This window comes from Podarcis vaucheri (assembly GCF_965113315.1).
Source record: "Podarcis vaucheri genome assembly, chromosome: 13".
NCBI lineage: Eukaryota > Metazoa > Chordata > Lepidosauria > Squamata > Lacertidae > Podarcis > Podarcis vaucheri.
This window is the reverse complement of record NC_138751.1, coordinates 29,688,762-29,807,627: the sequence shown is the minus strand read 5'-3', so window position 1 is coordinate 29,807,627 and position 118,866 is coordinate 29,688,762. Positions and strand designations below refer to the sequence as shown.

The 118,866-nt window shown below is 45.6% G+C and overlaps 4 protein-coding genes and 4 long non-coding RNA genes across 17 annotated transcripts in view; 5 read left to right on the top strand and 3 right to left on the bottom strand.

Annotated features, from left to right (window-relative positions):
- Positions 1-9,590: 9,590 nt before the first annotated feature.
- PSMD3 (proteasome 26S subunit, non-ATPase 3) lies at positions 9,591-20,501 on the bottom strand. Its single transcript, XM_082197299.1, has 12 exons — positions 20,237-20,501; positions 17,506-17,696; positions 16,969-17,106; positions 16,371-16,507; positions 16,073-16,263; positions 14,454-14,557; positions 14,185-14,299; positions 13,300-13,419; positions 12,698-12,801; positions 11,391-11,546; positions 11,074-11,124; positions 9,591-10,106 (listed from the first exon to the last, which is right to left on the bottom strand). The coding sequence occupies exons 1-12, from the start codon at positions 20,415-20,417 to the stop codon at positions 10,029-10,031; spliced, it is 1,566 nt and encodes a 521-aa protein (XP_082053425.1). The 5' UTR covers positions 20,418-20,501; the 3' UTR covers positions 9,591-10,028.
- LOC309517860 lies at positions 20,448-84,976 on the top strand. Of its 3 annotated transcripts, XR_014213290.1 has the most exons (4): positions 20,448-20,588; positions 25,913-26,056; positions 78,987-79,090; positions 84,216-84,976. It is a non-coding gene; the product is annotated as an uncharacterized lncRNA (long non-coding RNA). The 3 variants fall into 3 exon arrangements; XR_014213291.1 differs by lacking the exons at positions 78,987-79,090; positions 84,216-84,976 and adding an exon at positions 33,802-33,906; XR_014213292.1 differs by lacking the exons at positions 78,987-79,090; positions 84,216-84,976 and adding an exon at positions 26,704-26,835.
- GSDMA (gasdermin A) lies at positions 23,721-40,998 on the bottom strand. 4 transcript variants are annotated; one of them, XM_082197324.1, is made up of 12 exons: positions 40,532-40,998; positions 38,701-38,856; positions 35,497-35,745; positions 33,786-33,975; positions 32,784-32,949; positions 32,576-32,669; positions 31,489-31,527; positions 29,966-30,019; positions 28,179-28,345; positions 26,778-26,928; positions 25,875-25,948; positions 23,721-24,531 (listed from the first exon to the last, which is right to left on the bottom strand). In XM_082197324.1, the coding sequence occupies exons 3-12, from the start codon at positions 35,711-35,713 to the stop codon at positions 24,304-24,306; spliced, it is 1,380 nt and encodes a 459-aa protein (XP_082053450.1). In that variant the 5' UTR covers positions 35,714-35,745; positions 38,701-38,856; positions 40,532-40,998; the 3' UTR covers positions 23,721-24,303. The 4 variants fall into 4 exon arrangements, with proteins under 4 accessions (XP_082053450.1, XP_082053448.1, XP_082053449.1 ...); XM_082197322.1 differs by having other exon boundaries at positions 38,751-38,856; positions 40,532-40,997; XM_082197323.1 differs by lacking the exon at positions 38,701-38,856.
- On the top strand, positions 43,604-45,208 carry LOC309517879. Its single transcript, XR_014213321.1, has 2 exons — positions 43,604-43,948; positions 44,840-45,208. It is a non-coding gene; the product is annotated as an uncharacterized lncRNA (long non-coding RNA).
- On the top strand, positions 46,075-48,415 carry LOC309517886. Its single transcript, XR_014213328.1, has 2 exons — positions 46,075-46,504; positions 46,572-48,415. It is a non-coding gene; the product is annotated as an uncharacterized lncRNA (long non-coding RNA).
- ORMDL3 (ORMDL sphingolipid biosynthesis regulator 3) lies at positions 48,251-78,614 on the bottom strand. Of its 5 annotated transcripts, none has more exons than XM_082197426.1 (5): positions 78,440-78,614; positions 67,078-67,135; positions 62,844-63,035; positions 57,602-57,753; positions 48,251-55,667 (listed from the first exon to the last, which is right to left on the bottom strand). In XM_082197426.1, exons 3-5 carry the CDS (start codon positions 63,015-63,017, stop codon positions 55,532-55,534), a joined length of 462 nt encoding a protein of 153 aa, XP_082053552.1. In that variant the 5' UTR covers positions 63,018-63,035; positions 67,078-67,135; positions 78,440-78,614; the 3' UTR covers positions 48,251-55,531. The 5 variants fall into 5 exon arrangements, with proteins under 5 accessions (XP_082053552.1, XP_082053551.1, XP_082053553.1 ...); XM_082197425.1 differs by having other exon boundaries at positions 67,078-67,132; XM_082197427.1 differs by lacking the exon at positions 78,440-78,614 and adding an exon at positions 74,320-74,528 and having other exon boundaries at positions 67,078-67,132.
- Positions 84,977-102,513: 17,537 nt separating the features above from the next.
- LOC309517880 lies at positions 102,514-106,434 on the top strand. Its single transcript, XR_014213322.1, has 3 exons — positions 102,514-102,557; positions 103,281-103,367; positions 106,354-106,434. It is a non-coding gene; the product is annotated as an uncharacterized lncRNA (long non-coding RNA).
- Positions 106,435-116,537: 10,103 nt separating this feature from the next.
- LRRC3C (leucine rich repeat containing 3C) overlaps positions 116,538-118,866 on the top strand; it is a 21,028-nt gene continuing 18,699 nt past the window's right edge. The window contains exon 1 of the mRNA XM_082194631.1: positions 116,538-117,855. The gene's annotated coding sequence lies outside the window, so the exon portion shown is untranslated. The remainder of the gene's footprint in view (positions 117,856-118,866) is intronic.

Below are 118,866 nucleotides of genomic sequence, written 5' to 3'. Positions count from 1 at the left end.
AGGGGGTGCAAATCCACGAGTTAGGGGGCGCAAATCCACGGGTAAGGGGGCGCAAATTACTTGCCTTGCTCCGGGTGCTGACAACCCACGCTACGCCACTGCTATCCACTACACCACACTGGTTTTGTATCGGGACTTTTGAGCCACCATGAGTTTCCTGCAAATATTTGGTTTTAAAATAAAATAAAATAAAAACACAGATACATAAGCACCTGAGAGAGAGAGCTCTGTTGGGATATACAGTGGTACCTCGAGTTAAGAACTTAATTCGTTCTGGAGGTCCGTTCTTAACCTGAAGCACCACTTTAGATAATGGAGTCGCTGCTTCGCACAATTTCTGTTCTCATCCTGAAGCAAAGTTCTTAACCCGAGGTACTATTGCTGGGTTAGTGGAGTGTGTAACCTGAAGTGTCTGTAACCTGAGGTACCACTGTAATAAGAATAAACACCTTAAAGTCGCTCTCAGACATGTTCCAGAGCTAGCTGAACCTACTCTGAAGGCAAACACTTCTCCTGGGTGCTGAGTTATCAGCTGGATGGCTACCAGGGCATCTTGCTCCTTGAGGTGATGGGACTGGTGTGGAATGCGTCCAGACTTAAGCCTGAATTTGTCACACACCTGAAATAGATTTCCAGCACCACATTTAGCACCATATGTAGCGTATGTAACCTGAAGTGTATGTAACCTGAGGTACCACTATATATATATGTGTGTGTGTGTGTGTGTGTGTGTGTGTGTGTGTGTGTGTATGGGGGACCTGTTTCCTGTCCACATGGAAATGCCCAAGAGGGCATCTCAGAATACCTTCCTTGATGACGCTACTTTGTCTCCTTTCAGTTGCTTCCACTTGCCGTTCTGTTGTTCCTGGAATGTGTCTGCTGCTTTCTCCCCCTTTCAAATCATTCTGTCATTTCTTGTTACAACCTGTTCATTTTTAACAGGATATAGCTGCAAGAGGATATGACTGAAGCAGACTTAAAAAAACCACATGTGCACACTGAAAACAGCCCCTGCGCCAGTGAGTAAGAGCAAATAAGGAACTGGTGTAATACCAAAGCAGAAAGGACTTGTGACTGCATGGGATTTAACTGTGTGCTGGGTTTTGGGGGTGCTCGTACCCCAATGCAGTGAATTGTGGAAGGAGCCAGAGGCTGCAACAATCATGTTCCTCTGTGATCATGAAGTGCACAGATTTATTCACTTCCACAAGTTTCAGGCTAGGACAGGCTGGAGAAGAGTCTACAGCAAGGCCCACAAACTGGCCAGGGACTTGGGTGCATAACTAGCAGGTCAAAGGCAAGATTGAGAGGCAGTTCCACAGTCTGGTCACATGGAGGATGCAGTTCTGGCAAGATAGAGGGCTGGTAGCAAGACAGTTAGTTGTCTCCAACGTAGTGCTAAGATCAACTTTCCATTTGCACAATAATTCCCCCCTGTGTGTTCTTCTACGTATGTGTACAGCCCCTTCACACTGATGCTGAATGTGAGGTCAGGGGTTGGCGGGTGCAATCCCATTGCCATTCTCAGGTATCAAGTTCTCCTAGATATTAGAGGGGGAGGAGAGAGAGAGAGAAAACGTTTTTCAGCAGCAGCGGTGCTTTTCGTGTGAATTCTAGTTTGACCCTGAGTACGGATGCGGGAGAAAACTTATGCATAGACTGCACAAATTTCTTTGCTTCCAAGGAAGGGAGGGTTGTAGTAGTAAGCACAACTACCACTGTAGTAAGCACAGTACACTGTCATAGTAGTCGCCTAGTAAAAAAAAAAAAAAAGTGTTACCATCATTCTCAACGTTTCCCACACTCTGAATGGAGCTGAAACAGGGAAAGACGAAGTACAGTGACATCACATCAGGCACCTGTATTGCTAGGTACTACTAATTAGACAGGGAACGGAGAAGCAGGTTGGTGGCACCCATGTGCTCCTGCCATGTCTAGTTAGGTGCAGTCAGGCTGATAGTGATCACAACAGGGATACTCTTTTGCTTTGATTTAAGCGTGTGCAGTGATACAAGGGAACCTTTTTAAACAAAAAATATTATCTATACTTTTCCTATCTATCTATATCTATCATCTATCTATCATCTATCTATCTATCTATCTATCTATCTATCTATCTATCTAGCAATCATCTATCTGTCTGTCTATCTATCTATCATCTATCTATCTATCTATCTATCTATCTATCTATCTATCTATCATCTATCTATCTATCTTTTTTTTAATGAATATTTATTAGCATTTTCATAAAGAACAAAACATATAACAACAAATTATCTATCTATCTATCATCTATCTATCATCTATCTATCATCTATCTATCTATCTATCTATCTATCATCTATCTCACTGATTTTGCAGTCATTTTGACATTTAAAAACTTGACTTCCTTCCCCCTCTTTCTGCGGTTCCTTAAGTTTATTTTTAATGTCTTCTGCATATCCAAATTAACTTAACTTACTCATTTATTCATCTTCTTTAAATATATACTCTTATGTAGTTGCAGGTCATTACAGTAATCCACCCAGTGTTTTTATCTGTTTACAATTTATCTGTAAATATTCAATAGACTATTTCCATTCTTTTATAAAAATGTTTGTTATCTTGATTTCTTATTCTTCCGGTAAGTTTCGCCATTTCTGCATATTCCATAAGTTTTTGTATCCATTCTTCCTTTGCTGGTATTTCTGCTTCTTTCCGTTTTGGGGCAAGTAACATTCTCCCCGCTGTAGTCGCATACATGAATAAATTTCTATACAATTTAGGTTGTTCTATCCCTGTAATTCCCAAGAGAAAGGCTTCTGAATACAAGGGAACCTTTCACCCCTTTGGCACACCTTCACCTTTCTAGTAGGTGTCCTCTTATCCCTGCCTCCAGGGATATTGCTAAGTACTTACAGGATGTGGGCTGCAGGCCTATGGCACAGATACACATAAACATTGCATATGTCAAGGAATGTGCATGGATGCCTTTGGGCAGGAGTAGCCAGCAGGGTGGTGTGGGGGCTATGTTGCTCTCTAGCCTCCTGAACGCCGCACCTCGCTTCTGGCAACTGAGGGCGAGAGCAAGGCAGTGGGCAGTTGGGCTGGCATGGTGCAAGTGCATTGTTGGGAGTGTTGTATTGGCGCTACACTGAGCACCCTTACTCCCCACTCTGGATCCCCACCCTTGGGTGAAAGACACGGGTTGGGAAATCCTGAAGGCTTTATGAAAGAAATCAGCACACCGCCTGAGCATCAGGATACATGACTCAAAAGGTACATAGGCAGAATATAGGAGACACGGATGGGCATAAGAGCAAGACCTGGTGCCAACACCTGGCATGCTGTCTCCTCACTCTTTTAAGGCATGAGCCGTTCGCGTGATTCTCACCCCAAGCAAGAAAACTATACTTGCAAGTGAGTTCTTCTGTTGGGGTGGGGTGTTGCATCTGTTGGTGACGGGCCTCAAATCCAACCCTCTTAACTCTCTCTGTCTCTGATCTGGCTGGCTCCACCAGTTGGCCAGCCCGCCAGCTCCTCAGCACTTGACTGTTTTGGACTGCTCCCCCTCTACTTTTGGGACACCCAGCCACCCCAGGGCAGGACATTTATCCAAGTCACTGCTTGAACTGCCTCCACCCCCACCCCTTGGGATCTGCATCAGATCCTCCTCTGACGGATCCTGCCATTCCCCCACCCACCCCCATCCTGCTTGGAGGCATAGAGCCCATGATACCTGCTGCCTTGCCCCTATTCCTCTCGGTACCCAACGGTGATGTGTGGCGTAGCCCCTCCTGTGGATTGCAATGGCAGGTACCTGGAATCTCCCCAGCACTGAACTTCACATTGCACCCAGCTGCACTGTATGCAAAGGTTTTGTATTTTTTAAGTTAGAGAAAAGGGAAGAGAGGGGCAGGAGATCTGGGCTGAGTGCAAAAGGATTCAGAGTTTGCTGTTGTTGTTTAAAAAACCTATCTTCTAATTTAATGCTGTGAGACATTTTCAGATATATATATACCAGCCTGAAGATGACGAGTGAGACCTCGTCGAAACGTCGCACAGACACCCCGACTCTTACACGGGAAGACACCCGAAGACACCAAAACCTGCATTCCTGTACCCGTGAAAATCTACGAAAGCAAATATATATATATATATATATATATATATATATATATATGGAAGACATATTAAAACATTAATGCAATGATACTGAAATTGGGGAAAAAATGTTACATCACTAAATTGAACAAGGATTTGTGATCATTTCTGCAAGGCCCTCCCATGTGTAGATTTGTCCTAAAAACGTATGAATATATGAGGTATGAATATATTTTTATTGATGACAACATCCTCAGCTTCCCCCCTCTCTTATTTAGCAAACTAGACAAATATATAGGTGAACCATCTTAAATCAAAGCTTCTATGGAACAAGGATTTACTCCCATAGCTTTTGCCTTTGACACCATTTAAGCAATGTGCTTATTTCCAGTGGTATCCCTCCCACCCCAATCTGCAGTTTGTGCTAAATCATTTGAACTTTTTTAATGTTAAAAATAAGCATACATATATCTATATAAATAAATGGATAGTTTTAATTCTATCAATGTTTAATTGTACTTTAATGTTTGATTTTTCTATGGTTAAAGCGGTTTTTGTTTTTATCTGTAAGCTGCCTTCAACCCCATCAGTGAAAAAAGTGGGGAATGAATGAATGAGCGAGTGAGAGGCTGTGCTTTTAGTGTGTAGCTGTGCTTTGACCCTGAGTGAGATGTGGGATAAATGGTATGGACGTCACAGACACAAATCTATCTGCTTCCAAGGAAAGGAGAGGTGTTTGGCTAAGTCTGCTCATCAGCAGATTATCTTGTCTAAGTAGTTATCTGGTAAACAAAACATGAATAATTCTTAACGTTTCTCACCCTCTCAAAAGATGCAGCAATACTTAAACAGGGAAATGCTATATTTGCCCCCTATTGCCTTTCCATTTGCCAACATTCAGGCAATGTGATCATTTCTGCAAGCCCCCCTCCCCAATGTGTAGATTTGTCCAAAAAACGTACGAATATATTTTTAAGAAAAGTGAGGCCGAAGGAAGTGCTGTGATTGTGAAACTTGCAGAAACAAAGCAATTGATGACAACATCCTCAGCTCCCCCCCCCCCTTATTTAGCAAAATAGACAAATATATAGGTGAATCATCTTAAATCAAAGCTTCTACGGAAGTGGTGGATGGGCAGCTGCAAACGATGAATCAGAATACAGATGAAAGGGGAATACTGGTGAGTGAAAATCGAAGCTTTCCTGAGAATGAACTTGCAAATATTATGTGGTTCAAGGCAAAAGCGCTACTTCCATGTCGTGGCTGCAGATAGGAAGCTGGAGTCCATCTGACGTGGAACGCTAAACCATTGAGCATCAAAATCTAAAGCTGAGCCAGATCCTCTCACCATCTTCGTCTTACATGTCAACTTTCCCGCCGCAGCTGGCTGCCAGAGTCTGCAATACTAGTTCTCAGTAATTAACCGATGGGAACAATTGAAATCCGTTTCACACCAGCAGCACTACGGCTTCATAACCAGTTGAGATGTCTAATCAGCATCTCGGTTAAAAGTGGCCTGAATTAAGTGGTCTTCAATGATGCTTTAAAAGCCTGTACAGAGGGGTCTTTTCCCATATCTGTTGGGAAGCAGTTCGACAAATGTAAGCAATAGTTCAGCGTAGGGAAGTAATTAGCTTCTAACGGTGCAATCCTATGCTTGCCCATTCAGAAGCAAGTTCTATTGCGTTCTATGAGACTTACTCCCAGGTAAGTATGTGCAGGATTGCAGCCTGAAAGGGCCTCTCCAGATTGGTGTGTTATTGAGGGCGTATCCTGTAACAGTGTTCCAATAGCGGGTCCGATGGTCAAGAAAGTAGTTTCTGCACATGCTGCAGAGGGAGGTGAGGAGCAAATGGGACTTGTCAACCTGGGAACGTAGTTTATCTAGGAGAAGGGAACTCTCATCCTAAACCTCTGCTGCCTTGCAGAATATCTTTGGAAGGAGTAAACTGAGAACCAGTGTGGTGTAGTGGTTAAGAGCGGTAGACTCATAATCTGGTGAACCGGGTTCGCTTCCCTGCTCCTCCACATGCAGCTGCTGGGTGACCTTGGGCTAGTCACACTTCTCTGAAGTCTCTCAGCCTCACTCACCTCACAGTGTTTGTTGTGAGGGAGGAAGGGAAAGGAGAATGAGACTCCTTCGGGTAGAGATAAAGTGGGATATCAAATCCAAATTCTTCTTCTTCTTCTAAACCCTACACAAATCTGGAGTGGAGTCCCTAAGATGGTTGGATGGTGCCTTGTATGCCTCCTTCTGGCAACTCCTGCAGCCAAGCTGGCGCCAAACGTATTGCTGTGCTTTCCTTAGGGCCACATCAGTGAGGCGAAAAGGGGGTTGTGTCGACTGGGCAGCCCAGGATCTCCATGTCACTTCGGTGCTGCTAACACAGCGGTTTGATATCAGCCCCAGAGGCGCACTCCATTGTCTCTCGAAACAGATGGGTAGCCAGCAACAACAACAATTCTGCAACATGCTCTAGACACAGTAATAGTGACTTTATTGTGCTTTAGTCTGTCCTGTGATGGGAGTACCTCTTGGCAATTATTGGTTTGCCATATTCAGTTTACATTTTCAAGCGTACACTTACTATTGCCTTAGGTGTGCCTGTAATATAACGTGTGAACCATCCCTGCAGTCAGCAGAGTTTGTGCAATATCTGGAAGCGGCACCTTGAGGAAAATTCCAAGAACCCTGTGCTTTTATTACTCTACAAACTGATCATCAGGGAAAGCTTTTCGCATGACAGAGCCTGGAGACATATCCTTTCTATATCCTGTGATCAATCCATCTTGGGAAATCCAGGACTGTCTAAAATTTCCCCCTAGGATGCCCAGGGGAGGGGAGCAACGAAATTTGCAACATCAGGCTTCACTCAGCAAAGCTGACATCATGAAATCAGTGATGTTGATGGAAAAACGTGTGATGTTGCTAGAAGCAACATATGCCTTAAATTTGATAGCACTCTAGTGGCTGTTCCCAAATGGGCTCACCAACTCTTACATCTCACACCATGTTCTGGTCACCTCTCGGGATTGAGTCCAGGGTCATTTCCTTTGGGTGACCAACCCCACTGTCACATTTAGGGCATCTATTCTAAATATGTTGTGCCTTTATCATGACCCAAACATGCATTTACTTAGCTTATGTAAGGGTAATGGTGTCACCCATTATTGCACTTTCTCCTTTGACTGCCCAATTACTTTTCTCACTCTGAAGTTGACCCGCAGTTTTTTGGTCCAGGATAAGAATTGATAGGATCTCATCTGTTCAGAATTATGTTTAGTCTGGTATTACCACCCAGTCTGCTAAAATGTTCTCGTTTATGCACTCTTTGACACAAAGAACCGTATCACCCTTGACACACCCTTCCATGAACGTTCTATAGAATCTGTATTGTATCCCACTTCTTCTCTGGAGCCCATCACGCTTCCATTATTCCTATTACCAGTGTTCCTGTTTAGCGTACCACAACTTCCCCATATTGGTTTCACAGGCTTGGGAAACCTACAGCTCTCCAGCTATGGTTAAGACTCCAACTCCATGCTGGCTGCAGCTGGTCAGAGTTGGAAGTCAGACATCATCATCATCATCAGTGATTGTTCTCCATCACTGCTATAAACTTATACCATGGTTTTTGAAGCCACAGGCTAGTAGAGTTCCTCCTATGGCACAATTATGGATTGCATCTAGCTTAACAAAGGTCTGATCCTGGCTCATTGTCCTGGATTTTGTTAACCAACGTGAAGACAGAACCCACCCCATTGAGATACAAAGCGCAGCTATGGCTTAACACAGATCTGAATCTCAGAGCTGAATTCTGAGGGAGGAAGCAGGCAGCCATGACACTTGGAACAGGTAGCATCTGAAAGGTCTTGGATTTCAACATCCTACCTAGAAACCTAAAGATTGCGTCTAGGATCACATGGCATATCCCAGTGTCATAGGTGCCTACAATATAAATCCTTGCTGCAGATTCCTCCCACTTGTTATCAGCCAGTCTATCTAGACCACAACCATCACACCCAGCAGGGAACCGTGAGGCTGGTACACTTGTCCACAAACACTGGTGCCATTTTTTTTTAAAAAAGTCCTTTTGTGGATGGCAGGTCTTAAAAGAAAGAAAACTTAAAGAAGAGGGAGATTATAGCTAGTTGCTTTTTTCCCTATAGAATATCAATTCATGGTGGAAAGAATGCAAATACCAGTGCTACACGGTAGAATATAACACTTTGCCTGTGGACGGTCCTTGTTCAATGATGTCAAAGGCAGCAAGGCTGAGAAAGATGCTTCCCTGCCTGCCTGAGATGTCGCTAAACTGCTGCCAGTTGCAGAAGTGAAGGCCTAAATAGATGGACCAGAGACCCGATTCTGATTAAAGCAGCTTCTTAAATCCAAAGAGGATATTGCCAAATTTTAAAAGGGAAGTTTCCCCCCTTGGTGTTCATTATTCAGTGAATATTCTGGGATTATCAATAAAAGTGCATTCCGTACACGTAATAAATGAAAAGTAAAATGTGTTGGGAGTAATAACACAATAAATTTGGACAAGTTGGGAAAATTATTTTTTTATGTGTTACATTTTTAGATAGCCCTGAGAGCTTGTGGCCAAAGTCACAACAAAGCTAGAGATAATTTAAGAGTACCCTTCATTGCTGGTACTTAGCAGCATGTAGGTGTGAGGTTTCAACACTGGAAATAGGTTTCTGGCTCAAATTAAGGATTAATTAGTAAGCCTGTGTGCAGGGTTAGGCAAGGGGAGCATGCCTTGCTTTTGTGCCTTTTAATAAATGAATCAATATTAGCAGTTGCAGCTGTCACAAATGAGCATCATCAGTAAACAAATGCTGCTTTATTCAGAGAGCAGGTTGGTTGAAAATAATAGATTTGGCCTCTGCAGACATGTGTGGTCAGTGCTAGTACAATTTAGGGACATCTTCAACAGGCATAATCCAAGGCCTCCAAACATATCAAGGGGTTGATGATATTCTTGGAACTTTCACCAAAGGCTCCCAAGGATACTTAGCAGTCATGGGATAAAAGGGCAGTTCGTCTTATGGGTTAGTAACTGGTTAAAGAACAGGAAACGGAAGGTACTAGTAAATGGACAGTTCTCACAAGGAGGAAGTTACAGATCCTTGGGAAAACCTATTTGTATCAGGGCCAGTTTATAATTGGTATTAGGACAAATGTTCACAACTTATCTGAAAGAAAAGGTGAGCAATCAGGCGGCCAAATTTGCAGATACCATATTATTCCAGATGGTGAAAGTGGGCTGTGTGGTCCCATTTGTTTCAAATTTTAACTTTTCATGTATTTCATTTTTTCCGTTGTTGCTTGTCCCCCCCCCCCCGGTCTTTCACCGATTTCTAATGACGCCAGTATTCTGCTGCTGGTAACTTCAGAGTTCTCAAATTTCCAGGCCATCATCTACTAAGCAGAGAAAGCTCCCACCTTTCTAAAGACCCTGAGACTGCTGTACTGAACATCAACCTGGACAAAAGGCACATTCCATTTCCCCCAAACTTTTATTTAAAAGCCCTAAACAAAGTTTGACAAAAATCTCCAACTGCAGTTGCTCTGCCCAGCTAGAGCTGAAGAGGTGATTCACAGTGCCACCAGATTCGTCTCCCCCACCCCCATTCGTCCACCTAAAAACCGGTAAGGACAACTGTGAATTCATTTAGGCCCTTGCAGGTACATCCATGACTGAAAACCACAAAGTGGCCTTTAATTTAGAGGGAGGCCCACCCCTTTAATCTGGGGTGCTGCTTCCTCCACCACAAGCAGCAAGAGGGTTTTGGTTTCCCCCCCTCTGCACCACCCCCAAACATGCAGAATATAGAAAGAAAGGCAAGTTCTGGGTTTCAGCCAGTAGACAATGGTTTGTATTGGGCAAGAAACAAAAAAACAAAAAAAAATATATATGCAGCCATCCCCCAGAGCATCAAGGAAAACCATCATCGTCGTCCTCTGCCATTTCCTTGGCGAATTCTAGATCCTGCTGCTCCCGCTCCCGGCGCTCCTGCAAAGCAAAAGGGAACCGTGTGAATGGGAGCTCTGCAGGTTGAGATGAAAAGGCACTTCCCTAAAAGGAGAGCTGAAGGATGGCATCTCATACAACCCCACGAACAAGAGCACAGATTATTTCCTAGAGAACATGTCACATTTCTCTTCTTTAAAGTTCCTATGGGTAAATATGTATTATAGGGGAACTATATCTTTAAACTGAATAAGAACTATGCTTCTGGGTCTATTTACTCTGAACGAACGAGGTTGTAAAAGATGCACACTTTTATGTTGCTGGCTACTATTTTGGCCACACTGAAACAACAAGCAGCACTCTTCCTGTGGCTTGCCCGACACTTTAGTTACTTAGAGCATCAAAATGTTGAAAACCCACCCACAATGGAGCAAGGGAGGCTGTGGGGTCACAGAGGCTAGTCTGCCTCACCCCACCCTCCACAGACATGCCTCTCTGCGCATTTGGTGTGTGTTAAAAGGGATCCTAAACAAGTACAACAGCATAGAAAACTAACGTGTCTCTTTCAGATTTTGTACAAGCAAAGACAAACCTGAAGTATTTACAGAAAAACAAGGAAATGTAAACCCAAGAAAACAAGGAGGCAGGTGTGCCTGAATCTGATGCAAGAAAAACTTCAAATAGCTGTAAGATGTGTTAACTCCTACCGATAACAACTTTCATTTTTTAAGAATCTAGCCTTTGATTATGAAAATACGTTTGAAAGCAAGCGGGCGGTATCTGTGGCAATCACAGAAAGCTGCTGAAGTATTTTAGCAGGGCTTCAGTGTCCTTGCCCCTTCTCTGTCTAGTGAAACTATAATAAATTGCACAGAAGAGCAAACACGATGGATTAAATGGTGCAAATATGCTTGATTTACATAGTTTATATAGGTCACAGAATCCAGCTTTCTTGGCACAGAGTTTTAATCCCTTTAGTGCAATGTATACATGGCTTGGGAATCCTCACCTCTGCAGACTCCAGGTCCTTGTTATAAGACTTCGGTGGGAACCTCATAGCCTAGAAACAGTGGCAGGGAATAAGAAATGGAAGGCAATTATGAATTGGAAGGCAGGCCTCACGGCAAGAAACTTCACCATAGGGACTTTCAATGGCAGAAGTACAAACAATGCAAACAACGGGCTTATTTCTGAGTAAACATGCCTAGGACCACGCTGCAAGAGTTCCAACAGCAGGACTGAAGTCCCACTTTTTAATCCAGTGCAAATGCAGGCAGGCCCAGGAATGCTCGCTGTAAGGTAACTGCTGCACACTTGCTCCATTACCTTGACAGACATATTGTGAATGTCGAGGCAGAAGGAGATACGCTGGTGGAAGGCCAGCTGGGGCTCCCGTGTGGAGTAGATGTCAGTCATCTCCTTGGACTGGACGTAGCCCTTCTCATGGTTGATGCTGGCTTCAATCACGCCATCCCGAATGGCCTGGGAAAAAGGCAGCACATCATCAGTTGCCTTCCAGTGACTACATCCACAAGAGCCAAGACAACTCTTCCGTTCTATGATTCTGTTTTCTCCAGCTCCAGAGGCTACAACCCGAACCAATGGATTCAAGTTACAAGAAAGTACCGTATTTTTCGCTCTATAACACACACCCAACCATAACACGCACGTAGTTTTTAGAGGAGGAAAATCCGTAGGCATGCCACCCGTAGGCATTTCCTCCATAACACGCACAGACATTTCCCCTTACTTTCTAGGAGGAAAAAAGTGAGTGTTATGGTGCAAAAAATACGGTAGATTCAGGCTAAAGAACTTTCTGGTGGTAAGAAGCTGTTTGACAGTGGAAAGGGGTGGACGCTCCTTCCTTGGAGGCCTTTAAGCAGAGGATGGATGGCCATCTGTCATGGATGATTTAGCTGAGATTCTTGCATTGCAGGGGGTTGGACTAGATGGCCCTCAGGGTCCCTTCCAACTCTACAATTCTGATTCTAGGCTAAGATTTTAATCCAGCATTGAGAGACAGGCAAGTCTTCCAAAAGGCCATACCCTCACATTCCAGCTGGGTTATGGTGGGTCTTTCTGGGGAAAAGCATTCACCACCACACACTCACAACTGCTTCCTATTTTATTAGTTTACATGAACAGGGCTGACTAAGAAACAAAACACACAGCAATAACCTCTGAATCCTTTGGAACTTTGAGGGAATTAATAGTCTGCTACTGAGGCTGGTATCGAACTACCTCACCCAGTTGCTCATTGTGTAGACTGTGGGCAGAGACATAAGAGGGCTAATGGTAAACAGGACAGAATGAGGAGGAGAAACAGGCGTGAGCCTTTACCTGACACAGTCTGTATTGCCAAAAGGTCCCTCACATATTTCCTGCGCACACATTTAGAGCTCGTATATTCTATGCCGGGAAATCAGAGCTTAGAGTTATCTGGATTATGGTGGCCCAACCCCTGGTATTTTTCAGTATCTTGTGAGATACTGAAGGATGAACCCCTAATTCTTGGCAGATACATCATGGCATTTGTTTTAGGACCCAGAGGTGGTCAGAGCTTTAACCAAGTGAGAGGGTAAGTAGGGATTCCTATTCAACTCAGTAACCAAGGCAACGCTGCAGGCACTCACCTTGGCAACAATGAATTCAGCATCCTCTGGGCTGTCCAGCTGCAACTTCTGGGCGATGTCAGCCAAGGAGATGCGCGAGTACGAAAGGCTGATCATGCGGACACCTACACAAGAGACAGAAAGGCAACCTTTAAAAAGTGCAAATGGGGTGAACACACTTAAGGGGCGTCCACCAGGTATCTGCCATCTTTTCCCTCTGGCTCAAGGGGCAACTTCTGCAGGAGCAGGGACCTGCCTGCCACCCGCATACCCCAAAGGAAGGTGATACATTCAGTAGCAACCCAGAAGTTTATAGTGAAGACAGATCAAGCTCAGTGACAGAGCACCTGCTTTTGCAGGAATAAGGTCCCAGGTTCAAAGCTCAAGAGTCTTCAGGTACGACAGGGAGAGAACGCTGCCCGAAATCCTGTAGAGCTACTGCCAGTTAAGTGTAGACAATACAGAGCTAGCTGGACCAGTGGTCAGACTCAGAAGAAGGCAGCTTCCCATGTTTGTGGATGTGCGGCCGAGTTGGGATTTCAAACACTGTTCCAAACCCAATCCCCCATGTTGTCCTGAGATGTGATATCATATCATGACTCGAGGATTTGGTGGTCGCTCACCTGTCTTAATCACATTGTGTCTCAGCCGGATGATGAGGGTGTATGTCCCATCGGCCTGGAACTTATCACTAAACTGATCAAGGACTTGGTTGAACTTGGCCAGGTTCCCAGTCCGAACAGCTGAAAGGAAAGAAGAGAGATTCAAGAGATGACAAAGGCGAAACATGGTGTACAGATGTATGGTCTGCATGCACACACATACATACATGTGGTGTGTGCATGTATGTGTGTAAGTAACTGCAGCCTAGGAATTCTAACTCCCTCTCCTGCACACCAGTAAATTTATCCCCTTGCTGAGGCCTTGGATTAGTGTCCAGTGTGTCTAAGGGCTTCACCACAAAACTGAGTACAAAGTACAAGGGCTATGTGTTGCAAACTCAAACAAACCATCGCCCTGACTTTTTAAGTGCTTGTGGGTGGGCAATGCCGTGCGCACACTGTCCCCACCAGTTTTGCATGGCTGGTGGTGCTTGAAGGATGGGAAGTGGGCCACTGCTCTGTGCCCACAAGGGCCGCCCTCTGCTAAAAAAATGCACTGTATTATGCACACCTTGTGTGCAAAAGAAAACAAGAACATTTAGTGCAACACCTTTCAAATCAAAGAGGTTACTGATTGTAAGAGTATGACACGGTTGATGCAGGAATTAAATGAGGAGGGGGAGAACCATGTACACCCCCTTGGATAAAAGGTGGAATATAAATGCAAGAAATAAATATTCAAATGGACTGTCTAGTAAGAGAGATGCTGAAATCACTTAAAATGGAGGGGGGGGAGAATTGCATTGTTACTAAAGAGTGTTTATTCCACATTCTAGGGTTTTTTGTTGGGATTCCAGTGCTGCAGTACCGTTGGGCTGCTGCGTCTTCACCAGCTGCGCCACTTACCCTGCGTCAAGAGAAAGTACGGCATGAGAGATCTCTTCAGAGACGGCTGCCGAAACTGCAGTCTATCTGGGATCTCGCCTAATAGCAGCTCCACCACTATCAGCAGCTTATGGACCTAGGGCACAGATGCAAGAGACACAGTTTTGTCCTGCTGTCTCAACCACAAAGCAAGACTCAGGACTGCGGAGAGCTCTGTGTACAAGTAGCAGACGCACTCCCTTTTCATCGCTACTCCACAGCGCCACCTGGAGGTGCTAGTCCCCACTCACCGTCTGTTTGAAGCCAACAGCTGTGTGTTGTGGCGCTTTCCGCAGGGCGTTTGTCATGGTTCTCCGAGCTTCAGAATATTCCAATTGGATGGCCTTGATGCGTCCTGGAAAAGGATAGAAGATCAGCACTAGAACGACTTGCCAGAGATATAACAAGATATATATTCTCTGCCTCCAGAGAACACCTCCCCCCAGGGTTGATTTTGCACTGCACAGGAATCTGTGGAGTGGGGAACGGGATAGGAGGTTCCTTAAGAAAGGCTTATTTGCTACAGTCACTCTTGGGCACTGTGCCACCTATGCCGATCCTGCCCATCTTAATTTCCATGTGGTTTGTGGCTAGCAGGGAACTTTCGCTTTGCAAAAACGGCACTCGGTTCATATACTGGCAAATCTGGGCTACCCTAGCCAAGTCTGGCCGAAAGTTCTTTGTTGTCCTGGGTGAATCAAAGTTTTGTTACCCTCTCCACCTTGTGTCTCACTGAATACTGAGCAGCGTAACAATAGCAGATGAAAATAGTGACCTGTTTTCTCATTTACATTTTTAATGTCCATCACTTTGTTACTTCCTCACTTTTGCAAGTATACTATACCTCACACAGCCGATGGAGAGTTGAAGGTTCTCAGCTGCATTCCCTGGAGTGCAGCAAATATAAAACCCTGCTAATGAGGGACTAAGCTGCTTCTACGCACCTCCTGCAGAAGTGCAGGTAACAGCTTCCTGTCTCTGGGCAATGCATGTACCAGGAGCCCCTGCACATGTTTTTAGGGCTGAATTTTCGGTATTTGTTTCATCACATTATGGTTTTAAAATTGTAATTTGCCTCGAGTTCCCCATTTGGAAGAAAAGCAGTATGTGTGAAAATAATAGCTTTTGTAGAAAAACACTGTAACACAAAGTACAGCGGGCAGGGAGAAATTGCTCTGCCCTAAAGCCCTTAAGCAGCTGGTAAAATGAACATGTTAAAGTTTTTTCTCTGTTGTCAGAATCTTAATCCAACCAACCTTAGCATCACAGATTTGTAGAGTTGGAAGGGACCACGAGGGTCATCCAGTACAACCCCTGGGATGAAGGAATTGTTTGTCCAATGTGGGGCTCGAACCCACAACCCTGAGATTAAAAGACTTAAAACTACAGGTTTCTTGATGGGTTCGCATATGAACCTGGATGTCAGTACCAACAACAGACAAGTGTCAAATGTGTTATCTGGTTTTGAAATTGGCATCATCATAACTTGTGTAACTGTTGAAGAATCTCAGAAATCAGAGGGACAATGGGGATTTCATGTTCTGCACAGGAAACCTCTTGGGAAAGTAAGGGATCCCTCTTGTTGTTCTGGCTTCTGAGATTCAGAATATTTTTTTTCTTGTTTTCCTCCTCCAAAAACTAGGTGAGTCTTATGGTCTGGTGCGTCTTATAGAGCGAAAAATACGGTAAACTATGGGAGAGGCTAGCATGCCTAAGCTTTTCAAGGGATCGGCTATTTCACTTTTTGTGTTTGGGGGGCTGGGGAGAGATATGATGACATAATACCAGTTACACAGGTGCCTATTTTGAGCTCCATGTTTGACCCCAGGCCACCCAGGATCTCAAAAAGTGGTGAAGTGCCGACTCTCACCTGTGTAGTAGAGGTACCTGGCCCACTCATTGTTGTTTGCCTGCTCAGGGAACACCGATTTGGAGACCAGCTTTTCTGCCTGGTCATAGAGGTCGTAGTGAAGGTAGTTCCTCAGCAGCAGATTCAGGAGGGTAGCCTGGCCATCTGCATCATGGCGAAGTGTCGCTGTCCTTAAGCGGGCATGAAGGAAGCTTTGAAAGAAGGAATGGAGAGAGGCTGTGTCAGGAGAATGCTTGGGGTAAGAATATTGTGGAGGAGGAAAGAAGGAGGCCATAAAATTGCAACATCAAAAGCTTACCTCCTCACCACATCCAGCTTGTTCAAGAACTCATAGATGCGAGCGTGGTAGTAGTAACACTTGGCCACCACCAAATCAAGGGCTCGGCGGTTCTGAGGACTTATTTTTTGCATCAGATCGTCTGAAACTTTCTGGGCCTGGATGGAGAGAGAATTCATGTGGTGGGCTTGCAAGGCTGCAAAGATGAGTTCCTCACAGTGACACTTAGGGCTCCAGGGCAACATGTGCTTGTTTAAAAATGTAAGTTTTGAAACAAGATCTGCAAGAAGCACCCCTTATGCCCCTCATGGAAATTCTTGGTGGAAGCAAAGCAGGCTGCCATAAATTACTGGGTCAGAATTGGCCTAGCAGAGCCCTTGCTCATCTCCAAACAGAGTTCACCGAAGTCTATACCTTGGTGTTCTAAGTTAAGATTTTGTGTTTGAACCTACAGCTTTTAAGTTTCTAGCTAGGTTTGGGTTGAGAGGAAAGTGATGAAGGATAGTGTCTAATTTTGCTCGCTTATTTCTCTGCCCTCCCTCTAGATCTGTATCCAAACACTGGCAGTTCTTTGCTTTCCACTGGGGAATGAGGCACACAAGAGCAGGTGGTGCATTACCTCTTGGTAGCGCTTGCTATTCATCAGATAGATGACCAGGAGTAGCTGGAGATATGCTTCTACCTCTGGCAGAAGAGGAGTAGAGGCTGCCTTTCCTGTGCGGGGCCGGAACTGTAGATCAGCTTCCGTGTCCATAAGCTATAAAGTGTGACATAGAGACAAAGAGAGAGGTGATCAGAGCAATGAGAAGGTGCCATCCCACTCCACCTTCTGATTCTCACAGAATGCTACATATTAATGCCTAAGGAGACCAGATGTTGCCCACTTATTGCAACTGAATAGCTAGTAAATCTTGAAATTAGTCACAGGCAACACTGAGCAGCAAACCAAAATGGTGCTAGCGCTCCACAGAGCAATGTTGAATTGGGCCCCAAAGAATCATTTGAAGGATGCCAAAGTGGGAGTTCTCCAAAACATGCACCAGGCCCCAGTAAAAAAGGTAAAGGTCCAGTCGTGGACGACTCTGGGGTTGCAGCGCTCATCTCGCTTTATTGGTAAGAGTACCCAAACCACCTGTGAGCCTGCTTTGTGACTTGCCTCCTCCAGGAAGCCAATGAGGAAGTCCCGCACAGCACTGTTAGATGTGAAAAAGCCATTGATAGCTTTCTGGAGCACATTGGGGTTGAGGCGTCGGGAAGTGGAGGGCAATGCTCTCAGGGCACGCAGGACGTAGCGTGGCTCCTTCCCAGATACGGCTTTCTCCAGCTGCTTCACATGTTCCTTAATGTCTGCAATGGTCAACAAACAGCACCGTTAGATGAATAGGCTAAGCTATATGGTGTGGTGGTCAATTCCTCCCAACGGTTAGAGCAACTGAACATTTGACCAAAAACCTCAAAACAAAACAGAGCTGAAACAACAAAACCCAAGAACACACCTAGCATTATATCAGGCAACCTACAGACTGTAAAACAAGAGTTTCAGCGCCTCTAAACAGCAAGTTAACTCAGATTCCCAATCAATGATGAAAGGAAGCTATTTGCTAGGAAGGGTAGTTTAGGGGGATGAGTCTACATGAGCAATGTATGTGCTTGATTACTAGGGTTACGTGGTGCTACGGTGGCAATTTAACATCCTATCTCTGTTGATACAGCACTGTCTGTACTGGTGTAGCACTGGGTCAGGTGAAAAAACAATGTTCAGTAGGCATCAGTGACGGGACGCTAGAAGCTGCCAAAATGCGCCAGGTACCGATGTTGAAAATGCTCCAGACAGATTCAGTAGAATCAAGGCGAGATTCAGGGATGCTACCCAAGTAGTTATGGCCAGTTTGGGAGTTACAGAGAAGTAAACATGTCATTTGGTAGAAGTAGTATGTCAGTGAAAAACAGTGCTTTAGAGACCCACTGGATTACCATGGTAAAACCATTATTAAGGCTTTATTATTAAGAGCACTTCTTGAAGTCAAATGAGTAATATCCCTCATTTGGGATAACTTTAGCCAATCCCTGTTGTACTCACAAGGCAGATAAACAGTGTATCACTTTCCTACCATTTATGTGTAAACTGGATTCCAATCCACACTGGCTCTCATGCATGGCGCTGCAAGCAATTTTGTGCCCACTTCGTACATCCAATGAAGACTTGCCACAATAACCCAGAGCTCCTGTGGCAAGGAGTGGGCTGGTGGAAGATGCGACTGTACTTTTGATCTTAAAGCAGAGGCTCCTCTGCAGTGAACTGCTCTGGATGCCCAGGATGCACCCCTGTGGTCATCTGATGGTCCCGCTTTCTCAGTTCTGACCCACTTCTGCCTCTCTTCCTCTGCAAAACCACTCTCCTCCATCTTTTAAAATTGTAGGTAGCTATAGTATCCATTTGAGTGTATGTAGTGTTGGAGTGTTCCCAAGTATGAAAGCTTGCTTTAAAAACCTAACACATTTTGGACGGCCGCAACAATATAGAAACCAGCCCATCTTTGTGCTACAGAGGTCAGAGTGCAATCCTATACATGTCTGTTCAGAAGAAAGCTCCACTGAGTTCAATGAGTTACTATGTACAGGACTGCAGCCTTAGTCAATATGTCACTGGCATGAAATCAATATCTAGATTACAAAAGCGCTGCTGAGTGGTTCAGTCATGCTCACTTTCTTCCAGCAGGCAGGTCCACTCACCAGCCTACTCTCTCCACACTTTGCTGTAACCTAAATAATTTTTATTGCACATTTATTAAAGAAAAGAAAAAACAAAAAAGGGAAAAAGCAAAGCAAACAGAAAATTATCAGCTCACATTCACAGTGCAACAAGCAATACAACCATCTTAATATACACATACAGATCATAATATGCCACCCAAATAGGTATCCAAATGAAGCTGTTTATGGAAAATGAATTCAAATGTTAAACAATGGCTTTTTTATTTTCAATGTGTTGTCAGGGAGATTCATAACAACCAAACAACAGAAGATCTAAAACAGAGAAAGCCCAGTCATACACATACAATGACAGAAAATTAGCAGCAGCAAACAAAGCCACTCTGCAATGAACTTTCAATAAACATATGTAAATTAGTATGCAAGGATGAGCACAGGCAAGTCTTTTTAGAGGAGGAATTCCAGTGTTACAGTGTTATATTACAGGGTCCATTCCTGCTAACCCAACACAACCGGAAGATGGAAATTGGAGCAGCGCATCACCTGTTGTTGATCACAATGAACTTTGTGTGTGTTCGATCTCTTCCTCCAAGAGGCACACAAGTGGTGACTGTACATGTTTACTTGGATGCAAATTGCAGAGCAGGAAGCAGAGGGGTGAAAGCTTCTGAAGTAAACATGATGTAGAACTTGGCTATAAAAACCATTACCTTGCCCCAAATCCCGGTGTGGTGATATTAGGATTGCAGGATCTTCTGTGCATTTACGCACATTTTTAAACACCTGCTGACACGCTGCCCTCCCTAAGCTACACAGGTGGCCAAGGTGTTTGTACACGGGAATGCTGCGCGTTATTTCTGTCTAAAAAACCCCACGCCCCCCCTTGCACCGCGCTGTAAACTCAAAGTCTCCCCTCCCACGGGACACCCGGCTATTTTAGGTGGGCGTTGCTGCAGCTTAGTCCCGCCCCTCCAGCCCGGTGGTGGATGGACACCTCTCCACCTATCTCCAGGTACACAACGCGGCCGGCCAATAGCCGCTCGGCACTCCGCTGGCCACGCCCTCATCGAACCCACAAGGTGGGGGTTGCTGCCGCCGCCGCCGCGAGGCGTTCTAGCCACGCCCATCCCCGCGCGCCCCGTCTCCTGCCTCCCCCTTCCCCCCCACCACCTCACCTTCGAGCGTGACGGCGTCGAGCTCGCGCTGCGACTTCTCCCCCGAGGCGGGCTCGGCCGGGGCCGCCTCCTCGTGCATCTCAACGTCGGCGAGCGGCGGGGGAGGCTGAGGGGGCTCCGCGGGCGGCGGCTTGGCCTTCTCCGTTCCGGCGCGGCGCCGAGAGCCGCCTTCCTGCTTCATGGCTTCACCTTCCACACACACACACCGGCTACGGCCGTGACTGAGCAACTATCGCGGAGGACGACGGGAAAAGCCGAGCAGGCTCGACGAGCCGATTGCCGAACCGACGGACGCGGACGAATGGATTGATTCCTGGCTCCCTGTCCCCACCCCTCACCCCGCGTCTCCATGGTAGGGAACCATAGAGAGAGAACGGCGGGCTGCGACACCGCACCTCGGCTTCCGGGTTGCGCCTCTTCCTTTTTTTCTTTTTCCTTTCCCCTGCCGAGAGGGAAGTGCCTGAAAGCGGGTGGAGGGCAGGAGGGGGCAGGCCGGCAGCCAGGCAGGCAAGCAAGCAAGCGGGAGGAGCGGTGGGAAGGGCCTTCCAACTGAAACTAATACATTTTTAAATTACTGATTTAATTTATATACCGCCCTTTATCAAAAGATTCCAGGGCGGTTTACAATATTCCTAACGGGTGTGTGGAAATAAGAACCAGAAGAATCTTTATTTGCATCAGCCACTAGCCATGGCAATAAAAAATAAATAAAATGTACTGAAGATAGATGTAAAAACTTAACTATAGAAAATACGTTTTGGGGGTTTACATCAATAATCAAATAATAGATCTTTTTCTAATTGCCTCCGCTAAAAACCCTGCAGTATGTGAGACAGAAAGAATGTGGAAACCCGCCGCCCTTTGTGGGGCAAATAATAACAAGCCCCAAAACAATGGATTCATTAACGTCGAAATCCTATGCATACTTACTCTCTTGTAAGTAACAGGACTGCAGCCTCACATTGCATCTTTTTAAATCTTTTTTTTTAAATCATTTACATCTTTTTAAAAAAATTATCGTTTTACAAAAGGGTGCTGAGTGTCGTGCTGCATAAGTAATCGTGCATGGTTGTTTTTTAAAATAAAAAAAGAACCGTTTATTCCGGGAGGAGTTGAGGATCCTCCCTGCATCAGAAAGCAGAGAGAGCAAAAGTGGCCGCATTAAACTCGGGAATCTGCCAGCAAACTTCACTGCCTTGCATTTGCAGCTGGGCCAGTCAGTGACCTTCTCTTCTTTTCCTTTCCCTGGTCTTTGGGCTGGGGACTACATTTCTCCCTCAGCAGGCTAAGATCAGTGCTGAAGCAGGGCCAAGTATTGTATCCAACTCGGGAGAAGGATGCTTTTGTAATACAGTGGTACCTCGGGTTACATACGCTTCAGGTTACGGACTCCGCTAACCCAGAAATATTACCTCGGGTTAAGAACTTTGCTTCAGGATGAGAACAGAAATCGTGTGACGGCGGCAACGGGAGGCCCCATTAGCTAAAGTGGTGCTTCAGGTTAAGAACAGTTTCAGGTTAAGAACGGACCTCCAGAACAAATTAAGTTCTTAACCCGAGGTACCACTGTACTGTGCGAATTCTTACAGCTAACCAGATGTAATAGCTCGTCTCTTAAACTAATAGGAAACCAATGAAGTAAGTAGGTATATGCACAAAATTCATTTAAAACAGAGCCAGTCTATTTTATTGTAAATACACAATTGCTCCCTTTCTCCTGCCGTCATGTGCTTTCTTCTTGATGAACCAAACGTACTCATCTGTCTCCCATCTTTTCTGTAACCTCCACCTGTCAACTTTGTTCTACACCCCTCTACAGCTTGTAAAATTATTGTAATGCTATCCTTTGTAGTCTGCTATTAGTATTTATTAAAGTTGCATAAGAACATCAATAACCCACCCCTGCATTATACAAAAACCCTTCCTATCTAAAATAACCACCCCAATAAACAACATTAAAAACTATCAGCAGCAGGAATATGTTATTTGTATGGAAGGACACATAGAGGAGCAGGAAATCATTAAGCCACCCAGGTCCCAAGCTGTTCGAGGATTTAAAGGTAAAGACCAGCATCTTGATTTGAGCCACAGACATGAACCAATGCTGATCAAATAGGACCAGTCACATGATCTGCCTGGTCCATCATAGAAGATTTGACATGCAGTGATGGGTGAATACATTTCCATTGTACCAACACTAGAGGGTGCTCAAGGAAATTATTAATACAGTACAACAAAAATAAATTATTTTATCAACTCTTAAGAGTTTTCCCTGCTACAAATTTAAGATTCTGATTTTTAACTTAAATGTCAGGATCCTTTCACTAATGTAATTCTCATGCCAGATTTTCAACATTTTCAGGTTCCTTAACTTCCATTTCCAGTTATTAATTTGAAAATTATTAGAAGAACCCATCTAAACCTCTTCCACCCATTCCTATTTTTTGAGTTTTAGATTGTAATTTCTCCTAAGCATATTCTTTTAGTCTTTAAAGGGCATTCTCACCACCTTGACATGTTATTTATTCCTTTACCCTTCTGTATTTGCTGCTACACTTCTCACATAAACCCAAAAGAAAGGACCTATGTTCACTAGAGCTGTACCACAAACAGCCACCAGATGGATGACACCTTTTAAGTACCACTCTTCAGATGTCTGCTGGGCATCTGCCACTGATGAAGGGCAAGGTTGCTTAAGCCAATCCCAGGTTCGTTCCTGTCTGTGCTTCACCTCATTGACTAAGATTGGCAAAGCTAGGGAAATAGGTGGATAGAAGATCAGTAGCATTACAATGAGCTGAGTCAGATCAGGGCTGCCATTTTTTGTGGTGGTAGCTCCCTATCACGGATATCATGTTCCACCCACAGTACTGAAGTGTGGATTAAAAATTGAGTAAACGTATTGATGTTTGAAGTAGTTTGGCAATTGGACCTAGAGGGGTGGTTGGCTGTCTGGTCTTCAGGCAGAGACTGGATAGCCATCTGTTGAGAAAGTTCCAGCTTCAGGCCACACTTCTGATTCTGTATGGATAAAGATAAAAATACCTGCAGGTGCTAAACAGGATTGATCTTGCTGCCGAGAATCTGTAGCATAATTTTTGCTATGCCAGAGTTAAGGTTGCACTGAAAATTCTGGATGAAAGTGAAATATGGCGTACCTGTGCCATTTGCAAAAAAAGATCGGATTTTATGTGTATACTGCTTTGAAAATTAACTTTGTTTATTATACTGCCCTTCACCTGAGAATCTCAGGGTGATTTACAGCAAAACAAAAACACGTAATGTAATAATCTGAGACACTATATCAAAAGACCATGTTTTATTTTGTAAGTTTGTAACAAAATGATGTTATGGCTCCTTCACTTTTGTGACTATAATGTAGCAATTACTTAAGGAGGAAAAAGTAGCAAGTAAGATTTGTAAATAGCTTTGGATGAGACCTGATTCTCCCACTTAACTGTTGCTGATTAATAAAACACCAACATTAGAAGAAAAGAGATCTTTAATACAGTATGTGTTTTGACTTAAAATCTGGATCCAGCAGCCACTACATACAACTTCTGCAAGAGTTAGGTCATCTGTTCATTTTCTCTCTTTCTGGATAGTGTTAACAAAACTCCACCAAACTCTCATACATAGATTTTTTGAAGATAATCAAGGCACATGTAGAAATACTACTCACATTCCAATAGGCTGTTCTATGGCTCTGAGTGAAGATGGTTAGAATATCAGAAATCTTCAGTCTTCTTGCAGGCACAAATGAAGGTGGAAGGGGCAATCTTCAGCTCATTCTTACGGAAGGAAACCATGGCTCCTCATTAAATCTGAACTGATCCGTAGTTATACATGTTAGATAGTAGGGAGTCAGCAGAGGCACTGAATTAAAGCAATGGCCTCTATCCATGAACAAGCATTAGACTTAAAGACGTAAACAAAGTGGATACTGTGGGATTTTAGAGGGTCAGAATGCAAAGAGGATAAAAGACTAACACGGCAACCCTGTACTCACTTTCCTGGGAGTAAGCTCCATTGACTTTAGTGAGACTGACTTCTGAACACATAGATACCTAGGTAGACAGGATATTGAGTGCATACAGAGCTACATATAGTGCACAGAGAGCTGAGAAATCAGCAGGACTTCCAGTCCCAGCAAAACTGGATCCATTTTTTTGCACCGTGACTCCACTCATTTCGATGATTGCTCCAGTTATATTCAGTTCCTCTTCGCTTAAGAACTTGGCTTCTATGGTAAACACTTTTTCTCTTCTGCTGAAGTCATCTAGGATGCTTCCGACCTTTGCAAACAAGAAAAAGGCAAAATCAGAACTTCCTGGCGTGTAATACCATTACTTGATGAATGGTATCAGTGTTGAAAAGCAATAGACATAATGAGGATATAAGAGTCTTGCTGAATCAGGCCAAAGTCCAGCATTCTGTCCTCACAGTTGTGAACCGGATGCTTATAAGGAAGCCTACAGATAACAAGCAGCCTACTTGTAATCCCCAGGAGCTGATAATGAGAGGCATATTGCCTCTGACATTGGAGGCTAGTACATAGCCATCATGGCTAGTAGCCTTGATAGTCTTACCCTTCATGAATTTGCCTAATTCCATTTTAAAGCTATATAAGTTCATGGCCATTGCTATACCTGTGGATGGCAAATTCTGTAGTATAGTTCTTTTGTCTGTCTTAAATTTCCCAATATTTAGCTTCATCAGATGACTCCCAGGGTCTAGTATTATGAGAGGTGTGTGTGTATGTATGTCTTCATCCACTTTCTCCCCAAGCCAGGCATACGTTTATACACTTCTATCATGTTCCCCTCTTGCTTGCATTTTTTATAAACTAAAAACCCCCCATATGTTGTAACCTTTTTCTCCCTGTGGAATTGCTCCAGCCCCTTGATCAGTTTGATGCCCTTTTCTGAAACCTTTTCAGCTTCTACAGTGACCAGAATTGTACATAATATTCCCATGTGTAGTTGCACCATAGATTTGTGTAATGGCATTATGATACAGGCAGTTTTATTTTTTGATCCCTTTCCTATTGCTCATTAACACAGAATTCACCTTTTTGACAGCTGCTGCACCATGAGTTAACATTTTCATTGATCTATCCACTACAACCTGAAGGTTGATTTCCTGGCGAATTTAGACCTTATTAGCGTTTATGTGAGGTTAGTTTCTGGGCACCAATGTTAATCACTTTACACTTGTTTAACACTGAATTCTTTTTTTGCTATGCCCATTCAATTCATTACATTAACGAAAGGTGCAGCATGCATCACTGTAGAATTCCTATTTTGAGTTTATACTGTACAGTAAGCATTATGTTGTTCATTTTTATTAGAAAGCACACACCTCCAAATTCAGTGAGACTTATTCCTTAGTAAGCACACAAAGGGTTGCTGCCTTTAAAAAAATAATTCCTAAGCTTGACTTGTTGCCACAATACTTACTCACAGCCATATGGAAGAGTTATGTGTGCTGATCTAATGGATCAGCCAAGGATGTGCACAAACCTTATACTTGTGAATGTGCAGTAGTGACATTCTGCATAACCTCGCCCATTTCCAGGAAAAGTATCTTCTAGTGGTCTCTCTCTCTGCCTTAAGCACTAACTGGAATTCTCTCTTACCAGTGCAAGCTGACTGTTCACAATCTTCTTCTCCACAGATTCTACCAGGAGTATCAGCTGCTCCTCTGTCAATTCTGGAAAAGTGAGGAATATTGTCAGTTTCGGGAATGGGTTCCATTCTGTGAAATGCAAGGCCAAAGCAGAGACCTGGCAAAGATTTCAAGGATTTTCAGTTAGCAGCTGTAAGTTGCCTCACTGTTCTCAAAATAATTACTTGTCTTCCTCTACGGCTATCTCCCTTAAATATTCTCAAAGTGCTCTGTTTAGGGATCAGAGAATCTAAGAGCTCATTGGGGGGGGGGAGGATTATGTCCACATCTGGCAAAGGAGCTGTGCAAGATCAATATATACATGGAAGATAACTGTTGTCACAGTCTGGCACCTCCAGCATCTGTCCTGAAGATTGCAGGGCTGTTTGAGATGAGTGGGAGTCCTACAGTTTGAGCCTTGCCCACTGATAATCCTTAATCCTACCTGTAGGATGCCTCTCCCTAGCCCAAACACTCTGAATTTATAAAAGTAACCCATTTAGTTGTCTTATGTAGTTGTGACAAGATATGGAAAAGAATATTTGCAAATCATTGAACCAATTTTTGGTCATAATCAGAACTGTAAGAAAAAGTGTAAAAGCTTATGGATAGCTAAGGTCCAGGCTGCACATTCATCAGGTTGGAGCTTGCAAAGGCTGAATTCCTTGAGCATCCCAACTAGAAAATGATAAGCAAATACCACCACATCTCAAATTTTGGGGGGCAGGTGTGAACTTTCAACCAGCTTTAGTTCTGGCATCTGTCTTAAGGATGATCTGTCCTTCCATCCTTACTTTCAGCTGCTCCTGGGCTGAAATGTTCTCCATTCAAGTCAAATACTTGATTCTGATATTTTGAGAGGGATAATGCTTACCATCTAGAGCATAAAGGAAGTAGAGGACTGCCTCAACAAGGTCAGTGAAAACGGCCCCACTGGAATCTTGTAAATTCTCCACCAAGTCTCTCAGCTCTGGCTTGCCAGCCTTCAGCTTGAATTGACCGGTGCCTTCAAGAGCCTCTTCTAGCTGAGAGTTTAGGTTACAGCAAAAGATGTTAATGCCAAATGGTGGGTATATTAACATATGACCTGAGATTTGGCTATGCGTAGCACATATGTGAAAGTAGGGCTTGGTAGGTGATAGGTATCACTTTATTTGTAAATGGCTGTGAACATCAAGACTCTGGACCATTTGGTCATTTTTATTTAGATGTGGCACAATCCACAAAGCCTAGAAACATTAGGAAAAAGCATTACTCTTTTGGGCAGGGAGTATTGCAGTGGGGGAGCTGAGGGCCTAATGATAGACTGGACTGTTACGAATAAGTAAAGTTCTGACATCGGGTAACTGCAGTAGATAATTTTTGTACCTCCAATTTATTATATATATCATATTTTGTGTGTGTGTGTGTGTGTAGAAGATTGTAATGAGAGGGGCCCACCGTGTCAATAGGGCAAGGTTAAAGGAGGGTAGTCAAGTTCACACACCCCCATTGAAAGCAAGAGATATGAGAACTGCCAGATCCTAAGGAAGGACTCAACCAGCAACTGGAAACTGTATGATAAATCATCTTTTCAGTTGCAAACCCCTCGCCCACACCCTGAAAAACCTTTTCCTAATGTTCAACACAGCCACTGGTTTTATTTTTTTGTCCTACTTCTCCCTAAGTGGTTCAGATGTGTTTCCCATTTATAACTGGCCATACAAACCCCTAATTGTTGAGAGGCCGTGTCTGTCTGTTGCTACACTTCCACCCCCCCAAACCTGTGCCTTTGAGTCTCTTATTCAGGTCTGGAACATTTAATCTGTTGAACATTTTATTTAACACCTCACTTCACTGCTTTTGCTTTGTTTTGTTTTGTTTACAGAACAATTCTGAAGATTTAAAAAGTAGTGATTTTGTTTGTACTAGTATTTCTTTGTGTGTACAGTGGTACCTCAGGTTAAGTACTTAATTCGTTCCAGAGGTCCGTTCTTAACCTGAAACTGTTCTTAACTTGAAGCACCACTTTAGTTAATGGGGCCTTCTGCTGCCGCTGCGCCACCGCCACACAATTTCTGTTCTCATCCTGAAGCAAAGTTCTTAACCCGAGGTACTATTTCTGGGTTAGCGGAGTCTGTAACCTGAAGCGTATGTAACCTGAAGCGTATGTAACCCGAGGTACCACTGTATTACATTATTATTTCTAAACCACTCTGCAATATGTTAATTTAAGAGTGATATATAAATGAAATCCTAAAGTAAAATAATTTTTTTTTTAAAAAAAAAACTTTACCTGGAGCTCCAGTTCCTGCAACAAGTCATTCTCTCTCATTATCACCAGAAAGCCAGTTTGAAATTTGCCACGCAGCATCGCAGATAAAGAAGAGAATATTACAAATTCTGTCTTAACTTCCTGCTGTATGTCTTTACTCTTGTGTTCTCTGATGATTCCTGAGATCACTGGCAGTATGGACACAACTAGAGATTAGGGGAAGAGACAAAACATAGGGTTCACAAATTTGATACTACTCCATGTTACTGAAAAGAACCTCAGAATACCTGTAAGGTACCTTTTCTCCCTGTAGGACTACTAGCAATGCTGGAGGTTGTGGTAGGGTTAGAAGAAGAAGAGAAGAAGAGTTTGGATTTGATATCCCGCCTTTCACTCCCTTTAAGGAGTCTCAAAGCGGCTAACATTCTCCTCTCCCTTCCTCCCCCACAACAAACACTCTGTGAGGTGAGTGGGGCTGAGAGACTTCAAAGAAGTGTGACTGGCCCAAGGTCACCCAGCAGATGCATGTGGAGGAGCGGAGACGCGAACCCGGTTCCCCAGATTACGAGACTACCGCTCTTAACCACTACACCACACTGGCTCTCATTAGAAATAAGAAACTCTAATTCCTCAGTGTTACTGCTCCGATCAAAACTAGAACTAGCCCCTTGAAGGGCTGGATTATCTGTATCTATGCAGTGCCTGTTAGGAGCATCCTACTCTTGTGTAGAATCCTGGCAGAGACACATGCCCGATTGGCATGTTCTTTCCCTCCTGGTCGATCATTTGGGAGCTTCAAAAGCGTTCATCTGCCCGAACATCACAGCGACTAATTCATTAGCACACTCAGGGATCCGCAGAGTATTCACAGTTTGCGTAACAGAACTCAGTAGCTCAGCATTTGGCTAATCCACATTTATTTACATATAATACACTCGGAGCATCCTGACTTAGCTCCTGCCTCTTTCTCATCAGCCAGCAAGGAGAAACAACAAAGGACAATAGTCCCACTTCACGGAACAAAGTAACACAAAACATCCTGTCTCTGTCACTTCCCACACTGTGGAATGAAAACATACACCGTCATGTGATAGACAACAATCCCATGACTGCAGACATGGAAATGAATCTCCAACAGTGCCTAGGACCCACAAAACTCCCAACAGCCTACGAAAAAGTTTGGGGCCCACCAAAAAACTTCAATTAAAGCAAATTATTGTTCAATTAAGCCGTTTAACATTTATTCTGGACTGCAACCCCCCATCAGTTTTGCTGGCTGGGACTGATGGGAGTTGTAGTCAAGAATAGCTAGAGGGTGCTAGGATGAAGGCTGCATCAAACTCATAAACCTCACAGGTCATCTAGAGAAGCCTTGGAGTGCCTGCCTCTCATGGTACATGCAGCTTTGATGCTGGTACTCTGGAAATGTTAACATTCCCCCTCCACATTTTTGCCCAGGGCAAGAGATAAATATGCTTGATGCCATCTGCCAAGTATTTGATTTTGGTGTCCAGGAACGTATAACATTTTCTATATCTGAAGGTCAGGATAATATTTCAGTTTGATAAAATAAGTTTGATAAAAACAATAAATGTTTTATTTTGCCTAAATATTAGTGGCATTGGTTTTTTAAATCCCACACGGCACAAGATCTATTGTCTTCCTTCAGAATCATCAAAAACATCTTTACTGAGGCATTGCAATGTAAAAAGGTAATCAATTATAAAGTTAGCCGAAACAGTAGTTTTCAGATTTCCCACCTCAAAACCCACATTTAATTCCAACCTACCATTCTGAAATCTACTTACATTTTCTCTCAATTGAATCACATTGTCTACTTGCGCATAGTTGAACAGTTTTATCTGGAAACAAAGAGGGAATCAGTGCAATTTTAATGTATTGACACAGTATGAGCACACCTCTGAGTTTCCCATCAATAATCTAACTGCTGCATGGTGAACAATTGGAAGCTCCCAACTACTTTTCATGGTCTATTTTGGAAGTTTTTAAAAGTTGCATTAGGTAACGCAACAGAGTCTCCAGGCACCTTAAACAAGGAGTGTTCACCTGTGACTCTCCAAATGTTGTTGGATTCCAATAGTCAGAGATGGTGTGAGTTGTAATCCAGCAATTTCATAAGAGGGCAGATGGATGTAGGCAGGTGGGGGAGAAATGTAGGGTCAATGGGGAAAGAAATGCAAAACAACAACAACAACGACTCTGACAACTCCCATTTGTGGAATGCTCTCCCCAGGGATAAAACACTGCTCTGTAACCAGGCCTTTGGCTGATTATAAACATTCTTTGCCCTTTTAACTGTGGGAGGGGGTTTATTGGTTTGCTTTTTGTCTTTCTTTGTAATTTGTGTTCCTTATTTTTTGAACCACCCTGTGATCTTCAGATATATACAAATTTTTAATAACTGTTTACTTATATTAAACCTTAAATGTAAAATACTTTTTAAAAATTATATGTAAAATAAGTACAGTGGTAATTCACAAATCAGTGTTATGATAAGCAAGTTTACAGTGCAATCATATGCTATATTCACTTACTGAAAACAAAATCCTATTGAAGTTCAATGAGGCTTACTTTCAGTTAGGTGTGTAGTCTAACACATCTAGTACAGAGTCTACCATAGTTAGTTAATGTGCATGTACTTGTGTTACTTTTTCATGCTTTTATTTTATGGGCCACTTTGAGAAGCTTTCCAACTTTTAGAAGTGGTATAAAAATACTTCAAACCAATTTTCCACAGAATGAAATCCAGAAAGACTGTCCTCCATTTAAATCAGTGGCCCATCTAAATAAATATGCTTAGGACCGCACTGCAGTTCGCATGGGACAAGAACACATTTTATTCTATCCGGAGAAATGAGAAAGTACATATAGAGATTGTTGATCCTTCCCTCTCAGTTCCTTTACATTTCAGGAAAATAAAGATTTCATACCAATGTACATAACTGCCATCACCCCACATCTCTATTACATGCTGGATTTCTCTGCCATCGAGTATATCTGTTAAGAACATATTTTAATTTAGGATAGAGACAGTTTTCAAAGAGCCAAAGTTGGCATGATTCAGCTCCTGTTACCCATGGTGTTGTTGTCATTGCTTCACAAGACCTCCTGCTACAACAGCCAACTATTCCCTGCTTCAAGTTGAATCAAATGAAAACACAGGATTTCCCCCCCCCCTTTCTCAGACATCACATTAGGCCAGAGAAAAATGTATGTGCTGTGAATACAGCAATGACACTCTCAAGCCATCTCTATCACTCTGTCAAACGTCTGTAAAAAAATAAAAATGGAACTCCTAAAATGTGCTTACCAAAACTTCCTCTTCCCTTGGATGGATAGTGTGAAATATCTGGGAGAAAGAGCAAAAAGGTACTAGTTTACATAAAGTGTATGAATAATGGCATTTTGTTTTAATATTCAAATGTGTGAGCATTTATTTCTTACCAGTGATATATAAATTTGGGAAGGAAAGTAGACAGTGGGTCCTAAGATGGCTAAATTAAGGAAGTTCACAGAAGGAAAGTTTCCCATTCCCACGACCTCCGTGCCCCACAAACAGGCTCTCTGAAATAATGTGAGATGGGCTATGGGGGAGATGAGAAACCTTCGTTCCACAAGTTAACTTTTCTGAGGAGCCAAGCCATTTTGGGCCCTAAAGGAATGTGGGTGTGAAGAACACTTCCGCCCACATACAAGCCACAGCTGTCTGAATGCCATGCCCTCTAACCTTTTGCTGTCTTAGTAGTCTGCCGTGCCCTGTCTGTGGCCTTTGTCTCTGTCGTTTAAACACTGTTCAAGGGGAAAGTAACGCAGTGGAAACAGGTGCCAAAATAACTTTGTACCACCCCACGATCGCATGATTGGAAGATGTGCAAAGGGCATAGTCCTAAATGTATCTGACTGGTTTTGCATATTGTGCTAATAAAAAGAGCCTCTGCAGAGCTAGCAGGCAGCTTGCTTATGCATAGCTCACCTGCATGATCAACTCCTGTCTCATGTCCTTCATTTCAGGGCCCATTTATAAGTCTCACTGAAATCACTTCTGATTTATGCCAATATTGAGATAGAACTGGACGCTGTGTTGAATATCAAGATTCATCTGTGTGGATTGAACCGAGGAGTGCTGGGTGCCCTGACTCAGAGCCTTTTTAAAAGCAATTGCTTTGGTGCATCCCAGGTCCTCTCCCATTTTGGGCTGCAGGAGTAAGTGGGAGGATGGTGGCAGCAACTACTGGAGAATAAGACCCACAGGCAGCACTGCAGGGCTGCTGTGTCACCGCTGGGCAAGGGAGAAGGTGGGAGAGGCTTTGCTTGAGGAACCCTTCTTCGCCACGAGTTCCACCTCAGCAAGGCAGCTAAGTCACAGTGGTCTAGGTCTCAAACAAAAAGTATCTTACATGCATCTCTCTCTCCAAATAACAGTTGCTTGGCTCTGAATGCCAGAATGCAGGATTTGGGAACGATGATTGCTTTCTTACTGCCTCTGCCACCCTAGAACATGAAAGAAGAATTTGGATCAACCACATGGAACAAAATTTGACTGCAAGGATGTGTGTGTCCGTCCCCCACCCCTTATTTAATGAAAGGCCGCAACTCGAACCTGACCTTCAGTTTCAGATTGATGCAGGTGTCGTAAAAGATGTTGCCTTCAGCATTGCTGGATTCCCTGAACTCTGTCTCTTCCACGGTCTCCACTGCCTCATTGATGACAAACAGGTCCCTTTGAATCATCTTTGATTGTTTAATGAACTCATGTTGCAAGTTGATTTTCCTGAAGAAGAAGAAAATATGCATCCGTTATCCAACAGAGCAAAGTGCATAAAATAGCAACACATATACAAACTTCATGCAGTGCATCTTCTGCAATCTATATCGTCGTTCTAAATACTGTACAGGATTTTTTTCACTCTGGACCCATTTCCTCTGAGTCCAAGCATGGTTTTAGGACTGAATCAGCCTTTATTGCCCTGCTGAAATGTGACACAGGAGTGTGACCATGTCACTTTTACCCGGCATCTCAGTAGCTTGGTATTTTATGTGAGTGGTACCTCGGTACTTCCGGGTTTCGGCGGTCCGTAACCCGAAAAAACGCAACCTGAAGCATCTGTAACCCGAGGTATGACTGTATATAGAAATGAGCAAACCAGTGATATTGCAGGGAGCAGGCTAGCAGGCGGGGCCCATTACTTACATCATAGGAGCCTACACAACACAAACACTGTTGCTGTATGTAGGTTTTATTTTATTTGTTTTTTTATCTTATATTTTGGAATTGTACATCCAGGTTTTTTTGTTAAAAATTTTGGGGCCCCCAAGAGAGTGGGGCCCTAAGCTATAGCTTGTTTAGCTTATACATAAATCTAGCACTGGACACACCTCTGTGGGGAGGGAATTCCATAGCTTAGAGGCTGCCACAAATAATGTCCTTTGCCTCCCCCCCCACACTTCTGAAGCAAGTGAAACAACCAAAAGGGCCCCCTCTACTGATCTTAACATATGAGAGGGTCTGTAGGGAAGGAGGTGGTCTCTTAGAAAGTGTAATGGGTGGTGTTGAGTTCCATTGGGTATATGAGGTCAATATCCAAAACTGTTTTCTTCCAGCCTTACCCATCTCTTGTTGCAGAATCAAGGAGCTGGGGGTGGACATATATCTTTCTCACGTTCACAGACCTCGAATGAGACATACTAACAGCCGCCACCACTTCTACTCTTGTCTCTTCAATCCGCCCACCAATATTTCCCTCCACTTTTCCATCGACGTGGTCCACAACAGTGACTGAACCTGAATCTTGGACTTCTGGAGATTAAAAAAATTGAGAAAAATCAATGACAATGAAAGGGACACTAGAACAACAAACGTAACTTTAGTCCATCTGGCTCATTGTCTTCTCTACCCTGTCTAGCTGTGGTTCTCTGAGTTTCCCAGCCCTGGAGATACTGGAGGGCAACCCAGGACTTCCTTAATGCAAAGTATGCTTTTGCCATGGTGTTAAGGCTTGAGGATTCCAATAAGTGGTTTTTAAAAACAATCTAATCAGTGCTATTTTTCTAGAAAAAGAGTTGCCAGAACTCATCATGAATGCCTCATTGTTCTCGTATGAGGGGTGCCAGAACTGAGTTCCAGCTGAAAAAAACACCCCTGAATATAATTATGGAAAGCAGAATAACATGAATTATAAATAAGATTCTACGAGAGATTTTGTGGGGCAGAGTGGGAAGGAGGGGGTTGGAAATTTGCCATCTATGAACTCCCTTAAGAGGGTTGGACTAGATGACCGTTGGCTCCCTCCTTTCCAACTCTATGGTTCTATCCAAGTCAAAACTAATGATAAAACAGCATAACTGTGAGTAAAGGTTTCAAAACACTATGGCACTACCACAAACCACGGAGAAAAGTGGGACGAGAAATACGCTCTAAAACAGTGTTTCCCAACCGGTGTTCCGCGGCACACTACTGTGCCATGAGACGTTGGCTGGTGTGCCGTGGGAGGGAGGCGGGCGAGTCGGGCGGTGAGAGGCGGCGGCGGCGAGGATCCGCGTCGAGCCGGGGGCGGCTCCGCGGTGGTGGTGCCGAGCGGCGGGGCAGCGCATGCAAAAGGGAGGAGCGCGAGACAGCGGAGGAGGAGGAGGCCGGCATGTCCGGGCAGCAGCAGCAACAACAGCAGCAGCAACTCCCGGCGACGGCTCCTCAAGCCCCGCCGCCGCCCCCTCCTCCGCCCGCTATCGCCGCCACCACCACAACAGCCGCCGCCGCCCCTCAGTCCCTCGCTCTGCTGCCTTCTCCCACCCCCAAAGCTTGGAGGTTCCCCGGCAAGGGGGAGGGAAAAAACTTTCACTTTCGTGCGTCCCTCCCGGCGTGACGCTGCGCGCTGACGTCACGGGGCTGTAATGGTGGTGTGCCGCGAGATTTTTTTCAGTAAACAGGTGTGCCGTTGCCTAAAAAAGTTTGGGAAACACTGCTCTAAAAGAATGCTAAAATGCTCATGAAATTGAATTACGCACCCTGCGTTTTTCTTGCCAAATCATGGAATGCACACAGCCCTGTAAAGAATGTGTGAAGGAGAATGAGCCTGAAATCATCTAAACCAGAGTGAGGAACCTGTAGGCCAGCAGAGGTTGTTGGACTCTTTAACGTCCATGAGCCCCAACCACCATGGTCCATGGCTAGAAATTCAGGGAGTTGGAAGCCAGCAACAAATGGAAGGCCAGAGGTTCTTCCACCTCTGTTCTACACACTTACCTGGGAGTAAGTCCCATTAAACTCAATATGGCTTCCTTCTGAATGTGTACGTATAACTTTGTAAATATTGGAAATTACCTAGTTTTGCAGCATGGTCTCCCGATAACAGCACATCACTTAGCTTGTATTCAGTTCTCTGAAAACGACTGGTCTGCCACCACGACTGCTTTCTCTTTCTTTGAACCAGGCAGAGAGGCCTAAAGTGCTGTTGGTCTATAACACTTCGTACTGGGATCAAATCTCCTGTTGGGTCCAGTTCCTTGGACAAAGATTTGGTTGCCTTATGAAACAACATTTCTGAGATGTATGCAAGACTTGCTGTTTGACCTTGACGGAGAAACAACGAGAAGAGGAACAAACACGTAAACTGTGTAGGGTGTGTTGTGCAATCTGCTGCAGAATGCCTTCCCCTTTTCCAAACAGTAATTCCTTCCAGCCTTCAAAGCACTTTTTAAATAGGTGTAGATGTATAGTCTCTGCTCCAATGCTATTCCCTGAGGCCAGTCATGTAGGGAGACATGGAACCACTGTGGAATGGTGCTTCCAATCCCCCAATTCACAGAGATGATTCCAGGAGGATACCTCGGTCAATGGAATTAAAAGCCATTCCCCAAGAAAAATGCACATTTCAGGCTGAACAGGACCAATTTCATGCCAAAACCAAGCCAAAACCTATATTGGAATTGTTCCAGATAGTCATACCTTGGAAGTCAGATGCCTTGCAAGTCAAACATTTTGGCTCCTGAACGCCGCAAACCCGAAAGTGAGTGTTCCGGTCTGTGAACGTTCTTTGGAGCTGGAATGTCGGACGCGGGTTCCAATTGGCTGCAGGCTTCCTGCAGCCAATCGGAAGCCGCGCCTTGGTTTCCAAACATTTTGGAAGTCAAACGGACTTCCAGAATGGATTTTGTTCAACTTCTGAGGTACAACTGTAATGGGTTTCCTCCTGAAGTGCCTGCAGCTCAGCTTCCGCTACCCTCTCCAACATCGTGCCCCTAAAATAGTATTAGTGAATAGAAGGCAATTGTCAAGGATCTTGGGGTCCTGAGAGGGGTTCCCCCCGCCCAGAATGGATGCACCACACATCCTTCAAGGCATCTTGGTCAAGTACCTTGCTTTACTTCTTCAGCCTGTTGGAATTTCCTACCTGTTACGCTACATATAGGATAGTGATGTACGGAATTAGTGATGTACGGAAGTGAGAGCTGGACCACAAAGAAGGATGATTGCTGAAGAATTGATGCTTTTGAATTATGGTGCTGGAGGAGACTCTTGAGAGTCCCATGGACTGCAAGAAGATCAAACCTTTCCATTCTGAAGGACATCAGCCCTGAGTGCTCACTGGAAGGACAGATCGTGAAGCTGAGGCTCCAATACTTTGGCCCCCTCATGAGAAGAGAAGACTCCCTGGAAAAGACCCTGATGTTGGGAAAGATGGAGGGCACAAGGAGAAGGGGACGACAGAGGACAAGATGGTTGGATAGTGTCTTCGAAGTTACAAACATGAGTCTGACCAAACTGCGGGAGGCAGTGGAAGACAGGAGTGCCTGGCGTGCTCTGGTCCATGGGCTCACGAAGAGTCGGACACGACTAAACAACAACAACAACAACATCCCAGTTCTATATCTTCATAATCTTGAAAGCCCTTGATTTCCCCCCTATAATCTGAAAATGATTTATTATTTATATATATGTGTGTGTGGATGTGCCAAGTCTTACATGTTGTTGCCATCATATGGTGGCAGCATGGCCAGCTCAGGATCCTTTGCTAGCCCAGTTCTGCCACCTCCTTGCCAACAGGGATACCAGCAACAGGAGGTTTGCTCACCTGCTATTTGGGTGAGTACATTGAGGCCGGTTCTGTGTTGGCCGAGGTTGGCAGGGGCTGCACAGAGGGACACTTCCACCTCTCAAAACCCCCTCCAGCCTGGTGGACCAGGGGCTTGTACTGTATTGCATTTATTTATTTCATCATGTACTTACGCCATTTCAATGCTGCTTGCTAAAATGACATTCTCTGAACGGCTTAGAATAAATGACTAAAAATAAAACATAAAACAAAACAAAAACCCCCAAAGCTGCATAAATAACAGCAAAAGAAAAACACAGATTAATCTACTAAGGCTGCAATTCAGTGGGATTCAATGGAGCTTACTTCTGAGTAGATATGCACAGTGCTTTTTTTCTTGAAAAACAGGTGCCGGTACTCACCATGAAGTTGTTACAGTAAGTGAAACACTTTTTAACAACAACAATAAGAGGTGCAGGTATTGCATACCCTTGAGTACTCCCGGGGGGGGGGGGAATCACTGGATATGCATGGGATTGGTCTGTAGGACATTTAAATTGCAATCTGCTGTTAGCCACTGGGGTTTGGATGGAGAAAAGAGTTGGTTCAGTTCAGATTTTACAGAAGCAGTGCTTTCCCGCCCTCCAAAAATATGTTTAGGTGTACTCTCATTTTGACTCAAGAAAATCTCCATTTTATAGTTCAAATTGGGAAAAATAAATACAGTAAATGGACAAAAGTACAAAGATTCACAAAATGTTTATATTATGGGTATGCGTACCCCTGCGTGCCCCCCCAGGAAAAAGCAGTGATAATAAGCAAACCAAAACACAACTAAAACTATATACAAAATGCATCATATTAGGGGGAAGTGTTTGCAAAAATGGGTAGATTGGGTAAAAATATATACAAAATGTGTAAATTAAAAGACGTTTGCCTTAAAAATGCCAATGATTTTTTATTAGGCTTCTTTTTTTTTAAAAAAGTGACAAACTTATGCAGAAACATGGAAAACTGAATTTAACATTGGGAAAAGAACTACAGCAGCACTGTCTGACTCCACCCTGTGACAAATCGGAGGAACGAGAACATTTCTGAAAGATAGGTAGCCGTGTTGGTCTGCCATAGTCAAAATAAAAAAATTCCTTAAGCTCATACCAAGAACTAACTTAGTTGGTCTTTAAGGTGCTACTGGAAGGAATTTTTTTATTTCTGAAAGAGAAATTTAAAAGGAAATGCTTCAGGCTACCCATGAGGCATCTTAAACACTGGTTTCTAATTTATTCTTTCTTTCTTTGCTGCTTCTTCAACAAGCCATCTGAATAAATCCTTTCACAGTCTGAGACTATTTAGAGATCAGATAACCACAAACATATCAGCAGCCACCCCTGATTTCCTTTTGATCACTGAAAAACAATGAGATCCCGTCCCTAAAAACAAGAGATATCCCTTCTTCAGCCGAACAAAAAAGCAACAGAAAAATAGCTGCCCACCGATCTATTGTTGAATGAACCTCTTCATAGAAACATTCAGCGCTTCTTACCTCCCCTGTACTTAAACAGCAATTTTTGAGAAAAGGCAAAAGGCTGGTTTCTTGGCTTTCAGAAATTGTATATTTCCAGTTGATTTTCACGCTTCAGCTGCAAAAACTGTAGTGGGAGCAAAACAGATTATGATTTTCCGGTTTCGGTTTCTGTTTCAGGGAGTTAGATACTCCCACTACTTTATTTCACTCCTTTTTTCGTTAATGCTGCCAAGTTTCCTAGGAATGCTTTCACAAATCCGTCATGGGGACAGGGGAGGTGAGCCAATGGGGTGATAATGAGAATTTAAGATTGTTTAGGACAGAAGAGCTCACTTTCAAAAGGCGCTGCATAACAGAATCTTGAGCGAGTCAGTCAGTACAAAAAAGTTCTGGGACTCCAACTCCCATCAACCCCAGCCAGCATGAATGAGCATGATGGGAACTGTAGTCCAAAAAATCCGCGAGTGCTTGTTATCCATGCTAAAGCCAGTTTTTAGCAAGCAGGGGATCAGATTAGAAAAGCAGACTGAGCTAACAGAGTTTGGAGCTTGGTTCTCTCAATGCATCTTCAACCCTTGCAGTTACTGAAAAATGCTGGAATATAAACTGTTGTGCCCAACTCTAAAATATTAAAGTAACAGACTCCACAAGTGTCTCTATTTTCCAGGGACAGCCCCGGATTTTCCGAAGCTGTCCCGGTTTCTGATTTGATTCCAGAGTGTCCCGCTTTTCCTTAAGACGTCCCTATTTTATTCAGAGAAATGATGGAGGGTATGGCGTTATATGACCCCCCCCCCGCCAAGTCACCAGAAGGCAGTTCTCCATAGGGAAGTCTTTTATTGTTTAATATTTCATTATTATTATTTTTTTAAACCCCAATAAGAAACGTTGTTTGTTTGTTTGTTGTTGTTGTCGTTGTCATTTTTCATACAGAATGCTTATTGACATAAGCACATACAAAATGCAGTAAGAATAATGAATGTAAAAATAGAAAAATGAAATGAGAATACAGAGGGGAGGGGGAAATCAGGATTTATCACATATAAGAGAAAGGTGAGTCAAATTAGTTCTCAATAAAGCCTCTCCACATAACCTGTGGAGCAGGGGCTTTAGTGGGCTGTGTGAGTGAGTTAACATAGAAAGTGTTATACCAAGTCGAATGAAAGTGGTCTATTCTTGATGAACCATTAAGGACTCTCGTTTGTGTGCCAGGTGTTCTGACAGTGCAATTGCTCCATACTTTCACTAGCCACTCCTCTCAGGAAGGAGGTGAGTCAGATTTCCATTGGGAAACCACTGTCTTCCTGGCTGTGGCAAGTAGCATAAACACAAGAGATTTATGCATGGTGGATGAAGTTGGTACCAGGCTCCAAGGATAGGAGCGCTAAGGCTGGATCTGGGTAAGGTGATGGTGGAGATAGTTTCAAAAATTTTGGTCCGGAATCTCTAAACTATGCATTTTATTATGTTTTTAAATATGTTGGAAGCCGTCCAGATGGCTAATTTTTGCGTCCTCTTCAGCAATCTGTTTGAGTAGTCTCTTTCACAGACTGAGATTGCCGAGTGATGAGAGAACCCAAACCTTATCAACTGCAACATTTAAGAAAAAGTGATTCCCCTTGTTTGCTGCTGCTTCATTTACTGGTCACTGGGGGGAAACCCACAGAGAACCTGCCACCAAGAATCACAAGGATCTCTTCTTCAACAGCAGGTTGAACAAAGAAACAGCTAATACATTTTCAAGGCCAGCCCCCCACCCCCACCCAAATCTCTTACTGCAAACTCTGAATATTTCTTACCTCTCCTGTACTTGGACAGCGAATTTTCAGAAAAGGATGGTTCCTTGCTTTTAAGCAATCGCAACTACTTCTGCGTATCATGTCTTCTGTTTTCGACACTTCTGTTGCAAATAAGCAGGGGGAATTCAACTTCCTTTTGCAGCAGATTTTGAATGTCTTTGGTTTAATGTTACTTTAAATTATCTGCCTGTGACAGTCTTCTTGGCTAATACTGTCAAACTTCCTAGAGAGGAGGACAACATATATTCACATTTGAAAGCAAATTTACCTAATTTTGCTTTTAAATCAGTTCACCTTTAAAGCAAATTTCCCTAATTTGCAATTTCTTTAAAAAATGCTCAAGCTGAACACACACGGAGAAGTTACTTTGCAATAGTATGTACATTAGAAAAAAATGCATACAAAATATCAGCATTAGGAGAAATTTACACTAGAATGCTGATAAATTTTCATTAGAGTGTTGTTGTTTTAAACCACAAACTAATGTGGAGAAAAATCAGAAGCAGTGAGAAATGAAAACTGACAGACTTGTCCCTCACTATTCAATCATGCTGACAGATGAATAAATGAAGGAGCAAGTAAGGTGATAAGGATTTAAGGTTTTACCATTGTTTGTAACAGGTTAGCTCAATTTCAAAAGGTGTTGAGATACAGAGATCTTTAGAGGGATCCCTTGACCCTCCAGTTGTGGTTAGACTCTCAGCACCCATCAGCCCCAGGCCAACATGGTCTAAGGGAGGATGGAAGTTGTAGTTCAAGAATATCTGCAGATGTAGGAGGGTGCTTGTTCACTTATCTCATTGGTGTTAAATCAATTGGATAAAGCCGAAAACCCAGATTTTAAAAATGGCTGGAGGCGTAGAGGGTGGAGCTTGATTCTCTCTGTGGCTCTGCATCCCTTGAAGTTACTGAGAAATGTTGGAACGGAAAGTGTTATTCCTAACTCTAAGGGACTAAAATGTTAATCTTTCTATATTATCTCTATATTTTGGAAAGGTTTTATAAATCAATCAATCAATCAATCAATCAATCAATCTGTCTGTCTGTTGTCTATGCATTTGGAACACCTCTTAGGATATCGTAACCAAATTTGGCATGGACTTGTTTCTGAGATTAAGGGACAAGTTTTGGTCTACGTGTTCCTAGGATGGTGTAGCACTTTGAAACAAGATGGCATTCTGAACCTTTCAAATCTGTACAGATTTGGACACTCCGTAACTGAAGTGTCCCTCCTAGAGAAATCCTCTTCCGAGGAGGACCTAGCACTCTCCAAAGCAAGCATCACAGAGAAGCAGGCAGGCCCCTGCCCAAAATAAGAGGCAGAGACCATAATCAGCCAGATATTATTTTGTACAATATGTCTGATACTCATGTATTCATTACCCTTATACTTTTATTATCCATACAACATTACTATTTTTAATGTAATCACAAGCCGAACAAATGAGTGAAGCTCTTCTTAGCCATCGATAGCTTTTAGCAGCTTATCTCTGGTAAACAAGATTTTGCTTTTGGGAAGCCAAGAGGTGAGCTATCTACTTGGAAGCTTGTGATAAATAAGCAAAGCATGAACAGGCTCAAATTGCATCGTGGAATTTCCAGAAAGGGCAACGGCATTCCAAGAAGGCTGGAAAGCCTTGTAATCAGGCCAAACAGCTTGCCTGCCACTCAACTTTGGGCAGAGTAAATGGAGAGAGAGGACTGGAGGACTAGAGGCAGGAAAACTGTAAAAACTTTAAGGAAAGAGATATTTGGGGGCAAAATGTCTGCAGCAAGCCAAAAGAAGGAGTCCACCATTGCTGCTCTCTGCTATCCCTCTGTGCTACTAGGCTGATGCAATAACTGTCTTCGGCAACTGAATGTTCTGTATGACCGAGAGCTCTGGAGTAGATGGAATTAATAGATCACTTTTAAAAACTGGTACCATTGTCTTGGCCTCTCTGCTTTGCCCTTCCAGTTCTGGCTTGCATTTATAGCACAGTGTGCTGATACCAGGCTTTCGAAACACCTCCCCTCACCGCCCTCATTATTTCAACTGTGAAATGTGGTTTCACTCTTTCCATGCTTATGAAATCTAGGAATTATATACTTCCATCAATCACAGCAAGTAGCAGTGAAGTAAGACCAAGCTGGTGTTAACCTTTATCTCAATGCTGTGCATTTTAGTTCCACTTCTCCTCTTCCCACACTGATGAAACCTTGGGCTTTTGAGCTACCATCAACCGTAGCAGTGATTTCACAATCCCTCTTTCTGGCTCTGGTAAGAAAAAGGATTATAGCAGTTACAATAAAAATCTTGCTTCACTTCAGGGAAAGAATTGCTGTGCAAGGTTACTAGAGTTAGCTAATGATGATAGGGGTTTTCCCCCACCCTAACAGAGTGGAAAGTAATATAGCAGGGCTATCATTGTACCAACAAATTTGGTTCATCTCAGCCTTGCCTCCAGTCTCCAGTCAGAGAGGTTCTCTAGTCCCACACCAACTTCCAATGCCTGTTTGGCCAAAGGCAACAGCAGAATGGGGGGGGGGGAATGCATGCGTACATCATTCAGCAACGAATCAATCAGGTCCCTGCCAATTCTCTCAATAACCATTGTTTTCAACCTAGCTGTTCTTTATCTAATAAAGGAGGCTTCCACACTAGGCATTTACCTTAGAAAGGCTACTCTTTGTTGATCCACATTGTATGGTCATAAAATCATTTTTTCTCTTTTGTTTTCCTCTGCTGCTTTTTATTTTCTTTTGTTTTGCAAGTCACAATATCTCATTTTTGGGAGTCACAGAATGGAAAAGCAGTGCAAACTCTGCAGACATTGGCTGCCTCAGTGCTACTCCTCTGTCCGAAAAGAGTGTTTTGATGTGTTCAGTGACACGTTGGGTTGGCTGAACCCTGCGGTCCGCTATTACCTTTCTAGCCAACACCTTTTTAGCAGCATGTATGGCAAATTTAGGTGATTTTTAACCAGTCTGTTCATTTGTGGCAAAGTGTTTTATTACATACGCCTTTCAAAATCATTTAAAAATACTTGTGTGATGGCACTTAAACAAACAAAAAATCCATTTAGTGGAAATTTAAGCTATCATGTTATTTTGGAAAGTGCAGATTTGATATACAGCATTCGGATTTAAATGTGAGCTGAATCAACTCTCCCCCCCCACCCATGCTAAGTCATGACATTTTTATAAATGGTGTAAAATAGACTCTTGACTAGTACAGAGGAAGAAGGAAACGAGTCAGCTGGCAAAATTGTGAGGGAGAAGTGATACAGAAGACATGAATCACTGCTGTAAAATAGCATTATTTTGCAACTGCATTATTTCCCCAGCAACTCTCTTAATGTTATAAAATAGGAAGGAAATTCTGTTGTACTGCTTGTTTTCATATAGCACTTCCCCAATGCTTTGCCATCAGCAATTGTTGTTGTTTAGTCGTTTAGTCGTGTCCGACTCTTCGTGACCCCATGGACCAGAGCATGCCAGGCATTCCTGTCTTCCACTGCCTCCCGCAGTTTGGTCAAACTCATGTTCGTAGCTTCAAGAACACTGTCCAACCATCTCATCCTCTGTCGACCCCTTCTCCTTGTGCCCTCCATCTTTCCTAACATCAGGGCCTTTTCCAGGGAGTCTTCTCTTCTCATGAGGTGGCCAAAGTATTGGAGTCTCAGCTTCAGGATCTGTCCTTCCATTGAGCATTCAGGGCTGATTTCCTTAAGAATGGAGAGGTTTGATCTTCTTGCAGTCCATGGGACTCTCAAGAGTCTCCTCCAGCACCATAATTCAAAAGCATCAATTCTTCGGCGATCACCCTTCTTTATGGTCCAGCTCTCACTTCCATACATCACTACCGGGAAAACCATAGCTTTAACTATACGGACCTTTCTTGGCAAGGTGATGTCTCACCATCAGCAATTATACCTGAAGGAGCGTCTCCACCCCCATCATTCTGCCCGGACGCTGAGGTCCAGCGCCGAGGGCCTTCTGGCGGTTCCCTCACTGCGAGAAGCAAAGCTACAGGGAACCAGGCAGAGGGCCTTCTCGGTAGTGGCGCCCGCCCTGTGGAACACCCTTCCAGCAGATGTCAAAGCGATAAACAACTACCTGACATTCAGGAGACATCTTAAGGCAGCCCTGTTCAGGGAAGTTTTTAACGTGTGATATTTTATTGTATTTTTGGTTTTTATGGAAGCCGCCCAGAGTGGCTGGGGAGGCCCAGCCAGATGGGCGGGGTATAAATAATAAATTATTATTATTATTATTATTATTATTATTATTATTATTATTATTATTATTGGAGGTCAATTTACTGAGCCACCTTGGCATCTGACACTTTGTCCTTTCAAAAGTGGCTCAGTTGAAACATTCGCTCACATTCTCCCATACTGTAATTTTTATAGGGAAATAAGGTGGTTTGCCTTGATACTGCAACACCCGATTTCACAATTCTGGTCTGTGGACCAAGCAAAATTATCTCCTCAATTACAGAAGTACAGGCTGAGGCAGTGGTTAGAGTGCTGGATGGACCTGGGTTCAAATCGCCACTCGGCCATGAACCTTGGGCCAATCACTGCCTCTCTCAGCCTAACCTAACCTGTTGTGGTGAGTATAAAATGGGGGATGGGGAACTATGTACACCACCCTGGATGAAAGGTGGGATAAAAATGTATCAAACAAACAAACTATAGATAGGACATTTCATGTATATTTTTTATTTCATTGCCTTGCTGTGGAAGGGATGATGAAAAATCGAACTCGTACTGTGTTGGAAGATGGAAGATTGATTTTGTCTTTTGCTTATGCAGCAAAACGAGACACCGCCAGGAAACAAGAAGGGAAAGACCAGCACAACTGAAAATTTATGTCTGGTGCAAGAATGCTCTGTGCAGAACTGACCAGGCCTACTGAAAATGACATGGACATGGAGGTAGCGGGCTGGGCAGCAAAATGTTGCAGGGCATCCTCTTTCCTAAAAGGAGAGTTCTGGGTCAAGTTTCCATCCTTCTTTCTTTGCAGCACCAGGGGAAGAACCTGGGAAGTGGGAATAGGGTACAGGATAAGGGACCCTCCATTTGGTATAGAACAGCGGAGGCTAGCCCATGGCCTGCCAGAAGTCCCTGGGTTGCGAGTCTCATCAGCCCCAATGGGCATGGCCAGTGGCCAACTATAATGGGATCTGTCATCTGGGGTTTCTCATGTGAGGTCTGAGAGCTTTGCACATATGGTCCACAGCAGTAACTCTGCAGAGGCAGAGCGCCATAGCTGTGTGTGTGTGTGAAGAAAAAGAGCGGACACAGCAACTGCTTCTTCATTCTTAGAAGTTGGTGACCCACTTGGAAGGTGAGTGAGATGGACTGGAAGTGACAGGCGAGGAGGATCTGCCTTACTTGTAGGGATTAAGAGCGGTGGACTCGTAATTTGGTGAACTGGGTTCGCGTCTCTGCTCCTCCACACGCAGCTGCTGGGTGACCTTGGGCCAGTCACACTTCCCTGAAGTCTCTCAGCCCCTCTCACCTCACAGAGTGTTTGTTGTGGGGGAGGAAGGAAAAGGAGATTGTTAGCTGCTTCGAGACTCCTTAGGGTAATGATAAAGCGGGATATAAAATCCAAACTCTTCTTACTGGTGGCTGTAAGATATGCTAATGTGGCTGCCACCTGGTGGCCCAAAAGTTTCCACAGAAAAGTTGGAACTAAGCATGCTCAAGGCTGTCAACCCCTGGGAATAAATAATTATTATTATTAATGGTGGGGGTTAGTAACATTATTATTTTTAAAAAAGAAAGATTTGCTTTATTTATAAATATCAGCATATTGTCCCCGAGGTTTTATGATTTTCTCCCTTAAAGCTGATAAGTTCTGAAGAATTCAAACCGTAGCATATTTCACAGGAGGCATTTGAACGTTGTCGTGATCATTTAGGTGCACGATGGTGAGGAAATTTGCGTAGGTATACAGTATCTTGAGCTGGAGTAGAATTTTGTCCTGGAACTTGAATCATCCTAAACCTAACTCTGTTCACTCAAATTTCATAATTCATTTGAGATAGTTATGCTGACAGACTAAAGAATGGTGGCTTTAAGCTAATGAATTTACTCTTAATATCTGCAACTCCTGCAATTGATGGGGAGATTGCAGGCATTGAAATAGTATGTTGTCTCATTTCTTATTAGCATCATTGCCTTTATAAAGTTTTCACTCACATTGTGACAGTTGATTCCTAAGAGTTTTGGTTGAATATAGTCATGCTGAGAAGCTCATTATACTGAAAGCTAGGAGAAGGGTGCCTCCTTTTGATAGCAACTGTAACGTATTTGTTTTTATTTTCCGTGCATAGAATAATGTTGACAAAATGACTCTTTAGTGTGGAATATGTAATTGCCTATTAACTACAACAGCAGCTCCAATTATTAATTTCTCTTGGAGAGGTGTGTCTATACCAAATAACAGTTTCTAAACTGCCTCTTCCTTTTAAACCTGAAAGATCAAGAGCAAGAATATAATATTGTGCATTCTTTGTGGCATTTCATACTTTTTATTATCAATTTAAAACTTAAAATATAAGTAAAGCCTATTTTTATTGTCGCCCCCCCCCCAAAAAATAATTACTTGGGCTCTTGTAAGATAACATTTATATGCTGCCTATTGGCCCTCAGAGTGACCCAAGGTGGGTTACAACAAATATATACAATAACAACTGAGAAGAATATCTTAAAAGGATTGCTGAAAGGCAGCATTAAAAGGAGGATAATTTAAATGCAGTTTTTAAAAAATCTTAAAAGCCTGGCAGAATAAAAATATATTGGCTGCCTGACTGAAAGGCAATTTTCCTCAGCGGAACCTTTAAGCGCACCACAAAATTTGGCTCTTCAGGAAAACCCAGCGAAAACTCGAAAGGCGTTCCTTTCCCCTGAGAAATTTCGGTGGTCTTTATCAATGCTCTTCTTGATTCCCTCAGATGTTCTGTGCCAGCAACAAATCTCCTCATTCAGTAAGGCTGCAGAAAGTCTGCCATTCCTTCCTTCCTCACAGGTTCATCTACCACTTGTGTTGGATGGGTTGCTTTTCCACATTTTGAAAAATTGGGTACTAATGTGCAAGTGCTTTGTGCCTTGATTTTTGTGTGTGTGTTAAATGGTGATGACTTGTAGAGAGACAGAGCAAGGAAGTTGCCAAAAAATGTGTGAGGGGGAAGAGTCGTTGGGCCCATCTGTTTTTACCTCAGAGGTAGTGCATCTGCTTTGCATTGAGAAGCTCCTATGGCAATTCCAGGTCAGGCTAGAAAAAGACCCCTCCCTGAAATCCTGGAAAGCTTCTGCCTGTCAGTATAAACCAGTGTTTCCTAAACTTGGGGTCTCCGGCTGTTTTTGGACTACAGTTCCCATCATCTCTGACCATTAGTCCTACTAGCTAGGGATGATGGGAGTTGTAGTTCAAAACCAGCTGGAGACTCAAGTTTGGGATACACTGGTATAAACAATACTGAGCTGGGTGGGCCAATGATCTGACTCGGTATAAGGCAGCTTCCCACGTCGCTTTCATTAGGATGAAAAACGACTCAAAAAGGCCCTGATCTGGAAGCAGCCAAGAACCCTCAACACAATGTCAAAACACCATTGTCTTTTTCAGGCATCCTCCCCTACTCAGGGGAAGAGCAGGACAGTGCTCATTGACACATTAGAGCTTTCCTTATATTTGTACAGATTCGAGGAATACATACAAGATATATTACATGAATACTGATTTTTTTTAATTGGTTTGTCTTTGAATACTGTAGAAAGGACTCATAAAAATAATATTCACACTTTGTCTTAGAAAGTTCTCCAGATGAAAGTTTTCTTTTCTCACGTGTACACAACAAAACGAGAGCAAATCCAGAAACAAAAGAAGATTTTTTAAAAAAAAACCCAACACAACCGTAATTCTATGTTCGACACAAAGGTGTAAAACATTTAACGCTCACTGAAAAGAACATTCACACTCACATTCTAAAAATTATATTTCACAGATAATGGTAAATCAATACAATAGGTTAATTCACTACAATTAAAGAACAATCCACAGACATATCATAAAATGCAGTTTGTGGCAACAACTCAGCTACCATGCCCTCCTAAAGAGCTTACTACCATCCCTTTAAAATAGTTAATTATTGTTGTTTTTAAAAAATTAAACCCTTATGAAGTAAACAGCCTATAAAGCTAAGAGAAAAACCTAGACCTCACCAACCAATTGATGCCAAATTAGCAATTAAACCCACAAGTATTAGCTCCTGTAGTAAACACAGCACCTTGCTGTTAAGTCGTGAAAAGAGCTCATTGGTCTTTTCCCTTTTCCTTCCATTTCTGGAGTTCCAGAAATGCTACATATGCCCCTTTGGCAGGGACCCTTTAATCATTGTTACACTGTTCCTTGCATGGTCACATATACATGACCTGCCCATATGATACTATGCTTTACCTGGTGCAAAAATCTGGGTGGGAGCAGGCCATTTGCAGCCCCACAACCCAGTTCTAATTATTTCGAGCAAAACTTTCTTGTGGCAACTTGGAAAGACGTTGCTTCCTTTCCACTGATCTTTGAGTGGACCATTGTGCGATTGTGTGTTCCATCATTACTTCTGCTGCTACAGAGGCTCTCATGGTCAGGAACAGTATTGTTGTTGTTGTTGTAGGGATCAAATCAGGAGCACAGCTGTTCAGGCACAGATTCCCTACTCACCAAGCCACCCTAGGTGCCAGTTGGAGGAAGGAACCGCAGGCAATTTGAATAGGGACACTAGCAACTCTGTTGACCATTAGATGATCATCAAATAACAAATCCAGTTCTGCTGCAAATCTTTCACACCTGCTACACTGAGAAACTACTTCTGCCCTGATCATCTGCTCTAGCCCAGGGAGGGGGAACCTGCAGGCCTCCAGGTACTGCTGAACTACAACCCCCATTATCACCCTGACCATTGGTCAAGGGTGATGGGAGTTGGTGCCCACCAGGACCAGGAGGTCCACCTGTTCTAGGTATCTGCCAGCACTTTGGCTCCAGACTTGGCACAAAGCACACAGCTACTCACTCTGCTCTGTGGAACCTGCATGCTATGCAAGCTGCTTGCTGGGAGAGGGGTTGTTCTTCTCTAGGCTGCTCTGTGCATTGTTCTGGTCGTGCACAGACCCCATAGAGTCCCCATCAAAAGCCACAAGAAAACCTTGATTTGTTTCAGATAGGCTCCATATTTCCTTTCTATCAACATGCTACATTAAGTCCTTGAATCCCATGTTGAGATTTCCCGTGTCTTTTTATTTACAATCTATTTATTTTGTGTGCGAGAGGGAGCGATTCCAGATCGGGACCATGATGAAATCACCAAATTTCAATAATCACTGAAAACCCACTTCTTGCCTGAAGCTGCTGTTTGCAGATAATGGCAGCTTGGGGGGGGGGGGGGACAACTTCACAGAATGGTAGTTTTCAGCAGGATAGTAGCATAAGGGAGAGGGGGTAAACCTCAGTTTTTTTATTGCATACACATGGGAAATGCCAAGCGTGATTTTAGTATAACTTGAAGCTTTGACCACCACAGGCCCATGTTTCAGATTGTTCCTGCACTTATCACAGAACCTGACAACAGAAACCCTAGACAGTGCATGGCCTTTCTGCTCAGTCTCTGAGATGCATTTTATACCTTAATTATACCAGCCTGGGCAAAGCAGCCTTGGTACCTACAATTATTCCAGGAGAAATGTGTTCACATGCAACATTTGTGTGGGAAATCCCATCCTTTCCACTCACCACTTCAATGATGGAGATCATTTATTTATCCGTAAAGCTATGTAGGGTGGGGAGAGATTTGTGGCCCAGAGACAATATTGCAAATGGTGCACTGCATTCTGAGTCCCCTTCAAAATTATTACTAGGGTGCTGGTGGAAGAGATTGGTCTTTGGGACAGTGAATTAAAGGGAGCATGCTATCGCCCGCCCGCCCAGCACCTCCTTTAGAAGAGCAGGAAGGGCTCAATCTCTGTTTGCTCCCAAGGCAAACTGAGGACGGATTTGGGGCTCTTTGTAAAAGGCACAGTGGACCTAACAGGGTTGGTTAAAACACAACTCAGCCAAGACAATTATACCTCCCCAGCCCCTGCCATCCTTAGTTATGCATGTCCACTACCCTCTACCAGGGAGATTCCATTAGGGGCACACACAGGGGAACAATTTACTAATAACAGGAGGGATTCCAAATTATTAAAAATGATAGCATGGTGCATCTTCTCTAATAAGTTCTACTGCCCACAGAACACCGAGGAATTCCATCCCAAACCACAACTACTAAATTTTATAGTATACAGAAACCTTCTTTATGGAGAGTGCCCAGACTTAGCAAAGCAGCTCTTTCTACAGTATGGAGTTACAAAAAGTGGTCAACAAGGAAAACTGCATGAACTTTCATGGCAGCACCAAGAAGCAGCTTCATTGGGGAATATGGAAAACAAATGGGTTTCACGCCATATTAACTGGACTTGCTCTGCTTGACAAAGCCAGGACTGAGCAAGTCCTCAGCAAATTAGCATATAGGATTGACCACAGCCCAGGCGCTCTTCATCTCCACTGGGTTTTGAAAGTTTCCACAGTATTTAATATTTTTAATGTAAAGGAACAATCTGCCAGCTGATTCTCTCATATGGTCTTGGCCTGGACAACGTAAGCTTTCTTAGAGCTCACTTTTCTAGTAGCAATAACTATTGACAGAAGAGTGAGCTGGCAGCTCGCACTGAAAAGGGTTTTGTTTAGATTTTCATAAAGCTAAACCCACCCCCTTTGCTTAACTGTAACAGGAACTCTTACTGACAACGGGAGACACGGCCTGGAACAGCTGGTTCCCCAACTTTGTACTCTCCAGATGTTGTTGCTCTACAACTCCCTTCATCCTAGAGCTCTGGGCCTTGTTGGCTGAAGCTGATTGACATCCTAAACATCTGGAGGATTTCAGGTTGCTAAGGCAGGCCTAGAATACCTTGAGAGCACTGTGGCTGGTGAACGGGCTATTCTGAACAATCCCCTCAGTACTCAGAATAATGAAACCGAAGTGGTAGGAGCAGAAGTTTGCAGAGCAATGAATGACATGAAAATTGGCTGGTGTGTAGACATAGTGCTAATGAGCTCTTTCTGTATTTTTTCCTTTTTAGTAGGGTACTGATTTATACCCTTGCAAAAGAACATTCTGTTTTTCGGAAGAGTGCAACTTAGATGTGTGTTTAAGGCCTTAACCACCTATATATTGGAATAGTGCTAAAAAATACACAAGCCCTTTAAGTTATCCATATATTGAGTTACACGTATCATCAAGTAATGAGCACAACTTCTATTGCAGAAATCTACGTTGAAGCAGATTGTTTCCCTCCCCCGGTATTTTTGCTTCCTCATCAAAGCAAGACCTGGGGTTAAAATTGTGCGTTTGATTAAAATTTCTTAAAATCGCTGCTGAATTTCAACTTTTAACCTGGGCTCATCTGGTTCCACTGAATTGCTGAAAACTGGTAAGTGGTTGTTCAGCATTCCACTATTATTTTGACATATTAGTAGCTGTTTTGCTTCTGCAGAATAAAGAATGGGAGGTAGAACGGGGAGATCTAGTGCTAGAAAAAGCTAATAATTGAACTGAACACAAGAAGAAGACAAATTAGAATGCCTATCCCCCCCGCCCCCACTTTTCTGAGAACCCAATGCCGAGTCTGTTCCCCGACCTCGGTATATTTTTCACATTTCGTTAAATTTGGTTTTCTTCCTTTTTCATGAATATTTTAAAAAGGACCTTGCTTTCAAGTTGCCTTAGACAGGAAGTTAAAAAATACAGGCTCTAACGGAGGTCAATAGCAGCCCAGCATCTTAGCGCTGGGATTTGGGTGAAAAGCTTACAATGTTAATCCTCTTAGCCCACTTTGCTGGCAGGTGTCTTGAGCAGGGAAGGCCACTTGCTTCTCTCAGAGAAGAATTACACCGGGAAGACCCTGCCTCCCTCTCTGTGCCTAGATGACAAGCTCTGGTCCACACCAGGCATCATCAGCAGTGGTATATATTGCCTGTCTGTAATTTCGAAGCTGCTATCGCCTTCCTAATTCACAAACTCACGTACCTACACTTAATTATAACTGTCAGTGCCAATCAAAACGGCAACAACATGACAAGTTGTTGGGCTAGGGCAAGGGCTAGATGACTTCCATCAGGTTGAGGAGTAACCAGGAATAAGGTCCTGCTCTGTCAGACAATCAAAGGTAGACATCAGGACCTAGTCCTTCTACCTGGCCAACTGAGAAGGTCTCTGACTGACAGGAAATTGCAAGGGCTGATACTCTTCCCTGCTGTGTCTGGAAGGAGAGCTCCAAGTACACCAGAACCTGACCTTCGAGTCCAAGATTACTAGTCCCAACTGCGGCACAAAGGCTGCTAAAACATACAGGTGACAAGCCCAAAAGCAACATTTGGCTGCAGCTATGCCAAACACAGCTCCACTGTATCTCTTTCAATAGAGGGAGTGGGAAACATGCTCCAGGTGCCATTCGACTCCAGCTCCCATCAACCGCAGCCGGCGTGGCCAACGTTCATGGATTATGGGAGTTGTAGTCCCCCGACACCTGGAGGTCCTGCAAGTTCACCACCTCTGCCTCCACATTTTCAATCTCCTTTGTTTCTTGCATCATTGTCTCTGAAGCTTTGTGGACTTTAGTACACATTGCCTCCCCGGATAGCCACTTAACTGTCCTTTACATTTTTTGCTGCAGGTGTAAAGCGGCTTTTATTTTTGTCTGTTGAGCTGCCTTGCGCCACTGGTCAAGGATAGGGATAGAATCATAGAATTGTAGAGTTGGAAGGGGCCAAGAGTCAATTAGTCCAAGCCCTTGCAATGCAGGAACCTGAGCTAAAATCATCTGTTTTATTACGTAGATTGTACCAAATCAGATAATGGGAAGGACATCTGAAGAGAAAGAAGGGGGCAACTCCCATCCCTTTAATGATACTGGGCTTGGTGGAAGGCTTTTAAACCTCTTTGCCCAACCCAGAACCTTTGCTTGCTGCAAAGCCCAACAGCATCACCACTGCTAATGTGGCCATTGAGAAACCAGGTGGGCTTTCCCTGCCATCACTTCTAGATACTGCCAAAAGCAGAGGTGGTGTTTAAAATGCCCTCCTCCTCCTTTCAGGGAAGTGTCCCAAACAGTTCTAAAGCTGGGAAAACAGCTTACGAATTATTGGCACCGGCCTCAAATGTTTAGATGCCTCCCCAGTTTAGTGGGGTAAGGAAACATTTCAATTGCCAAGCTAACAAGCCTGAGAAACAGATTCCAGGAAATACTCAGGCTGTTTAAATCCCATCATAAAACTCATATCCTAGCTAGCAATGTGTGCATTTCCTGGGGTGGGGTGGATAAGGGGAGGGAAATTGTATTTATTTATTTTTTTACAGGACACAACATTGACAAGAAGAACCAAACTCACATACCTATGATCTTGATGATCAAAACTTAACCCACGTTTTTCTTGATGTCCGCATGATTGAATTGCAGCCAGCACCTTAAAAGGCTGTTGGCGATTACATGACATAATGTATTATAGCTCTCAGAGTCTGTTTCTCTCCCCCACCCCAATCCAACAGAAGCATCAGAAAGAAATAAACCCACTTACTAATCCATTAGCAGAAGAAAAACCCTCCTCCTTGCTGTACTGGTGTTTAGGAAGCAGACCAACCAGCAGTCAGACGTATACCAAAATATCTGCATTCTAGGTGACAGAGAGCAATACAGGGTTTTTTATTCTGACACAGTGGGGGACTAAAGCAAAAGCCCATTAAACCACATGGGTGGAGGCTGCCCAGGAAACAAGCAACATCTCAGTTAGACATCACAGAGGGCAGCAACAAGATAGCTCTCTCTGAACCCCAGTGCTGGCATGAATCAGCGAATGAATCAACGAAGAGTGGTACCTAACCAACCCTAATCAACTTATGCTGGAAATGGGGCCTGGGTCCTTTGGCCTCATCTTGTGTCTTCTCCACCGCCATCACTGTACAATGTCAAAAGCCATCCATGCCTCAAGAGACCGGTCTTTCAGCCATTGGCTCTCCCATCCAGAAGAAACGCCACAATGAGGCAGCTGCGACTGTTGAAATGTGGCAACCACTTGAAGGCAAGTGTCAAAACATTTCTTCCCTCTTCCTTCTTGTCCCTGGATTGTGTTTTCAACCTGCCATGTGGAGTCCCCCACTCCCTCAACCTCAGAGAGGGAAAAGCTTTGACATATATATATATATAGGCAAAGGCTTTTCAAAGAAGACTCTGAAGAGCATTGCTTTTGTAACTGGGGGGGAAAACCTGGTTCATGCCCCTGCAAGAAAGAATGAGAATCTGTCCCAACTGCCTACCAAATAATTAAAATGTATTTATAAATGATCAGCTAAGGTTTCCAAACTCACAAAGAAATCTATACCTAGTGTGCATCTCAAAATTTCTGATATAGCCCTTTCGATGAGCAAGTCACAAATCCCGCCCCAAAGGGGACAACTTTATATTAAAGTGCATTTGCTATCATCCTAAACATCGCCTTGCAATAGGCTCCTACCTTTCTATACCTGTCCAAGCCTTCTGGGCTGGATGTCTTCCATTACCCAGAGAGCAAGTTATGAGTACCTTTCAAATCTCAGTGTTGTCTGCATCTATTTTCAGATTCTTGAAAAATAAAATAATAATAATAATAATAAATACGTTTTAAGCTCCCCCCAACCCTTGTCTCTCTTCCAAGCTAAACTCTACCCAGGATTCAAGCTTCGTTTGAGCCGTCTGCGTTCTCTGTCGGATCTTGGAATCCTGCTCAACATGTGCTCATTTTAAAAAGAAATTAAATTTTTAAAAAGGAGCCATTGTGTGGAAGTGTATCCTGAAGACGCAGCCGGAACGAAGGAAACAGGGTTCTCACGTTGCTGGCCTCTCACAGCTCACCAGAAGGGAATATAAAAGACACCCGGGCTCAGTACTTGTTAATCCCAAAGATGCGTACGCCATGCAGTTGGGGTAGTTTGGGGATCAAGACGCTCATCAAGGAGATGGTGTTGATGATGAAGTGTATCCGGTCGTATTTAGTGTAGAAGCTAGTAAGGAAATAACTGCGGAGGAAAGAAAAGGAGGAGAGAATTGAATCACGTATGCCCCCATTCCCTCAACTAGCCCACACTGAAAGTTGAAACATGGAATGCCCTCCCTAGGGAGGCTTGCTGGATGCCCGTATCATGCATACACACACACACACAACATTTTTATATCATGCATATAATCTCTCTCTCTATGGATATATAATTTTTATTAAAATTCTGTTTACCTTTTAGAATATTCACTTAAACAACCTTAAAATATCAATGACTTCCCTTCCTCTCTTTCCATGGTTCATTTTGCACAGCATAAACACTTGCACATTTTATATAAACTAAACCATTCTGTATTCCATTATTACATCCATCAAAACTTATTTGCACTGTTGAATTTATCTTAATTATGCTGCCCACGTTTTCATATGTACACAATTCCCCCCCATATATTCAATAAACATTTTCCAGTCTTCTTTAAACATTATGTTCTTCTTGTTCTCTTATTCTATACGTTAGGTCCACAAGCTGCACATATTCCATCAGTTTAAGTTGCCAGTCAGGACTTCGCTCGTTTTCCATTTTTGGGCTAACGAAACATGAGCCGCAGTAGTGACATATATAAATAACCCTTTTGCAACACCTGGGAATTTCTGTCTGAGTTATCCCAAACAAAAAGGACTCTGTTTTTTTTTGAAAAGTGCTTTTAAACATTTTTTTAGTTCATTATGAATTATTTCCCAATACAGTGGTGCCCCGCAAGACGAATGCCTCGCAAGACGGAAAACTCGCTAGACGAAAGAGTTTTCCGTTTTGGAGGTGCTTCGCAAAACGAATCTCCTATGGGCTTGCAAGTTCCTGCGGGTTCCCCCCCCCCTTTTCTAAGCTGCTAAGCCGCTTATCAGCTGATCCGATAAACTGATAAGCCGCTAAAAGCCGCTAATAGCACTAATCCTCTAATCCGTCAATGGGCTTGCTTCGCAAGACAAAAAAAAAAACGCTAGACGAAGAGAATCACAGAACGGATTCTTTTCGTCTTGCGAGGCACCACTGTACTCTTTTTACAAGTCCACCATACATGACAGAAAGTATCCTCAGTCTCATTACATCTCCAACACTCACCTGATTCAGTCTTATACATCTTATATATATTCTTTGGGTGCCAGGTGAAGAGCTTTTCATTTTTCCAGGGATTTTTCTTTTTCTTTAACGTTGTAAATTGTATTGCTCACTACCCAGAGAATGTTAAGGTACTGTCGTTTTTGGACTACAACTCCCATCATTCCTAAGCTAGCAAGGCCAGCGGGGTCAAGGATGATGGGAATTGTAGTTGGGGAAAACCAGCTGGAGACCCAAATTTGGGAAACACAGCTCTAAGGGCACAAGGATAGGAAGGAGTTCTGTGGGTCTGAAAAGCATTTCTTCGCACAGTGTGGAGTTAATTATGAGTTGTGGGGGTGGCCATTAGGGCTTGTTGTTGTTTAGTCGTTTAGTCGTGTCCGACTCTTCGTGACCCCATGGACCAGAGCACGCCAGGCACTCCTGTCTTCCACTGCCTCCCGCAGTTTGGTCAGACTCATGTTTGTAGCTTTGAAGACACTATCCAACCATCTCGTCCTCTGTCGTCCCCTTCTCCTTGTGCCCTCCATCTTTCCCAACATCAGGGTCTTTTCCAGGGCTTAGGGCTTAGACAGCCTTAAAAAGAGGGTGAGGCACGTACATGGAGGGTAAGTACCTATGGCTACTAGTCAATGTGGTTTCATGCCAACCTCAGGCATCATGACTCCAAATACTCATTGATGGAGAACAGCAACATTTCTTGTTTGCGGGCTTCCCGCAGGCATCAGACTAGCCGTTGTGGGAATGGGATGATGGGCTTGGCAGGCCTCTGGCCTGATCCAGAAGCGATTTGCACCTAGCCTTATAAGTACAGTCCCCAAGCCCTCTTTTACACTCACAGTATAATTGGTGTGATGGTCAGGAACTTGCGGGAAGCGGTGAACTGCACCCCGTAATCCATCTGCTCCCAGTGAGTCAGCAGCCGGGCTTTGCCCTGGTCAGGCGTCTCGAAAGGCGTTCCTTTCACAGTGTGTAAGAAAATGTACATGCTCTGTAAGAAAACACAAACACACACGTGTGTTTTTAAGGGCTACATGGCGGTGGGGAATAATATTCCGTCCCTATTCTGAGCTACTTCGCTCATCTCTTCCTCTCTCTTGTTTCGGGTGCCGATTTAACCGGTTGAAAAGGCAGCAACGTCCTTGCGAAAGATGTGCTGTGTTGAAGGAAAGGTTCCTGCACAGCCAATGAATAACCACTTTTCAATGAGAAGCAAGGGTAGCCTAGCAGGAAAGAGGGCAAACGTGCAGATACAGTGCTAATTTAGGATAATTATTATTTTACTACAAACCCTCGATCTAAGGTGCTTGGCTGAAGTCCACTAGAAGCAGTGCTGCAAAGAGGACTATTGACCGACCTTTAAAAACGTGGCAGAGGAAAGAAGCTGCAGTATTTGGAGCCTTAAAATGCTTCGGCTAACCTGATCCAAGGAAGAAAGGAGAAAAAAGCAGGAGGAAGCATTGAGCAGTGAACTAGCATGGAACACGTCATTTATACATTTGTGCTGCAGGGGGAGCTGTTGCCACTTCTGCTGCCTACAAAGCAGTGCTAAAAAATTCAGATGCTGTAATGCACATAAAAATATAACTGGGGCCTCAAGAGGCAGCCCCCTCCCTGCTCTTTTTTGGAGGCAAAGTGTCACATACATAATTTTTCAAAGGGCCGGCGCTCTACGCAAGACAGATTTCCTACACAGATCTACTTCTAAGTCACGAATTGTGCCACACCGGTTATTGGCGTCTGCGTGGCCAGTGGTACCCAGGGCAGAGAGAGGGTGCCAATTCAGATTTCACACCGCACCCACAAAATGCCTTGAGCCAGCCCTGTGTGCAAATTCCTAATCTGTCCTAGGTTATTGCAGCGGCCAGCGGCAACTGAGACGCACATGTGCTTGTCACAGGTGTGTAGGAGGTAGCTTGCCATTTGTAATACACAAAGGGGAGCTGCTCCTGGACCGGGAGAGCCTGGCCACAGTAATTCATGCACTGGTTGCTTCAAGGTTAGATTACTGCAATCCCACCAGTCATGGATCGTGGCCTGCCAGGGGTTTGGCAACTCCACCCCACTTGCGCCAGATGTGGTTGCGCCAACAACAAAAGAATGCCATTTCTTCACACGGAGCATAGGTGGACTACAGAACTCACTCCCACATGTTGTAGTGGTGAACACCAACTCGCATGGGTTTAAAAGAGGATTACACAAAGGCCATCAGCAGCTACTACGTTCTACCGCCAATGTCAGAAGTGGCCTGCCTCTGCAGACCACCCGCGGGGGGACTCACGAATGGGCAGAGGGCTCATGCCTTGCTTGTGGGCTGCCCATAGACATCTGGTTGGCCACCATGAGAACAGGATGGTGGACTAGGTGGGCCTTTGGCCTGACCCAGCGGGGCTCTTGCGCTTGTAAGCTAGACAACCCTACCTTCATTGCATGCTATGGAAAAATGCACAAGGGTGCATCGTTATTCAGTGTGCCTCCATTACCCTGAACACCTTTGCAAACGTTTCCAAGCACCATTCAAAGTGTTGGCACTGACCTTTAAAGCCCTAAACGGCCTCGGTCCAGTATACCTGAAGGAGCGTCTCCACCCCCATCGTTCTGCCCGGACACTGAGGTCCAGCGCCGAGGGCCTTCTGGCGGTTCCCTCACTGCAAGAAGTAAAGTTACAGGGAACCAGGTAGATGGCCTTCTCGGAAGTGGCGCCCTGTGGAACGCCCTCCCACCAGATGTCAAAGAAATAAACAACTATCTGATGTTTAGAAGACATCTGATGTTTAGAAGACATCTTCCCTGTTCAGGGAAGTTTTTAATGACTGAGGTTTTAATGTATTTTTAAATGGGTGGGGTATAAATAATAAATTATTATTATTATTATCCGCCCTGCACAAAAAGTGTGGCTCGCCCCACATTTCCAATTAATGCAGTAGGTGCTGGGAAGCTTTTGTTAAAGTGGTATTAAGCAAATTAGGGGTGGCTGTAGCTTTTTGCAATTAAGTTGGATGGAGTAAATGGATGTGATAATAAGCACTGGGTGTGAGAAATCCATATGTCCGTATTAAACAATAGGAGGATGAACTGCCCAAATAACAATCCTTTAGCTGTAGACACCCCAATTTCACCAGGCTTCGAGTTTCACGGAACAGGATACAGAAGCACTCTAGAAACCCTTGCACTTTGGAATTTTAATCTGGCGGCCGTCCAGTGTTCGCTTCCTACATAGCGGGGGTGGGGAAGCCTTGAAAGAGAACAAAAGCACCAGATAAAATCTGTGAGCGGGCGATTCCCAGTTGCAAATCATCTTAGGCTCATCCTATCATGAAGCAATGATAACAAAGCATGGCGATAACCGGTGCCAGGGTGCCCGGACTCCTTTGTGTTAATTCTTTCCAGCTCTTATCCTCTGATTTCAGTTCTTCCCACACGAAATCGTTGGGTGGATCCAAATTATAAGGTGGTGGCACTTAAGTCCCATTGAAACCAATGGGTGACTTGAGTCACAACGAAGTTGCTCAATTGATGTCAGTGGGTACTGAGGTCAATTCACTCATTCTGGGGTCCGGCTGAATGTCAGCTAGGGTCTCTCTCGCTGTTCCACAGTAGGTGGCCGGGAGAGAAAGAGAGACCCCGTGTGTGTGTGCATCAGCCTACAAATCCAGTCAAGATTATCCTGTCTTGTTGCCTCCTCCAACACTATCGCATCTTTCTCTCTCTTTTTGCCACATTTTTTCTTAGATGCCCCTTACATCAGGGGCAATGAAGGGCCGCATTCTGTCATGGGCCACATACTGAAGGGCCACATACCGGGGGGGGGGGGGGTTTGAGGCCAAACTCTTGCCTACATTCAGGCATGCAAGCAGACATATTTCGGTCCAGTAAAGACCACGAGACAAGGGCGCAGAGTCAGCCGAGTGAGGGGTGTGGCCTGGGAAGGGGGTGTGACGTGAGGGCCAGGCAGAGATGTCTTGAGGGCCAAATCCAGCCCCCCCCCCCGGCCTGAGTTTCCTCACTCCCTGGATTTAGATGAATGCATATGCTTTGGAATACAACCACTGTGTGGAAACCAAACACAGCAAGCGCATCTCTCTACGCTGGCGCCGTTATAAAAAACCCTCCTAACAATCCTGAGCTAGACACCCTACAGGGCCAGCGACACATTAAATATATCAGAGGGGAAGGAAGCCAAACAGCACATAGCTGTCACTCTCAGTTGTTTTTACTGCTAAAGTGAAGAAATAATTGCATGCGGAGCAGATGGGGTAAGCCGCCGGGAGAGCTGCTCCCCACCCCCACCGCCCCTGGCTAGATGCAAAATGATGCACCACTCTGAGCACAGGGCATAAGCCAGCAGGCTGCCATGTCTGCGCTGAGATAGCGCCTGGATATTAGGCTAAGCAGATTAAGGTTAACTGAGGGTTTGGGGTGGGGGAGGAGATGCCCAGAAATATGGACCAATGTTAAGGACGAGGGAGAATGAGCCCCTGCTAAGGCACACCATAGTCATCATCCTTAAAATTATATTATGATTATTTCAAATTGTAGTTTCACACCTGCTCCTTGTGCAGCCTGTTCTGTGAGCTTTAGTTCCCCATCTACAGTATACAGTGGTACCTCAGGTTAAGAACTTAATTCGTTCTGCAGGTCCGTTCTTAACTTGAAACTGTTCTTAACCGGAGGTACCACTTTAGCTAATGGGGCCTCCTGCTGCCACCATGCCGCTGCCATGCATTTTCTGTTCTCATCCTGAAGCAAAGTTCTTAACCGGAGGTACTATTCCTGGGTTAGCGGAGTCTGTAACCTGAAGTGTCTGTAACCCAAGGTACCACTGTACCTTTAAAACTGTACTATAGCACTGCAGTTTGTTTTCAGGTTGCTGAAACCCCCTATGATCAATCCCTCTTTCCCAGGGAACTCTGGAAAGCCTAGCTCTGTTGAGGGTCTCCTGTTAACTATCAGCATCCTTAACAAACTACACTTCCAAGAATTCCTTAGGGGGAAGCCATGACCTTTCAAACTGGTGTGATATTCAAACTGGGATGTTCTTTTTGTTTTCTGAATGGGTTTAGGGAGGATTTTCTCCCCTTAACAGTCTCAGTTTTGCACAAAACAAAAGCAGGAGGTGGGGTAGAAGCATGTATGAGGTTTCTCAGACGGCTTACTAATCCTTAATAAACCCTGTGCTCCACCCTCCACTCCCTTCCTGCAGCAAGCTTTAGTGGTCCAGAGTTAATTTAAACCATAGTTTCCCATTACACCTGAACTGGGAAACTGTGGTATAACCACACTCAGTGAGTGAACCAAGATTAATCCATGGTTTCCCAGATCAGGCATTGAAGTGGTTTAAAGTAATTGTGATAGAAATGCTAAAAGCCGGTGCATGGGGGTGGCCCAGGGAGCATGCAAGCGCCACACTGGCTCTTGGCATAATACATCACATAGTTTCCTATGCTGAGGTTGTCAAATCTGAGCCAGCTGTGTGCCTGTATATATGTGTGTGTGTGGGCACATTTGCAGTACTGTATCTTTAAGATATTGTAAAATGGACACTGACTGCAAGAACAAGATAAATGAAGTTGGAAAAGAGGTCTCTGTTATTAAAAACCAGCACCACCACCACCAAGATCCTAATAAAAAATGTCTGTTATACCTGGCAGGTAGGCACAACAATGCTTAGGATGAATCCACAAACACATTTTAAAAATAGTGGCTCTCTGCTCAGCTTGCATGCTCATAGCAACAATCCTATCCTTGGCACTGACAACTTGATGGATCTCTCTGGACAATCCAGCTGATAGCGTCAGACTTGCATCTAGATGGATACTTGCCGGCTGCCTGGTCTAGACACCAGACATTCATATAGCCTAGGTGGCCATTTCTTGGAGGGCTGAAGAAAAGGGCCAGTTAGGGAGCTCTGGAGGGCTGTACTTGGCCCTGGGCCTAAGATTCCCCACCCCTGTGTTCTAGGGAGTACAGGGGGTGGGAATTGTGTTGGCTTCCCCCTCCCTGCGCTGCCTGCAGAAGCAGCCTCTGCCTACAATGCCCAATGCCGGAACTCAAAGCTGCTCCCAAAGGGGCTCCCCGTACCATGTTGTGGATGATGTTGGTCAGAGTCCAAACCACAGAGACGCTGAAGAAGGGGATGCTGAGGAGGATCACGTGCAGAAGGCCGATGCCCAAGACGTACGAGAGCCAGATGCCCCGGCTGTTCATGACCCGGGTGTTTGGGTTCACTTCACTGTGAGCTGTGCCCACGTTCATCTCTCCAGCTCAGCGGCCCTGCAAGAGAACACAGAGGGACACAGATGGGTTAGCAGGATGAGGGAACGCTCCCAAATAGGAAAAAAAGAGACCAGGGCTGCGGGAATCTGCGGCCGTTTGGAACGTTGCTGGACTACAGTTCCCATCATCCATGCCACAGCTAGGGCAGATGGGGGCTGTAGTCCAACAAGGTCCGGAGAGTTGTGGGTTCTCCAACCCTGGAACAGGTGGCTCCATCTGTTTTTGGCCTGGGTCAGTTTTTGTATTTTTCCATAAACCAACCCTGATATTGTTAAGCCTAATTATCCCACCAAGGGGCAAGGCTGATTCAGAATGCGGCTAGGTGACGGCCCTTATAGATGCTCAGTAGCAGATGTGCCAGATGTTGCTGGACTTCAGCCACCCAAGAAGTCCAGCCAGCAGGGTGAATGATCAGGGGAGACGGGAGTTGCAGACCAAGATCATCTGGGCAGCCACATCCCTGCTCAATTGGCTTCCTGTAGACCTGGGAGGCCATCTTGTAATTCCCTTCCTATGGATACTATTGAGTTGTGACTTTAATACGTAACAGATACCACCGCAGGGACGGTGCAGAGGGTCCTATCATTAACAGAGCTCGGATTAGAACTCTCCAGCCGATCAAAAACACATCAAGGCATCCTTAAATACACGCAACAGCCACAACCCTCACACCGACGGTCACCACAATCACATAAGCACACTGCCATTACGTATTGATTTTATCTGCGGCACACGGCGTGTCTTTACCTTGGAACGGCATGCCCTGCCGTGCTCTGGCTTACGAAGTTGTGCCAGATTCCCTCTCCCACGACAAATAGCCAAGGGGGGGGGGCTGGAGCAATACCTTGGCATGGGGAAGATCATCTCCAACCCTGTGTGCACCCCACTGTGGTTATGCTCCAAATCAAGAGGGTGCCCATCCCTGTTGCTTGCACCACGTGAAACCTCCCTCCTGCTGCAAAGAGAAGGAACGAGTGCATGCACACACTCAGCCCAATTCAAATTTTGACTGTAGCAAAGTGCAAAGGGTTTAAAGCACCACAGCTGCAATCCGGTTCAACCCCTGCAGGAGCTGCTTATTTTTAGGTGGGATGGGGTGAAGAATCAGCCGCACGAGGGCTGGATAGCCCCATCCAGTTTGGGCCCTAGCCACAACTTGCCAGCGCAAGGCAGAACCTCCGATTGCAGAGTAAATGAATACATGCATATAGCAGATGGAGCAATGTTTGCTCTCACAGTGAATCCACTTGTCCTGACGACAGAACAGCTGCAACTCAAAGGCAGAACAACACACACATTAGGCAACGTTTCCTATTTAGATAAGAGGGCTGGCGAAAGGGATGGCAAGGAAGGGATGGTGCTCTGGCAACCGGCACTTACATGTTCTATGCGCTAAGGTCAAGGCACATCCATCTCCCGCTCAATATTTAACTTTGGGGGGTGGGTGGGCGAGGACCAGCGCACAGACTCCGCTGCCACACACACACACAAAGCATCATAATATTTTTAAAAAGACATCTCCACCGCCTCTCCAATGAGCATGACTAGGGGCACAGTTATACAGGAAATAGGGACCAGCCACAGGTTTGAGAAGGTGTAAGAAGTTTGAAAACTGCCTTGGTTCCTGCCTCTTCTTTAGTAATGCCATTCAGCATCCATGCAACACTTTTGAATGGGCATGGGATGCTGGCTTACTCCAGAGTTACACCACTGCCCCTCCTAGCTCAGTAGAGTCTACATTAGCCTTCACAAACCTGGCACCCTCCAGATGTGCTGCCTGGGGCCAAAGAGTTATAGTCTCAAACACTCGGAAGACACCAGGTTAGCAAAGGCTAGCAATGGCTCTCCTGGATTTCCTACAGAGGTCTTCCCCATCCCTACCTGGAAATGCTGAGGATTCAATCTGGGACCTTCCGTTTGCAAAGCAGGTATTCCTACAATGAGCTACATACAGCCACTCTCCGCTTTGCTTAATTTCTTCTCAGCAATCCTTACAAAACAGTCCCATAAATGAGCATCCAATTTGCATGCAATGCAATCGCAGCTGTCAGAATATGTACATTGCACTTAACTTCCTCCTACTCTATCCTAGGAGTTTCCCATGGCACCCATTTCCAAAATGTCTTAATTATCTGTTCTCTACAGCGAATGTGCCCTAATTATCAAGGCAGCTGCAGTCCGGCCTCTTGCATCATTAGGCAGCGTGGACACCAGATGTTCACAAATGCATCTAGACTTGGGCCTGAGCTGTTTTAGAGTCTTTAGTTCTGCCTTCTGCATTGTCCTGGCCACTTTAATTTTTTTTTTTTTTTGTGGTGGGAGGGAGAGGGAGAGAGCGAGAGCACTTGCTTCTGTAGCTGTTCTGTCCTTCAAGCTTCATGTAATCTCAGTCAGATCCCAAACATCTGGCCTGTCTGTGGGCTGCTATCTACGCAGCTGGGATGTAAGTCAGACACATTTTCTGTAGCTATTTATAGAACCTCCCATTCTAGGCTGAATTTACCCAACAAGGTCCTTCACCTGCACATCAGCCTGCTTGACAGTAGGACACAACCCACTCACCCATTTTTAAGCACAGAGCATTTTTTCTAGTGGTGTTATCCAGACACCAAAATATTGTTTTTTAAAAAGAATAATCTTGGACTGACACCGTTCTCTGCTTCTAACATACATATTCATACGTTCCACTTTTCTGGCTGGTGTCTTGGGTTTTCCCCATTCTTATACAGTGGTACCTCAGGTTCAGTACTTAATTTGTTCCGGAGGTCCGTTCTTAACCTGAAACTGTTCTTAACCTGAAGCACCACTTTAGCTAATGGGGCCTCCTTCTGCTGCCGTAGCATGATTTCTGTTCTCATCCTGAAGCAAAGTTCTTAACCTGAGGTACTATTTCTGGGTTAGCAGAGTCTGTAACCTGAAGCGTATGTAACCTGAAGGGTATGTAACCCGAGGTGCCACTGTACACCTGAAAAATCAATAGCTGGACAGCATTTCCATGGATTTTGTTCACTGCAGTGTGGATTCCCCATTGATCTAGTAATTTGTACACGGAGGGAGGACCACAGCTCAGTGGAAGAGCACCTGCTTTGTGTATGAAATGTCGTGTCTTCAATTCCCGGCATTTCCAGGTAGGACTGGGAATTTCCCTGTCCGAAACCTTGGAGGAGCAGCTAGCGGTCAGTGCAGACAATACTGAGATAGTTGGACCAATTGCCTGACTCAGTCTGCTGCCTGTATTACTTGCTGTTCACATTCTTGTACAAGTAAGAACATGATACCTGGTGCATAAGTTTTCCTTCCCAAAGGGAGTTCTACAGGTATGTGACCAGCAACAACATTTCTTTATGGACCCTTCTGATCCGAGTTTGGCACATGAAGCAGGCCAATAAAAGGAATTATCAGACACTACTTCTGTCCAAGAGCTTCTCTCTCTTTCTCTACACACACACACACACACACACACACACACACACAACCATCGCCCCTCTCTATTCATGAACATTTGCCTTGCAGAGGCTCCAGCTATTATCCCGGAACTCTGGCAGCAATTGGGCGTTAGTTTAAAAGACCAATTAAAAAAGAGAGAGAAAATACCGAGCTATAAAAATTAACAACCTGTTTCGGCAAAGCATTTTATGAGGCTTTTTAAAAATTTGCAAGTGGAGTTTTGTTTTACTGATGACTACAGCACGGCGCAAAGTTGTGTCCCCAAGCAGGCAAATGTGTGTTAGAAGAGGTAAGGGCCTGACAGCCCTGAGGCCTAGCCTTTATTAGCTCTGTGGTTATGGTTAGGTGGGGAGGGGGCTTCAATTGTCCACCGAGGCTTCAAAACTGGGATTGCACAGGAAAACATCTCCTTGCATTGGAGAGCAAAGTTCAGATTGCTGAAGCAATTTTTCTTTTTCTTTTTTCTGCTCGTAAAAGACAGACACAACTGAGCGGTTTCCTGACCGAGGTTTCATACCACCGCAGTCAACCAAGGACTTGCGCAAATATGGGAGAGCGTTTGATAAACTGTCAAACTTTAATCCTTGCTTACCTCTCCAGCAGGGCAGAATTGACGTATCAGAGTGGAACTAGAGACAGCTCCCGTTCTGCTTAAATAGAAAGGGGTGTGGGGGGGGGGTGTGGAGGAGAGAGAAAGGGAAATATATTGTTAGAAGCACAACAACAAAAAAAGGAAAAATGGTGTGCAGCACGCAGAACCCCACTCCCCAGTCCCAAATCTCTGGGCTCATCCATTAGTTATGGACTGATTGACAAATGGTGCTTGGGAAGAGGTGCTGTAGGGTGGTAAATTGTAGGTGGGTGGGATTTAGCACCCCTTACCCACGCACCCGTATTGCTGTTAAAATGAGAAGGTCCTCCCCTTTTGCTGTGTTTATTGAACAACTTGTTTCGTTTCTTACATTTCTATTCCGCCTTTCTCTCACGTGAGTCCCAAACGGCTTATATACGATAAGTGATAACATAGCAGAACATCACAACCGCAGCGTAATGGTATAAAATAATTATCGAAATCATCAGCAAAACGATTGCAAACCATCAGTAAAACACAACTGCCTTCTATGAAACACTATTAACAAAGCAATAACAACAACAAAAAGGTGAAACAGCACAAACGCAAGGAAAGTCGTATGATAAAATTCACAAAGCATTACAGTGGTACCTTGGTTCTCAAATTTTATCCGTTCCGGGAGTCCTTTGACTCCCAGAACGGTTCGAAAACCAAGGCGTGGCTTCTGATTGGCTGCAGGAGCTTCCTGCAGCCTGTTGGAAGCGACGCCGGATGTTCGGTTTTCAAAGAACGTTCACAAACCAGAACACTCGCTTCCGGGTTTGCGCCGTTCAGGAGCCGATTTGTTTGACAACTAAGCCATTCGACTACCAAGGTACAGCACTCCTAATCCACAAAACAATATTAGCAATACTAATGAACAACCAAAACTGAAACAAAGGACTGTTGAATTCTCTCTCTTTATTTGAAACACAAAGGAAGCTGCCTTATTCAGAGTTAGACCTCTGGTCCAGCAAGGTCATAGAATCACAGAATTGTCGAGTTGGAAGGGATCCTGAGTGTCATCTAGTCCAGCCCCCTGCAATGCAGGAAACGGTATGGTGTATACAGATCTCCAGGGTTTCAAACATGGATCTCTCACACCCCTACCTGGAAATGCCACAAGTCGAAACAGGCACCTTCTGAGTGCAAAGCAGATGTTCTACCAATGAGCTACAGTCGTTCCGGTTGAGCCACAGCCATTCCCTTAAACCGCCTGTACTGCATCTGCTTTGGTATTTAACCCCACTGGGTTGCATCCAGTGCTAGTTTTCCGCTCAAAACAGGCCCATTGAAGTTAATGGCCACGACTAACCTAGGTCCATTAATTTCAATGGATCTGCTTTGAGTGGGAGTTTCTCTAGTTTGGGCTTGAAGCCCGCTGTTTCTTCCCATCATTCAAAACATGGCAGTCCGGCTTCTTCTGCCAGCAAAGCCACACCTCAAACCCAAACGTGCATGAATTCCCAGTGGGGACCAGCCACACCGTAAGTACCTGCCCCTTGCAAACAATGCAAGTAAACCCTTAAGATGATCACTTGAGATAAGATGGACTCTCTGCTCTGCCCACCAGGAAAAGCAATGCTGCTTTTATTTATGCGGTTGCTTATCCTGGGATGAAGGACAGGCAAGCCAAGAACCTGTGGCCTTGCCAGGGTGGGAAATACTCTTGCCAAGGTTGCCAGGCGACGTTTAGCTTGGCAGGGTCGCGAGTTGTTCAAACGTGCGAGTTGACGCCGCAAACATTGACCATTGCAAATTCCTATGAAGTGAGCGCAGCGATAAATAAGCATAAAATAAATAAATGTAAAGAGTTACATTCCCATCCACCCCAAAATATGCTGCTTAAACAAGCACTGATACCAGAGATCCTTGAAAACTCTTGTGAACCATCAAGTAGCTTTGGTGACAAGAAGCGCTTACTGCCAGCGACAGCTGGTTTAGCAGCTATGGTCCTTCCTCTGCAGAAAAGGGTCTAACTGGACCACTGTACTTGGGGCTGCCCTTGAAGACTGATTGCATTGTATTTTTTAAAAAAATGTATGTAAGCTAAAGGTAAAAGGTAATTGACCCCTGGACGGTTAAGTCCAGTCAAAGGCGACTATGGGGTGGCAGAGCTCATCTCGCTTTCAGGCCGAGGGAGCCGGCGTTTGTCCACAGACAGCTTTCCGGGTCATGCAGCCAGCATGACTAAACCACTTCTGGAGCAATGGAACACCGTGACGGAAGCCAGAGTGCATGGAAATGCCGTTTACCTTCCCGCTGCTGTGGTACCTATTTATCTACTTGCACTGGCGTGCGTTCGAACTGCTAGGTTGGCAGGAGCTGGGACAGAGCAATGGGAGCTCAAACTGTTGTGCGGATTCGAACCACCAACCTTTTGATCAGCAAGCCCAAGAGGCTCAGTGGTTTAGACCACAGCGCCACCTGCGTAACCTGCCTGGGGACCAACTGGTGATGGGTAGACCATAAAAGCTGGCAATAGATAGATAACAATAACAATTTATTATTTATACCCCACCCATCTGGCTGGGTTTCCCCAGCCACTCTGGGGGCTCCCAAGAGAATATTGAAAACACAATAAAATATTAAACATTAAAAACTTCCCTAAACAAGGCTGCCTTCAGATGTCTTCTAAAAGATAGTTGTTTATTTCATTGACATCTGATGGGAGGGCTATAGATAGCTATAACTCCATTAACATTTTGGCAGGGTTGTTGTTCTGGTCCAGCACATCAAAAATAAGACCTAAATAGTACCTTTTCAGATTGAAACAAGTTGATTTATCACAGGCCTCTTTGCATCTGGAGCAAGCCCATTACAAATCAGGATCAGTTGGTTGTGCAAAGTCATTCATGGATCTGCTCATGTCAGTGCAGTTTAAGTAAATGCAACAGCTAGATCCTCTGGGCTGAACTGAGATTTAGGGCACTGAAGTTGCATCCTTAACGCCCAGTACTCCTACTGATGTTGCCTGTTTAGCAAATGAAATGAGCCACAGGAAAAAGCTCAATCTGTACCTGGAGAGCCAGACAGAGCACCTTTTCTGGGAAGCTATATTGGCTTTCTTGTTTTCCTCAAGGATAGGGACCCCTTAGGCCTTTCAGATGCTACTGCGACTTCCGAAACCCACTCCCCACCCCACCCGCAACCACAAGGCCAATGGCCAAGATGGAAATAAATGGCTGCAGCTAACCCGAAGCCTGAAAGTGGTACAAATGGTCATTAAGGATGTTGTTCTAGTTAACAGAAACATGGAAGATGGGAAATGGAATCCAGGAACATCTGAAAAGCCATAGATAGTCCTCCATCCCTCTTCTAGGACTGCCACAGCCATCAAGAAGACATTCAGAGATGGCAAGTAGTAGCTGGCTCTAAGGGCCCTTTATTTTTGCGGAGGCATACATGGTTTGTTCCACTCACGTGGAACCATATTTGGGATCCAAAAGGGAACTCTCCCATATCGGCTGAAGACACTGAAGCTTATAGTTTTGTTTGTTTCCGCGGGGTGTAGTGCACAGCTGTCAACTTTTCCCCCTTTTCAAGGGAAATTCCCTTATTCCGAATAGGATTCCTCACAAGAAAAGGGAAAAGTTGACAGCTATGGTCTAGTGGGGTCTTTTCTGGTAGTACCCAGCTCAACTCGCAAGCATTCACAGTGTGCGGTTTGAAAGCAAGCTAAAATGTGGTGTGATGGAGGTTTTGTTGACAGTGGGGTACTCATCCTGCTATCATTGTGTTTTGGGGCAGGGTGGGGAGAAAGAACGCTTCAAAACTTGGTCCAACCAGAGATGACAGCATGGGAAAGCAATGTCTCTATATCACACTAATTTCACTTTTTCTCTCCAAAAGACCTGCTCTTCACTTTTAAAATGCCCCTCCCACCATTCTAAACCAGCTCCATTTCAGAATACGTTTTTGGAGAGGGGTTGGGAGAAGCAGGTTCTTTGATAAGATTTTAACAGCCCACTTTTGTTCATGTTCAGATTCGGACTGCAAACAAAAACAAAACAAAACCCCGGCCTATTTTGACAGCGTTTGTTGTGGTTAGTTTTTAAAGCCTCTGATTGCAAAGGATAAATAAGTGATCATGCTAAAAGCTTTCAACGGCAACAAGGCTACATATGAAGTGAACTCTGTTTAAGGAAGAGTGTTCATTAAAAGTCTTAGGAACCATCAGAATGGTAAATCTGGCTGCATATAGGGTGAGCACAAGTGGTGCTGGTGGGTAGGAAAGAAACAGCTGGAAACAGCTGGCACCAGAGCAAGCATGCCTGATGAATGCGCTCCTGTCTTAAGTTACATTAACCAGAGAACTACAAGGACAGATGAGACACTGAATTTATTAACTTTGCGTTGAAGCATGAAATGAGGACAGGAGACCCTGGATCCAAGCAATATCTCAGTAGATACACATTTATACTTATTCATCATGTGTTGCGTATTTGGGGACGGGGGGAGGGGAGAAGTGAGTGAGAGACAGAGAGATCATTTTGCGTGAAACTCTAAAATAGCAAAGGTGTGGTGTTTTTTTAAGTGCCTATTTTTTAATGCCTCGTAATAACAATGTTCGCGATGAGTCCCTTCTTTTAAAGGAGCACCAACAGGACTTGTTCCTTTGGCATGCAAAACTAGCACAGATGGCGTTTGCAGTGCCATCCTAAGCATGCGTACACACAGACGTTAGACGGGCCCATCATAACCAAATGCCATGGAATATTGAGAGGTCAGGGGTGTGGCAGTCAGTGGTGGGGAGATAGAATGAATGGGCTGGAAGATGACTGCAGGGACAGATAAAGGAAAGATGGGGAACTTCAGGCCCACAGAGCAATCTCAAAACTCGCAGGCATATTCTCAAAATTCTCACTCATATAGTTTGCCCACCTGTCAAATTTGGCCTGCGAGGACGCTCTTGATAACACTATGGTCTGTGGAGCCAAAAACGTTCCACACCCCTGATATAAAGGGCAGAAGGAACAAGTCTAGCTAGGTCACTTCCTGGTTTACGCTGAGCAGCTATTTTCGAATGTCCCCAGAGACAGAACTGAGAACTGCCCATAGTAGAGAAATCCAAGGTTGTAACTCAGCTAGGGCTAGGCATCAGTGTGTCTGTCCACTTTCCTCACACACCAAATAAAAGGCAGCAATGAATGGAATAGTTTCCTACACCGCTAATGCAAATTTCAGAGCAAATGCCAGACTACTGTCCTTATACTTCCAGGCAGAAATTGGCTGCATCTGAGAGAGAGTGACTATGGACAGTCCTATGGACAGTCACATCAAATACTGCAGGCCCGGCGCTTGATTGGTTTCCAACAAATCTGCATTGCTGTCTGCTACTTTAATCCCCACATTGCAAGTTGGGCAACAAAAACCCTGAGGTGTAGTTCACTGCTACATTCCTATTGCAGCTTGGAGGGCTGTGCTGGAGAAGAACAGCTTTCGGCAGCCCTGTAAAGTAGACCCATTGCTGTATTTCAGGCCACAGATGGGACTATTTGACCTCCAACAGCAGGCCAAGCACCCAGCTGCCTGCAGAAACCTCATGTTCTATTAACTTGCAAGCAAACTGGTTCCATTTTTAAATGTAAAAACACCCACATTTTTCTCCATTGCACGTGAAGTAAAAGACCAAATTAGAACAGGAACTCGCATATGTATTTGATGGTAACTTTTATTTTTCAACCCCCTCAGCTGCAGGTTCAGGTTACCAGGGATAACCTGTAACATTTTGTTGCAAGGCTTTGATTGTTTCCCTCAACAGTGGTACCTCAGGTTACAGACACTTCAAGGTAACAGACTCCGCTAACCCAGAAATAGTACCTCGGGTTAAGAACTTTACCTCAGGATGAGAACAGAAATCACACGGTGGCAGGAGTGGGAGGCCCCATTAGCTAAAGTGGTACCTCAGGTTAAGAACAGTTTCAGGTTAAGAACAGACCTCCAGAACGAATTAAGTTCTTAACCCGAGGTACCACTGTATTTCCAACATTTCAGACGTGAGTGTTGTTGCTCTGAAGCTAACAGGAAGAAAGTATTAGCAGGCTTGGGAGAACTCCAAAATTTGCAGAACTTTAAAAACCCCAAAACCTTTTATGATACAAACTTCAGGAAAGGAAAGCCTGGGGTGGTGGGAACCCCAGAAACAGCTCCAATAAGAACTAGGAATGCTTAGTGAGCGTGGAATACCAACAATTTGGGGAATGAGGGGGAATAGAATGGCTGGAATTCTCAACAGGGAACACTCCGCACTGCAACATTTTGTTGTAGTTTCCAGAGTGGCGTTGGAAAGAGACATGTATGCCCCAGGCTCCCTAAACAGCACCATGGATCACAAATCTGTTTTAAGTGGTCTTTGTATATACTCCTATTGAAGGTATTTTGGTTTTGCTCAGCCTCTGCGCCCACCGAGCTAAACTTGTGCAACTTGTGTTTCGGCCAACCAGAACAAAATACAAGAGTATCGAGACTAGACTATATTGGGCAGCTTACTTCAGCCAGAAACTGAAACCTCCAGATCTAACATTTCGATGTCTTTATTTGCTAAGCTGTTTGTTTAAGCAACTGCCTTTGATTTCTTAAGTCCTGGTTTTTATTTGAGGGAGTTTAATTCAACAGTCTCAGTTGAGGATCGTTTTGTATTGACATAATGTAACTGTTCTATGCAAATTTAACTAGGCTTGAGCAAGCTAATCTGAGCAAGGATGCCAATTTAATCAAACAACATGGGTTGTGTAACTTTTTAAAGGTGGTTTCTTTTTTAAGGAAATAAACATCTGACCATATTATTGCAACAATATGATGACATTAAACCATGATTAACCGCAAGTTGTCCCACAGACAATTATTAACCACAGCTCGTTCCTCCAAACATTACTTTGTTTTCATGTCTTTGCAGCTTTGTGAGCATCCAGGGTGGATTGGGGTGGCCTGGCTAAACAAACCATGGGTTAAGGAAGGGTGCCAGGTTTGCACGTAACACCAAACCCTATTTAAAACAAATAAAATGCTTGTAATCGAAACTGTTTGTTATGCACTTGGATTCTGGTTTGTTGGCGGCAAACAAACCACTGTTAAGCTGCTGAGCAGGGTCAAACAAGCTACGAGTTAATAAACCTCAGTTTAATAAACTATGGCCGATCATTGCGATGAACCAGGCCGGTTTCATTCTAAGGGATCAAAAACGAATCTTCCAATGTCAATAATGCCTTATCTTGCACATACCTTGCACAGTTCTGGTGTCGCCTCAAAAAGGATACCGTAGCGCTGGAAAAAGGTGCTGAAAAAGGCAACCAAACCGATCAAAGAGCTGGGTAACACCCCCCCCCCAGAGTTAAATGCAGTTTAAAGCTCTCTTGAACCAGAGTTTGGCTGTGCTGGAGGAGCTTGGACTGAGGATTCTTTAACTTAGCTCGATGGCAGAACGCAGGTTTTTCTTGCAGAGAATGGCATTCTCAACCATCAATTTTAAACCCTTCTGGTGGCAGGGCAGGGCGAGATCCTGCAGTGTCAGACCGCAATGCTGGGTGGACCAATGGTCTGAGTCAATTTGCGGCTGTGTCATGTGTCCCTAGGTCTCCTCCATCCCTTTGTCCTGCCACCGCCTCTGCCCATGGATGGTGCAGTAGTCACATTTATTTGCTCGTCTCATCCTTGCAAAGTGCACCATAGGAGAGGATAATTAAGGACTCTTCCTATTCCGGTGGCTGGTGATTCTTTAATTGCAGCATCACTTGCGCCTCAAGCTGGTGCTCTTTGGACTATTGACTTGGCTCTTTCTAAGTGACCTTTTTGCAGCATGACTCTAGCCATCCCACTCAACTGGAGAGAACCCAAAACATCTGGATAAACAGAATTATGTTGGGTCACACCCAACAGCGTTCTGCTCAAGACTTGTTGAAAATAATGGACCAGCGTTGGCCATGCCCATTTGTTCCAGTAGGTCTACTCTTGCGTGGGACTAAGACTGTATACAACCCACTAAAGCTATACTGTGGGCATGGAGGAAGCGAAGGCAGCACACAGTGCATTCACAGATAGGATTTCTTCCATAAAGGAAGTTAGGATCGTGTTTCAAACTCCAGAAATAGCAGCCTCCTTTTAGCCCATCGTATTCTCAATTTCCAAACCTTTTCCCCCCAAACGGTATGCGATTGTAAATGGATTTCAACAGCTATAAAATAAAAAAACACTATGAAGGTTTATTGGGGGTAAAAGGAATGGCCAAACACTGGGGGTGAAGTGGGACTGGTTTCGGACAAGCAAGTTTATTCTCAATAGGCATTGTCTTTTGCAGTCAATCAAGAGGAATTAGGTTGTTTGAAAGGATCCAAAGCAAACAATAGACACATCATCTACCACATGTTGGATAAAGGTACCCACAAAAAATAAACCAAACCTATCTTTCCCAAGCTTAGTAAATCTCTCCAGTATTACCCTATTCCCACGTCTTAGACCCAAATCTATAACCTGGTCTGCCCAAGCGAAAGAATGAGGCAGAGTAGAATTCCAAGTCAGTATTTGTTTACCAGATATATAAAGTTGCCTTCTAGTACATATTCCTCACAGGCAGTGGCGTAGCGTGGGGGGTGCAGGGGGGGCCGGCCGCACCGGGCGCAACATCTGGGGGTTAGGGTTAGGGGGCGCAAATTACTTGCCTTGCCCCGGGTGCTGACAACCCACGCTACGCCACTGCTCACAGGGCAGTTTGTCTGTCATTACACAGTTATTACAGCAGCCTTTTTCCTTTTGGAGCTGCGAGTGGGCGGGTGGTGCCATTTTTCATAGAGCCGTACCTCCTTGCAAGTAAACAACTACAGTAGTTTCTAGTCCAGCCCAGTCTCCGATGTGCTAATATGCTGTTTGCATGGAAGCCTTTCATTTTTAAGAACCTTATACGAGTCAGACCACCTGTCCAGACTGACTGGCAGCAGCTCTCCAAGGTTTTAGATGTGGGGACATTCCCAGCACTATCTGGAGATACCCAGGGCTTGAACCCGGGGAAAGTCTGCATGCGTAGAGTGACAATAGGCCTTTTGCTTTTTTCCCACTGGGGAGCGATCTGCTTTCCTGAAGTCTGCTATAGTATACCCTCTGCCACCTTATTCCACTGCAAGACTATATCCAAACTAAGTGACAGCTGAAATAACCATCTCTGCTTCCCCCCCCCTTGCTTTTTTTGGATCCAGTCTTTTGTTCAAACCCCCCCTCCACATAAACACAATGGTTTGAAAACGATGTGCAACGTTCCAACTGAGGCAAGATCCAAGGAGAGCTGGGTGAAAGCGATTGTGACTGGTCTCTTGTTGGCGGCACTCCTGCAAATAGTTCCCAAAAATAACATTTCTGCCATATATAGTCAGCATTTGTCCTGCTTCTCTTGGAACTGAGAATATGGATAAGAGGTCAGATTTGTAGGGAGGTTCCACTAATGGTTCCACTTTCTCGATCCTTTCCTGCTCTAGGGCTTTCAGGTAAAGATATTGCATATAAATTGCAGTGTTTGCCTCCAGATTCTCCAACCCATTGCTGGGTTGCAAATGGATTCCAATTTGCTTTGGTTAGCTTCTTTGCAATGCAAATCATCTTAAGGTGCCACAACGCTGGCCTATTAGTTTCTACTGCCCTATATTGCTGGGCACATCTACAACCCTACATATATTGATGTGCCATCAAAGAGTGAAGTCGCCCTTCACACCATGTACTTAAAAGCGCTCCTACGCCACTTCAACAGTCATGGCTTTCCCTAAAGAATCCTGGGAAACTGTAGTGCTGGGAATTGTAGCTCTGTGGTGGGTCTCCCATCTCTGCACTCTCAATAAGCTATAGTTCCCAGAATTCCTCAGTGGAATAAGCTATATTCCCCATAATTCTTCAGGGGAAGCCATGACTGTTCAAGTGACATATGAGCACTTTTAAAGTGTATGGTTTGGACCTCACTCTTTCATGGCACAAACTCAATACGGTCTACACTTGCTCTTGGAGGAACCCAGTAAAAACCACAAAAGATGTTGCACTATGTTCTGCTGCAGAACATATGGGAAAGGGAGGCACATTGAGCAAAGGCAATATTTAATTTTATCCATAGCACCAAGGGGGTTTTGATCACATCAGCATATGAATCTCGGGGTGAAAAGGAGTTCTGCCTTGAGGCAGATGAGCTGATGGAGCTGGCTGCTTCAGCAGACATATTAGAGATGGTGAAAAAGAGGTCAAAGGACAGGGGTGTTGTGCCCAAACCTGCTTCCTGTCCTATATAGAAGCTGGGTGTTCCAAGGAAGTCACACATATGCTCCCCCACCTCCAACAACATTACAGAGAGATGTACACATTTTCTATACAAACTTCCCAAAACTCTAGAATACAACATAGTCATCTAGGTCACATCCATGCCATAAATTAGCAGCCATAGTTTCTCATGAAGAATCCTGGGGGACTGTACTTTGTTAAGGGTGCTGGGAACTGTAGCTCTGTAAGGGGGTCTCCTAGCAACTTTCAGACCCTTTAAAAACTACAATTTCCAGGATTATTTGTGGGGGAGGTGCAACTGTTAAAGCAGTTTGAGAGTGCTTTAAATGTTTGGTCTGGATGTGACCTCAGTGAAACTTGCTCTTGCTTGCTTGTTTTTTGCAGACACTTGGGGAGATTTCCATCCCCCCTCTCCTTCCTGACCTAACCCCTCATGCTTTCCCGACAACCTTCACTCTTCTTGGCTCAAGTCAAACAGGTGCCCACGCTAAAACGCAGCAGCAAAGCTCGGTGCAGGAGTTTTAAACAAGGCCGACACTGGCAATTCCCAGGCTCTGAACTAAATCGTGGGCTCAGATACCCAGAAAGGTGTGTGCATATCTCGAACCCACAACATTCAGCACCCGCTTCTGCTGGGTTAGACTTTTCTACTCACTCTTAAATTAGGCCCAGCATGTCCAAAGGGGGAGAAAAGCATGTCACTCCCAACTTCAGAGACTCTGTAGTTCGTCTCCCCAGGCTACGTTTTAAAAGCAACCCACCAGCTTCTCTGAACGAGAGCAGCGCTCCAAAGCGTTCACAAGTACACCGTCTCCCCTATCAACACCCACAGCAGCTGTTCTTAACTCACACACCGTTTCCCCGAAGCAACTGTGCACAACCCTCTCCCATTTACCATATATTTGCATCCCTTCCTCTCCAAGGTGCTTCCCCCCTCCAGGCCCAGATTTTTAAAAACTTCCTTCGCTTGGCCGCCCACTCCTTCCTCGGCATGTTTACAAGCACCCTCCGCCCCCCAAGCTGTGATTTTGGCTGGAGCAGACGGATCCCTTTCTCTGCCCCACCGCCACCCCACCCCCCCATGCATTTCATTTACCAGCAGGGACGGCTTCCTTCCTTCGTGGCCCCCAGATCTGGGCTGCCTGGAAAGGCAACGGCGGTGGGGGGCGGAGGGGGTTCACGAAGTGGGGGTCTTCCTCTCCCTCGAAAGCCCCGCTCCCCGCAGCTCACACTTCTCTACCCAAGAGCTGACAACACAGCAAGGAGCTCTCGCAAGCACCGCCTCTCCGGACACATCATCACCAGCGGACGGTGGAGCATGCTGGGAAATGTAGTTCTTCAGGGAGCCGCTAGTCCCAAATTTATTCCAATAAACTACGGAGCACGGAGGAGGCTCGCAGGGTTTTCTGGCTGCAATCCTGCGCCGCCTTTCCCTGTTCAACTAACTTCTGGGGATTACTTCTGTGCAGGCGGTGCAATTATTAGATTGCACTGTCTGTGATCCCTGTACAAAATGATGATGATGATATTACCTCCCGTCGATTTTAGGGTTGTATTTTAGTCTTTTACCCCTGGCATGCTGGTTTTTCTTTAACGCACAGCGATTATATTTATTTATTTATTTATTTATTGTAATGTTACAGCCCAACGCGGGCAGGCGCAGCAGGTTTAACATCTCATTGAGAACCAGGCACCTCGCCGTCACCGGCTGATGGAATCGAGCCGCTCAAATTGTTTTTATAAAGAGGTAAGATGCACTGTTTGAATGGAACTACATGCCACGAGGAAAGTGCGGGATTCCCAGCCCCGGTGGCAAGGCGAGGGGCGACAGGATAGGCACTGAGGAGGTGCCTAAAGCTACAATCTCAACTCCACTTGCCTGAAAGTAAGCTCCAATTTAATTTAGTGGAACTTAATTCTGAGTAGAGACGATTGCAGCCTAGGAAATTTGGAGGCTCTGCTGTGCTCTTCCCAGTGCAGACACATCAAGCTGAGTTGCATCCCAACACTTCCAGCACAGATGTCCTTTTTATTGTACATTTCTGATGATTTATTCTCGTGAGGTTATACACATCCGTGATGTGTGGCCGTACACAATCCGATTGTCAATACTATTTCCACTTGCAAAAGTTCCAGGACAGACATAGTGCTTTGTTTCCAATGGGTACATGCCCCATAGCTTCCTGCTGAAATTCTGTAACTTTTTGTACTTGCAGATATTCTGTGGGGCTTTTCCTTCAGCTTTAGTGCAGGAGTCGCCCTCTAGATGGCAATAAGGTGGTACCATTGGGGAATCATTGCAAAGCAACCAATAAAGCAGAATGATTCATGTGGATGGTCCACTATAACAGTGTTTCCCAACCTTTTTTGGGCAAAGGCACACTTGTTTCATGAAAAAAATCTCGAGGCACACCACCATGCCAGATGGGGAAAGGTCACTTTTTACTTATGTAAAAAAAATTAAAAAAATAGTAACAGCATAGAAGGTAATGGTTAGGCTAGCATCCCTCTTCCAAATATGCTAGGTTTTTATTTGCAGGGACTGTTCTACATGGGAAAGCATTCAGCACTGTCATTCTCCCATCTGCCATCTGAATTGGTACTATTCTGGGTCAACTTACTCTGCTGCATGTGTAGATGAAAATGGCACCAAGTGTGGGGGAGGGGGCAGAACAGGTTTCAGATACAGGATATTAAGCATACACGTACTTCAGATTGAACTGGTTGCTTGCTTTGCAAGTTTTCATTTCCCAAATGACTGCCTTGGCAAGCGCAATACCTACCAGGCTCAACGCCGGTCTCACGCTGCGGCTTCCCGCGCTCTCAAGGACCCGGGAGGAGGAAGGCGTGAAGGGAATCCCGAAGGCGCGAAAACCTCGCGCATGCGCAGGCCTTCCGCCTGCGACAGCCCAGTAGGCCGGCCGAAGCGAGCGGCGATGGGATGTGGGAGGGAGCTCGCTCGCCGCCCCGCGTGTGCCTATGTGGGGCACGTTACAGCCCCGTGACGTCAGCGCCACGCAGGCAGCCAGGCAGGCAGACGGCGAGAGCCCCGCGCTGGGCGGCCTCTCCTCGCCGCCGCCGCCCCGCCTCTCGCCGCCCGACTCGCCCGCCTCCCTCCCACGGCACACCAGGCAACATTGCACGGTTGGGAAACATTGCACTATAAATCCACCATGAATGCTCTGTTCTTGCATCAGTGACATGTTTCAGTATATAACCACCAAACCCCCCCACACCAGTCTGGAGTGGCCACAGAGCCTTCTTGGAGTGGCCCCATACATGCAAAACTCCCTCCCAGGGGACATTTGTGTGGCTCCCATCCTTATCAGCCTTCAAACAGGCCTTGAAACCCCTTTAGTTTCACTCTTGCTTTCTATGAAAGGAGATGTGCCAAAAACTATGTTGCTTAAATTGTTGCAGTCTCGGCTTTAAATGGTTTTGAATTGTTTTACTGGACTTGACATGCTGGACTGTAGAGAGAGCTTTAGACTATTGCTTTAGTTTTATCATCTTAATTAATTGATCTTTATCTGTAGTTCATGTTCTAAATTTGTACATAATCTGCCTTGGGAGAACTTTGGTCTGGAAAGGCAGCATGAAACTAACAAACAAGCAAACAGGACTGCCAACCTTTCTTTTCTTTTCTTTTAACCTGGCCCTATTTCAGCAGCTTCTTGGGAGAAAAGCAATGACAAACTAGACAGCATCTTAAAAAGCAGAAACATCACCTTGCCAACAAAGGTCTGTATAGTTAAAGCCATGATTTTCCCAGTAGTGATGTTTGGAAGTGAAAGCTGGACCATAAAGAAGGCTGATCGCTGAAGAATTGATGCTTTTGAATTATGATGCTGGAGGAGACTCTTGAGAGTCCCATGGACTGCAAGAAGATCAAACCTATCCATTCTGAAGGAAATCAGCCCTGAGTGCTCGCTGGAAGGACAGATCCTGAAACTGAGGCTCCAATACTTTGGCCCGCTCATGAGAAGAGACGACTCCCTGGAAAAGGCCCTGATGTTGGGAAAGGTGGAGGGCACAAGGAGAAGGGGACGACAGAGGACGAGATGGTTGGACAGTGTTCTCGAAGCTACGAACATGAGTTTGACCGAACTGCGGGAGGCAGTGGAAGACAGGAGTGCCTGGTGTGCTGTGGTCCATGGGGTCACGAAGAGTCGGACACGACTAAACGACTAAACAACAACAACAACAAATTTCAGCAGCTGTTAAACTTGCAGGTGTCAGGAGGTGATCATGCCCATTTCTGCCTATGCTGGGAGTTGCCAGCCTTTTCTGAACCTGTGGCACACTTGCAACGTTTTGTAGACACTGCCCATGCATCCTAACCTAGCACCCCCCTCTGTTCTCTTGACTCCCAGCTAAATGAATCTTTCAAGCCTTGGTTTGGTGGGGCATGGGGAATCCTTTGGGTGCCAGGGAAGACTCTTCTGGTGTTGGCAACCTCTGGCCTGTGTGATGAAAAGCTGCACCTGTTGATTTCTCTTGAGCATCCCAGAGTGATTGGGGAAATCCAGTCAGATGGGCGGGATACAAATATCATCATCATCATCCCCAGGTAGATTGAATAAGCAATTGAATAAAGAACCCTGTTCAAAGCAGCATTGGAAACCATTTCGAAGCAGTACCCACCCTCAGAAGACCCTGCCACAACAGCTGAGTTAGCGGCCAAAGGCCTGCTTGAACAAAAAGAGTGCAGTGGTACCTCGGGTTAAGAACTTAATTCGTTCCGGAGGTCCGTTCTTAACCTGAAACTGTTCTTAACCTGAGGTACCACTTTAGCTAATGGGGCCTCCCGCTGCCACCGTACTGCCGCTGCATGATTTCTGTTCTCATCCTGAAGCAAAGTTCTTAACTGGAGGTAGCATTTCTGGGTTAGTGGAGTCTGTAACCTGAAGCGTCTGTAACCTGAAGCGTCTGTAACCCGAGGTACCACAGTATTTGCCTGCCAAGGAAGGGAGAGCAGAAAAGGGTTCAGCCTAGCCTCCCATGAAAGGGAGTTCCACAATTTGGGGGCAACCACTAAGAAGGCCCTCTGTCGTGGCCTCACCAAATGTGCCTGTGAAGATGGTGGGCACTGAGAGAAAGGATTTCAAAGACCATTGGCCTGGCTCAACACAAGGCAGGTTTCTCGGTTGTGGCGTTCTTCTTAGTCCTCTCTTGCCTCATTTAGCCAATCTTTCACCACCTTGGTCTTGAATGGCTTCCAATACCTGCTGGTAATTTATTTGCGGTTTCTTCCCTGTCCGCACCTCACAGTGTCGTGCCTCAGAAAACTCTGCCTTTCATTTGCTGGAATTCATGCAGGGAGAATACCAAACCCTGCTATGTTTTGGAGAGAAGCAGCTGAGGAATCCTGGGGCCTTCCTAGAAATGAGAAGAGCCCCACCCCCACCTGCTACTATTCCAGCTGCTCTCTGACATTTCATTCCCCTTTCCCTACAGGGGGAAAAATGTCCTTCCAAACAGTGCCGCCAAGGCCGCCACTGGCTCCATGGCTCAGACTGGTTTTGACTGAAACGCAGGAGCCTGTTGAAGCGATTTGCTGAGGGCATGCAGAGACCATTGTTCTCTCTTTACGGGAATCTGCAGTCTTCTCTGTGGGGCTAACGAATGAGATGGGGTGGTTACTGGGCTGGTGGATCTTGCCAGAAAGGCATTAAGCTGGTATGGGTGGGAATTTCATACTGAGAGGGATTAGGAAAGGAGATGGGGTGGAATCCTCCTCAGTCCTTAACCTCTCGCCAGCTCCCTTTTTTCTCCAGTAACCTTAAAAAAGTCCAGCCAAGAAAAAGAAAAAAACAAGGGGAGAGAGTTAAAGTATGGGGCAAGGGTTCAATAGGCCCTTTCCTTCACTGACCTGGGCTACATACACATTATTATTATTATTATTATTATTATTATTATTATTATTATTATTATTACAAAGGCACCTCAGGTTACAGACGCTTCAGGTTACAGACTCCGCTAACCCAGAAATAGTACCTTGGGTTAAGAACTTTGGTTCAGGATCAGAACAGAAATCATGCAGCTGCGGTGCAGCGGCAGTAGGAGGCCCCATTAGCTAAAGTGGTACCTCAGGTTAAGAACAGTTTCAGGTTAAGAACGGATCTCCAGAATGAATTAAGTTCTTAACCCGAGATACCACATTATTATTATTATTATTATTATTATTACTACTACTACTACTATACTACATTTATATACCATCTTTAACCTCATGGGAGCTCAAGGCAGTGTATGTGGTTCTCCTCCTCCCCATTTCATGCTCACAACAACCCTGTGAGGTAGGTTAGGCTAAGAGATGGTGACTGGCCCAAGATCACCCAGTGAGCTTCATGGCTGAGTGGGGATTCGAACCCCCGTCTCCCAGGTTCAACACACTAACCATTATGCCCCACTGGCTCTCACTATATATTCTGAACACATCCCACACATCCCTCCCCAATAATCACGGGAACCGTAGTTTGCCCCTTACAGCTACAGTTCCCAGAACCCCCTAGCAAACTATAGTTTCCATGATTTTTTTGGGGGGGGGGCGGGTAAATGTAAGGTGTCATGAAATCTCACCACTTGCTTCATTGTAGTGAGACCTAGGATGGGACATGCACAGGATAAGGTACAGCCATGATGATTTGAGAAAAAGGAAATGTGATTTAGGTTTGTTTGTTTGCTTGCTTGTTTGCTTGTTTTAATTAACTAATGTGGTTAATTTAGGCTACATGTTCATGGAGGTTTGTTGAAAGAGTCTGTAAGTGCTTCTAATAACTTAATGGCATGTCTGTTTATAGGAAATAGGTACTTGGGTCTGATTTCCTCCTTCAGGTACATTTAATTACAGTTCACCTTGTTTTTTTTAGGCTGCTTGTGGACTTCCAGGCCTTCCAGTTGCTGAGTTCCAGTTGCTGAGTTGAACACTCACCAAGTGCTTTGGCGTGAAAAATAGCCAGTTGTGAATGGGAAGTGTGTGGATTTATGAAAGAGTAGTAAAATGCTCGTGTAATTTCTTTAACCTATGGCCCAGCTTCTGGAAGCAGCAACCACTCTGCTTGTCGTCAGAAGCTTTTGTAGGAACTCGGCAGCTGCAGCAATTTCAAGGCAGGACAGCCAAGATCCACAAAGGACTCATGGCAACAGGTCAGAGCATGTCCTGACTCCTAAGCACTCCTATGTGGGCTTGCACTGCCCTGTGACCAACACAAAAGGGTTCCACTTACTGCCTGCCACTGTGTCATAGCCTTGTCCCCACTTCCATGTGTTCCTAACTTCGGGAGAAACTAGGAAGATTTCCCCCACTCCTGCCCCTACTCATGTTGAATACTGTAGTTGTTGTTTTGTTTTTTTAATTGTTCACCACAAGCATTAAATGCCACTGCAGCCTTCCCTGGATGCAAATAGCAACCTCAGATAGGCAATTGTTGTTGTTGTTGTAAGTAAGGATTAGGACAGGGAGAGGAGGAGTTAAACTCCCTACTGTTCAGGCTTCCCCTCTGCCACTAATTACATGACAAAAGATATGCACAGTTAATTCCATTCATGTAGTTAACCTCATTATCTACTTTAGGCTAGGAATGATGCTAGAAGGGTTTGCTTCTAATGTTGTATTGCTCCTTTTTTTTTGGTGGGGCGAGCACTGGTGGAGGAACAGGGGTGCGGGGACACTCCCAGGATGCGTGCCAGCCACGCCCCCTCCACCCCACCTGCCGGCTCCACCACTGGGGTGTGTGTGTGTGTGTGTGTGAGAGAGAGAGAGAGAGAGAGAGAGAGAGCGCTTTGAATATGGTTAATATAGTTTGTAAGACAACAGGAAATGACTATCCCCCTGGCGCTGTTTTTTTGAGTACATTCATCCCAGATATTTTTAAGGGTGCAAAAAAAAGGGGGGGAAGTACAAACATTTGAACATGAATCATTCCTGGAGTCTCGTCAAACATCATCGCAGATTTTATTCCCCCCCCCCTAAAAATTCTATTAATGTAACACACGCAAACACACCCCATACATTTTAAGCACATGGCTTCCCTCAAAGAATCCTGGGAGTTATAGCATAGCCCTCATGGAACTACACTTCCCAGTACCCTTAACAAACTACCATTCTCAGGATTCTTTTGCAGGGAAGACATTTGCTTTGAATATACGTTGTGTATACAGCCGGAGTTTCACTGAGTTTTATGGGACTTTCTCCCAAGCAAGTATCACTATGATTACCTGCATTAATCTTATCTCGGGTTTATAAGAGATCTCTTTGTCTCACAATAAAAGTCTTGGTGTGATTACTTCACTGTGTATCCAGTCCAGAGCTTGCTATTTGATGGCTGTTTTATCATCATGCGAAAGGCTGGGCTGGATGAATCCCAAACTGGAATTAAGATTGCCAGAAGAAATATCAACAACCTCAGATATGCAGATGACACAACCTTGATGGCAGAAAGTGAGGAGGAATTAAAGAACCTTTTAATGAGGGTGAAAGAGGAGAGTGCAAAATATGGTCTGAAGCTCAACATCAAAAAAACGAAGATCATGGCCACTGGGCCCATCACCTCCTGGCAAATAGAAGGGGAAGAAATGGAGGCAGTGAGAGATTTTACTCTCTTGGGCTCCATGATCACTGCAGATGGTGACAGCAGCCACGAAATTATAAGATGCCTGCTTCTTGGGAGAAAAGCAGTGACAAACCTAGACCAGTGTTTCCCAATCGGTGTTCCGCGGCACAATAGTGTGCCGCGAGATGTTGCCTGGTGTGCCGCGAGATGTTGCCTGGAGGGAGGCGGGCGAGTCCAAAAAAGGTTGGGAAACACTGACTTAAGTTTCTCTTTCAAAAAGGAAACGTGGGTTAAAGCGGCGATGGCGCCTCCTGCTCTGGCTTCCCTAACAGTTTTCCGAGTTGCGTCACTGGATCCAGCCCCCTTTTCCACAGGTGACACAGGGCTGGAGGGAGGGAAAGAGGGCTTTACAAAGGCACAAAGGCAGCCTCCTAGAAGCGCTCTGGGCCAGCGCCGTTTCGCCAAAGGCGCCGGAGGACCCCCACCCTCAGCTCCTTCAGAAAGGAAGCCCTGCCCCTCGGCTCCCTACGCATCCAGACAGCTCAGCTGACTGACGAGGACGTTCTGCGGCGGCGGCTGCCGCACAACCACCGCAGTTGCTGGCAGCGTCCGCAGCGCAATAAGTAACAGCGCCTGGTGCTGCCAACTCTTCCTCTCTCTCTCCCGCCCCCCCGCCCCCAAGCTCTCGCGCGCCCCGCGTCAACATCGACGCGCGCAGCTTCCCGAGCTCGAGGCCAGCCGCTGCACGCACGCGCCGGCTCGTCATCGGCTCCGGTTGTTGCCTTTCTCCGCCGAGGTCGGTGGACCCCGAACCTAGGCTTCCTTCCCGCATCCCGCTTTCCGAAGACCGCACACCAGTTGGGCCAGTACATATTCCTCTCCCGTGACTGGAGCGGAATAGCCCTTTCTCTTCTTCCCCAACCCTTGTCGTTGGAGGAGTCCCTCAGTCCCTCGCTTTGCTGCCTCCTCCCCCCCCACCCCCAAAGCTTGGAGGTTCCCCGGCAAGGGGGAGGGGAAAAAATTGAAACTTACACTTTCGTGCGTCCCTCCCGGCGTGACGCTGCGCGCTGACGTCACGGGGCTGTAATGGTGGTGTGCCTCAAGATTTTTTTCATCAAACAAGTGTGCCTTTGCCCAAAAAAGGTTGGGAAACACTGACCTAGACAGCATCTTAAAAAGCAGAAACATCACCTTGCCAACAAAGGTCTGTATAGTTAAAGCTATGGTTTTCCCAGTAGTGATGTATGGAAGTGAGAGCTGGACCATAAAGAAGGCTGATTGCCGAAGAATTGATGCTTTTGAATTATGGTGCTGGAGGAGACTCTTGAGAGTCCCATGGACTGCAAGAAGATCAAACGTATCCATTCTTAAGGAAATCAGCCCTGAGTGCTCACTGGAAGGACAGATTGTGAAGCTGAGGCTCCAATACTTTGGCCACCTCATGAGAAAAGAAGACTCCCTGGAAAAGACCCTGATGTTGGGAAAGATTGAGGGCACAAGGAGAAGGGGACGACAGAGGACAAGATGGTTGGACAGTGTTCTTGAAGCTACGAACATGAGTTTGACCAAACTGCAGGAGGCAGTGGAAGACAGGAGTGCCTGGTGTGCTGTGGTCCATGGGGTCACGAAGAGTCGGACACGACTGAACAACAAGAAGTGAACATTGGTGTTAGACTCCTATCTAAAACAACTCCCAGGAAAGTTGTGAGCAGTGTTGTCCCTTTGTATCTTGCAAGCCGTTTGCACCTCCAGCCTAAATCAAGGGTTGGATGGCTGACCTTTCATATGGACACGCTTGTTTGCTGCATGTTTCTGTATTGGGCCCCAAGGAAAGTGTGAAAGGGAAGCAGACCCCCTGGGATTAGGCCAAGTCTGTTGCGTGTGTTTGATGGCATCTGTCTCTTCTTCTTCCTCCTCCTCCTTCCGCTTGAGAATACTGTTGCAAATGCGGCAGCAAATGCCGTGTCTTCAGACGACTGTGTGTCGCGTGTGAATTAAAGCTTCCCTTTCCAAAGTAATTCGCCGGGCGATACCGGTTTTAGTCGATAGGTGGCGTTGCCCCCTACCAATTTTCTGCTGGATGCTGGCGCCAAGGGGATGCTGCTTATACCGCCGGCCTGGTTCTCGAGCCCTGGGCTGACGTCATCTCCTCCCAGTGCAGAGAGGGTCCCTCTCTCGCAGAGATTTCCTCGCAGCTGCAGTTGGCAATGCTGGAGCCCGCGAGCTGCCAGATTGTTAGATGTGCGTCTGCCTTGAGATCCCGAGGAGCTCCAGCCGAGGACGTGCCACGCAACCGGGAGCCAAACCGGCCGCGCCATTTAATTGCTCTGATCGCCTTTTCAAAGCGCCCTTGATGTATTCCTCCCCGCATGCTCTTGACCTCCCGGGTTTGGCTGCAGATCTCCAACCCAGTCCTCTGAGATCTCGGGCAGCGGAGTGGGGGTGGGGGGAGGTATCTTACCTGGCCGAGATGCAGCGATGCCACGCTCCGAAATATATATAATTTTTTTGTGGGGACGCGGGGGAAGGTTGAAATCCCCCTTAATAAAATTCGAAAGACCTCTCCCTTGACTCGCCCTCCTTCCTTCCCCACCTTTAAATATAGTAGCTGAGGAGAGGGATATAACAGGTAAGAGAGACCTCCCCTTGGCCCCAGGTAACTCAGGAACTTAATGTAAGGGGTGGGGAGATCGTCCCCCCCCAATGCTTTTTTTGCACGCCAACTGAGAAATGTGAGTTAGAAAAGGGGGTGGGAGGGATGATCTAGCTTGTTCTCGTTTTCAGAAAAAAAAAAAAGGGACCGGGGAGCCAACATGCTGGCAATCAAATATCTGGTATTGATAAATCGGGGTGGGGGGGAGCGGGCAGGGATGCCCCCTTCCCCAGTACTGCAAGGGACCATATTGCATCCATCCCATCTTGCTGACTAATCTCTTCCTTTGGTTTATTTTGGGAGACTGGTCCAAGAGGGCAAATGGGGGCACTCGCCCAACCAGGCTCGACCTTCCCCACGCCAGCCCCTTTCTGTCTGTCTGTCTGCCTACCTTCTTCCTTGCAACCAGCCCAGCGGGGGGGGGGGCGCGGAGGAAGAACACTGGCTGTGAGCTCCCCCCCTCCCCCCGTCTCCGTGTTGCCCCTTGCAGAGCTCGGCAGGGCGGGAGCTGGGGCGATCCAAATCCGGAGTCCCGTCGCTCCGGCTCCACCTGCCAGTCCCCAGACCCACCTGCGTCTTGGGACCCCTGCAGTGGGGCCAAGGAGACGAGTTAGGGGTTGGTGGAGGGCTGGGGGAATGTCGCAGGAGGAAGGTTGGTGGTGGGCGTGCGGGGGAGGGGGGAGATGGAGCAGAGCTTTGCAGCCGTCTATCATGGCATGGAGATCCAGGGGTGTGTGTGTGTGTGTGTCCGGATGCTGCCAGGCGGTTTGCGGGAGGGAGGGCTTCTCAAGGATTTTTTCACTCAGGAGATATATCTCCACAACACACACACACGCATCTATTTTGTATCCGCTCTCCTGCCTGAATGAGCAGAATCCCTTCTCTGCGCTGACATCCAATTTAGCAGTATCCCTGCTGGCTCAGCACGTGAGGGGGAAACCGAATGCCGGAGCTATTTTCAACCTCCATAAATATTCATCTCCTTCAGGCAGCCAGGCTTTTCTCCTACCCACCCCCTCCGTGGAGGAAACCAGGCGGCGGTGGAGGAGGAAACTGGAGGGGGATGCCGGGATTTCTGCTCCCACTTGCTCTCCAAAGAAGTCTGCTGAGCTATGCTCCTCGCTGTGACATCTCCAGCTGCTCCTTCGAGGAAGGAGGGAGGAGACGCGGTGATGAAGCTACAGACGCTTTCCTCCGTTTCCTCCCCTCGTTCAGCTGATGCCTCTCTGTGGTCTTTCAGGCGGTTAAACACCTCGGGAACAGGAGCTGCCTAATGTTAGGCGTGCGTTCAGCAGACCCACTGAAATCCGCAGGCCTGCTGCTGCTCCAAGTATAGCTGTGTTTGGATGCTAGACCTTATTGTATCACAGGATCAAGCATGTGTGTATCTGTTGAGTTCAGAGAGGCTTAGATTACAATTCTGTATCCCCTCACCTGGTGTATGGGGTGTTAGGGGAGGGTACCTCTGGTGGGGGACACGTGTTCCTTTTGGGCAGGTATAGGCAAACTTGGCCCACCAGATGTTTTGGGACTACAACTCCCATCATCCCTGGCTAACAGGACCAGTGGTCAGGGATGATGATCTGGAGGGCCGAGTTTGCCTATGCCTGCTTTTGGGGGTACTTGGTGCGCAGGATCACCTGAAACCAGAGAAAGCAGGCCTTCAGAACTGCTCTTTCTCAACTCATAGGTAGATACGTCGATGCATATTTAAAGTCTTCATTAGCACTCGTACCATGGCTCCAGCGGCTCCCTATCTCTGGGGTGCATCCTCCAAAATGTTTATAATAATAATAATAATAATAAATTTTATTTATATCCCGCCCTCCCCAGCCGAAGCTGGGCTCAGGGCGGCTAACAACAATCAAAATAGTTCAACATTCTAAAACATTCATTATAAAATTAATTAAATCAAATTAAAATCAAATTATTGGCAACCATCAAGCAAAATTTTGTGCAGATTGCCAGAGGAGGGGGTCAGGCTGCGCCCTGACAAAAGGCCTGGTGGAACAGCTCTGTCTTGCAGGCCCTGCGGAAGGATGTCAGGTCCTGCAGGGCCCTAGTCTCTTGTGACAGAGCGTTCCACCAGATTGGAGCCACAGCCGAGAAGGCCCTGGCTCTAGTTGAGGCCAGCCTAACCTCTCTGAGGCCTGGGATCTTTAGGGTGTTTTTATTTGCAGACCGTAAATTTCTCTGTGGGACATACCAGGAGAGGCGGTCCCGTAGGTACGAGGGTCCTAGGCCGTATAGGGCTTTAAAGGTTAAGACCAGCACCTTAAACCTGATCCTGTACTCCACCGGGAGCCAGTGCAGCTGGTACAGCACCGGATGGATATGATCTCGCAGCGAAGACCCCGTAAGGAGTCTCGCCGCGGCATTCTGCACCCGCTGGAGTTTCTGGGTCAGTCTCAGTTTAACAAGCATTTCGGGGGTGGGGCGCGCGCAAGAGTGCAAAGAGGCAGAGTTTGGGCAAAGCCACCTAGGGGGGAAAATACACACACACAACGGTAAGCAAAGCCGCCTGTAGGTTCCTCCGAGGGCCTTGTTTTGCAGAGCACCCAGTGAAGGGATCTGGGAGGAAATAGAGGTTGCATAAACTTCCCCAAGGCCGCTCGATGGGGTGTGGGAGTGTGGGGAGGGATCTGTGGCAGAAATGGTCGTGGAGAAGAGAGCCTCCCCCACTCCCGGATCTCTCCAGCTGCCCTGCGCCATGCCAGACTTTGGCTTACCCTAACAAAGCAACGCGCTTTTGCTAGTAGTCCTTAAGGGCTATAAAGGCTCCCTGCAGTCTTTGCAGTGACATTGCAGATTTCTCCCAGGCTGAGTGGCACCTCTCGCCTTACAGCCAAGGCCTTGTTGTGCTCCCCTCTGCTCCCCTCTCCCAGCGCCCCCCCCCAAACCAGCCCCCTACCCCGGGAGGTCAACGCTGCTCCAGCAGCAGCTGCTTTGTTGTCTGGGTCAATAGGCGTTTCTATATTTAGCAAGAACTGCTTCGGCGACATTGACTATTTATAAACCTCCCTGCCCGCCTCCCACGCGCTCCCACCCGGCCTGAATGCAGAATGAGGGTGTGAGGGGGGGGGGCTCCACTCCTGGGCGGCGGGGGGGGAGGAGAAGGTGTGCGGCACAAATCCTACCGCACTGCAGCCTCGCTTGGCAGGGGCGGGGGGGGGGGAGAGGGGAAAGGGGTGGGTTGTGGGGATGTGGAGTGGCGGGCGGGGAGGCTGATTTATCTGTGGGCAGCTGCCAGAGGGCTTCCCAGGCTTGGTAATGAAGGCGGTCATCGAGGAAAACGAACTGCTTTTTGTTTTTGTTTGAAGCTAACTGTAATTAAACGGGAAAGCGATGCAAAGCTCAGGGTCTGTCTGAGGAAGGCGGACCAGGAGAGAGAGAGAGAGGATTGCCTTTGCAGGGAGGGAAACCCAAGCCTGTCAGAAGAAAGTGGATGGGAAATCGAAGAGGCTGACGGATGCGTGCCTGTGCAGCCGAGAGACCTCTTTAAGCAGAGCTGTTTGAGAGAGAGAGAAATGCAAGATTAAATACTTGGGGGTTTGGGATGCCATGCACAGCTGGAGGAAAGGGCCAGAGATATCAGGCATTAGCAGACACAGATGGTTCCAGTGAAATGTCTCATTTATTGCATTCCTAGCCCACCTATCCCCCCGCCCCAGGAGCTCAAGGTGATGCAGATGGCTGTTCCTCCTCATTTAATCCCGGCAACAGGTTCGGCTGAGAAGCAGTGGCCGGCCCAAGGTCACCCAGTGAGTTTCATCATGGCCAAGAAGGGGATTTGAACCCTGATCTCCCAAGTTCTCATCTGGAACACATGTCTTAGTTTGGTCCCTTCAGTTGCATTAGATAATATAAGTTCGCTTGATCTCCAAGAGGTCTTGGCTGTACTGGATTAGGAACCAGTGCCTGTGAGAAAAGGCTGGGGGAACTGGGAAGTTGCCTCCTCTTGTCATTCCGTTGAGAAGGATCGCAAACACTTTGGAAGCTTCCAACCATTCACCTGTCCTTACACAATCTGTACACAGATGTGGAAGAGAGATGCAGACTTTTACACTTGTATCTAACTGAGTGTACCATTCAGTGTAAACGTTTCCATCTTTCATCTGTGTGCGTGTCTGCTCCAATGTCATTTTTGGATGATGATGATGATGATAATTAATAATAATAACAATAACAACTTATTTATACCCCGCCCATCTGGCTGGGTTTCCCTAGCCACTCTGGGCGGCTTCTAACAAAACACTAAACTACAATAACCTATTAAACATTAAAAGCTTCCCTAAACAAGGCTGCCTTCAGATGTCTTCTAAAAGTTTGGTAGTTATTTTTCTCTTTGACATCTGGTGGGAGGGCATTCCACAGGGCGGGTGCCACTACCGAGAAGGCCGTCTGCCTGGTTCCCTGTAACTTGGCTTCTCGCAGCAAGGGAACTGCCAGAAGGCCCTCAGCATTGGACCTCAGTGTCCGGGCAGAACGATGGAGGTGGAGACGCTCCTTCAGGTATACTGGACTGAGGTCATTTAGGGCTTTAAAGGTCAGCACCAACACTTTGAATTGTGCTTGGAAACGTACTGGGAGCCAATGTAGGTCTGAGTTCCAGACACGATGGGAAATGTAAACACACACACACACACACACACACTCACTCTTAACCCCCACCCACCCATTTTAAAGTGTCACTACCTGTGAAACTGCCTCTTGATTTGTATTCTCATATTTTGCTTGTGATCTATTGGGACTGGGAAATGCTTTTCTTCTGTATATGACTCTGGGGTGGGTGGGTGTATTCGGTGTCTGTTTGTTTCTAATAATAATAATATAATAATTTATTATGTATACCCCGCCCATCTGGCTGGGTTTCCCCAGTCACTCTGGGCGGCTTCCAACAAAAAATTAAAAATATATTAAAGCATCAGACATAAAAAACCTCCCTAAACAGGGCTGCCTTCTAAATGTCAGATAGTTGTTTATTTCTTTGACATCTGATGGGAGGGCGTGTTTAAATCAGCCTGGAGAATCAGGCATAGTCATAGGTAAGGCCAACGTGTTGGAGATGTTCAGCGGGTACAGGTTTCCTTTGTTGGGTCTTGCTCACTGAGGTAGGAAACAATTTAAGAGGTCCAAAGACTGCTGAGAATCTTGTCAGGTCAACAGTAGTTTGCTGCTCACTGGTTAAGTTGTGCTTGATGGTTGTTTAGCACCTCACCTTCTGGCTTGGCCCTCAAATCACCTCTTCTGCTTGCTGAGTCTCCTAAGTCCTCTTGCTTGGTGAGCCCTGGCTTCTGAATTCAAGGCTTGAGCCTCAGACTATTCTGAGTGGCCCATCTTAGAGCAGGCTTTCCACCTGCTCATTCCTAAGATGCTGGGCATTTTTCAATGCTGCTCATGACCTGGTGTGACTTCAGCTCTGCATTTTGTTTTTGGACATAACCATAGTGGCTATTTTATTGTATTTACTATTTTATTTTAAATTCAATTTTAACAAACCATATAAACACAATAGATACAACATCCAGAATATTCAGAGACAAGAGATAATTCAGCTTGCTGTCAAAATCTATAAATTCACATCGAACACAAAAATCCACTTAAATCCATAAAATTCCTTGTTCCATATATATAAAAAACCAAGCCCCTCATTCTTAACACTCTGTTAAATCAATCCAGTTTAAAATCTATACTGTTCTTAATTTTTTTTAAAATTATCAAAATAGCCCATCTTGAATATTTCTCTTTGATTTTCTTCACTTTTTCTCTAGTAATTTAACTTGGCCAGGTTAACATGCAACATAAGATTTCCCAGTTCTTTGTCCTTTTTCCAAATCTGAGCAGCTAAAACGTTGGCTGCCATTAACAGAGAATAAATTAATTCCCTTTTTTTGTTTCCGGTCCCATTTCTTCTTTAAAAACCCCTAACAAAACGATAAAAGGATCTAACAGTGTGCCTTTGTTATACCTTTGATTTTTCCTAATATTAACCTCCAAAACCTTTGGCTGCCATTTTAGGTATCTTGGGAAAATGGCACTGGCATCATTACTTCAAAGGGAAATTTGGTGACTACAGCCTTTTGACATGGTTTCCTGTGTCGCCTTGTGTTTGGATAACCAGGCTACGTTACCCATTCTGCAGCCTGGGAGTTGCATAAAGCTACTGTTTTTGACTCGCGTAATCTCTATTGTAAGAGGAGATTTGAGCCCATGCCAGAACAAGGGCACAATGGCATTTTCTCCCCCTCTTTTCCTGGCATTCTGCTTTGGGATAACTTTGGTGTTTAGGAAAGATCTTTCCTTGTGACTTCTGGAGGCAGTTTACCCTTTTTCTCCCCTTCCCTCAAAACAGTGGAAAGACCCCAGTCTTCTCACGGAAGGAAGGCACGTTCTAATCCCTCCTTGGAGAACTATTTCATAAGAACAGGGACTCCTCACTAAGGAAAGCCATTGATGACATTCAGAGCAAGCACCATGGGAAAGAACTTTCCCCCCTCATCTTCGTGAGAAAGGGGAGCTTTCTGACCAGCCCTGCACAATTTGTGACTCACTAACCCAAACAGAGTTCACCAGCCAAACGTGGTGGTCTGGGCTCAGGAATAAACTTCCTATCAGGACTCAGGTGTCATGGTGGGGGCCTTTACTGGGACCCAGAGATTTGGGGCAACTGGGGGCGGGGAAGCACAGGCTGCAGCTCTCTTACTGTGAGGAGAACTGAGGCTGAATTGTAAATTATGCTTGAGTATATTTATTGAATGTTAAAGATCTACAGTGGTACCTTGGGTTACATATGCTTCAGGTTACAGACTCCGCTAACCCAGAAATAGTGCTTCAGGTTAAGAACTTTGCTTCAGGATAAGAACAGAAATCGGGCTCCGGCGGCGTGGCAGCAGCAGGAGGCCCCCATTAGCTAAAGTGGTGCTTCAGGTTAAGAACAGTTTCAGGTTAAGTACGGACCTCCAGGACGAATTAAGTACTTAACCCGAGGTACCACTGTATATGAAAACCTATATTTCCCTATTATCGATGTTCCTATGGTCCAGCGTAGGGCTGGGTGATATATTGATATATAGCCCAAAACCAGTTTGACGCCCATATTGTGATATCCATTTCATAATTTTTGACCTGGCAATATATCCCATCACGGTACCATATCTCAGGCTGTCTCTAGGCTCCTCCACACTTCCACTTGTTCCCTGGGAAACCACACTCTTTACTGCTGAATTGGAGCAAACGTCATTCAAGTTTTTCTGCCCTCCTCATTATCCTGCATGATCTTGGAGACCAGGGGAGAGAGGAGCTTGTCACAGCAGGAAGGGAAGACTCTCCGGATTATTCTGCAGCCTCTTGACCCCCTTCCTCTGCTTCAGCTTCAGCCTCAGAGTCTGAACCGCTCCCTGTCACTGTCTCTTCCTGCTCACTAAACCCTGCTGCCTCTTCAGCATCCAGCACCTCCTTCCCCACTCTCTTCCCTCTGACCTCTCCTCGGAGTCCCACCACCAATCCCCTGGCTCTGAGCCTTTGTCCCCTGGGGGTTTCCTTGGGGGTTCCCCTGGCTGGTGCCTCCCACCGCTCCTCTTCATCCAGACAGTCCCTGACAGGCCTCTTAATTCAACAAAGCCTGCCTTAGTATTAGGTAATGGGGGGCAGTCACCTAAGGGAGTGTACACTCATGCACTGAGTGGGAGACACCGTGACCCATGGGGTGTGGTAGTATTCTTCTGCAGCTTCTGTTCCTTCAAGCAAGCGTTGTGCAGCAGACCTTCCTGCGGGATTAGCTGCTGTGTTTTGGGGATGATGCTATTTAGACTTTCCATTCTCAGGCATGGAATTATTTGGTGGGGGTGTGTGTGTAACCCTGGCGCCGCAGTGTGTGTATCTGTGCATATGTTTAAAAACGACAACCCTTAAGCTTTCCAATTGAAAAGCTTATCTTTGCAAGCAACTCCTCCCTCCCTGCAAAACGGGATTCGCCTTCTCAAGCTCAGACTCTGCAGAAATGTTTAAGCATCTCAGAACAATATCCCCCTCCCTGCTCCCCGACCCCAGTGTTTCCCTGTTGCCTGGAAACGAGGGATTTTCTTCCAAGAGGAGATCAAGCAAGCTTTTCATGTTTCTCCCCAATGAGTTTGCTTCTTACTCTCCCTCCACAACGTTAAGCACTCCCCTCCACACACACACACACACACACACACACACACACACACACAGTACCAGCACCACCAGAAAGGGCAGCACATTCTAAAAATAGCTCCTGGTGGGAAAGTGCGAGTGCCTGAATGGAGGGAAATCCTAACAAGGCTCTGAAAAGGAAACACCTGGGGCTGCCATTGCTCTGCTGTAGTTGCAGCTAAAAATAAATCTGCAGTGTACGATCTGCATCCCTTGTTGATAGGGAAACACGCATATCGCTGCGTGCAGAATAATTTGCTGCCATTCTAGATAAGCTTTTTTTCATTATTTGGTTTGTGAAGCCCTGTTTCTGAAGGGTCTCCTGCTCACATATGAACCTGACTGGGTTCCCCACCCCCACCCCGCCTTAAGGTCTTCTTAAGTGTCTCCATCTTCAGAGGTTAGGTGGGAAGAAAGGGCCTCCTCTGATTGTGGAATATGCTGCCCCCCAGAAACAATCACCTAACATCTTTTAAGACAGGGGTTGCAAACTGTTTTAGGGCAATGGCGCATTTTGAATTTTGGGAAGGTGCCGTGAGTGCCAGCCAGAAAATGGTTACTGGGCAGTGTGTGAGTGCCAGTCAGGAAACAGCACCGGGCAGTGTGTGGGCTATAACACAAAATGGCCGCCACACCAAGACGAACAGAAAAGGAGACAGGACCACAAAATGGACCCTCCCCTTCAATGGGAAAATGGCACCTACATCAGCACTACTACCACACACACAGAAAGAAGCTCTTTGCACCTCCCCTCTTCAAAGAGGAAGGGAGTCCAATCTGGCACCCAGTGACATCTGGGCATGTTTAAGAAGGTATGCTCAATGTGGAAGAGGTCAAGCCAGTGCACCATGGATTTTTGAGGGAATATTTACTGAGATTTTTTGCAGACACCATACTGTTGGGGCAGTGCCGGATTTATGTATAGGCTAAGTAGGCTGAAGCTTAGGGCCTCTAAATCTAGGGCGCCTCGCCAGCCTACCCGCTCCCCAGTGCTGCAGTCTCCCCTCTCCCAAAATTGCAAACCCAATACTTCATGCAAAACTCAGGCCCAGCAACTATTAGCCAGTGGGGCCCAATTTGAAGCAGTGGGGCGCAACTTGCATTTTTTTTTGTAGGGCCCCACTTCACAGCCAAAGTCTGCAAAATCTTATAGATATAAATAAAATCCACCTAGATTCCCCTGGTGCAGGGGCCCCCTTAGGAACGGCCCGCGGGGCCCAATTTGGCCCAATTGCCTTAAGGTCAGCCCTGATGAGACTGTGCAGGGGTTGGACTGACAAGCCCTGCACCTTCTAGGTCCCTGGTGTCACCATTCAGGGTACAGACTAAAGGAATTGTTATGGAAATAAAGGGGGGGCACTTATTGGAAATCAGTTTTGTAACCTCTTCCCCCCCAAACCCTGAGACAATGAGCCCAGCCACCTTTTATTCACAGTCGCATAAGCACTACACTACAGCATGGCCATTAACTTGTATGTTCAACCGCTGAATATACAACCAATATGTAGCAATGGAGATTTATGTTACTGCTTTATGAATGAACACTGTGTTTTATGAATGGACTCTGTATTTTTTAAATTACCTAAGAGCCACCAATAGGGAGCTCTAGAATTTGGGTACTACCAAATAGCGACCCCTATTGCTGAAAGCAGGTAACCAGCAGGGAACGCTTCAGCTCAGCCTTTGCACTGTTGACTGAACACCCTCTGCTGTGCAGATCATGGAGAAAGCACATAAATTGTATCCCTTCTGGCATCCTGGCCAACTCTATTACACTGGTGCACCAGAAGCACAGAATAGCAGCAAATAAAATCCGCTCATATGTCAGCAACTGATAAGACTTGTCAACCAGTTCTTCCATGGTCTTCCTAAATTATAAAGCTCCAAAATACAGGCCAAAAGAGAGCAGGTCTGGGAAGAGTGAGGCATACAATGGGCACCACCAGTGAAAAGGCCCTGCTCCGTGTAGCTCCTGCCTTGTCATTTGATAGAGTGCCCACTTGCCCTCCTTCTTGACATTGAATGCTCTCTATTGGAGTCTCCAGGTCCAGTACAAAGAACATAAGAAGGGAGAGCAGGGACCCTGAAGTTCCCAATAGCTGTTAAGCAAGCAAGCAAGCACACAGGTCACCTTTGTCACAGTCAGGACGCCTATGTCCTGGCCAGGCCTGCACTCAATCTTGTTTTTGTAAAACCTTGTTTGTCCTCAGTAACCAAAATTATATTATCAACATATACAAGCAGAAAAGTTGTTTTCCTTCATTTGGAAGGAATCGTACAAAACAAAGTGGCACTAATAAAGAAAAGTTCCATGTTGGCAGCAGAAAGCAAACTAAAAATGCTTTTGCAGTTCATCAAAACTATCCAGCAATATCAAGTTATAGGAAAACTGGTGCTATTAACAGTAATCCTTCTAGTTGGTTAATTGCTTTGGCAACTTCCTTGCACATGATGTGCGATGCTAATTATTTCCCCCAAGAGTTAAATGATAACTAATCAGAGGCAGCTACAGAAGAGTTGTGAGATTCAGGTGAGGGTAAGATGCCTTGTCAATCCCAGCAGGTATATAAGAGGACGACCTGGCCTGTCCAGGCCACCATTCTCTGTGTTAAGAAGCTATTATTGCCACTCAAATGAAACTTTTCTGTTGGAGGGTACCTGCTTGCTTGTGTGAACTGGTTTCAGTGTTCCATTGCGCCAGAAGCGCATGTTGGCCACATGACCTGGAAGAACTGTCTGCGGACAAACACCGGCTCCTTCAGCCTGTAAAGCGAGATGAGCGCCACAACCTCAGAGTCATCTGCGACTGGACTTAACTGTCAGGGGTCCTTTACCTTTTTTTAAAGGCATTTCTTAATGAAGCTGGTAAGAGTTTGGTCACATGACAAGCTCTAAAATGCTCTTTCTCAAGCCTGGATACAGATGGGGGTGGATTGTGTTTCTAATTAGTTGCAGGTCCCTTCTGGATTCTATCCAGAAGAGACAATCCCTTAGTTGACACTTCTTCAAGGTCAAAGCAGAGCTGAGTTCTGGAAAATGATAATAGTCTAAAACATCTTGACAAGCCGCTTTCCACCCAGTTCCATATAGCAGAGCAGGAACGCGCTCATTAGGCATAGTAGCAATTTAAAAAATATTCTTTAACTGAGTGCAGTCTGCTCTTGTTTTAATTGTTGTCCACCCAGATTCTGTATGAAGAAGAGCTGCTGATATGCCTGACTGCAGAGGCTATAGCTTCTGGAGAGAGAAAAAACCTGCAGTTTCCAAAACTGTAATGGAGATCAGAGCCCTGTATTTCAATACCATAGAGCATCTGAGTATGCACTTTGCTACCAAATATTTTCAGGGCAGGTTCAATCAGCTGCCCTCCCTCATCAATGCCCCTATGGTTTTATGCGCTTTGACTTTCACTGCCTCCATACTGCCAAGTGTCCAACGGGGTTTCATTGAAGAGTATACCCACGTATCTAAATGACTCAGTTTGTTCTATAGCCGGATGATCCAAGCACCATCTATAAAAGGTAAAGGGACCCCTGACCATTAGGTCCAGTCGTGACCGACTCTGGGGTTGCGGCGCTCATCTTGCTTTATTGGCTGAGGGAGCCGGCGTACAGCTTCCGGGTCTTGTGGCCAGCATGACTAAGCCGCTTCTGGCAAACCAGAGCAGCGCATGGAAACGCCGTTTATCTGCCAAAAATCACAATCTTGGTCTTAGAGTAATTTATAGATAAGCTTTTCTGTTTTCAGTATGTGCTGAAAAACCTCTACAAGACTTTGAAGCCCAGTCGGGAAAGAGAGGAGTTGTTGTCTGTTCTGATGGGGTTTTTTGGAGCAAAATAGTAGTGGAACACTGCACCAGCTGCTTGTTGCTGTTTTTCGAAGGGTGGTTAAGCTTTCTTCCATACACACCAATGACAGGGTGTGTTACATTCCTTCTGCCCCTTTGTTCCAGCAACTAGCAAACGTCCAAATTATGTGCATGTGCACAGGTTACTGATAGCCCTTTTCACTCTTTTTTGAGCAGGGAGAATTCCAGAATTCTGTTCCAGTCGAAGATTAGGAAAAAATAGCTGGCAGGAACCCCTTGAGTTCACTGGGTGAGTTGGAGCTATCCACCATTTTGGAGAATGCAGTAACAGGCCGCATTTGAAAACAATAAAGTTGAGGAAATTGTGTGAAACGTAAGTTGCTCAAACCGCAAGCCTCCCCACCTCACATAAAAATGGGAAATTGCGCAAAACGTATTCCACACACTGTGAGAAGAGAACCACAAAAAGGTTTGGGATTTTTTTTACGAAAGAGGAAAAAGCAGTTTGATGATGAAGGCAATATTCTGGTATAGTGATGGAATGAAAAAAATGTCATGTGGAAGCATACACAAAAATCTGGAAGAAAACCGCAAACTCAGCAACTATAGCGCTACAAATGGTATGCCTGGGAAAACCCCCAGATTTTGACTCTTCATCCAGAACAGATAGACACAGGAAACTCAGAGACAGGAAATCCTTGAGCACGCCTCAATACTAAGTCCAGTGCCACCTAGTGACTTAACTATATATAACAGACAGGGGGGAAACTCTTTTTTTCTGTCAAAGGTAGCTGCCTTGGTGGTATTTAGGGGGTATTGGCGGCTGCTGATGGGTAGGCCCAGAGCCAAAAACAGGTGTGGTATCCCATTTCCCCCTTCTCTTCCGCTCCCTTGTCTTCCTCCCATTTCAAAACATTTTGTAAATGTGGAGCCATTTTTCTCAGCGGTGATACAACATGCATGCACACCCCTTTTCTTCCGGAGCGTAAGCTCTTGTAGACCTTGAAAATAAGCAAGAAAAGTGAACACAGCTGACAAGAGACCGGAGGCCGTTGCAGGCAAAGACATCAACAAACAGGCCCCTCCTTTTGCAGAACCGACCTGCTCTTTAGTCTTTTGTTCAAAAGTGTCAAGTTTTGTTCTTCTTAATTGAGGCGAGATCTCGGGCAGCTGCCCAGTAAATAGGTTAGTGTCTTAGTGCAGCCAAAGGGCATGGAAATATGACAGGCTTGCAGCGTGCTTTTTTAGAAACGCATAAAATAAATTCAATTACCATGTTCCATCTCTCTGTGGCTGTACAGCATTATCCCTCAGTGCAAGGCTCTGAAATGAGGGAGCACTCTTTAACTATGATAGGACTAAGCTGATTTATGTGGTCAGATTAGGCAAGTGGTACAGTCTTGCTGAGATCACCCTGTTTCCAGAGTTTAGTAGTGATGGGTTGGCACTGGTAGGGCCGAAGACAGGGAGGCGAACAGTAGGTGGCGCCAGAGCCAATGACAGGCAGAGCCAACTAATCCTGGTTTTGTCTCCATCCTCCTCCCAACTGAATTCTACAAGAGCGACACTGAGACTAAGGAGGCAGAAGCTGATAGGCAGTGACATGCCCCTAGTCAGAGTGCAAGAAAGAAGACAGGAAGGAAGCTATCAGAGACTGGGCTTATTTTGCACCTCTAGACACCTGGGCCAAGGTGGAGAAAGAGAGTCTGCAGCGTTATATCTCAAGAGGGAGCTCTTTTCGCACAGCAACGCTGTGCCCAAGGCATTCTGCACACCTCTGCCTCAGCCTGCCAATACTACGGTTCTGCCCAACACAGCCTCTTGCCTCCAGTTCTGGCACCTCCTTTCCCACCCTTCCCAATAACCTTTGCTAAGGGGCCCCTCCCCTTCTCTGTTTTAAAAGGGACACATTTTTCTTGTGTGACATCATGCCCTCCCCAGTCACCTTGGCAACCACTTGTTTTGCACAGACCTAAGGATCTGTCTTTGATGTGTTCAAGACTGACCACTCGACTAGCCGGGCCAGGTTAGTTTGCATAGGCTATACCCAGGAATTTCTGTGTTTTTTGCACAGTTCAGGAGAACTGCTGCAGCCTGTATTTTCCCTTCAGTACCCAAAGTATCAGCTGAATTCTACCATTTTACTAATTTCTAACATTCACCAGCTCTAGATCTGTAACAGTATATTGATTTTGTTAACTGCAAGGATATGTACACATGTAGGAGCGTCAGGACACAGAAGTCCCCACCTGCAGTCTGAAGTGGTATAGGCAAGAAGAATCTCACTGCTCTTCTTGTGTGGATAGCATCATGACTTATATATAGCACACATTATCCTGAGGGATATCTCAGCCTGTAGACCATAAGACTCTATCTCAGGGTTGTGGATTTGAACTCCATGCTGGGTGAAAGATTCCTGAATTGCAGAGGGTTGGGCTAGATGATCCTCGTGGTCCCTCCCTATCAACTCTACAATTCTATAGCTGTGAAAAATGAGGTTGCGCTTTTAAACTTCACCACCACCTCCCAACAGGACTTGTTCCTGCAAGAATTGAAATTGCAGGAATTATTTTTAATTTCACATCAATGCATATAAATGCACATATGCAAACCTGTGTCCTCTTTTATCTTTTTTTGTGGGGGGCGGGCAATGCGTGTAAGTGGCCACTCTAAATTAATCAGGGAAAACTCTGAATCGAAAGTATTCTGCCAGCTTCTCCCTCTGAGAATTAAATTCCTTCCCTTGCAGACCTGGAGCTCCAGATCAAACTCTTGAAACCTTACCTAGGTCAATTACAGCAGCAGGAGCTCTCCTGGAGTAGAATCAAGGGGGCAGGTAAGGAGTTGGGTAACACAATACAGGCAGAGCTGAAATTGCTGCAGTTAATTTCTCATAGGAGAAGCATTAGGAATACAAGCCTTTCTGAAAAACATCTCCTCTTAGATGAAAGCCTCCTTGTTTCCGTTTCATCTGAGACATTTCTTTGGAAGGGGGTGGCTGTGACCCCACGTGGGTGAGGCAGAGGCCACCTGTCTTTGTGATCAGTCCACGTGTCCCAGGCCTGGCCTCTGGGATCATAACAATAGGTTTACCTCCTAGTGATCCTTGACTCAAACCCTTTCCATCTTAAATGTGTTTTCGCTTGAGGCAGCTGTGCAGATGAGAGGTGTAAATGGAAATGTAGAGATGCAATGAGACAGAGGGTACGTTCTATCACATGTGGTGGACCTGTAAAAGGGTAAAAGAGTATTGAGAAATAATTCATAATGAATTGAAAAAACGTTTAAAAGTACTTAAAAAAACCCCCAGATTCCTTTTTGTTGAGGACTCTGAATTTCAGAAGGAAATTCGCAGGTGTCCATAAAGGTTATTTATGTATGACACTACTGTGGCCCGTATTTTGTTAGCCCCAAAATGGAAAATGGGCAAAGTCCCAACTAAAGAAGAATGACAACTTAAAGTGATGGAATATGTGCAGCTTGCAGACCTAACATATAGAACATGAGAACAAGAAGAACATAGATTTAAAGAAGATTGGAAGATTTTTATTGAATATATGGGGGAAATTGTGTACATTTGAAAACGTGGGCAGCATTAAGATAAATTCAACAGTGTAAATACCGTAAGTTTTGATGGATGTAATACGTAATGGAACATTGAATGGTTTAGTTTACATAAAATATGCAGGGATTTATGTTATGCAAAATGAACCATGGGAAGAGAAGAAGGGGTCATTGATATTTTAATGTTGTTTAAGTGAATATTCTAAAATGTAAAACAGAAAATTTAATAACCATTATAGAGAAAAGAAAATGCAAACATAGACATAACAATTACAAGGCTTTCTGGGAAATGATATATAATGAACTGAAAAAGGTATTTAAATATACCTTCTTGAAGAAAGCGGAGGCCTTTCTCCTGGGCATAGTCGGCCAATCGGTGCCAAAGAAGGATAGAACTTTTTTTATGTATGCTACAACAGCAGCAAGAATACTCATTGCAAAGTATTGGAAGACACAAGATTTACCCACTCTGGAAGAATGGCAGATGAAGCTGATGGACTATATGGAACTGGCAGAAATGACTGGCAGAATACGAGACCAGGGAGAAGAGTCGGTGGAAGAAGATTGGAAGAAATTTAAAGACTATCTACAGAAATATTGTAAAATTAATGAATGTTAGAATGATGTTGGATAGAAAGTAAGTGGTTTCCAGCTGTAATGCTTTAAGGGAATATGAAAAATAGGTTGTTAATAGGGAAAAATCTAATGTTACTATTTTAAGACCAAAGATTAGGATAAACAAAGAGGGTAAGGATTTGCTGAGCCAACAAATTGAACTGGAATACAAAAAAGGGAGGTATGAGGAGGTCCGGGAAACAAGCTAAGGAAAATAAGTAATAGAAAAATGGAGTGGTTTTTTGCAGAGCTTTGAAAAACTAAAGGGTAAGGTGCAAAATTGGCTACATTATGCCCAAATTAATGAGGTCTTTAAGCTAGACAAAAAAATAGGATTCCAGGTGGAAAAATCGAAACTTGAGACAGAGTTGTTAGAACCAAAGACCAAGTTATTATCAAGAATGTATAACTTGCTGCTTAAATGGAATACTCAGGATGAGACAGTTAAATCAGCCATGATAAAATGGGCTCAGGACATTGGTTATAATATCATGTCTGAAGACTGGGAGAGGTTATGGACCACCGGTATGAAGTTCACCGCATGTAATGCTCTGAAAGAAAACATTATGAAAATGGTATACAGGTGGTACATGACCCCGGTCAAGCTGGCTAAGATATACCATTTGTCCGATAATAAATGTTGGAAATGTAAGGAGGCTGAGGGGACATTCTTTCACCTTTGGTGGACTTGTCCAAGAGTGAAGGCCTTCTGGGAAATGATTTATAACGAGTTAAAAAAGGTGTTTAAGTACACCTTCCCTAAGAAACCGGAGGCCTTCCTTCTGGGCATTGTCGGCCAGAAGGTGTTAAAGAAGGATAGAACCTTTTTCATGTATGCTACCACAGCAGCAAGAATTCTCATCGCTAAGCATTGGAAGACTCAAGATTTGCCCACACTGGAAGATTGGCAGACGCAATTGATGAACTACATGGAACTAGCCGAGATGACTGCCAGGATCCGAGATATGGGAGAAGAAGCAATGGAGGAGGACTGGAAAAAATTTAAGGACTATTTGCAAAAGTATTATAAGTTATATGAACTTTAAGATGCCGCATGACTTGGAAGGTTAGCCCCAGCAACGAGAGTGGATTATATATGAAATTGGATAATATTTTTGAAAGAATCAAAGTTTAAATGGGTAAAAATGACAATATGCTATATTTTTAGAGTAAATGGAAAATAAGGGATTTAAACTTAAACTGTAATTTAAAGTATAAAGAAACAAACGAAACAAGGGTATAATTTGCTGATAATTTTATTGTTAAGAATGCACTATACGGGAGATGTGGGGAAGTTCGATAGAAATTTGAAATAAGTTGCTGAAATGGTTTGATTTTCTTCTTTTTCTTTTTCTTTATCTTCTATGTTCTTTCTTTTTTCTGTTCTATCTGTAATTGGAAAAAATGTAATAAAAATTATTTAAAAAAAGAAAGAAAAATGGAGTGGTTTTTAATCATTTTTCTTTTGTATTTTTTTTCTTTTTCATTTTGTATTGTAATATCTTAAAAAAATCTTAATAAATATCTTATAAAAAAAACCTATTACAATATAAAGCGGCATCGCAGATCATCTCCAGCATTAGCTGCAAACAGGTGACCTGGTGAGTTTGCTTTAGCGCCTCCGATGTGCTCTTCCTTCTTAGGGTTCTTTAAACCAGCCTCCAACCGGATAGCCCTTCCAATGGGGAGCTCCTTCAAACAGTCCTCTGTAAGGCAGGACTCACAAAGCTTGAACCCACAAAGCAAGCCTGCTGCCCTTGGGTGCAGTTGAGGACGCTGGTCTATTGCCAACATTGAAGTAAGATTCAACTGCTGGTTCTGGACAGTTTCTGGACTCGGAAGGGGAGCAGGTGCCCAAAGGCCTCTTCAGTCACTTCTCATTCCACCACCACTCCTGCCCAGTTCTCTCTGCCATCTTGGATTTTCCTCTTGGTTCATTGGTCAGTTTGATGGGCCCCATCCTACTTGAGTCTTCTTTGGTCTCGCAGCCTGCCATGCATGGAGGAAGGGAGAAGGTTACTCTTGGCTACCCAAGGCAGGGTGACACAGGAGAATGGCTCTTTTGGGACAGCAGGCAGCTGCGGCTTGAAGCATGCTGACCCCTGGAGGATTTTGCAGACCCTACACTCCCTTCTCCTTGAAGGACGGCAGCTTCAGCAAATAACTGGGCGATGGATTGCAGGTAGAGGTGACTCGCTTCCCTTCCTTGTGAACTTTGGATTCAGGATACACAAAGGAGTGGAAATACACATCTGATCCCTAAATGCAACAGCTGCTAGGCTTTATTCCATTGAACCCTACAAAGAACTTGGCTGCTTTGTTCAATGGAGCAATTGCCGAATTGCATTGTTTGTTGTGAATTGCATTGGCCCTTTTTATCCAAAAGCAGTCGGGACGAACAACAAGGACATTTCCCTTGTCTTGCCACCTGTCATAACAACCTTTAAGTTGTCCCCCGCTCCAAACACCTGCCTGTAGTACTGATTCTAACAATGCTGACTCTACAGCACCTGTCAAGGTTTATTGTACCGCATTCTTTGTACAGCAAAGAATGAGAAATCCGGAATAACTAAAGTGATACTTTGATATTGGGAAAGCTTTATAGGTTGGCGGAAGTGTGCGAGCCTCTGATTTGGATAGAATTCTGAGCTGGATGTTTGTATGAACTCCTTCCATCTTTGCAGAGGGGTACCACAGGATGAGGTTCAGTTCAGGACCAGCTCCAGATTTAAGGCTCAGTGCTTTATAGAAAGCCCCTTCTATATTTGCACGTCACCAGTCATCACCTTTTTAAAGCCCCACAATTCCGCAGAATGCCTGGGTTATTTTTATTGTTATTGTTTGTTTGTTTATATAAGATCAAGATAGTTTGCGAAGTTCAAAAACCCATTCCATAGACATTTAAATACGAGCATCCATAATTAAAATACACAATAAAGTAATCCCATTAAAAGCCATAGTTTAATCCATAATTAAAATGTGTGTGCACGCACACACACATTACAGTAATTAAAAAAGAGGAGATTCTGGTCAAAAGATCAAGAGAATGCCTGTGTAAAACATCCTCAGAAGCCAGCAGAATGTCCATGGAATGTCTCCTGCCCACCCATGAGGCCAGGTGAGGTCATAGGCGCCGACTCCATGGGGCCTGAGGGGGCTCGAGCCCCCTCAAAAATTTTTTTTGGGGGGCTCAGCCCCCCCATAATCTCGGGCGCCCTTCCAGCAGAGCGCCGCCGCCGTCCCCCGCCTCCTCCCCACCTGCTCCCTCGCCAGCCAGCCAGCCAGCCGCGCGCCCTAGTTGGAGAGGGCCGTCCCCCGCGAGATTAGGGAATCCCCGGGGGCGGGGGCTCCTGCCTCGCTGCTTCGCAGCACCACCGCCACTGCCAAGGCACTGCCGGGGGGGAATTTCCTTCCTCCTGGCGGTTTCAGCGGTTTAGGGCCGGAGCGGAGGGGGCTTGCCCTCTCTTCTCCGGCTAGCCCCACGTTTCCCGCATATCAGCTGTTCCGGAGCTGATTAATAGGCGCAGCACGCTCTCCCCTATTTGCTCACGAGGAGGCGGCGCCACTTTATTTGCATATTCATGAGCTTATTTATTATTCATGAGCTTTCCCGGGCCCCCCCAATATTTTTTATAAGTCCGCGTCCCTGGGTGAGGTGATGGCCTCAGGCGGCAGGGTCCCCGGGGCAGCAGATCCTTGTTTCATCTTTCTCTCCCCACTCCCACTCTGTCACTGCTTGCTCCCGATGTCAGTCTTCACTCATTCCTCCTTCTTTGGTGGGAAGCACGGCTCCGCCTACTGGGGTTTGCCTCAGGAGCTGAAATGTCTTGGGCCAGCCCTGGCCTCTTGCCCCATCACTCTGTAGAAATATGGGCAGTTTCAAACGGCTCTCCTCTGCCACATTTGCCAGGTACGTCCAGAGCAGGGGTCTGCAACCTTTAAGACAAAAAGAGCCACTTGGGCCCGTTTCCGAAGAAAAAAACAACTGGGAGCCGCAAAACTCGTCATTATAAAAACAACTTTTTTGTCACTTTTTATTATTATTTCTTTGTTTGACCCCTCAGAATTACTCCTCCTCATAGAAATAAACGTTAAATTAACAAGTTACCTTTTTGTGTGTGTGTTCTTCACTCCCCTTCAAAACAGTGACCAGCGTACATGCCCTCTTTCAATGTAGTGACCAGCGTACACGCCCCTTACAATGTAGCGGGCAGGCGGGAAGGTGACGTCGGGACGGTGCGTGACTAACGCATGCACTGCCCCATGCGACGTCACAGCCAGTACAGCGCCCGCCACAGTGGGGAGTGTCGGGGCGCACAATGCGCCTCCTTCCCTCACTAGTATCCGTCCCGGAGCCGCGGCAAAGGTGTAAAAGAGCCACATGCGGCTCCGGAGCCACAGGTTGCAGACCCCTGCAGATTTGGCCACTGTCTCCAGCACATGGCCAGCCAAGAAAGGAAGAGGGGGAAACACTGCCACAAAACCCCAAAGCAGCAGGCGAACCAGAGACACACACCCCTTAAAATACTGCCACAGTCCACCGCTATGTGCTGACACAAAGGCACCCACATGGCACACTGAGAGAGAGAGGGAGAGAGAAAGAAACAGCCAACAGACTTCTGAATACAGAAACAGCACAGATCTTGCATCACCATACACACAACATGCAAGACAGCCAGTGGTGTAGCATGGGTTGCTGGTGATTGGGGCAGGCAAGCCACTGACACTGCCGAAATGACTCCCACGCTGGAGCCAAGCGAATCAAGCTAACCAAGAGCCTTGATTCTGCTAACAGAAGACCTATGAATACTTAGGGATGTGTACCTAGAAGCAGGATAGGGGAAAAGACTCCCCATTAGTGAAGCATGACCTTATGTATATATGTACAGTTTATTATTATTATTGTATCCCACCTTTGTTTGGGAACACTCAGAAGGGTTTATGTGGAGCTCCAGTGGTCTCCCATCCCATCCGGTCGTACTGTTGACAATGTTACAGCATCAGGTGTTCCCTGCACAAGTGCTGGGCCCATATATAATGTGTATGGTAATGAGGCCAGTTGAAGAGAGAGCCTTGATTCTGCTGTCTACACAAATGTGGCAGTGTAATTTAAGAAGGAATGCCTTGCGCCATAACAGAGGCTGCTTGTGGTGAGAGCCCTCATCCGTCTCTGCAATGCATCTACATGAGGCTTAATTAAAGCACAGATGCTCTCAGCAGGTGAATGCAAAACTAACCCACTTAATCTCCGGGGGCCAGATCGCCAATTGGAGCAGAACAGGTACTGACGCTAAGAAGAGTAAGCTTTTTCGCATTGTACTAATGGCAGAGCCAGGCCTTGGGTTCATGCCCAGCTTGTTACGCAAAGAGTAATGAAATGTCTTGTGCCACTATCAGATTTTATTCTGGCATTGATTTTTTGTGGACTGGTGTCTACACCAGATGCATAAAACAGGGTTGTCTCCTGTATGCACAACAGGCAGAAATCCAACAGGCGTAGTCGGTATTTTGGGAGAGCGATGGGGAAAGCCCCATTGATTGAATCCCAGTCTGTTATGCAACTGTGAAAGGCATCAGCCAGAAAAGATGGCATTGGTCCCTAGAGTCCTCCAAATGGCCTTTATCACAGAGAAGCCCAGGTAGAGAACCTCAGGTCCTGGGGCAGGGAAACAGAATGTACCCTTCCAGGCTTCTGTGGCTGGTCCTCAGGACTCTCCCTAGGCTACACCAGCCGCCCAGGCACATCATTTATTTTATTTTATTTGTTAGATTTATAAACTGCCCTTCATCAAAAGATCTCAGGGCAGCTGACAGAATAAAACACAGGATTAAAAACAAGTAAGTAAAACAAAATGGCAAAACAACAACCACCCTTACCACAGACACATTTAAAAGAATATTTATCTGCCAGAGGCCTGGTTGAAGAGGAGCATTTTTGCCTGGCTCCTAAAAGTATATAATGAAGGCACCAGGCGAACCTCCCTGGGGAGAGCGTTCCAGAAACGGGGGGCCACTGCAGAAAAGGTCTGTTCTCATGTTGCCACCCTCCAGACCTCACATGGAGGAGGCACATGAAAAAGGGGTCTTAGATAATGAACACACAGTCCTGGATGGTTTATATGGGGAGAGGCAGTCCTTCAGGCCTGCTTTCATGCTGGCTATGTCCAGGGCAGGCCTAGATGCCTTTTTGCTGTCTGAGGCACCTTGCTGAACACGGAGACTTTTGAACGCATTACTCTGTGTATGAACAGTTTCCAGAGAGAAGCCCCTCAGTAGGTTATTGGGGTTCAGGAAGAGCTCTCTTGGCTAGACTCCCACTCAGACAGATTGAAGGGAAGGCTTTCAACAGAAGTGCGTGCTCTCTCTCTCTCTCACACACACACACTGGTGTTAATCAATAGCCATTCCCTGTTGCTTGTCTCTGGCATCTCGAACTGCCTGCCAGTTCTGAAAATGGAGCTCGAGAATTTGGCTCTTGTGGCTAGTAGCTGCCCGTAAGCTCATCATCTATCTGTTTAATCCTTTTAAAAAGCCATTTATGGGTTCTATAAACCAATTATGTGTTTCTTGTGTTCTTAAAAACTCTACTGCCTATGAATTTTTACAGCTGTCCGCAGGTTTTCTGAGGTGAGTGGTGTGTTTGCTCCTCATTTTCTCCACACATGACTCACAGATTTATAAAACCTCAGGTTGCAATCCTGCACTCACTTATCTGGGAGTAAGCCCCACTGATTTAAACGGGACTTACCTCCGAGTAGACCTGCACAGGCTCGCATTGTCCTATTCACCCTTCAGCTTTCAGTTGGTTTGCTTCGAGGGGCCGATCTACACATTGCCTCAGTTGTGTGGCTGGGGTTGCCTGCCATATTGCTTCACTGTGGCTTGCGCCATCTCCCGAAATGCTCTGGTAACATGTAAACCTTTTTGCCTCATGTGCTACAACAGTAGTGTGGGCCATGTGGGCCATGCCACATTACTTGCCACAGGCTTAATCCCACAAATCTATCTCTCTATCTCTCTATCTATCTGGTACTTTTTAGCGCTTTTATATTGATGTCCTGCCCTGCTGCTGCTTTTTAAATTCTGGTCTTATTCAGTGGCAGGTTTTATTTTGTATTAGATTTACTTTTGATATTGTAATTTACTGTTTCATTTTAAATTTTATTTTTTTACTTCTAAACCACCCACAGAAACCTTTGTTCTTGTGTGGGTATATAAATATTGAAGAATAAATAAAATGTGGCTGAAACACATACCTGCCCACATGTTCCCAGAGCAGCGTGGGGGGGGGGCACCAACCCAAAGGAAGTAGCGCAAGCAGCACCAGCCACCCTAAAAGTTAAATATGCCATTACTGTTTGAGAATGTGCAAAAGTGATTAATGGCTCCCTGGAGTATGGAGGAAGGAGTTGCTCTTTCTCCTTCTCAAAAAGTTGCAGACAAATAAAAATGTCTCCGACCTGGATAGCCAAGCCTCTTGCGGCCACTTTTCCATTTTGGTTACTTTTGCTATCAATCTAGAAACGGTGCTGAATTCTGCGCGGCTGCTTCTCTTTTGTGCCTTCCCTGATTTAGAGCTTTTTCTTAACCCCGTCTTTCAAGGCTATAGGCTTCCCAAGGAGGCTTGCATTTAGTAATACAGTGGTTCCGCTCCTTCCTCCTAGGCCGTGTTCAGAAAGTGGTGGTGGGGGATGAGTGTTCAGACCCCTGGGCTCTCACTTGTGGGGTGCCTCAGGGTTCTGTCCTCTCCCCCATGCTTTTCAACATCTACATGCGGCCGCTGGGAGAGATCATCAGGAGGTTTGGGCTGGGTGTTCATCAGTATGCGGATGATACCCAGCTCTACCTCTCTTTTAAATCAGAACCAGTGAAGGCGGTGAAGGTCCTGTGTGAGTGTCTGGAGGCGGTTGGAGGATGGATGGCGGCTAACAGATTGAGGTTGAATCCTGACAAGACAGAAGTACTGTTTTTGGGGGACAGGAGGCGGGCAGGTGTGGAGGATTCCCTGGTCCTGAATGGGGTAACTGTGCCCCTGAAGGACCAGGTGCGCAGCCTGGGAGTCATTTTGGACTCACAGCTGTCCATGGAGGCACAGGTCAAATCTGTGTCCAGGGCAGCTGTTTACCAGCTCCATCTGGTACGTAGGCTGAGACCCTATCTGCCTGCGGACTGTCTCACCAGAGTGGTGCATGCTCTGGTTATCTCCCGCTTGGACTACTGCAATGCACTCTACGTGGGGCTACCTTTGAAGGTGACTCGGAAACTACAACTAATCCAGAATGCGGCAGCTAGACTGGTGACTGGGGGCGGCCGCCGAGACCATATAACACCGGTCTTGAAAGACCTGCATTGGCTCCCAGTACGTTTCCGAGCACAATTCAAAGTGTTGGTGCTGACCTTTAAAGCCCTAAACGGCCTCGGTCCAGTATACCTGAAGGAGCGTCTCCACCCCCATCAGTCTGCCCGGACGCTGAGGTCCAGCGCCGAGGGCCTTCTGGCGGTTCCCTCACTGCGAGAAGCAAAGCTACAGGGAACCAGGCAGAGGGCCTTCTCGGTAGTGGCGCCCGCCCTGTGGAACACCCTTCCAGCAGATGTCAAGGCGATAAACAACTACCTGACATTCAGGAGACATCTTAAGGCAGCCCTGTTCAGGGAAGTTTTTAACGTGTGATATTTTATTGTATTTTTGGTTTTTATGGAAGCCGCCCAGAGTGGCTGGGGAGGCCCAGCCAGATGGGCGGGGTATAAATAATAAATTATTATTATTATTATTATTATTATTATAGTAACTGATGCACGTTATGGTTTACAAACAAACTTCAAAAATCAACTAGTTTCCAGGTCAATAAAATTCAATATATAGCAACTCCCGCAGGTTATTGCTGGACTTACTATCAGCCACAGCTGGCATGGCCAAGGGATCATGGATGATGGGAGTTGTAGTCCAGCCCATTGGAGATGTTCCCTATCCATGCTCCCGCTGAGCAAAACTGATGGTACAGTGGTACCTCGGGTTACAGATGCTTCAGGTTACATACACTTCAGGTTACAGACTCTGCTAACCCAGAAATAGTGCTTCAGGTTAAGAACTTTGCTTCAGGTTGAGAACAGAAACCGGGCTCTGGTGGCGCGGCAGCAGCAGCAGCAGGAGGCCTCATTAGCTAAATTGGTGCTTCAGGTTAAGAACAGTTTCAGGTTAAGTACGGACTTCCTGAACGAATTAAGTACTTAACCTGAGGTACCACTGTATTGTAAGGCTTCTTTGAAAATGAAAATGAAGGAGCCATGCATATCTTTCTTGGAAGGCAGTGCTATAAGGTTGGAGCCACCACTGAGAAGGTCCTGTTGCTAATGCCCATGAGCACAACTGAGCTTAAAGGTGGCCCACAAGTAGTTGCCACAGAAGCTGATCTATCTGTTCAGCAAAAGCTAACACTGGAGTCAAACCAGGAGTGCTATATTTGCTCTCCTTTCCCTCTACTGGGATTCTCAAGGCGGGAAATAGAAATATCAGAAATGCATCTCTCCTCCCACCTAAGTCTCTTAACAACAACAACAATAACAACAACAACAACAACAACAAGACATCTGGATCCTTCTCTTTTAAATGAGCATGGCTGACTCTTCCATCTTTTATATCACGTTGTCTGGTGTAAGACACCAATTTTTCAGTTGCTCGAAGCTCCCTTGGCAGTGAGTTCCAAAGACCAGGCATTCCTAAAAATAAAACAAAAGGCTCTGTCTCGAATCCTCATCCTCTGCATCTCACTGGGTGGAATAAAGTTTCCTGGCGAATGCAAGAGGAGACTGTCCTGGAGATTGCCCAATCTCAAGCTGTTTTTAGGGCTTGAAACATACAGGCTTCCACATTGCTTTAGTGGCACAGTGAGTCCGTGGGTCTTGGTGGTTTGAGCTCCCCCAGGGCTGGCTGTGGGCAGGATCCTGCATTGCAGGGAGCTGGAATAGAGGACCCTTGGGGTCTCTTCCAAGTCGACAATTCCATGATCACATGCTCCCCCAAGTTCCTTGTCAGGTACATAGAAGCAGTAGCATGGTGGCATGTTCTACTTTAGAGGACAATCCTGCATTTGAAAGGCAGTTAGAGGGTGGGCCTCTCTTTGAAGGCATCCTCTGTTTCAAAGGCTATCCAGTCCAGAACCTCGACAGGAGAGACCTTGGAGGGTCCCCATCAACTGCTCCCAACCTGGACAACCAAAGAAGGAACAGCAGGTCACAGTCTGGTCACAGTCTTCTCCAGCTATGTTGAGATGCTTCGCAGACAGCTCAGTTGGTTAGAGCGTGGTGCTGATAATGCCAAGGTTGCAGGTTCGAACAACTGCATATATTCCTGCGTTGCAGGAGGTTGGGCTAGAACATGGGTAGGCAAACTAAGGCCTGGGGGCCAGATCTGGGCCAATTGCCTTCTCAATCCGGCCCACAGATGGTCCAGGAATCAGTGGGTTTTTACATGAGTAGAATGTGTCCTTTTATTTAAAATGCACCTCTGCCTGGTGTTTCACATGAGCAGAACTGTGCTTTTATTTAAAATGCATCTCTGGGTTATTTGTGGGGCATAGGAATTCATTCATTCCCCCCCAAATATAGTCCGCCCCCCAAGGTCTGACAGACAGTGGACTGGCCCCCTGCTGGAAAAGTTTGCTGACCCCTGGGCTAGAATGGCCCTCAAGGTCCCTTCCAACTCTACAGTTCTATGATTCTATTATTTCTATTCACGTTTTGCGGTGGCCGCTGCCCACTGAGAATGGTCAGAGCAGAATGCTCAGTGGAACCAGAGCCCAGAGCCAATGAGAGGTGGAGGTAATTCTAGCTCTGCCCCCCATCCTCCTCCTTGCTGAGTCTCTACAGGGGCAACACTGGGACTCAGGTGGAAGAAGCTGGCAGACCCCATCCCCCTAGGCTGGATGCGAGTAAGAAGGCAGGCAAGTGGGGGCTGGCTGAGGGCAGACGTAGGCTTGGGGAACAGCGCCTTCACTGTTCATACCACAGTCATTATTTCTAAATCTGCATCCACCCTGTTAACATAAATTAGTATATGTGAGTTTGATGCAAAGCGGTGTCCTAAGTGGCCATACAAAGAAGAGGGTTATCCCTTCCCTATGGGCTTGAAAGCAATTGTTTCGCTTGATCCTGGAACAGGAATCCAGTACAGGCACCAGAATACTGTTATAATACTGGTTGACACCAGAGCACAACAACATGACAGTAGTAATAATAATAAAAATAATAAAATTATTAATTACTTGTACCCCCACCCATCTGACTGAATTGCTCCTGTCACTCTGGCGGCTTCCAACAGAATATAAAAGAACACAAGATGCATCAGACATCAAAAGCTGGGCCATGTTCTCAGTGGGGGTTAGTTTAAATGATTATTTTATTTTTTAGCTTGAGCACATTCCTAATATTGCAAAGATGCTGGGGGACGGGGACGACTTGCTGCAGCAAAGTAATGTTTGGGAAATGACTTTCCCCATCCCCTGTGCTCCAAGTCCTGTAACCTTGTCTCCCATGATCGATGCCTATTAGTTTCTGCGGCCGCTGCCAAAACAACTTGCTTCAGATGGGCCCCCTTCCTCCGCCAGCTAGACTGGAAGATGAGCCCAAGATGGTTCCCAGAGGTGTACTTAGTTTCAAGGTAGCTTCAAGGAAACAAGATATGCCATCTGAGTCCAGGACCTGTCAAAATGGCAAGCTGCAGAAAGCGGCTATTTTTAAATGCTGCGGGGATCCGAGTGCTCATTTTGGTTTGGGATCTGTCTGCTGGATCCCACTCCCACAAGGCAATTTGGGGAGGGGGAGGTTAACCGTAGTTAGGCCCTAAAACTGAAGGTTTGTGGGTGAATTGGGTGTGATCGCCTGTTGACCAGAGTCCACAAGACTCTCAGTTGGGGAGCTTCCTAGAGACCAACTATTCAGGCCCCACGTCCAAATGTCAGCCTCCCCACCTGCTTTTCTGGTATTTTGGCTGGTTTTTCTTTTCACGCTTTCAAACGCATCTTTGCATCACTAAAGGGTGACTTGTGATTCGTTTGGTCATTTATGGTGGGCAATCCCAATAAAGGCATGCTTTAGGAACATCAGGAGCTGCCTTATCCCACTGGCCCATCTATCTCAGTGTTGTCTACACTGGCAGGCAGCAGCTGTGCGCGGGTGTGTGTGTGTGTTACAGGAAGGGGGTCTTTCCTAGCCCTACCGCCAGATGCTGCTCATTGAACCAGGGGAATTCTGCATGCAAATCAGACGCAAGCCAAGTCGTCTCAGGATCCCTTTTCAGTACGGAGTTTCCCAAGCGGTCCGCTTTGCTTGTTAACTTAGTAGGGTTTGTGTCTCCGCTTGGGATAGCAGTAGAAACGGGAAGATGGGGAAGAAATAGCGCATAACTAGCAGGGAGCGTCTCTGCTTGCCTCCCAACTTGAAACAACAAACATTCCAGGTTGCACAGAGCGCTGTGCGTGTATGTGTGTGTATGCACACTCCTCTTTCCAGGCGGGGTTTTCAATCCCCAAAGGAGAGCTATCATTCTCAGCGACGAAGGGGGGAAACCCACCCTCGCCGGCTCAAACGCACAGTGGCGCGCAGGGAAACGAGCAGGCAGGCGCACGCACTCGTACATTACAAAGCCAGGGAGGGCATCGAGCCCCTGATCGGTGACTTCCCTCCCTCCCACCCCCCTTAATTCATTTTTGCCTGCGATTTCTTTCCAGCTAGCCAGAGGCTGCTCTAGGTGCCCAAGGTGCACCCGCGCCCGCCCGCCCGCGCGCGCACCCAACCCACTCACACGCCCGTTCCTGGCTCGCACGCGTGGCGGCAAGAAGCTGGCAAACTTCACGCGTCCTGCCCCGGCGTGATGGGAGCTCTTGGGCGAGAGAGAGGTCGGGGTCGTCTCCTGCTTCGGATTCAGAGGCAAGCTCCGGAGCCTGCTGCGGATTAGCGGGATAAAAGAGAGCGAGCAAGAGGAGAAGGGAGAGGAGCCGAGCGGGGAAAGCCGCAATGCCTGTTGCTTGGAAGGGGATCGTGGCGGATTCGGTCGGCTCCCCCCGCGGCTCGCCTTTCCCGCTTCCCCCCTCGGGCTGCGGGGCTCCGGAGGGCAGCTACGGCCAGCGGCGGGAGGCGAGCGGTGGAAGGTGAGCCGGATCCCAGCCCTCCACCCCCCCCCCGGGTTAGAAGCGGGAGGAAGACGAGCGCGGGAAGCGGGGCGGGAGAGCTCAGCCATGGCTCCTCCGGCGAGAAGGGCGAAGCGGGAGCGAGATCTGGAGACCCGCGCGGAGGAGGAGGAGGAGCGGAGTTGCAGGGAGAGATGGTGTGCTGCAACTTTGCCTGCATCGTGGAAAGTTGTCTCTGGTTTCATTCCCCCCCTTCCCTTCCCATGCAAAATCTTTATATACAATATATTTTTTTTTAAGAGAGAAGGCAAACGTGCACCATATGCATGCTTACTCAGAAGTAAACCCCGTTGTGTGCAGCGGGGCTTACTCCCAGGCAAAAGTGTGTGCGGTTAAGATTGCAGCCTTGCAGAAGCCTGGTTACACCTCTTCCGCTTCAGCGTTCGTGCGGGAGAGAGGCACGGGGATTGCAAATTTAAAACGGGCTTGCAAATTCGGTTGCAAAGGTCTTTTCCAAACCGAAAGCCTGGGGGGTGATAATAAAAATAATAGCTGGGTTTTCAGAAGGGGCGGGGAAGGGGTGTGTGTGGTGGCTCTGCCACCCCCCGGCTCCCAGGTAAGGCGGTCGGTTGCATTGCCCAAGGTGCATGGTTAGACATGCATCCGACAGCTCACTTTATTTTGGCTCCCAGGCACGACGCAGAATCCTGTACTCGGCTGAAGCTTGGTTCTCCCATTCTGCCTGGGTGGGTTGTGCATATGTGTGTACGTGTATATGCGCGTGAGTGTGTAAGAGAGAGAGGGAGAAATGAAAGACCCTTTGCTTTAGGTATGAAGCCGCTGATTTGGTGCCCTCTCGTGGCTCTCCGTTTCATACCATTATATCGTGTATATCTGTATCTAAAACCATGGAAAATATATATTAAAAAAGCAAGAGGTTGCAATTCCTTAAGCACAAGTTTTAAAAGGTGAGGAAATAAGGACGTTGGTCCTGGGGGAGAAACTTAGCCTGCGTGTAAAAACCACTGGGAT

Coding starts and splice junctions, on each gene's coding strand:
- PSMD3 (XM_082197299.1), bottom strand. CDS start 20,417: ATGAAGCAGGAAGGCGGCTCTCGGCGCCGCGCCGGAACGGAGAAGGCC. Junction 17,107..17,505: donor TCATTGGCTTCCTGGAGGAG/GCAAGTCACAAA, acceptor CACACTTTATAG/CTTATGGACACGGAAGCTGA. Junction 11,125..11,390: donor TTCACAATATGTCTGTCAAG/GTAATGGAGCAA, acceptor CACTGTTTCTAG/GCTATGAGGTTCCCACCGAA.
- GSDMA (XM_082197324.1), bottom strand. CDS start 35,713: ATGTTGTTTCATAAGGCAACCAAATCTTTGTCCAAGGAACTGGACCCA. Junction 32,950..33,785: donor GATTCTGCAACAAGAGATGG/GTAAGGCTGGAA, acceptor CTTCTTCTTCAG/GAAAATCAACTTGCAACATG. Junction 24,532..25,874: donor TGAACAGTCAGCTTGCACTG/GTAAGAGAGAAT, acceptor TTGTTTGCAAAG/GTCGGAAGCATCCTAGATGA.
- ORMDL3 (XM_082197426.1), bottom strand. CDS start 63,017: ATGAACGTGGGCACAGCTCACAGTGAAGTGAACCCAAACACCCGGGTC. Junction 57,754..62,843: donor CCAACATCATCCACAACATG/GTACGGGGAGCC, acceptor GTTTTCTTACAG/AGCATGTACATTTTCTTACA. Junction 55,668..57,601: donor ACCATCACACCAATTATACT/GTGAGTGTAAAA, acceptor TTTCCTCCGCAG/TTATTTCCTTACTAGCTTCT.